Source organism: Rhipicephalus sanguineus, chromosome 7 (genome assembly GCF_013339695.2).
Source record: "Rhipicephalus sanguineus isolate Rsan-2018 chromosome 7, BIME_Rsan_1.4, whole genome shotgun sequence".
Lineage (NCBI taxonomy): Eukaryota > Metazoa > Arthropoda > Arachnida > Ixodida > Ixodidae > Rhipicephalus > Rhipicephalus sanguineus.
Genome location: NC_051182.1, coordinates 62,131,381 through 62,275,559, shown reverse-complemented (window position 1 = coordinate 62,275,559; position 144,179 = coordinate 62,131,381). Strand labels below are relative to the sequence as shown.

General features: G+C 46.3%; 1 protein-coding gene across 1 annotated transcript; it reads left to right on the top strand.

Moving 5' to 3' along the window:
• Positions 1-31,451: 31,451 nt before the first annotated feature.
• Positions 31,452-97,305, top strand: LOC119398719 (glucose dehydrogenase [FAD, quinone]-like). The gene is made up of 8 exons (XM_049417408.1): positions 31,452-31,629; positions 35,826-36,046; positions 36,645-37,088; positions 62,579-62,765; positions 82,128-82,291; positions 88,501-88,678; positions 92,882-93,101; positions 97,173-97,305. The coding sequence occupies exons 1-8, from the start codon at positions 31,452-31,454 to the stop codon at positions 97,303-97,305; spliced, it is 1,725 nt and encodes a 574-aa protein (XP_049273365.1).
• Positions 97,306-144,179: the final 46,874 nt, after the last annotated feature.

Here is a 144,179-nt window from a genome sequence, read left to right as displayed (position 1 = left end):
TACATTCAGCAATTCCATATCTCTATTAGAAGTCACAACAGACACAGAAGAAATACACAAGGCAGTTTTTCTTTCTTTTTTCGTTTTTGTTTGCTGTGGTTGGTTAGTGTTTGCAAGAATCTGTAGACATAACTCGATATATTTGATACATATAGAAGCAAGTATCGTTTATCGCAAGGTGAGAAATGAAATTCTTTTAAGATCAATGATGAGTATTATCTGAAAATTTGCATTCGAGTATTTGAAAGAATCATGAATTGAGACGTATAATATACATGTGGAATGTAAACGAAAATATCCCGTCAGTATTTCGCCTCTTAGTCAGGTGGAAGTCAAGTGCTTCAATATTTGCCTAACTGTGAACCCAGCTGAGATTAGGCTGAAACATCAGCTTTTTTGTGTGTGTACATGGGGAAGAAGGGCGGTGGGTGTTGTCGCTCTGGCTTCTGCTTGGTTTTCTTTTGCAAAAAGTTGGTATACTTAAAAAAAATCTGGCAGAAGATCCCAGTAATCCAGCAGAACGTCTAAGTAATCAATGCTTGACAACTGTTCCTTCAAATAGTTGTAACATAAAGGCGTATACAATACCGTTAGATTTTGTAAAGTTTGTTTGAAGGAGGCGCCAAGCCAGCCCACCGTGTTTCTGCCTGTTAAGTGTGTGTACAGCGGGAGGATAGGGGTCTCTTTCGAATCAATAATGCTTTGTTATTTCTTTGTAGGCAACTGTGAAAAAAATTAAATGAGCGCGCCTAATGCGCGAGAGCAGCAGCGCAGTATGGTTGTTAAATAATATGTGACGCGCGTTTGGCGGCCATGGCGCTGCAAAGAATGTACTGTCTGACGCTTTATTTCACATTGCTATGGGTCCAACTCAGCTTTCGACTTCATATTCCTGGAAAGTTAGAAGCATTCTCCGTAATTCTTCGCAACACAACGTAAAGGAGAGGTTCCCGAAAATTGCAGGAGCCCTTCCCCTGTCGATGAAATGGGGCAAGCGAAAGTTGGCGCGGGCGTGCCTTACCTACTGCTATTCTTTTTTTCGCATTGGACAACGCTCGCTCCTAACCTAACCTTTTGAACACGCGGTATATAATGGAAATAGTGGTGTGCTATATTTAATGTGGTATACGGCGTGGTATATATCGGCAAATGATCAGTTAAATGAAGAAGAAGCCGAAACATCGGTCATTTCACGGGAAAGTTGCCATGTGGCCTCGTCCTCACTGCATCCACTGGCATAAGATACGTACACACTAAACATTTTTACACCCTTAAGGGTGTAAAAAGGGTGTTAATGACATTAACACCCTTTTTCGCCATGTACAACACCCTTTTTTCTTTATATACACCCTAAGAGAAGGGTGTGCGCGGAAAAAAGGGTGTTAATGTCTTTCATAAGGGTGTTAATGGAAGAACGTAAGGGTGCACATTGAAGCATTAAGCTGCATCCATGCATGCATATTAAAATCGCGTGCATTGCGCAATGCGTCTATTGTTGTACTGCCTTTTCTAAGGTTACGATGTCAGTGACATTACAGCAACAAGGAAAGGGTGGAGCTATTGGCACAATGTTAGTTCTCGTGATATTTTATTTTCACATAGACAAATGACGAAGTATCATTGCGCCACAAAATACTACAAGACTCGAGAAAATGTACAAGAAAATGAGCAAATACTTTTTTTGCACAGGCTGGAGGTGTGCCCTACCGCTTCATATTTTCCACAATATATGCCAACCGCATGAACATGTCTCACCGCAGCAACCCTCCTCCCCCTTCCTCTTTGTCGAGTCCTAAAGGAACAAAACAAGCTCAACCATAGATGCAAAAATGAAAATGTAGCGATGGCGTGCTTCTCCCGACGGCCACCGCGGGTAAAGGTAGGAAGAAAAATGTGCTTCTAATTCAACGTCGAAGGTCCTCGGTTGCAATTATTGTCGAAGAGCATGCGCAGCCATAACCTTGCCCATTAAAGATGACGTGAGAGGTTCGACAGAGTAAATGTACGGGGCAGAATTGGCGCCTCCTTACAGATTACTTTGGAAAGCGGCTGCCCCCCCCCCCCCTCCTCCCTGCTCCCCTCGTGCACACACCTTTGGATGAGAGAGTTTCTAGGACACCGCGAACTCCATGCATATATATACGTGTCGCCTCCCATGCTGCACCGATTTAGCGCAGCGCGTGCATGACCGCGCATGCTCGTAAAACTTACAGCATGACAATAAGTGCAAGTCATGTGCTGTAAACCCAATGATGCCTGAATGCACGGCACGACGAACGCACTGCCAACTCCCATCCCACCGTTCAAGAGTGAGAAAAGACGAAGAATACGGCAACAACGAGAGAGAGCGAGAAGTACGCACACTATCACGCTATGACATCGTATTTGAAGTGAAGGTACACACACAGAGCGCCACTTTCAACAATGTTTATTTCGAAAACATCACAGTTTATATGCCCGTCACGCGCTGTCACCACTGTGTGTGTACTGTGCGTTGTCGTTGCCGCGCCTTACACTTCAAATTTGCTAAACCAACAAGTCCAGTCTGCCATTCTTACATACTATGCCATCGCCTCCGAGATAGCGCACCGTCCATCTCGGAAGCCAAGGCTGTGCGCTCCCTCCTTTGCTCCTAGCGCTCCTGGCGATGAAAACGATCGGCAGTCACGTGATGGCGCGTAGAATCACGTGGGGTGCTCTTGCCGCGCCGGCCGCGCTATGCTCCGTTCGCGCTTGGCTGTGGTTGTGCGTCGTCGTGCGGTATAGTTTGGTTTTTGTTCGCGTGCAGCGATGTGATAATTTATATGTTGCGCAGCTGTGATTGATGTGCGCGTGGTGTGATCTAAGATGTCGCCCCTACGTTGTGCGTTAGCCATGCGTATTCTCAGGGAAAGTGGCTGTACGCTGTCGAAAATGGATACGTCGAGATTCAGCCGTGCCATTGTGACGCCATTGTTGGCGGTATGGGATCTTGTCATCACGAATGTTCCAGGTGAGTACTAGTTTCTTCTTTTATGTTGTTGTGCTTAGCGTTTGTGTCAGGTGTCATTGTATGTACTGAGCGGTTCACTGCTAAATGGAACATGGAAGCTTGGCGGCCGCTGCCGCCTGCGACGAACATAGCGCAGGCGCAGCACGCGCTGTTCTGAACTTTTTCGTACTTTCGTTGTTTGCTGTCGCGCCGGCCGCGCTTCGAATCCGCACCTTGTTCTGTCTTCGTGAAGCGAGACGTTTCAGCGTCGAAAGTGCGCCGTCCGCGGTGTCTGGTAGCGGCTGTTACGCGCTTCTTGTCAACGTTACTAGACGGAATATTCTTCGTACCCGCTCCTCTCCTATCACAGCGCAGGTGCTGCGGGTGTGGAAAGCATCTTGTTGGGTCGACGCCGCGAGGGCCAGCTGTTTTATGGCATCTTCGACAATTCGCACCGGTGTGCAGCGGGGCGCCCAGGCGCTACGATGATTGGACTAAACGGCGTACCAGGGCGCACCCGTGCGATTTGTCGAAGATGCCGTTAGTTTCCGCGATGGACGCGCACTTCGCGGTTCATCGCAAGGAACGAAGCTGGCAGCCAATGGCGGCCAGGTGCGTTTGGCTCGTCACTTATTTAAGCCGTGCAGCACGCATACAACGGCGCTGTGGCAGGTGGCTTCATTTTCTTATGGTGATAGGGCTGTGCCGTACTGACAAGTTCATAGATGGCCGTAATCGCGTTTTTCGTGCTTTCCGGTGTTTATCTGTAACGGCCTTGCCGCGTGCATTGGCGCTGAAGTCAGACTTATTGATAGTCCTTTCGCTTTCCCAAAGGACGAAAGACCTTTTCCGTGGCGTCGGCCATATCACGAGTTGAGTGGCGCGGTATGCCTACCGTTTGGCGCATGCCGCGACAAATCGTGATCGCGGCATGCGCCAAACGGTAGGCATACGGCCAGCCTCCACGACAGGGTATAGTCTTGGTTGGCGATTCGTCGCAATTACGTTTTAACCTTAGTAGGCATAGAACGATTACGTGTTAGTGATGTCTTACTTAAAAAACAAGAATGCGTAGCACTGAAAAGTCTTCATTTGTTCGAATTTTGTCCGAATATACGGAAAAGCGCAATTTCGCATTTTTTAGTCCAATATGCTAATAACTAATATATTAGGGAAATATTCGATTTGTATTCGAAATTCCGAACACTTGCACATACCTATGTACTACCGATCAAGCACACAACTATAATTGGTATTAAAGGAGAGTTGTTCGAGGGCTAGTTTCTTTGTTAGACAGAGCCAAATGAAACTAACAGCCAATTAAATCTACCTTCCTTCGCTTAATAAATAAGTTATTACTTATTAATTGTCTGTTGGTTTCATTTGTTGCGTATATCAAAGTTATTAAAGCACAATAGTTCGCCTAGGTTGATCACGTACTAGTAGGTGCTCCATATAAACAATTTCTTCCAGCTCGTAAAACAGAACCAGCTCTAGGAAAGCTTCACCACTGTGTGCACCTTCTTTTTCTAATGCACAGGGAGACCAGTAGCGCCCATAGCATCAGCTTTCTTCCCTTTGCCGTTTTTTCCCTGCGCAACTGATTATGCATGCCATCACACTGGCACTAAATTTTCTGCAGTGTACAGGACATTATAGAGCGATATACTGTTGTGAACGAGTCTGAGGAAGTTGGTGTGTATTGACGTTGTATTAGTGCGCGGACACACAAGGACACAATAAATAGCGAACACATGTTTACCATTGTGATTGCGCTGTAGTACGAGGTGCATATGCAGTACACACTCACAATGCCTTTTATTTTTCAATGCAGGGTGACATTCTTGCAATACCTTGTGCTCCATCTACTGGCAGTGGTATTTCAGAGGTGCTGCTGCATCAACTAGACAGTGGTGTTCCAGTGGTTCCAAATGCATCTACTTGCGGTTTTGGGAATTTCCCCTACCTCGAGGTCAAACATGAACATTTTGTGTTGCGGTATGAAAACGCCTGTTTCAGTTTTACAATTTTTAGTGCAACGGGCGATTTTCGGTATCTGTTTGCTTGGATTATATTTTTAGTGTTGATATAATGCAAAGGTCTGTTAGTTTTTGAGCACAGTAAGAATGTTTTAGATTTTTTTACTGTTCAAGACATCTTAATAAGGAGTTCATTATTTTAATTGCTGGGTAAGTTTTGTGCTGGTGAATTTTAATTCTGATCAGCTTGCACTCTGCGGTGAAACTGTTTCTCTTGAAAATTGTGTGCAACATTCACGACAAGTTCTGCTTTAGGAACCGTAATGGTGCTCCATTAGTATCACTGCAAATCATAGCACAGAATGTGATGTACCCACTGATACACTTATGGACAGAGCAGCAGAGCGCTGTTACGTCTTTCTATGCCTCTGTGTATAGGTTTTCGTTAAAAGCAGCGCAGCACCAAGAAACGCAAGCTTCAACTCCTGTCACCTCTAGTAATGTTCGCCCAATAATTTCAGTATTTTGTAACACTTGAAAGAGGCGTTAAACTTACATTACTGCAACACTATGCTAGAAATTTAAAGTTTGGGGATTTATATTCACTGGGGCTATAGTGCAGTTGTGCTCTACCGGAAGTGTTTCTGGCTAACCTCCCTGCCTTCTCCTTTTTCTGTTTCCTTCCTTCCTGGTTGATTTTGGGTTGATTTTTCACTTCATCAAGAGCAGAATACAGGATGTTCAGAAGTCAGCTTTATTGCTTTTTTTTATTTCAGCACCGGGAGGCACGTTATAAACTCCTTTGCTGATAAGTTATGTATCCATGGAGTCACAGTGAGAGAATAATTATCGCTGTCAGCCGCCCAGTTAACTATGATTGAATGAAGTACTTCTTAGTGACTGCAGCAAGCGGGCATTTTTGTATTGAAAAGTTGGAGGCAGTCGCTTTTCTACGCAGTTCAACTTGGAAGAATTATTCTAGCATGTCTGTGCTGCGAGATATCTTGCTGCAAAATTTCATTGCGATTAGCATTATTACACATGCAAGACGGTGAGCACTGGCGCAAAGCCCCTCCCCCTCCCCCCACGCTGTTACTACCGGCTGGCAATAGCAAGCAATTACTGCTCGTCACATCACGGAGGAAGATTGCGCCGGTCCACTTCGCCCTGCATGCGTGATTATGCAATCCGCCATCAAACTTTGCAGCGAGATATCTCGAGCACAGACATGCTGGAATTCTTCCTAGTGGAACCGTGTAGAAAAGAGACTGCTCCCAACTTTTCAGTGCAAACGTGCCCGCTTGCTGCAGTCACTAAAATGTTCAGTATTAAATCTTAGGTAATTTGGTGGCTGACAGCAATTACAATTGTTTCACTTTGTGCCCGTCCCCCTGGATACATGTCTGCGAAGGTGGTTTTCACATTCTTTCCAGTGCTGAATTTTAAGAAAACCATAAACTATAACTTTAAACACTGCTATAGTAACGTAAAGCTGTCGTTTTACTGTACAACATCCCACATTTGACGTGATTTTTTATATTGTAGTTGTGCGTTGATGTGAGAAAAAATTTTAGAAGTGATATAGTGTTGAAATGCTGGTGCAGAGATTTCAATTGAGGGGATCAACCTACTCAACAAAATATTTACAATGAACTGCAGCTACTGGCTTGAAAACTATTTCGAAGCAAAGTTGTATTCTTGGATTACTATTTCGTCCTCTCCATTTTATTCAGTATCGAAGCACCACATATACTTTTCACAAGGTCCGTATATAGCCAGGAGGCAGAGGGGGCCATGCCCCCCCTCCTGAAATTCTGATGGAGGGGGATATTTTACCGAAAAAAATATGAAAATGGGTGTTTTTCAGGGCTTTCAGCGAATGCCTCCTCCCCCCCCCCCCCCTCGAAAAAAATTCCTGGCTACGGGCCTGCTTTTCACAATGGCTTTTTATTACAATGCTACGTAAAAAAATGCATAATAGGATTCAGTTACTGTTTTACAATTCGAGTTTTGGTATCGCCTTCGTTAACGTTTCCATTGTGGTTTTTTTTTTGTAAGGCCATAAAAACAAGCTTACATTCTTTCAAATTTCTTTTTCATACACAAACAAATTGTTTTCAAGTATCAGGCACCCTCATTAGTAGGGTCGATCAGCTGATGTTTGTTTGTTGTCAAAGTGCACATAACATGCGAATTTTGTTGTATGTAAAAAAGTTTGATAATTACCCATGTCTGTTTTTTCCCAATTTTTCGTACCTTTCTGTATCACAGCAGACAATAAATATTTTAATTTTTTTTCAAAATCAAGCGTTATGTCTTGCAGACCAGTGTGGCTGGATGTGCAAGCCATATTAAGCATTGCTTTGTACATATGCTCGTACATGATGTTGTATATACATATTTATTACTACTTCTGATTTCATTTCATGATCTTTAATGTGCAGCACAAGTGGGTGATGACCGAATTTGAAGCTTCAGATGAGCACACGAGGCTTACGCATGGATCACTGCAGAATTCACTAATTCGGGGTGTTTTCCAACCGAGCCTTCCTTATGCGAACACGACCTTTGCCAAACCAATATGTAGACGCGTTTGTGCAAAAGAAACAGACTCGGTAGTACACCCCGAATTAATGATATGCACAGGAACACATGCATGACGCCCTTTGTGGCCACCTGAAGCTTCTGTTTTGGCCATTAAACATGACGCGAAATGAATGGCGTACACCCTTCCAGCACCCATACGAAAGGGTGTTAATGCGAGCTAACACCCTAACACCCCACAAAATTTTTGCTGAACACCCTTTCTCTAGGGTGTTAAATTAACACCCTAATTGAAGGGTGTTGTCAATAACACCCTAAGGGTGTCCGTCTGGCGACAAGCCGATTTACACCCTTAAGGGTGTAAAAATGTTTAGTGTGTATCGATGCTTCTTAACAAAATAAATGATGTAAAAATCGTCGAACCGTCCTTACACCCTAACAATTTCTTGGGTGTAATTTTCCAAAATTTAACGTTCACCCACCCCTTAAGGAGATAAGGGTCTGGGAAAGGAGTATTTTTATATCGAATGTGTTTAAGGAGAGGTTGGTGCCTATACATGGCTCCGGCTACTCTGCTTCCCTGGCTTATCAATTTGCGTCACGAACTTGTGAATGAAAGTAGAGTATTGTAAAATTCAATTACGGCAATAGGGTGTTTTATCTTGAACGTATACTTCTTTACGTTACCTCTACCGCATTTCGTTTACCGTTTTACCGGAACTAGAGTTTTAGTAAAGGTTTTTAGCCGCCCAAACAAACTTTTACGTTTGCGCAAACCACTAAATGGTGTTGCTAACTGCATTTAAACTACATTTAATTTCGATAATATTGAATTACACTGCGGCAAAATCATAAGAGAGGTGATTAGCGCTTGGAGTAAGCGAAGGGGTGTAGCAATACCGGGATACCGGGCGATGGTGTCGATATCTTGTGACGCTTCGCGCAACCACAATCATGGACACGTTTGTTTTCGCTTAGTGTACTTGAGAGGAAAAATGATTAACAAGGCAAGTCATTTGTAATTATGCCGCTGCAAGGCATTTACATTGGAAGTAGAATGTCCGATGTTTCTGCAATAACAATTTTGTGCTTGCATGGTACACCTTGGCCCCGCTAGATGGCGCCACCTATCTAGCCTGGCAGCGTCTTTAGGACTCTCACGTTTGCGGATTCGGTATTCTAGGTCGCTCTAGCCTCGGTAATCAGTCTGAAATAAGGTTATCGTAAGTGGCGCTCGCACTTCGGCTTATTTTGACTCGGCGGCTGAAGTCTCCGCAAAGGGGATATCGCGAGTAGCCACGAACAAAGGTGGATTTGCGAGATAGGGCCGCGAACGTAAAGCCTATCCGGCGAGTAGTTTACGTTGCTCAAATGTTTACGTTCCGTAAAGGTTCGCGCATTCGCAGATTCCATCCGGTATCCGGTAACACGGTAACGTAAAGAAGTAGACCTTCAAGCTAAAACTCCCTAATGTCCTATTAGAAGGAATGTTCTCACGTCATGCATAATGTCCACGTGTCGACAACAATGTTCACACACAAGATACACAGGAAACGTTCGCACTTTGCCGAAGAGTTCATCTCACAGTCCTTTGTATATTGCGGTCACACAACAGTCACTGGGACCTTGCGCGCACTTTAAACACAGCTGTCTTGAATCACTAGAGGCAACGCGAAACATGTGAGCAGAAGTATCTCAATGGGAAGAATAATTACAAATGTGAATCAGTATCTTTTTAATATTTCCGACTCTTCTAAAAACTGTACTAGGGAGCATGCAGCAATGTTTTGAAAGGTTTCTGTTGGCCATGGACCCAAAACTTTTGCTAATGATAGCGGCCCTCTATTCGATCTGTTCAGCTTTTCTAGGAATTTTTCATGGGGAACATCATAATTTTTGCAGTGTATTCGTTATAATACTTCACTTGGAAAAAATGACAAAAGTTACGCTGTGTGAAGGGTGCACAGGCTCGCCCAAAAATACTTCTGTCGCCACAAGCTTGATCACTACATTTCTCACCATCGCAACCACGTAATTATATAGCAAACGGCCAGCTGATTTACTGAACGTTTTAATTTGTGTTAGTACAACGTAACGTCGAGCACACGTGTACACAAGTTAGGCAGAACATTGCCCGCACGTGTGCTGCGTGTGCACTTCGGGAAGAAGACAGCGTAAAGCATGCGCGATACTAAGCCACAAAAAAATATACTTGCGAATTTTACCCAGTAAAAGGCGCCGCTGGTAAAGAGCATACGTATGGGCATTAATGCTGTCATTTGTGCTTATTTATAACTTTATATTTATTTGAGCAATAAACATAGCGTTTTCTGACATCGCCTATGTAATGTGTGCATTTTCTGGAAGATAAGCCTTGGTTTCTGTTATAAAACTTGCCTACAAGATGATGGAAAAATCCGTAAACAGGGGGTGGGTGCTCGAACAGACGTTCCTCTCCCCCCCTTCCTCCTTCCGCTCCCCCTCTCCAGAGTGGGGGAGCGGAAGGAGGAGGGGGAGAGGCCGCCGTGACGAACTGTGTCAGGCATAAGGAAGGCGGGAAAAAAGGAAAAAAAGCGAGGGGGGCGGGAGAGGGGAGGGTGTACGTTTCGCTGAATGATTGTGAGTGGAAACACGTGGTATATTAACAATAGTAGGTTCGAAATTCCTAGAAGAAGGGCTTAACTCTCGTTGGTTTTCGTTGTGTATGTACCATGCCGAATCGATTCAAGAGCCCCCTTAGAAACGTTAATACCTGCTTGCTGGAGCGTATTTAACTTGTGAATAAGGTACGACTGTATATTTTCTGTCCCTTGGGGGCAGGAAGTTTCACTGAAGTATGTAAAGATTGTGATCTTCGAAAGTGTGACCTGCTGCATTAAAATGCTCTGCTACTGCTTTGGGTAACTTCTTCGCCGTGTCCGCACGATGCCCGTTTAATCTAACATTAACAGGTTGTCCCATTTCGCCAATGTACCGCTTTTGACAATAGGAACTTTCGATCATGTAGATAACGTTTGAACTAATGCAGGTGAAACTAGGTTTTATATGATGGACGTAATCACTTCCGGTGCTTTTAACTATAACGTCATCTTGAAGGTGTTTAGAAGTCTTACATTTTGGACGAGAGCAAGGTGTTATGTGGGCAGTAGAATGAGGGTTTACTTTTACATGCACTAACATGTCCTTAAAATTCCTATTGCGGTGATACACGACATTTGGTACTCCGGGAAACGCTTTTCAAGGCGCTCGTTGCTTGCCAATATTGGGCAATACTTACGGACGATATTATTTATGTTTGGTTGCGCATTTGAGTATTTGGTTATGAATGCTGGCGGCTGGTTGGGCTGTGCCACGGGGGTCCTTTGAACTAGTGATGATTTCCTATCTAGTTGACATGCTCCGTTGTAGACCTTGTTTAGTGCATCTTGCGGGTAATTTCTTGCGGACAACTGTGGTAGTATAGTAATCTGGCCTATAGATGATGATGATGAAATAAACTTTTAATTTTCCGAAACGGTGTTCCCGAGCTCGTAAGCTCGGGGTACCGTAGGTGGGAGGGTCCCACAGCCCAGGAATCCTCTGGCCGGGATCGCCTCCTGGGCCCTGGCGACGAGTCCTCTTTGCAATGTATAAAAACGAAGCTATCAGACAACTCAGCGACGACACGCACTTTCGAAAATTAGCTTCGGACCCGCATTTCAAGGGGGGGGGGGGGGGGTTGCCCCCCCTCCCGAAATTTTTGTGACAGATGCTGTTTGGCCGAAAATAAATAATAAAATAGGCGTTTTTCTCAAGTAGTCAGGGCTTTCAGCAAGTGACCCCGCTCCCGCCCCCCCCCCCAAAAAAAAAAGAATTCCTGGCTGCGCGCTTGAATGCAGCTAGGTATATTATAAGTAGAAAGTTATGAGGGTAACACGAAGCGTGATCGCCAGTGGCGGACTCAGCCAATGCAACATTCGGGTGGCCCTGAAAAGGGCCTTTTCAGAAGCGTTAAGGTGCGGCGGACAGGATACTTCACCGGTGACGTTTCGCGATGCACGCGCAGGCTTTGAGGAAACCGTCGTAAGAAACACAGCCGTAATGGGAATATGTCACGCGCAGACGTGTCAAGTATTCCCCTCGGACTGTGAATCCGCACGTTTCCAGAGCGGCCTGCAAGTCGCTGTCCCTTATCCACCCGTCTCCATCTTCGTCATACTCCATGAACACGGCCGCCCCGTACTCTATGGCATCGCAGGCCATGTCTAGAAGTTCGACGCGCTCCGTGACACCGCGGCTCATGCAGGCCTCCAGCACGAAGGCCGCTGTCAGTGGCATGATCATTGGCTGTAGCTGCCGTTGGCGAAGGCGGAGAAGGAGCTCGTTCACGAGGCGAGAAGCCATGCTGAACACCTTGAGAAGTGGCAAGTCGAGTGACAATCCGGCAAGTCGTCGTCTTTTTATATACCCACCCTGGGTGTTAGAGAACGTCTCACAATGGCTTTTGTATTCTAAACTCCCACCACCCCCTTTCGCTTTCCAATTGTGCATCGCTCACCCTCTCCCCCTTGCGTCTCGTGCCTTTCCTTCTTTCCCGCAAACCGAGTTTGTAGCAAACAGTTATTAGCTGAGCTAAGGTTTTCAAGATAACGTTTTCATTGCTCCCGTTTAACAATAAAAATTCAGCGAAAACCATTTCCTCCAACCGAGGAAGTCAGGCTTCGCGAACGTTTGGGCATCAATATTCCGAACCGCGTCGAAGTTGGAGGGCCCTACGAAGAATATCTGAATGTTATCTAGTTTTTATCTTAACCGTTTTTTATGCAGTCGGAGCGTAAGTCTTGTCCGATCAATGTTTTCGTTACGCTGTTCAAAACGCCTTGCGTGGTATCTTTTACTCATTATTTGGACCGATAATGCTTAACAATGTAACGCCAAATTTACGAAATTATTTATTTCCGAACCTGAAAAAAAAAAACAACTGATTTGTAATTCTTGGAGAATAAGCATGAATGCATCGTCACCCTGTGCACATAATTTTTGTCAACACATCGGTCCGCCTTGCGGGAAGGCTTAATAAAAACGATGCAAGTATGTTTCTCGAAAGCACCGCGCCACCACAGCCCTCTGATAAGATGTGCGTTGATTGTTGCACAAAACAATTGTTGCTTGCATTTATTACCAACATACCCATGCATACACTCTTCAATGCAGCTAACCTGCGACGATTACACCATTCGGAAGAAAATTATTACGCATTAAACTTGACATCTAAAGTTCGTGTGTTCGCAGTGTTAGTAGAATATGGCTATGCACAGAATCACTGAAGTAGCATTGACTATCTGGAGCGGTATTTTTCTCGCTGAATAACGCCAGCTGAAAATGAACGAGGTTTTTATTGTGTCTGCACGAAAAGTCACAAAGGTGTCAATACCAACGCCTGGTAACGTGTTATTTGGTGTATTATAATTTTTCCCCATTAGTGATTTATTATTGTCTACGTCACTATAGATTTAATGCTCTTCTCATGAAAATTTAGTTTTTTTTTTTTGGCGTGCACGATCATTTACGCCCGTGCGTAAATGGTTAGGTATGTGAAACAGGTACATCGCTAAGGCATCTGTCCATGTAACACAGTCAACACAATCCGGCATTTCGATAACTAGGCAACCTTAAAAAGTATAACGGGAAGCGAAAGATCGATGTTGCGCTTTCTTAAAGAATACGTTACTGTCGTACCTTCAATAACATTTAGCGAACATTCAGCACTTTGAGCATTTCTGTCCAGGTATCTATCTATCTATCTATCTGGGTGCTGTCATGATCGCCTCCTTAACTTGGTGTAGACCGAAATTGGCATAGGAGGATAATAGCATTTGACGAATATGACTGTCGGGTCCTGAATAACGTGAAAATGCCGTCGCGTACGTCGTCAAACCATTTCCCCCAGACACGTGCGCACATACCAGTTTACCACGCGCCGAGGTGTGCGGGTATGCGCCACAGGTGATTGACAGTTTATATCTGCCTCGAAACGGCGAGAGGAGACATTGGTAATTTAAATGCGAGAGCGTTAAGAAAATCTGACATCGGTAGCGTTGACCCGACGAATAGAAAAAATGAAAATTAGTATCGCGCAGGAATCGAACCCAAGCATTCGGCGTGGCAATCTGGTATTCCACCAAAGAGGCACGCCAGGTCTATAAAGTGGTTTGGAAAAAGCGCCTATGCAGGCGTAATGGCGGTGCAACAACGTCCATTCTGGTTTTGGTGCGGGCTGTCTAATTTTGCAAGAAAACAATAAACACTACATATATCCTGCTATGATACAGGCGTCATATCAGATTAACGTCTTTGGTTGCAGTGTTGGCTCCCCTTTTATGGTGGTCTGGTGAATAGTACATTTCTATTCATATGACTGAGCAAGGTGACTAACACGGCGATCTGGGTGAGTTGGTAGATGAATATCTTCGGGTAAACGTGCAGCGGGGTTGAGAGTCAGCGCTCGTGTCGTCCGTTTCTCGGCCTTTTCCTTGACGCATTGCTCGAACCCGGAAGAATACATTAATGGAAGTTACGTATGATATGCAGATGATTGCACCATAAATGACGGCGAAGCGACGGCGGCGAGCCGAAGACCCCGAATACGTACAACGAGAGAATACTATATGGGAGCAGGAAAGGCAACTGCGGCTGCGAGTAGACCCTGAAGCGACGGAAAGCCTACGCCAACGACAACGTGCCCGTGTCGTGGCTGTGAATGTCTGTGGTTTAACCTCTCTGGGCTGAGAATCAACGTCGAAGCGACCAATCATAATCTCACTAAGGCCAAGCATTGACCTAGCAGCAACGTCGAAACAACCTGCCTCACTTAGCTAAGGCCAAGAAACAAGTTTAATCTTCAGAATCGTCCACTTTCGTTCTTTCAAGCCTGGCTCAGCTTAGTGCAAGCTTCGATAATTATTTTGCGGTGTAATTTGCGATGTGCCCTTCACCCTCCTTTAATTAAACAAGGGTGTTGGAAGGGAGTGTATTCGTGATATTACACCATTTAGAAAAAAAGATGCTAAAACAGTGGTATGTCAACGGTGTCTGCGATCTCATAGCAGACGTGCATCTAGTATTTCGCCTCCGTCCAAATCCCGACATCGAACCCGCGTCTTTCTGGTCTACAGCCCAACGGAGTAACCACTGCGCAACCGAGGCGCCCTGTGAGCTTTGCGTGTTTTGCGGTACACAGGTTCTTCCAAAAAGTGTCATAGACAACATGTGAAAAATGTCAAGAACCATCAACAGTTAAACACATCCTGACCACATGTCCCCATACTGTTACGCAGAGACAAACATATTTCAGTCACCTATACAAACACACGCCTGTCCACCCTGCTCTACTTCTCGGAGATGACCGTCTCGTACACTTGCCTGCTGTGTTGAACTTTTTAAAATGTTTTTGTGGCATATTTGAATAGCTTCAGTGTGGAATCTTCTACTGTCTCTCGCGTATATTTTCTTAAAAAAAAAAAAGAAGCAGCGCCAGGCGAAGCGGGAAAAGAATCTTTATAAGGAGAGCTGACGTTTAGACAAAAAAAAAACCTACAGGCATCTTGTTCACAACGAATAAATATTGAAGATTCTCATGAGTTCTCGTTTTTTAGGCATAACAATATTTTAGAAGAGAATATGCCATTCACTTGTATGCTGTACTGAGCAGTTCGCCTGGTATCTGAAATGCGCTGCCACCTTGTGGATAACATTGTTAAGCTGCATTCTTCTTTCGTTCATTTGTTCCCATATGAGTGTGTATTTATTATCGACTGTATGTTTTAGCGCAACTATGTTTGCTGGTACTTAATGGCACGAATGTACCCCGTGAGACTTAAAAATATGTATGAAGGTCAAGGAACACGAAAAAAAGGCGTTCTTCTACCATTTTTTTTTGTTGTGACTCGTGGTCGAGATAACGACTGCTACCCCCCTCTCCCCCAAAGCTCCCCGAACTTCTTGTTATTCGTTACACAGGTTATCGTATTAACGGCAATCCGTCCCCACTTTACTTCATTTTCTTTCTTTGGGCGCAGCTGCGAAATTTAAGGTAGCTGCCGGATATAGGATGAGAGAGAATGAGAGTGAGTAAATGTTGACGCGCGAAGCTTTTCCTTCTCGTCCTCTTCTTTAGTTCAGGCAAAAGATTTTACTGTTCAGTGCGAGAAAAGTGGGAGGTGCAAGGGATCTTGGAGTGAACGTTTTCATGTTCCCTCTCTTTACCAACAATGTGGGCCCGTCAAATTTTGTGGACAAACATAGCTACTTTGGCGAATTCATAAAGCTGCAAGGCAGTGGTATAGTGGTTAGTGCGACCTCTTTCATTGTGGGAGGCATGGAGTTAGCATTAGAAAACTGATGCCGTTTGTTCCATTCGGAGAGGAGGTTCCTTGGCCTAGGGCTAGCTGTTCCTAGAACTCAATTCAAGAGAAGGTGCCTATCGTTACGCCTTTGATTCGCTCACTTTTGCCCTCCAGCAAAAAAAGGCAGCGAAGTTGTCAAGGATAGGTTGCAAAAGAAAGGCATCTTTTTTATTTATCCTCAAGGTAGAGCACTGTCGATGTATATAGCGGAAATTGGCCTCTATCTGCATATTTAACTATGTATGCCTTTGGGCAAACTCCCCACAAAAAGATGTTAATTTGAAATCTTTGACTCGTTTTTGGAATCATACACGTAAATGCCCGTGTTGCAACTGCGAAATTCTATCACAGGTGCTTCTAAATATCGTGTTCCATATTTAGCAACACAGGCAAAAAATTGGATTCACTAATTATAAAGCAGACATAAACTTTGTTGGCTCACTCGACATTAGAGGAACATGGCGTTTATGTATAATATATTTAAACGATTTTAGCCTGTTTGTTTCTTTTCAGGAAATTGTACACATCAAAATATTTTGCGCACTTGATGAGTTGGTAAGAAATGGTGAATAACTTTATCCACGCCTACGAAAATAAAAGGTTTACATAAAACAGGGGCGATGCATGATCCCTACCAGCGTTTTGAAGAAAAATGTGCTGGACAAGTTTTAAAAAAGCGGACTTTAATTAAAAGTTTATATCGTATAAAAGCTGGCAATAGAAATACCGGCATAGTGGCAGTAAAAGATTAGGATCATACTATACAGGGAACTACAGGAAAGATCACTTTTAAGGGCTCGTTTTTATTTGCTAGACACAATATTAATGGGAACTAACAGACCATAAAGCCAAGACAATAATGTCCTTACTTGGCATTATTGTCTGTTAGCAATCAATAATACAGGGAACTAGTGACACACAGTTACTTGTGGCAATTCATAATATCGACAAACTTAAACAGAGATACGCATCCACCTAGCGGTTGTCTCCAAGATGAATTTTGCCGTTTAGACCTCTTACAATCAAAATAGCGGCCCAGCCGGGCTGGCTCCTTTAATCTTACTTCCAAGCATTAGCTGATAAAGTTTAGCAGAACAGTACGTTAAACTAAGCTACGTCGTAGTAGCACGCGAGTTATTCCTGCCCCTCTGGATATTTTTAGCCTTCAGCTCGGAACTTAACCTGGACCATCATTCACTAGCATTTCTGTTAACAAATGTGCCCACTTTCCTTTATTTATCGGACAAGAGCGATACAAGGTAGTAGAATGTATTAGTGCTTTCAGAATAGTAATGAGGATTCCTTGTGAAACCCACGAGTAATCACTGCGCACCGTTGTTGGCAGGAGCGTAAAAAATAGTGAAATAGGAGCAGAAAAAGGAGACCACTTTCTCGAGAAGTGAGTACCGGGAACAGGCAGTGCTAAGCCGTGAAACCGTTTTAGCCACAACAAAAACCGCAATCTCCTGCATCGCTGGCCGACACATTTACCACTTGTAAACCCCTATGTATGTACTATACTGATTCGCAAAATTAAATCCGGTTATCTAGGTAATTTTAGGTGGCCTGTGTTCGAAGCGGGGTTTTAGAAAGCGGTATTCTATTCGAAGATTGCAAGCGCAAGACAAGAAAGCTAAGGACGTTGAGAAACAAAAATGGTTCTCGGTGCATGCATCAACCGTAAGGAAACGAACGACTGTGCCCGAAACATTGGCCGTTTCACACTATACTAGAACGCTTACTTCAAGTACAGTTGTTATGTGCCCACTACGCCGTAATTCTTCCTTCTGCGAATCAGCCAACGGGCCACTACGCGTCCTTCAGGCAACACGCCAACTTTCGCAGCTTCTCACTTTGTTGATGCTTTTGTAGCTAATGATGATCAGATATGTCTACATCTTTCTCGATTTTTTCGGTCAGGGACAAGATGATAATTTTTCGCTCATAGTTAACGACACCCACGGCGGAATTTCTCCGAAACGAGCTCTTCAACACTGTTGCGTTAAAATAACATTGGTGATGTGGTGCTGGAACTCATCGCTATGTTGTCCATGACTGAAAACAATGAATTTCAGTGGTTAGTACCCAATCGGGATACATCGATACCACCTATTACTATTCATAGTAAGTTTCTCGGTGAAACTGCTGCATTAATGGCGATTGAAAGCAGCTGTTGGCGAAAGCGTTCCACGCGCACTGACAAAATAATGGACTTTGTTCTCTTCCGCTTGTCGTTCATTACTCTTTCACCTATACTGTCTGTCTTCTAATTGCAATGGCAACGTAGCTCCAAAGTGCAACGAGGGAATATTTGTGACCCTAAAGGAGCAGCAACGCTAAATCTCATCTGAAAATGAAAAAAAAAACGCGCATTACACGACCAGCCGGCGCGTCAATCTACTGCGAATGAGGACAGCTATACCGTTACTTTGGCTTTCGTTCGGACTGAAGGAAAGCCTTGAAATATGTATCAGACAACAGGCTAATCAATTTAAGTAAAGCTATTTAAGCGTACTAATTCAAGGAAAATGTTGCGAGGGTGCAGAGCCGGGATCACGCTGGGTGACATCAGCCAAAGGAGATATTGGGTGGCCCTGAAAAGGGCCTTTTGAGAAATGTCAGAGTGAAGAGGTGACGCTTCTTCACTTGCAAGTGCTTGCGAGCACAGAACAAGCTGTAACAAAGGCGTCGAAGGTAACCCACCCAATGGGCGAATATAGAGTGCGCAGCAGCATCAGAAGCTCACCACTGACGGCGTAGCCGCAGTACGTGAGAGCTGTCTGGAGGTGCCTGCCAGGCATACAGGCGCGTTGCTCAAGGTCGAACTCCCTGAACACCCCCGACCAATCTTCAACAGCTTGGCAGGCCATGTCTAGCACACTGTAAACAAAAATTAGCCGAGATGGGAGCTTTTCCAGCATATGACCCCTAAAACACCAATGCCGCAATCATTTACTCCGTGGTAGTGGTGTGAAGTCGGCACGTGTCGTCGTAAAACGCCCGCCTTTGCCCGCCTTTCTTGCCCGTCTTTCAACACTTCTGCCCCTTGCTTAAAGGCCAACTCCGGGGATTTTTTGGCCGTGTCAAAGTAATGGTGCTTTTATTTCCTGAGACGCTCCTGTTACGGGTTCGATAGCAGAAATACTCGGCAAATTGGAGAATAATTTTAAATAAGCAAAAAAGCGCAACACCGAAACCGAAACCCAACCGAGTGTACTGTCTACGTATGACGTAGACGTTGTTACGAACGAACCGGAAGTCGTGCAAGGCATGCCGGTCACGCCGGCGCGGAGTATGAAAGCTGCGACAGCCGGGACGACCAGCGAAGCGCCGGCCAAACCAACGCTGTCTGTCGCCTTGTGCACAGCAGACGCTCGCTTTAGCGGCCGAAGCGCCGAAGTTAGCGGTGCCCTCGGCTGCGTCACTTCCGCCGCCTACCCAGTACTGAGGTCACAGACGCAATGTTGCCAATAATTGTGGGAAGCCAGGAGGGCGTTTGCAGACAATTTTAAAATTAATTTGCAAACAATCTGCGCATGTCTCAAGCCTGTAATTTCGCATAAATGACGGAAACGTGCAAAGGAACGTACCCAGCGAATTTCATTGTGACCCATCGACCTCGAAAAATCGCCGGAGTTGCCCTTTAATGAGGGAGTTTATGAACGACATGACCTAGTTAAACTCCCCACGGAGTTTCAGATACGTGGTTAGAAACTCCCTATGGGAGGTGTAAAAAGTATTTTGGTCGTGACGTGCGTGTCACGTGGTTAGAAACTCCCTATGGGAGTTTTAAAAACAATTTTTGGTCGTGACGTGCGTGCGTGTGTGTAGGGGCATCTGTTTAGCACGCCGGTGTGAAGCTCCAGTGCCTTGTGTGGGTCACCGTGTGAGCATTTGTCGACAGACAACGAAATTATCAGTGCAGCGTGGATTTGCAACGGCCGGTTGGTTTGTGCAGACGTGTAGGACTACTTTCTCCACTGAACCGTTCTGGTCAGAGACAAGTTCAACTCGCGCCAGCGTCCGACCGCGAACACATCGAGCTGGCTGTCCCGTGTTTATACTCCCGTCAAGCGGCAAGGCCCATAACGTACCGAGTTACGAAGAAGTGCGAAGAATAATTTCGTCGGTAACAAAAGTAAGCTGTTGCGATCGTCAGCGGGTTGTTTCTGGAGTTTCACCGCCTACAACTTCGAAGCACTAAGAAGTAGGCTTCGCTACGTCGCCCAGGCAGCACAGCACATTGGTCCAATATTGTTTATACGATGGCAAATGATGGCCCAATGATGGCCCATAGAAACCACTATAAAACCAATGTTGGCAAGCCAGCCTACAAGGATGCCAATAATGGTCCATCTTTGCCAGCCAACACAATATTGGTTGTGCTATTCTTTGAGGTTGGCAACAACGGCCCATGGTTCCCGATGTAAATACGATATTGGCAGAACCAGGCCGTAGGGATGGCAATATTGGGCCAGCTTATCCGTTGGTAAAACAATATTGGTTAAGTAATGTCAGTAGATTGGATATATTGTCCAGTCAATCTGACTGGTTAAACAATATTGGATGGCCAATGCTACGCGCGGGCCAATATTGTCCAGACTTACACGTTGTCGCTCCAATGTCTTAAACATTGGCAAGCATATGCATGATTAATCAGGAAGAATGTTTTTTCCCCTTTTACCATCACTGAGGGAAGGTTAGCCCGAATCGAGCCACCACCTGCATGCACGCTATTATGAAAATCACTTTGTCCGGCATCCAGCGCACCTCAAAGAAGATTTCTGGTTACTTATCACCATAGGCGTGCGCAGGGTTCCCCATTAGGGGGGGGGGGGGGGCAAAGGTTCGTCGCAGCGTCCCCCACCCTACTAAGAGGTTCATCCGAATTAACCGGGTTGCGGACAGGTATGGCCGAATTAACGAGAGTGTGATGCCGTTAAACAATAAACATGCTTGCAGGGACCAGAGAACGCGTCCTAATTATCCGACTTTCCGAATTAATAAGTGTGGAATTAACGAGCTTTTACTGTATAAAGATGGCAAAAACAGTCCATCGTTGTCAGCCAACAAACAAAACTGCGAATTCCAATCTATAAGAAAGGGAACAATGGCGCACACAGGGTCTCGATTTTTAGGTTGGCATTTAGTGTGGCACAAAATATATGCAAAATAGTTGGACAAAATTCGTTTTACAGATGTTGAGCAATGTAAAATAAGTACCAAGTTCTCAGCTGAGTTTTGCGCGCTGTTGGAAATACATCTATGAGAAAGGAAACACAAAACAAAATCTCACTTTGCAATGCTTGTTGAAAGTTAACGTTAATTGTGTGATACAGCCAGCGTATACATCGCAACTGTATAAAAACAACCAAAAAACCCTACTTTTACATTGATTGAAGCTGTACCTAGCGTTGACGAGTTAATGGAGTAGAATAGAAGTCATCTGCTTTGCAATGGGCCTCTGCGCTGGTGCGCCTTCTGCGCACCGCACACGCACCGAAATTATTCTCCCGGCTTTATTAGCGGCAAACAACCAAAACATTTCATGTGACTTCAACCACGCTGTGTATTTTCGTGTTTGCTGCACGACTGGTTGAATTACAGGATTATAACTTCTTTGTGTGCGCGCTACAGCGACGTGCTGTCCAAGACTACGGTATCGCCCGCGGAATCTTTAAATGATCGATGAGTTATGTTTGCCCTTTCAACGCTTCACACAACCAGACGTGTTCACTTTGAATAAATGTTCTCGGTGATCGGGAGGCCGGAGAAGCAGCGCGGCGCCATGTTTTGCTCCGGAATTCGTCCTCTCCTCGCGGCAGTGGGGCAGCGCGGTGGTTGCTGGTCATAAAACACTTGTCACTTGACGGCTGCTCCGCCCACGACGGTTCGCTTTCAATGCCTGTGACAACAGGGGGGGGGGGGTTAAGGGAGATGGCGGGAGACAACGGCAGCGCGGAAGATGCGTACGCGTTTCGGCCCCTTCTGGCCGGCGGCTATTCTTCGTCAGTCAGTGGCGGTTCTTTCCCTCGTTCGGGCTCCCAGCTTCGGCGGGCGCGCGCCCCTCAGTATTCAGTCGAGAGTCATCGGGAAAAAACGGAGTCGGATAGCGAGACAGGATGCCACGATTCTACGGATACCGAGATTCGACGGCGATGCCACAGTGAGAAGGCAGCTGCCCTGTTCTTCATCGGACCTGACTGTTTTGACTTTTGAAGAGCGATCCGCAGATGAGCGCCGATGTGTTCTGACAACTCGCAAACTTTCCGCCGGATTTTTGTGTTCGTATCGCGTTCAGTAAGTCGTTTTTCTCCTTCGTCGCATGTTACTTTCCGTGTTGTTCGTAAGTGAAATGTGTGCTGCGTTTATTATTGTCTGCATTACCGCGTAAGATTTTTTTTAAATTTGCTAGTTTGTGAATACCGATGTGGGGGGCTTTATTGTGCGCTTCGAAGTAGGTTGGTTAAGTTCTCGCCCTCAACGATGTTGTCAGCATTTGCGTGTGCTATTTTGTTCTTTTCTCGCGTTGTAGTGCGTCAGCTTAACACCCTTTTTTCATTTGCCCTTCGCCGCTGGATTCGCGCAAAGAAATGATGGATTTGTAACACACAAATATTTATTAGTTGTGAAGTTGTCGCAGACTTTCAAGCTCTTGCCGCAGTCACCTTTTAATTAATAAATAGGCGATGAACTTTCTGGTAGTTCAAGGTGGTTATGGATCTCGGCTGTATCGAATGTCTGTTCACGTGTACATGTTCATTTATTTCATTTTGTATCACGCTTCGCTTTTCACTGACTTTCTAATATAAGGACGTTATTGAAGGTAATTAGTGTAGGTTCTGTGCAGCTGTTATCTGCCAGCAAGCGGTCAGCAGAACAAAGCGCGAAATGCGAAATTATTTTCAAAACTTGCAGTATCTTTGCCATATGTATACATGCAGAATAAACTTGTGTGTACTCTCAGCTTTTGTACGCTGATTATCCCTGCTGCTTGCCTAAAAGCAAAAGCGTGGGCAACATGCATTTATTTACATGCACAAAAATCTACCTCACGTTAAACTACACATTCAGTGGAAAATGTTTTCATTTCCAGCGTTAAACGCTGGAAATGAAAGAACGATGGTGCAGCCAACGATAAAGGCTGGCAAAAAATATTGGAGCTGCCAATATTTATACAATGTTGGCGATACGTACGACGAACAATGTTGGCTACAGCCATCCTTGCCATTATTGGCGATATGTTGGACAGACAATGTTGGCTACAGCCATCTTTGCCATTATTGGAAAATCATTGGCATCCAGTATTGGACCAATGCACATTTAGGTGTAGCAAACCCCCAAAAGCCAACGCAGGACCAATATTTCTGCCAATGTTTACCAACATTGTTCCGAGATTGGTCCAATGCCGGCGTGCTGCCTGGGCGTCGGCATCAAGCCGGCCGGCGGCCGGTGTGAGAGCGGCGCCGGCGACGCGCTCGCCCCGACCACCGCCAACTCTTGCTTCTCGGAGTGTCAACGAACCGATGTTTCACCGGCTGCAACTTCTAAGCGGTAAAAAGGCTTCGCTACGTCGTCGGTACCAAGCCGGCGGCGTAGCGAACTCGCACCGCCACACCGGTCGCCGTGGTGAGTTCTACGAGCTCGCACCAGCCACCGGTGAAGCAATGAATATGTTTCACAGAAAATAAAAGCTGCTGGAATGAATAAATTTAAATTGTCTCTTTTGCGCCATGCAGCCACCGCTGTCAAACGTCTAGCGAGAAGGCGAGCGCCGATACGAGACAGATTGAAGCAACATGCGACCGCCGATGCAAGGCGAGCAACAGGAACCGCGACTACGAGCCGTCTCATTCGTTGTAAGTGCATCGCTCCGTAGCTTAACGCGGATAGCGGACTCGGATAGCGGCAGTGTGTGTGTAAAATAACGGGGACGAAAACAGTACAGCAAGCATTTTGTGATCGGGAGCTGTCGTTCATCGTATAGCCGTGCCGTGAGAGGCCTAGCGACGCCGTCGGCCACAACACGGTATACATGGCTTGCACGTGACGTCACAGAATTCTTTAGTGCTATGTGTTCGTCATTGTGTCGCGATGCGAGCAGAAGGAATATTCGCAATGCCCACGAACTATAGGTGGCGCACCGTGCAATTCAAGATGGCGCCCGGAGGAGGGTAACCCGTTTGTTACATAGGAACAGAGAGGACGTGCGGACGTACGGCCCGTGCCACTTTCACCGGATGAAGTCATGAGCTGCATTGAAATGGACACGAGACCAAAATACTTTCCCAAATCATGGATAGTGCTAAGTGCTCGCTACACAAGTATTTCCTGTAGTGTAAAAGGTTATATTTAAGCTCCGTTACATTGCGTCAACGATGCTTTGCGAAATTCGGTACGTGCTACAGAAAACTGCATGAATTAGAATTGGCGTATGTACTGAACGGCACATCCAGGTAGTACGTACCGAGCCTGGCTGACGGATTTGCCGCAGTAGTAGGCCGCTAGCGAGTAGCGCCATCGCTGCTGCACCGGACCGCATGTTTAACGTACGTGGTGCTGGTTTGCAAGCATATTACGCCGTCGTTATTAATTGCGCAGTCAGGATCGCGGAGTTACTCCTTCAACGGAACACAAGCATTTAATATTCTCATACAGTAGCGCTTGTGTCACAGCCGTGCTGAGACTCTAGCCGTGTGCAATTAATTCACTTCACTCGTTTGTTGCAGGTTGGATCAGCACGATCGAAATATGAATATCGAAAAGAATGCACACGTATGCTTTTCGCAACATCGAAGCAATCGTCGGACAACAGTGCCGTTCGGAAGGCACTGGTGAAGTACAGGAAAAGTTCGCCAAGAGGCGTGGATTGTGGCCGTGACTGCACGTTTCATCGCACAAACCATCTCGCTTGCCTGGTCGTGCTCGAGCGTGTTGGCGGCATGCGGCATCCTCATAATATCCCCGATAATTGCACTGCATGCAATGAACAAAAAAAATTATGCTGTTATTTGGATCTCGCTCAAGGATATTATACATTAAATGCAATCAAAGTGACTTACGAGCGCAAAAGAACGTTAAAGGGGAGGTGAAGTGCAACTCACTCCTCGTGAGTTAGCAGCTCATCGTTCATCGCCGCTGTCACTCACGGTGCGTTCACAGCCTTCTGCGTCCAGTGAAAAATCTTGGTCGTCAAGATGGTGTCTTTCAACATCACTGCTGAAAGCAATCTCAAGAATTTCCTCCGCCAAATGACTTCGACCACTCAGCGTCACCATGTTAATAATGAGACGTCTGCTCGCGGAGAAAATTTCGCTCGCAAACCAGTCAACAAGCAAATAACACAAATAGCAAATCGCTTGCAGTGTGCTGCCATCTATCAACAAGCGCACAAAAAGAAGCGGCACAGCGCTGGCGATGAAACCAACACAACACTGGTGAAGGGCGGCGTTGAGAGCGTTCGCTTCACGAAAGGCGTGGAGCGGACGCGTCTTCGAATGACTGAATCGCCGCTCACACCATTCATAACAACGCTTTGCTGTCAAAGAATAGAGACCCTATTTTAATGTATCGCCAACTTGAGATACGCACATCGCGAGCCCGCGCGACCTCCCGCGTACGATGTTATGACATTGATGCACTACGAGACCACACTGACGAATGCTATGTAAAACAGGGCGAGCTTCAACTGAAAATATCAGACAATAGCATTTAATTAACCTACGTGGCTACGGAAAGCCTCGCAAAGCTGATGGTATGTGTACGCTGTGGGCTAGCATTGAAAGTGCGAGTTTTCACGAAAACTACGCGTCTCGCAAGAACGAATCAGATTTCTCGCGTAACGGAGGGCGCGGTTTGTTCACTGATGCAGGGAACATGCAAAGTCGCAGTGTTCCTTTCTTGCCAACGCGTTAACACTGAGGCTAGCACAGCCGAACAAGGGAGCGACTGGGTAGTGCTGCCACTTTGTCGTCTACTAACTCTGCTCGAGAGGATGCTCCTGAATTCAGCTTGGTGGCGTGAGAGTCTATGGGGATTACGAACACTTGTTCTATGAGGGTATCTAATTTCACCGAAGTGCCTTATCTATTTTCAGCAAATACCACGAAAGAAAAGGTGGATCTGTGGTAGAATACCTGAATACTACAGAAAATTGCTGGGTTCAAGTCGGCCTCGAAACTTTTTTTTTTTTTACTGCGTAAGCTGTTATGAGCTCACAATAACATCCTATTTCAGTGGCGATCGCGTACACCGCCGCTGGTGTCCATCGCAGCTAGCGTGCACTATGAGAAAAAAAATGGAAAGGTCGCAGCCAGGGTCAAGGCCCGAAATTCTCCTTCGCCATCAAGTATGCTGCCACAGAGCTCCCCCAGCTCTTACAAATGCTTCTAAAAAGCGAGCCACAGGGACTTCATTTCTGCCGAGGAGTCACACAGCCGTCGCGCCAAAGCTCCTTAGGTGTGGTTCTTTGACAATTTTAATAATTCTGAAATTTGAAGTTCGTAGAGGAACCTGTCACACAGTGGTTGCCACTTCTATTTTTCTATTTCACTCGAATAGTGGTAACCTCTGGAGGACGCCAGGCAGAACTGCGCCTCGTGAATTTTGCCCCTACAAGGTACTTTTTTCTGCAAGGCAATGCGACATGAGGGAGCCTTTTATGTCATTAAAATATCGAATCTGATCGCTGTAGTCGCGCACTGAAATCCTATGAGCTTGCTAATTACTAAGCCTTTGCGGTGATTTGGATAATATTTATTCATAGCAAAATTGTGCACAAATGGATAGACATACCTAGCTCCTGAGGGAAAGGAGTACCTTCCGAGAATTTATTTTTAAACAAAAAGGCGGGAAGTTTGCCCTAAGTCGCGCAAAGCCTGGCGCAGCCTAGCAGAGGCCCGTCACCGCTGGTACTCCCCGTCGATCGACACGTCCAGCTTCTAGATGCGCGGCTTCCTCCTCGGGCGCACGCACTTTCTTAGGATGCCAAATGACTCTCTGCACACGATCGCCCCGCCACGGTGGTCTAGTGGTTATGGCGCTCGACTGCTGACCCGAAGGTCGCGGGATCGAATCCCGGCTGCGGGGGCTGCATTTTCGGTGGAGGCGAAAATGTTCGAGGCCCATGTACTTAGATTTGGGTGCGCGTTAGAGAACCCAGGTGGTCGAAATTTCCGGAGCCCTCCACTACGGCGTCTCTCATAATCATGTCGTGGTTTTGGGACGTTAAACCCCAGATATTATTATTATCAGTTGCTTCGCAGCCGCTGGGGACTGAGGGCCGAGGGTTAATTGGTGTATTCATGTGGCGGCGGTCAGACCTGCGACGCAGCAGAGGGTGCTAAGAATCTCTGGGTACGGACAGGCCGCCATTGGAATCTGAATTTGGCTACGTATAACGCTAGAACTTTATCTAGTGAGGCGAGTCTAGCTGTACTATTCGAGGAATTAGAGGGTGTTAAATGGGATGTAATAGGGCTCAGTGAGGTTAGGAGACCACAGGAGGCTTATACAGTGCTGAAGAACGGACACGTCCTATGCTATCCGGGCTTAGCTGACAGAAGAGAAGTAGGAGTGGGGTTCCTTATTCATAAAGATATAGCTGGGAATATAGAGGAATACTATAGCATTAATGCGAGGGTGATATGTATGGTAATTGAGTTTAATAAGAGGTACAAGATGAAGGTGGTACAGGCCTACGCGCCTACATCCAGCCATGATGATCAAATGGTTGAACGCTTCTATGAAGACGTAGAATCAGCAATGAGTAAGGTAAAGACACAGTATACTGTACTGATGGGTGTCTTTAATGCAAAGGTGGCAAGAAGCAGGCTGGAGATCATGCAGTTGGGGAATATGGCATCGGCTCTAGAAACGCCAGAGGGGAGTTACTAGTAGAGTTTGCAGAACGCGATAATTTACGCATCTTTAATACCTTCTACAGAAAATGGGCTACTCGTAAGTAGACGTGGAGGAGTCCTAATGGCGAAACTAAAAATGAAATAGACTTCACAATGTGCGGCCACCCGGGCATTGTACAGGATGTGGAAGTAGTTAGCAAGATCCGATGCGGTGACCATAGAATGGTAAGATCTAGAATTCAACTTGACGTGAGGAAGGAACGGCAGAAACTGATACGCAAGAAGCCGATTAATGAACTAGCTCTGAGAGGGAAAGTTCAGGAATTCAGAGTTTCACTTCAGAATAGGTACGCGGCTTTAACCGAGGAAACCGACCTTAGCGTTGACGCAATAAATGATAATCTGACTAGTATCATCAAGGAGTGTGCAGTGAAGTCGGGGGTACAGTCGTTAGACAGGACACTGGTAAGCTATCCCAAGAGACGAAGAACCTCATTAAGAAACGTCAAGCTATGAAGGCCTCAAATGCAACAGACAAAATAGAGCCTGGCAGAGCTTTCGAAGTTAATCAATAGGCGTAAAGTAGCCGACATAAGAAAGTATAATATGGAGATAATTGAGCATGCTCTAAAGAACGGAAGAAGCCTCAAAGCTATGAAGACAAAACTGTGCATAAGCAAAAATCTGATGTATGCATTAAGGGACAAGGAAGGCAAGGTCACAAACAATATGGATAGAATAGTTGAGGTAGCGGAAGAGTTCTACAGAGATCTCTACAGCAGCCGAGGCATTCAGGATGATAACGTAAGAAGGAGTAATAGCGCAGAGGAATCTGACATCCCACCAATATTGACAGGAGAAGTAAAGAAAGCCCTAAAGGGAGTGCAAAGAGGCAAAGCTGCTGGTGAAGATCAGGTAACATCCGACCTGTTGAAAGATGGTGGAGAGATCATGTTAGAGAAACTGGCCACCCTGTATACTGTGTGCCTCTCGACGGGGAGGATACCAGAATCTTGGAAGAATGCCAACATCATCTTGATCCATAAGAAAGGGGACGTCAAGGACCTGAAAAATTACAGGCCCATAAGCTTACTGTCCGTTGTCTACAAGCTGCTTACAAAAGTAATTGCTAACAGAATTAATACGACATTAGAGTTCAATCAACCAAGGGACCAGGTAGGATTTCGTACAGGATTCTCAACAATAGACCATATTCATACTATCAATCAGGTGATAGAGAAATGCGCGGAATACAACTAACCCCTATACATAGCCTTCATAGATTACGAGAAGGCATTTGATTCGGTGGAGACATCAGCAGTCATGCAGGCACTGCGGAATCAAGGCATCGACGAAGCCTATATAAACATAATGGAAGAAATCTACAGCGGATCCACAGCCACTATAGTCCTCCATAAAGAAAGCGACAGAATCCCAATAAAGAAGGGCGTACGGCAGGGAGACACGATCTCTCCAATGTTATTCACCGCATGTTTACAGGAGGTTTTCAGGGCCCTAGATTGGGAAGAGTTAGGGATAAGAGTTAATGGAGAGTATCTCAGTAACCTACGATTCGCTGATGACATTGCATTGATGAGTAACGCGGGAGACAAATTACAGCTCATGATTACTGAACTGGATAGGGAAAGTAGAAGAGTAGGTCTGAAAATTATTATGCATAAAACTAAAGTAATGTGGAACAATCTTGGCAGAGAACAGCGCTTTGCGATAGGTGGCGAGACACTGGAAGCTGTAAAGGAGTACGTCTACTTAGGACAGGTAGTAACCGCGGAGCCGAACCATGAGAGTGAAATAACTAGACGAATAAGGATGGGTTGGGCTCATTCGGCAAGCATTATCAAATCATGAATGGTAATCGACCACTATCCCTCAAGAGGAAGGTATATAACAGCTGCATCTTACCGGTACTTACCTACGGAGCAGAAACCTGGAGATTTACAAAAAGGGTTCAACTTAAATTGAGGACGACGCAGCGAGCGATAGAAAGGAAAATGATAGGTGTAACTTTAAGAGACAGGAAGAGAGCAGAGTGGGTCAGGGAACAAACGGGAGTTAAGGACATCATAGTTGAAATCAAGAAGAAGAAATGGATATGGGCCGTGCACGTAGCACGTCGGCAGGATAACCGGTGGTCATTAAGGGTAACTGACTGGATTCCAAGAGATGGCAAACGCGTGAGGGGGAGACAAAAAATTACGTGGGTAGATGAGATTAAGAAGTTTGCAGGTATAACGTGGCAGCAGAAAGCACAGGACCGGGTTGATTGGCGGAACATGGGAGAGGCCTTTGCCCTGCAGTGGGCGTAGACAGGCTGATGATGATTATTATTATCTCAGGACACGATCGGGCACAGCCAGCTTTAGAGCGGAGGTTGCGCGCGATGCCCCCATCAGTTGGCGTGGCTTAGCTACTGCGAACGCCAACTTGACCACGTGGTGCGGTAAATGGTCGCTAGCCAGCGGGATGCTTGCTTCCGTTTTTTTTAATCCCTTTTCCTCTCTATCTACTTCCTTCTCTCGCTTTCGTTGATGTTCTCGGTGTCGCTTTCTTTTTCTTTCTACATTCCTTGCTCTCTATTTCTTTATCATTCTTAATCTGCTACGCTTGACTCTCTCCCCTCCTCCTCACCATCACATGTCTCCTCTAACGCTCACTTCCCTTTCCCACACCCTTTGCTACACTATACTATACAAGGCTGTGCTCTGCTAGCGTGCCTGGATAGCCGAGTGGTTAGCGCGCTCGCCTTTGGATCGAGGGTACGCAGGTTCAAATCCCTCCTCGTTAAGATTTTTATGTGCAAGGATTTTTCTTCCTCTCTTTCTTTCTCTCTCTCTCCCTGTACTCGTTGTCACGGTTATTACAGGCGCGCCGTAGCCGTGAGTGGTGGGATTTGTCCAAATTCTGTGGCACGTACCCGTTCATGATGATGATAGTTTTCAGGCATGATCAAACGTTTTACTGCGAGCTAGAACACCTTCGCTGTGAATACTTGCGGCAGCGATCTTTTTATTGTTTTGTTTATGTAAAAATGCAAACATAAATCTGTAGCATTTGTTCTCAGGGATGTGGTATTCGTACTTGTGGTAAGTAGCATGAGAGAGAGAGAGAGAGAGAAATAGATGAAAAGGAAGAGGCAGGGAGGTTAACCTGGTGCGAGCGACCGGTTTGCTACCCTGCACAGGGGTGGGGATATAGGGGTCGGAAAGAGGACAGAGAGAGAGGGAGATAAAATAAATAAAAACAAAAAAACGTCCGAAACCGGTTCTCGTCGTAGCATGAAATTTTGCTAACAGTATGTAGGAACAAAGATAACAGCATTGCTGTAATATATTTCTCTGTACAACTTACAGTCCACTGGAGCACATACTAGCAGTATCCGCGCCTGCGCACCAGGCGTGCTGTTCGGCATAATATTTTTTTTTTCACCGAAAGCTGATTAGGCGCAACGTCAGCACGTGGAAACGTTGTTCCTGTTGTCACCACAGGAAGCACTCCTCAATGCGTCTAATTCAGGCGTTAGAAGAAAAAATGCGAACGTGATAACATGTGAATGATAGCAGAAGGCCAGTTCATTCATCGATAATAGTTGTCGGCCACGTGACCACCTTCCGCCGAGCGCTCGCAAGCAGTTGCCTCGTTTGAGAGCAAGTGGTCCACACGTGCTGTTTCGCAGCAGAACGTTTAACAAACGATGCTTCTCGATTTTACCTGGGACACTCTGGGGGGTGCAGTTAGCGTATTTGGCTACGGCTTTGAACCGCTGCTCACTTTCCTCGGCACTTTGGTATCAATCTTTCGACTGGTGAACTTGCCCACGGATCTGGCCGTCGACACGCCCATCCTTTATCACCATTATGACTACGTGATCGGTAAGCAAAGCTGCGTTGTATTATTTCACATAATCTGTTGCGTCCATCATTAAGGCACATGTTTCGCACCTACGGCCCAATCATGCCTCGTGTCGTTTCGCGAACATGCACTGATGTGCTATGGGGTGTCAAAGCCACCCTCATAGCGAGGGGTAGGGGGCTTATGAAGCCTCAAGCCTTACTCCCCTTTCCCTTCGATTTTACGTGTACGCGGCGGAAATCAACTTGTATTTTGTCCGGAATGTATCTGCACGCTTGAGAGAACACTTCGACGGGAACATTGTGCTTTCGGGCTCGCTGTCGCCAGGCCTACGCACCCTTAGCTGCCTACCCCTAAGAGCTCCATCACATACAGCGCGAGGTTTTGGCAGCGTTTTGATGGCGAGCGTGTGCATGGCAACCCGTGGCCGTGTTGGGTCTGACTGCGAGTGTTTGACAGGCAAAATTACGTCTCAAAACGAAATACATTCTTGCTATGAAGCTACAAATATAAGACTAAAAGTATCATGCTGAAAAGTTACACCTACTAACACGTTGTAGTGTTCTTGCGTGTCCCAAGTTGCCTGCCTTTATCTAACGCTCTATCTACATAGGTGGTAGTGTACACCCCTCCAATTTTTTTAATATTATCGTGCGAACGTCGAACATGGGATACGGTAGTTCCTAATATAGGCCAGAAGTAACGATATCGGCAGTACGACAATCACCGTCATACAGGTTTTCCGATCACCTGATCGCACTTCTCAGGCTGACAGTGCGTATACATCTCTAAGCAAACGTCGTAGCAGACGGCGCTCGCGCCCGAGTGTGCTCTCTGCGCTTGCTCATCATGAAGGAAATCTCTCCACCTTTCGCCAATGTTAGTCGCTGAAATGGCAGGGGTCAATGCGTGCATTATATTATAAAAAAATTGCAAGGGTGGGCAAGCAAGCTTAAACATCATTTTTGCTTAGCTTCAAATGGAAATGACGCTCTTACAAGAAAGCAAATATACTTGAAAACGGTAATGTAAACAAAAATTGCGGCAGATTCCAAGAATTGTCAGAATTTATTTCATTGAGGTCACTCAGCGAGAAGCTGCTTTTTTTAGCTGTGAGCGACGCGTTAGTCTATAGACCGTCTATTTGTAAATTCAGTGGTTGTGTGCGTATGTGGGCTTACTGAGCATGTCGACTGCACTGGGCCGTAAGACATCATTCACACAGCCTCAAACGCTCCGTCGCGTCACTGTCACGTCAAAAACACTTTGAACAGGCACGATGGATCAGTGTATAAACAGGCGACGGCGGTGGCAACGTCGATAGTGACACGTTTTTATGCAGTGTTGACTGACTGGTCCCATGGTCGCCTGAACCTAGAGAAAGTAAATCAACATTATGGATTAAATATGTGAAATAACTTCTCGTCTGTGTAATGTTTGCGTAATCTAAAAATAAACTGTTTAGTAGCACACCACGAAGAGAACGTTTATATTACTGTAACGCACCCATTTGAAGGATTTTCTTCACGTCGCCTGCCATGACAACCACGTAACTACTTTCGTGGTACTGAGCACTTTTATGATGCTGCCATTGCTTTGCAAGAGGGCAGAGCGACGACCGCGAGAAGCTCGGCGACGAAGATATATGTGGTTGTGAAACATGTGCACGCATCGCACTGGGTTAATACATCTGATTGGTCCAATCTGCACAGTGCCTGCGACCTAAACGTAGAGCACCGCGCTACGTCGCTATAAACCCGTTTTCGAGGAGAAAACTACCAGAAAATCCTCTCGCCTGAAGAAAAGCGGTGTCGGGACGGTGACGCGACGGAGCGTTTGACAGCTGTGTGAATGAGGCGTAAAGTGTAACTTATGGTACGACGCAACGTCGGCACTCCCGTTAGAACATAGACGTCATTTTTATCATGTCCGCAACGAAGTCCACGCTACGGTTCGATGATGAGCCGATGAATAGTGGCGTTCGTTGGCGTATTGCCGCAGACATGAGCAACGGTTGAATACGTTGTTTCCTTTGTTATAGATGTACTACATATGTTGACACCATTATTGTGGAAGATGATGGCCGAAGCGGCACCCACAATGGACGTTAGAGATGGACGGCCACACTAACTGATGTAACATAATCGTCAGCACAACCGCTTATTCAGCGCATTTATTTGCAATCTGCACCGCATCACTGATTGGTGAGGGTCGTCGCAGCATGTTTGTCAGCGCTTGTCTGCTATATTAAGATCGCCGGTATGTCTTTCTTGTGCTTTAACCGCGCAAAGTGCCCTACAATATTTCCAGTTTTGTCAATTTTCGCATTTCTTTTGTTGGTAGAATAGACTATGAATCGCGTGTGGCGTCTACTGGCCCATCATGACCTGCTCTATGCGGGTATCTCCCACACGTGAGGGGGTGAAAGGGTTTCATGATGCACATGAGACCTATATCATGCTGTTAGTTTCGTAACCTGTCGACCAGGTTCCCCAAACACTCGTGTCCTCGTATGCCAATTTTATTATTAACAATGTTAATGAGTCGATCAAGGCTATGACGTAATGACGTCGTGGGTGCGACTCCCGTTGACAAAAAGTTTTTTCTTTGCCGTCTAATTGTGTGCATTTTTTCGACTTGAATTCCATCACGGAAATGCGTCACTGAAGTCTTGGTGGCCCCGGCATAAAACACTTTCGTCTTAAAAAAACTGCATGGAAATTACCAAGCACTGCAATGCGAACCACGGATCTCCCGACACGAACACGTGCATGGAATAACCTCAAGCAGAAATTCAAACAGAGAGCACCACAAAACTGGTAAGCGCGACATGTACTGCATGCATGACTGGCTCATTCTGTCTATTATTTTTGGGATCGTCAACATGTTTTGTATTCGGCATATGAGTCAGTGCTGAGCGTAAACACGTCGTATTTCCGTGCAGACTTCCACACCTTCACCGCCGGGGCTTTTATTGCGCACTTGTGAGCAGTAGACGCACCCTGTTACGTCTGCCAATGCGGCCACTTGACAAAACTCCCGTAGAACATTAGCGAATCTCGCCGACAGCGGTAAGCGCGCCAGCTGGAAGTTCAGGTGCTTCGCGATGAGCAGAGTCACTTTTCCAACTGCACGGCACACCGTCTACTGGACAATGCGGACCAGACCCCGGTGGCTGTCGCAAATGTACCAGCGCCGTAAAACACGAGACCATGGGGTCCCAGGCCGTCCTCTGTTGCGTTTTCTTCGAGAGGCAAGATGTCAGGACTCGCCATAAACAGTCACAGCTACTCCTTAAAGTGTAGCGCCAGATTCCCCTTGAGTAGTTAGTGTAAGGCACTGTTGGGTTACAAGCAAGGGTGCTAAAAAGGGCGAAGAGAGGTCATATCTTCACGAAGGCTTGCGAACAATGCCGTAAAATGCTGCGCAGTGTGCTGGAGCGGCCCACACCCTCGGGTGCCTCGATTCCAGCGCCGCCGCTTCAAGGCGGACACATCGAGGCGCCCTGGCGTGTACGGATGCTGTGAGCGTCCCCCTTTACTACGGGGCGGTGACATGTGGGGCACCAGGCTCGACAAAAAAGAGCAAGCTTTTCTTTTCTTCTTTAAGCTGGCGTAATGCCTTCTCCACTACGATGAAATCAATCTTACTATAGAGAAAAACAAATTCACAGCCCACTTCTCTGCCTCTTACGGCAGATTGTCCTTGCTTTTCCCACTAATCACTTTGTACTTTCTCTCTAGCTTTCTGCCACCAATACTCTAACCGTCTTTTCCTTATTTCTTACACGGGCTTGTTCAGCTTTCCATAGTTGTTCCTAAAACACAAGGCTTCATGTAGGCTCGTGCCCAAACGTGCACCTGGGCGTATATCTCCATATTCAATCAGAACAGGCTTCATCGTTTCCTTATCTTCCCCACAGCATGTGCATTGTTCTTCTTCTTTGCTGAATCTCGCTTTATAATAACGCGTTCTAACGCAACCGGACCTCACTTCATACAGTAAAGCGAAGTCGCTTTACTGTTTGCAGCACTTAGAAAAGCCACACAGCTTTACTAAGTGCTGCCTGGCGGCGGCTGTATCCGCGACCGTGTCTATTCGAAACTTCTGCATTTCAAACCGTGTATATTTGAGAATTCTGAAGTTGAGACTATGAAAGCATAAATACTGTTTATTTCGTTTCATGAATTCCTCTACACTTCACGCCGGCTTTCAGTAGGCGGAGGCTCGGCGGGATGCGTGCTAGCCAATCGCCTGTCGGCCGACCCAACAAGAACGGTGCTGTTGATCGAGGCCGGAGGAATGGAGAACGCTTTCGCGCAGGTTCCGCTGTTCGCGCAGGTTCCGCTGTTCGCGCCGCTGCTCATCGAGGACAGGTTCGACTGGAAATACTTGCCTGAGCCACAGGAGCACGCCTGCCTTTCTATGAAGGATCAGGTGAGTATGGGAGCTCGCTACAATCACTGGCACGTGATCGGTTCTCCCCTTACGACACCTATTCCACCAACTTCTGTAGCGCTCCGCTAGTGAATACGCAGGGTGTTACCAATAAAACAAATTCGGCAGATCCCATGCCTTGTCGGAATCGGCTTCATGCGAAGCAGTGAGCGAGTAGTTGTCTATGCTGCATTTTTTATTACTTTGAGCCGATCGTTACGAGGTGGATCGACGCCTTTTAGTAAGAGTAGTAGTTGTGTGCACATCGTGGCCTTACCAGGAATGCCGACTACACTGGCGTTTAAAGGGTATCTTATGGTCTGGCGTAACCTGAACCCCCACACACGTCAGTATTATCGAAACGAAGTGCACTTTACGGTGCGATGATATGTGTTGTTTCCATCGCGAGCACGAGCGAGGCGACAGAAGAGGACAAACAAGTACCAGTGAGCACGAGAGAAAAACGGGGACATAGAACTACCAGCAGGGTCTTAATGGCCTCACTCAGTGTCAAATAAAGCCCTTTTTTAATCACCTCGACGGTATCGAGTTCTTCAACGGCTTCTCGACGCCATATCCCAAACATTTGGTGCCGAAGCCCGGGATAGACCTACCGACGGCTACGAGTTGGCCGGATGAAGTGGACAAGCTCAAGGCGAAGCGGACTTCACGACGATCTTTGAACAGCCGGATCATCAAGGAGGCAAGTGCCCTACTTCGCAACGACTCCGCAGCGCATGAGCAGCTCGATTCCATCTACGAGAGGCTCAAAACGAACAACGATGAGTTGAACAAAATCAACAACGAATTAGAGAGCGTCGTCACGGACGAGGACTTCCAATCCAAGTACGAAACAATTTTAGAGTATGAAGACAACGCGACGCGCATTCTCGCCGAACTCATAAGCCGTCGGAACCGCATTTCAAGCACACCAGCAGAAGAGGGATCGGGGTCGGGGCCGGCTACCAATGTGATCGCTACACCATCAGAGAGGACGGGAGCCAAGCTGCCGAAGCTCACGATCGCGCCCTTTTCTGGAGATGTGTGTAAATGAACGGAGTTCTGGGAGCAGTTTCTCCAGATTGTCCACAACAACGTCACCCTGACCACGACGGAGAAATTCCACTATCTGCGACAGTTTTTATAAGGAGACGGTGCCTCAGCGGTGGCCGGTCTTCCAATGACTGAAGCATGCTATAAGGACGCTGTAGACCTACTACAGAAGCGCTTCGGGGACAAGACCCGCCAAGAGCAGGAATACTTTGCAAGATTGCGTCAGCTGACTCCTGTTCGAGCATCTGTTGATACAAGAACCCTCCGACAACTCTACGACCACGTGCTCGTGAACATCCGAGGGCTGGAGTCACTGGGTGTGCAGCGGTCTTTATTTTCGTCGATGCTCTGCGACGTCATACTTAAGGCATTACCCCGAGACGTCGTGGTCCTGTATCACCGTGCCTCACAAGCTGAGAATGATGCCGCGGACAACGCAGGGCTGGACGGTCTCCTGAAGCTCCTTTCGGTCGAACTAGAGAGTTTCGAAAAAAACGACTATAAGGATAGCAGCGGACGAGACAGCGGGGCTCAACATGTGGCGACCCAGCCAGCCCGTAGTCGGCCTTGGAAGTAGCCTACGTCATCTGTTCTCCATACGAAATCGACTCGTGATTATCAGCACTACAACGAGATGTGTGCGTTCTGTTCATCCAAGCAGCACTTCATGGAAGCGTGTCCTACCGGCATGTCCCTGACGCAAAAGAAGCAAGTGCTGTCGAGTGACAAAAGGTGCTTCCGATGTACCACGAAAGGCCACAGGGCACGCGACTGCAAGCGGAGGATCTCGTGTTCGAAGTGCAAAGGCCGACATGCCTCGAGCATGTGTGACCCAGACAGGATTCCACAGGACTCGCACCAAGCCGCCCGGACTGACCGTGCAAGTGCGACAGTTTGCTCATCACTAGGGAGACGACGGCGAAGCAGCGATGGATACAATGCGTGCGTCTTCCTCCAAACGTTCCGAGCCTGGGCGGTAAGCGATCACAACTGCCGCTACGTGCGAGGTGTATTGACGGTGGCAGTCAGCGTACCTTTGTCACCCAGGAGTTGTCACGACACTTGGGTTTAAAATGCCTCGGATCCATAAACATGGCTTTCAACACCTTCGCCAGTGCCTCAAACCAAGCGGCCGAAAATCGACGAATAGTGGAGCTTCGCTTACGAAGTCAGTTTTCTGACATGGAGGTTTCGCTAAGTGCCATTGAGATTCCGCACATCTGCCAAGACATCGACGAAACAAGAATGGAAGTCTCATTCGTCGCTTCTTTTAAGAAATTGGGAAGGGACGTAGCCGATGAACTCGCACACGCATCAGTGATCACACAAAATGGAATCAGCGTGCTGATCGGCTCCGATCAAATGTGGAGAGTCCTGACCGGTGAAGTCCTACGGTGTGAGGACAATGATTCACTGATTGCCATGAACTCCAAGCTTGGTTGGACGTTTCAAGGACGTACTACCTTCTTGACATCACAGTGTGCCACAGCGAGAATGATGGTTTGCGCCTTGAAGACTCAAGTAGTCGAGTCAGATGAGTTTCTGCGGACGTTCTGGGAACTGGAGCACCTTGGCATATCCGACTCAGTTGAAAGACCTAATGAAGTCAGCAAGGTCATGCAAAACTTCGAAAGCACCATAACATACTGCGACGGAAGGTATGAAGTGGCGCTACCTTGGAAGGGGGGATGCGAGGTTTCCGACAACAAGCAAGTTGCTGTGACAAGGCTCCATAAGCTGCTTACTCGTCTAGCGAAGCAAAAGGGATTATTACAGACATACGACGACACCATACGCGAGTACGTGCGAGCGGGACACGCCGAAATTGTTGATGACGTTCCTCCGGAGCCAGACAAGTTGTACTACATGCCACACAAGGAAGTCATCAGAGAGCAGGCGTTGACTACGAAAGTACGGGTGGTTTTCGACGCATCATCTCATGACAAGGGATGCAAGTCTCTCAATGAGTGCCTTGAAAAGGGAGACAACATCCACCAAGACCTTGGGAAGATACTTCTGCGTTTCAGGACACATCCTATAGCGGTAATCGCTGACATAGAGGAAGCATTCCTACAAATACCCATACGGAAAGAAGACAGAGACGCTTTTCGGTTCCTGTGGTTTGCCGAAGGTGACTTAATGGGTAGTCAGCTCCAAGAATGGAGGATGACTCGTGTACCCTTTGGAGCTACATGCAGCCCATTCCTCCTCACGGCGACCATCCTTCACCATGTGAGGAGAACGCAAGGTGTCAAAGAGAAAACAGCAAGAAGACTGGCCGAGTCCTTTTACGTAGGTGACCTGGTTACTGGCGCCGACACGGAAGACGAAGCTGAAAAATTTTGTCGTGGAGCGCAACAAATCATGAAAGCAGCGGGAATGGTCCTACGCAAATGGACCACAAACTCACCTAACCTAATGGTTGCACTGGAACGACAGAAGGAGTCTGCCAGTCAAGAACTGGTAGTGCTTCATGAGCAATCTGTTAAAGTTCTTGGCGTTGCTTGGAATCCCGTTAAGGACGAGTTCAGTTTCTCGGTCGACCGAATGCTAGACTTTATGAAAGAGAAACTTGACACTAAACGGTTCGTCTTACAGGCGACGTCAAGAATATTTGACCCACTCGGAATGGTTGGACCGTACACCATTGCCATACGGATACTATTCCAAAAACTGTGGACTCGTGGAATAAGCTGGGATGACCAACTACCTGATGACCTGCGAGACGAATGGCAAAACCTAGTACGGCAGCTTCCACAACTGCAGGAAATATCGATTCCTCGCTATCTGGGCGGAAGGAGGAAGTTGCCAAGTGAAATGCATCTGCATGTCTTCTGCGACGCCAGCCCAGCAGCGTACGGAGCCGTAATATACGCCGTTACTACCATGGCCGAACGACCCATCTTGCTGATCTCCAAGGCACGTGTGGCACCTATTAAGAAACCGACGCTACCACGCCTGGAGCTTTTGGGTGCACTGGTTGGCTCTAGACTGCTGACATACGCGAGCAGTGCACTAAACGACATTCATATTGAGTACACTATGTGGGCCGACTCCACGATTGTACTGTCATGGATACGAGGAGACTGCACGAGGTGGAAGCAATTCGTTGCTAATCGTATCACGGACATCAAGTGCAGAACAGAACCATCCCGATGGAGATATTGCCCAGGATTGGAGAATCCGTCTTATTTACTAACGATAGGTGTGACGTTAGACAAAGTTAGATCCAGCTCAGTGTGGTGGCATGGTCTTGACTGGCTGCACGGTTCAGTCGAGAAGTGGCCTCTCCAACCTATCATTTCACCGGACATGGATGAAGCTGCCAGAAGCGAGATAGCAGCTGTTCAAGTAGTGACGGCAACGGAGAGACTTATTCCAGTTATAAACATTGAGCGTTTCAGCAAGCTTCAGCACTTGCTGCGAATCACAGCTTGGGTGTTTCGATTTACAGACCGCTGCCGACACAAAACAGAAGAAACTAGCCACCTGACTGCGACAGAAGTCCTGCGGGCCGAGCACTACTGGGTTAAACACGTCCAAAACCAAGAATTTCATGCAGAAGTGAACTGCCTAACACGCGGACGGACACTGGAACACACGTCTTGCATTGCTAACCTTCGCCCGTTTATAGATGCTGACGGAATTCTCAGAGTCGGTGGACGCTTGTCGCTCCTGAAGTCACCGCTAACAGTCAAGCATCCAATACTTCTCCCAGCAAAGCATCATTACTGCAGTCTGGTTGTCATCAGAGCACATCAGCAAGTCCTACACAACGGTGTACGAGAGACGCTCACCCAGCTCAGAGAGCACTACTGGATTTGTCGCGGGCGTGTCTTGGTGAAAAAAGTTGTACGCAGTTGCAACGTGTGCAAACGATTCGCCGCCAGACCAGGAAGTGCTCCAACTGCGCTTTTACCAAGTCACCGGATAGAGCCAACAAACCCTTTCGAGGTTGTTGGTGTAGATTTCGCAGGCCCGCTCCTAGCACGCACGCAAGACGGCGACGCAAAGTGCTACGTAGCACTTTTCACCTGTGCTGTTTCGCGAGCAATTCACCTTGAGCTCGTCTCCAACATGACAGCTGAAACATTCATATTATGCTTGCGACGGTCTGTCAGCCGGAGGGGACTGCCCCGCGTTATCTATTCGGACAACGCGAGGACCTTTCAAAAGACGTCAGCGGATTTAAAGCGCCTATGTCACATCTCCAAAGAAGAGGACATCGCGAACCATCTCACCGTCAACGGCATTCTCTGGAAGTTTATAGTGCCCAATGCACCATGGTGGGGTGGATGGTGGGAACGACTGATAAGATCGGTGAAGACTTCGCTGCGTAAGATTCTCGGCAGAGCCTGCCTCAACATTGAAGGAATTATGACAGTGCTGACACAATTCGAAGCAGTAATCAACTCTAGGCCTCTAACCTTTGTCGAGACAGACGAAGCGGAACCGTGCACTTTGACTCCAACCGATCTACTGCTCGCACGTCGACTAACTCCTATGCCATATGACACGGTCGACGTTGACGCCAACTCGAGACGATCGGATGTCATTCGTCGACATGCCTACAGAAGGCTTCTAACCGAGAATTTTTGGAAGCGATGGCGGAAAGAATATTTGCTGCAGCTCAGGTCTGCACATTTGGCAGGCAATCAACGAGCCACGGACTTAAAGGAAGGTGACATCGTTATCGTACATTCCGAGGCGTCACCTAGACAACTATGGAAACTTGCAAGAATCCTTCAGGTTTTTAGAAGTTCAGATGGGCATGTCCGTTCGTGCAAGGTTAAACAGCAAGGAGGTCTGATTGTGACAAGGCCCATACAAAAGTTATACCCGCTGGAACTCTGTAATTAACTTCATTTGCGCGGCCGGGAATGTTGTTTCCTTCGCGAGCACCAGCGAGCCGACTGAAGAGGACAAAGTACCAGTGAGCACGAGAGAAAAACGGGGACATAGAACTACTAGCAGGGTCTTAATGACCTCACTCAGTGTCAAATAAAGCCCTCTTTTAATCACCTCGACGGTATCGAGTTCTTCAACGGCTTCTCGACGCCGTATCCCAAACAATGTGAATATCATACGTAACTTTCGTTAGCCTATTCCTCCGAAGTCGAGCAACGCTTGAATATAGTTGCTGATTCATAGCGATAAAAAAGTAATGCTTATTAGACATCTATAAAAGCGGAGCTAAACTGGAACCACAATTGAAGCTAACTCGGCATGACGCGTGTATCACAGGGGTACATAGGTAATGTTTATTGCTTTGTTATAAAATTAGACAGGTAGCCAGCATTGCAACCACAGTTGACGTTGCACCGATATTAAGCCGGCATGGAGTCTTTTTTCAAAGCAGTTGCTCGACCTGGCGTGGCTCTGCGGTAGAACAACTGATTGCCACGCAGAGCGCTTGGGTTGAATTCTTGCTGGGATCCTGATTTTCATTCTTCGCATTAATCGGGTCAATGCTGACGTCGGTTTTCTTTACACTCTCGCATTTAAATTGCCAATGGCTGTTCTTGCCGTTCCTGGGAAGATATTAACTATCAGCCACGTGTCTGTAGGAAAGGGTTTGACGACGTACCGACAGGATTTTTATGTAATTCATGTCATGACCAGACCATATTTGTCAAGCCCTCCTACGCTCCGACACCAATTTTGGTTTACCCCAAGCTAAGGAGACGATCACGAGAGCACCGAGACGTGGGCGGATAGATAGATAGATAGATAGATAGATAGATAGATAGATAGATAGATAGATAGATAGATAGATAGATAGATAGATAGATAGATAGATAGATAGATAGATAGATAGATAGATAGATAGATAGATAGATAGATAGATAGATAGATAGATAGAAATGCACAAAGTGCTTTGGGATTGCTAAGAAATGCTTCGCATCTAAAAAGCACCATGCATTAAAACAAGTAAGCATAGGCGCTACGCGTCTCCACTTAGCGCAGTATTGTTCTGAGCCCATATAGAGCACGTCAGAATATTTTTCCAATCCGCAAAGCTTGGCAACTAACGAAGATTGGTTAACTTTTAAATAGTAACTCCTAAGAAAAATCTGAAATACCGAAGTTGTAGCGTTTGTTCACAAACAGTGTTTTTCAATCCATGGTAAGACAACTCCCCTGCTTAATTTTTTTCGCGGCCTTTATTAAAAGCGCGCGAATTTTTAAAAAGTAACACGGGACTGCCACCTACCACGCGGCACTTTTTTAGTGCCCTAAAATGTAAGTTGAACGAATTATCAAAGGCTCATTCGCGTGCGTAAATCTATTGAACAGGCTGTCGGTGACTGCGATGGACGTTAATCCAGGGGGAGGAAACTCCCTATACTTCCCATGGGACACGCTCTCGCATGCTGATACGCTGCGGCAGCGCCGCCTCCACCACTGGCGGCTGCTGGGTATCTGCTAGAAATAGTTCACAAACAAAACATTTCTTTCATGACGTCACTGGTGAGGTCAGCAAATAGTGGGAAAGGGCATGAAACCGATAGGAGGAGGGTCGTCGAGGAAGCCCTCCTTTCCCACTTCACTTGCAAGCGGAATGTGTTCGTGCTATCTGTAAGTCCGCTTGCCGCTTGGGCGACGCGGCCATTTGATAAATATAGTTAACTATCTTTTTAATTTTGATCGTGCGTTGTGAAGTCGACAAAATAAAGCCGATCGGTTTCTCAATAAGCATAGGCGTGCGCACAGGGGAGGCAGGGGGGCGGCCGTCCCCCCTAATCACATAAGAGGGGGGCGCGAAATCTGCCCTGTACATTGACCCGTCTAGTCACCTAAGAGGGGGGGGGGCGCATAATCTGTCCCATACATTGGCTTAGTAGGGCGGGGGGATGCTGCAATGAAACTTTGCCCCCCCCCCCTAATGGGGAACCCTGCGCACGCCTATGTCAATAAGACAAAACTTGATCAAGACAAGTAAAATTGAAATCTTTTTGTAGAATCATATCTTTTGTACTAAAAACAGAGACATACAGGTAGTGTGAAAGTGTCAGTCTGCTAATAATTCAAAACTGAAATACGCGCATAATGAGCAAACATTGAACCCAGAATATCCGAACCAATGCGAAAATTATTAACAATCACGAGCAGGCCACGTTGTACTTGACTCAACCACGTCTGTTATGACAGCGAACATATTTTTCCGCAGAACTTACTACCAAACAAGTTTAGGGCAAGATGGAGGCTTGAAGCGATGAGAAATCGTTGAACAGGGCATGTCGCTGGAGGCAATGCTTCGACAAGTTGACTTGTCTTCGTCAGGTCAACAGCCTTGACGAACAAAAGACCACTTGACGAAACGTTGGCCTCAGCGACATTCCCTGTTGAACGATTTCTCAAAGCATCAGTGAGTCCATTACATGTATTTCAGTGACAGTATTAGGAGTAAAGGCCCACAAAGTTTCACACTGGCTACATGCATTTCCATGAACAGGAAGGAGCCTATAATTGCTTAATATCGTTTAACTACATGTCCTAAAGTAAAAGATGAACAAACTGTGTCGCCAAACCAACACGCATTAAAGCCTTTCATTAAACGTATTTTGCTGGCAATAGGTAGGCTGTCGTGATAACAAATTACTCTAGCGACACTAGGCTTATCTCAGTCTATTCAGGTTTGCAGATAACTGGATTCACTAATGTACTCATGCAGAATGAATACCTGCTCAAATATAGGACCCAAATACTTGTGCTCACCCGTTGTCACTAGGCAACCTGAAAAGCCTTCGCGGAACTGGAAATCCGTGGGTTAACACACCACAGAGCCGCGCAAGACATGTGATGCCCCGATTTAGCCATCTTCGTGCAATAGTTGGTTGACCTCCTCGACGTGGCTCCCTGCGGCTTCCGTTCTCTGCACGCCCTATCAAATGTCATATCTTTGCCGTATTCATACTTGGTAGGTGAACCGAGCGAGATAACCGAGCGCGATCCGGCTTGTGATATCGCGGAGCGAAGGGCGAGCGGAGGCAAAAGCTACGAACAGAAGTCGACCAGTTCCAGCGCTTCACCCGACTTAAAATTGACGAAATAAGAAATAAGAAAAGAAAAAATGAACAAAGGAAGAGTTCTTTACAGCTCAATGAATTTTTTTTTTGTAAAATCTCGTGAAAGACAGTAAATGTGAACATCCATATCAACCTCATTTCGTTCAACCAGATCTTAGGATGCGCGGCAACAGCTAGAGGCGCGTATGTTCCTTGAAACCGAAACTGGCGCTCAGTTTCCGAGGCCTGGTTAAGCGACAAAGGGAGCGTACCCTTTCAACAACAAGAAATAAATTCTTCAACGAATAAGCGGCGGCGTCGAAGCAAATGCCACATGAGACCGTAGGCCGCACTTGGTGCAGCATAGGCCATTTTTCTGTCCTTTGTACACCAATGAAGAAACGTAATGTGACGGAGGACCGAGATAAAAGATTCACTCACACTTGGCGGCTGCTCTTTCGTAGTTTCGTTTTTTTTAGACGGTACACCCCTGCCATCACTTAGCGTCCATTGCACTCATCGATAGCCTGCTCAATAGACCTTCGTGCGGAGCAGCCTTTCGTAACTCGTTCAACTTACATTTGAGGGCGAATTTTTTAAATTCGCGTGCTTTAAAGAAAGGCCGGAAATAATTAAGCAGGGGAATTATCTAACCGTTGTTTGAAAAGTTCGATGTTTCTGAACAAGCGCTGCAACTCTTGTATTGAAGATTTTTCTGTCGAGTTACTATTTAAAACGTTCATTCAGCAATGTTTTTTAATTGCGGAGTTTTGTGTATTGGCAAAAATATTCTGACGGGTTTTATATGCCTCAGAGCAATACTGCGCTAATTGGAGACGCGTAGTGTGTATGCTTAATTTTTTTAATACTCGGTGCTTTTTATCAGAAACACAATGTATATACACAGCAAGATCGTGGTTTTCGGCATGGGGTGCAAAAACTTATCGTATAACAATGTGGGTGCAACATGCCAGTGAATAAGTACGAACCCAGCACAGCAGGAGATCTGAACGTAGTTTAATAAAAGGTGCCCCCAACTAATTCCCGATCCTCAAGGAAGTTCATAAATGTTATTTTTATATCCAGCGGTTACCATTTCTTGTTCTTTGTGTTCATGTTTTTTTTTTTCGCTGACACCTTCCACCTTCATATGATGTACCAACGAAGCATGCAGCGTGACTAAGATATGTCTCAACGCTAAAGTTATATCGCCACGCATTTGTGACAGTGCGGTATTCAGCAGTCTAACGCTCGAACTCTCGACTGGGCGAACTTGTGCCCGGTAAAGCAAGTAACACTCACCGTACAATGATAGCGGCCAGCGAAGTCGTCTCCCGTCCGAATCTGCGCATATTAAGCGTCACCAACTCACGTATAAATCACGCTACATTTCAGCACACTCGCTGGATTTCCAACCCCCCGCGGTAGTCTAGTGGTTATGGTGCTCGACTGCTGACGCGCTGGTCGCGGGATCGAATCCCAGACGCGGCGGCCCCATTTTCGATGGAGGTGAAAATGCTTGAGGCCCGTCTGCTTAGATTTAGGTACACGTTAAAGAACCCCAGGGTTTCAAAATTTCCCGAGCCCTCCAGTAAGGCGCCTCTCATAACCATATCGTGGTTTTGGGACGTTACCTGCAACAATTATTATTATATTGCTGAATCTCGCCACCGTACCAGATTAGCCCCCATCGTTTGCGTGGTGCACGCAGAGTAAACTAAGATGCTCCAGAAATGCCCGATACATTCAGGGGCAGGTTGAGCCTAACGATGTCACGCGCAGCAGCTTCAGCCGGTGAAACCTAGTCATGGGGCAAAATAAAAGAACAAGCGCAGCGTCGATATGCGACACTCGGACGCTTGCATTTCAGAGGAGACTGAACAAAAAATGCTGCCCTAATGAGTTCTTGCTTAGACCCTGGTGTAGTTCTAAATCGGGCGCTAAATTGTGCGCTATTAGATGCGAAGTATCTTAAGGCGGAGCTCAATCCGGTGGTGGTGGTGTGGGCGTGACCACCCTTACTGCGCATGCGCATACCCTCTCCACACACCTCCTCTCCACTCACACTCTCCCCTTCTCCTGTCCACTTTCCCTCTCCCCATCCCCTCTCCCATACCCCTTCCCACTCTTCGTCTGAAACGCGGGCTAGACATGCCGAAATTCTCTCCTGCGCAACGCCGCGATGAGCTCGATCGCATGCGCGTCCCCTCCCCTTCTCTCTCCTCTCCTACGCTGCCCCCCTCTCGCCCGCCTGTCGACCGCGTTCCCCGCTCGCCCTGTGAGAATTAACGGCCAGGCTAGATGGAAGATACGACGCGCGTAGCGTCCCTCTTCGCGTTCCACGACGCGAGGTCGGTAGCATGCCCAACGAACGCCAACGGAACGCGATCGTGCAAGTGCTCCGGCTTCGCATCGCCTCATGGTCCCCTTTAGCGGGAGATGGTGTAATTTTTATCGTTCTTGTGTACGTCTTCGTGTAGTTCTTTTATTCTGCGCCTAATGGCAGCTCCACTACCGTGAAGCCTGAGAAAGCGCGTAGCACGGGAAACCCAGAGATTCTCTTGGCGATCGCGCGCTTGGGGAGGCGGTGGCGCCCTCTCTTTCGCGGTGCGGGTATCCGCCGGATGGTTCAGAAGCTTGTTCGCAATTTCAGGCGAAATATTGCGATTAATTATTAGTTATTTCTTTAGTGATATCATTCTGGGCCTTCTCATTTTATATTGCACTGATTTTGAGCATCTTTAGCCTTGCTTTAGGCCTGTATTCACTGTTGGGACCACTGCGTGACCATGTGGCATGAGACAGTCGACGGACGACAAGCCGGGCCTCTAATGCAAGTATCTTACGCACGTAAGATACTTGCTTGCTTCCGCAGGTTGTGCGTTGAAGAACGCTGTGTGGCTAAAAAATGTTTAGCGGCCAACCATGGCGTGCATCCTTCTCGATACGTGTTTGACTGCTCGAACCGCCCCTATGGCTTATCTGCTAAGGTGTCGTGCTACGAAGCTAACCAGCGCGGATTCTATTCCCGGCCTCAGGGGCCACATTTCGATAGCACTGAAATGTAGAGAAATGCCTTTGTACCCGCATTTAGGTGCCTGTCAGGAACCGCACAAGGCGATAATTAATCCGGGGTACCCCACTAAGGAACATCTCACAGTCATATCGTATGTTTGGCACGTAGAAGACCAGAACTCGTTACGTTGCTGTTAGGCAAATGCTTCGGGCTGCACTAGCCCTCAATGAGCACCCACTACGGCATGGGTCGTAAAAATTATTTTCGAATATCGACAAAACAAGTGATCCTACCACAGTTGTAGAAATCCGTCACTGTAACAACCAACTCTGCATGAACTACTCTGGTGATGAGAACTGTTATTCTGTGCCAGGGGCCTAGCGGAGGTTCAAGCCCCCCCCCCCCCGAATTTTTTTTCAATTACGCATGTGTATATGCACACGCATACATACAAACGCAAGCACGACGATACGTAAAGTACGGTTGAACCCCCCCCCCCTCTCACAATAAAACATCTGGCTGCGCTCCTGTTCTGTGGTGTGAACGGTATTGTTTGCGTCTATGTAAAGGTTTCCTTTCGCTATTTGCATGCGTTTCTTTCCAATGCCGCCGTTTTTCTTCGTCATTGTCAGGTAGTGAATAGCATATTTGTACTCGTTAACTGTCCTACCTCCCCTTCATTAATTTCTACCAGCAAGATAACACCCAGAACTTAACTTGGTAATAGGGATGTTCGAATAGTTAGTTTTAGAACCTAATCAAATACGAATCGAATAGGGGATATTCAAAATGTATAGCGCCATCTGTCGACGAGCCCAAAAGCTCAATCGGCCATGCTTTGTTGGCCGTGAAAACAAAACCAGTCGCATACCGCAGTCTTTCATATGCTAGCTACCGGTTTTTCATCTTCGTTCTGCGATGACTTCCCAATGCTTCGTGCGCTGTTCTGGCAACGAGAGAGCTCTAACAGTGCCCGAAACAATGTAACGCTAATTTCAATCGAATTTGTCAGTTTCGGGAATTAAGAAAAAGAAAGTACCGACGCGAACATGTTTCGTCAACGAGATGGGCACTGTGCTTTGGTTGGGAAATTAGCGGCGCGAGTAGAAGCGCTCTTCAACTTCAGTTCTTATTTATCCGTGCAGTTTAGTTGCTCGCCTGCAACATAAGCTAGGCTTGGTGAACAACATTACGATACAGGTCTTTTAGAACAGACGGCCGACGCCGCACGCGCACGAGAAAGCGTGATTGGTCAACATTAGCTTGTCGGTGTTGCAGATCGACGAAAGCAATGATTTACGTGTACAAACGTATGTAAGAAGTGCCACAGACGCTGCTGCGTGCGTCTGCGGAAAGTCAGTGCCGCCACGCGAGGCTCGATCGGCGCAAAGATCCCAAGAGGCCTTTCTTGGCAAGCTTCGCAAGGCAGTGTGCGCCGAAGCACATAGTGCGCATGTCGCGTCTTCTCTTCGCTTTGCACCCCCTTGTCACCCCCTTTTACTTTTCGTTTGCCTTGTTGGGTAAGCGTGCGCTGCGCACACGCAGCTAAGAGTAAGAGAGGCGTACAATAGATGGAGGAGTTTGTTCGGTATATCTTTATGTAGATCATTGCACTCGTCATTCCGCTGAACGTGGCCCCTCGTTTGCACGGTAATGCAACGCTGCTGTGGGATGCTAAAGCAAAGAGCGCAGTATTTTGAATAGATATGTCAACGAACGCACACGTACAGCGTTGAAGAAGACAAGAACAATAATAAATCTACAGAATACAACCACAAGGCATTAGGAACTAGAGCACTGCACGGGCCGATTTTTCCCGCCCGAGCCTGACCCGGCCCGAAAACGCCCCGCTCCGGCCCTCCCGAGCCCGGCCCGGTGTTCTTAAATGTGGCCCCTACCAGGCCTGGGCCCGAAAGGTTTGGACCCGGGCCGGCCCGGTCCGTTCCAGCTAGTTATGCATAAAGGAGGCACTGTCCAACCTTCGGTCATTGTGAAGATACCTGCCGCGCACAAGATATTTTCTAGAAATTGTTTTAGGAACTTCTTTCAGTGTCACGACTTTCACTGGTACTGTGTATACATTCGGTTAAAGGGACACTACACAGCAAAACGATTTTTCTCGCAATAATAAAGTGGTCTTCCACGATACCAAAAACACCACGCTTGCTGCGAGAAGACGCAAAATAAGCGAGAAAACGCGTAAAAAGAAAATACAGGTGGCGACGCCACCTTTGAATTCCCGCACCATTTGCCGTGACGTCGCATATTTTTGACGGCGCCTGCTTGGGCCTACGTAGCTTCTAATCGGTTAAATCGAAGTACATTGTCCTCTGAGGGTGCCAGAGACTTGACATAACGAGTTTGTGGAAATTTCGTCGAGCCAGTGGCGCCAAAATACGTTAAATGCTCTTTGAAATCCTTTATGTCACGAATTACAAAGTTCGGCGCGAAATTTAAAAATGAAACTTTTAACTTGGTTTTCTCCTATAATAATAAACCTATTGTGGTGAAACTACACAAGCGTTCTCCGAGCACACTTTATCAATCTAAACCAATTCATTGTTTCTCTTTAGTGTCCCTTTAACCCTTTCAGTCCCAACTTATTTATTTTCCCCGCAGTGGCGTCTGCGGAAGCAGGCGTTTGGTGTGTAGCGACACCACGGACCCGAGCTAACGGGGGGGTTTCGACCCCCTCCCACGCCTAACCGTGCGTGGCTTTGCCGTGTCCGGGGAAAAGGGGATCCTGGGGGTTGAGCCGACGCCGGGTGATTGGACCTCTAGGGCCCCCCGGCAGAGGCAACACACCCCTTTGGCCCCGGCTTCACGTAGACGGCACCCCTGGGCTGACCCACCCAGGGGAAATCGGCAGTCGCCTTTTCCTGTCTCTCTCTCCCCTCATCTTCGTCTTTCTCTCTCACTTTAATCTTTCCTGTCCTCTCCTCTCTTCTATTTACTTCCACTTTTCCTGGCGGCAAGGGTTAACCTTGTGTGTGTGCCCTCTCTTGGGCACATTATATTTGGTTATAGTGGCTGTGTACAGCTGGCGTTGGCATGCCTTATATAAACATAAGTGCTGTCGCGTCCCCATGTTGGGCTCCATGGTGGGCGGCTGGCATGGCTGCCGAAAATACACTTATCTTATGGCCTCCACTTCCTTTCCCAGACTCAATGATCGTCCTCGCACAAAGAGGGGACGCACCGAAGATACAGCTAACCTATTCTTAAAGCCAAATGAAATTTTCCCGCGATTCCACGTCATCCATTGTGAAACACTCGATAAGAATGCCAGAGCAATCTCTCCCTTCGTTGTGTCAAAATGCCTTACTGAAACTTTGGGCCATGGTTACCAGGCAACTAGAATGGCTAGCGGAGACCTTCTCCTTGAAGTTCAAAGCAAAACCCAATACGAAAAACTGTCTAAACTTGTTTCATTGGGAAACACACCTGTCTCAATTACCCAGCATCGTTTTCTCAACAGCTCGCGAGGTGTGGTATCAGATCAAGACCTTCTCGACCTGACAGAAGCGGAACTCCTCGAGGGCTGGAGTGAACAACATGTGATAAATGTCCAGCGGATCAAAATCAGGCGCGATGACAAAGAAATCTTGACAAAGCACCTAATCCTCACATTTGGCACAAGCACCCTACCAGAACATGTCGCAACAGGATACTTGAAACTTAAGGTCAGACCCTACATCCCCAACCCGCGCCGTTGCTTTATGTGCCAGCGTTTCGGCCACGGCTCTCAGAGTTGCCGTGGCCGCCAAACCTGTGCCAAGTGCAGTTCACACGAACACCCTGCTGACAACTGTATCGAAACCCCACACTGCGCAAACTGCGACGGTGGGCACCCCGCCTACTCTCGCACATGTCCTTCGTGGAAAAAGGAAAAGGAAATAATCACACTCAAGGTCACAGAAAACATATCTTTTAGGGAGGCGCGCAAACGCCTTTCTTTTGCACAGGGTCATTCGTACGCGGATGTGGCACGCACGGGGGCAGTGCCACAAAAGTTCGCGGCGGCCGCGCGTACCACGCACAGTGGACGGGCGTTAGCGCCATCCGCCCCCACAGCGGAAGCAGCCCATGCTGCTCCGCAACCAAAGGGCACGCAGGCCTCTGGATCTGCAGGCCCAGGGCCTTCTGCTCAGGCAGAAAGCCTCAAATCTCTGACACCCGTGCGAGTAAGCCGCGAGCGGGCATCCAGCGCCTCTGCCGAGGCGATGGAAACAACGGCAAGCCCAACGGCGTCTCAAGCGCCGAAGGAACGGCGTAGCTCCTTGGAGCGCGCCAAAAAAGAAAAAGCCCGCATCACAGGGCCTGGAAAGGGCTCTGTGACTTAAGGCAATAGTTCTTCCAGTACACACAGCACTAACTTACACCCAAAATGAACACACAAATTATACAATGGAACGTTAGAGGTCTTCTAAGAAACTTTGACGATATCCAAGAGTTGCTACACGAACACTCACCAAAAGTGCTGTGTGTACAAGAAACACACTTAAAATCCAAGAACACGAACTTTCTACGCCAATATGTCATATTCCGAAAGGACCGGGATGATGCTGTGGCGTCATCTGGTGGCGTAGCCGTTATAGTTAATGAAGGAGTAGCATGCACACGTTTACCACTACAAACGTCCCTCGAGGCAGCGGCTGTTCGAGCGGTTCTTTTGAACAAACTCGTCACCATATGCTCTATCTACATACCTCCACACTACCACCTTCAGAAACATGAATTCCAATCACTAATAGATGAACTTCCAGAACCGTATCTGGTACTTGGGGACTTTAATGCACATAGCTGTCTATGGGGTGACTCTCGCTGCGATGCGCGAGGTCGTCTTATTGAACATTTCCTTTTCTCTTCCGACGCATGTCTTCTGAATAAAAAAATTGGCAGCGTATCTGCGTGCTTCGCTGCAAATGTCGTCTAAAGACGATAGAAGAGGCGCTGCGTGAGATATGGACGCCATCTGGCAATACGTTGGGAAACATGAGTGCTGTGTTGCGGGCTGGTAGTCCCGGCACAGCGGCAGGCGAAGACCGGCGGTGACCAACGCGACCGGTGGGGGCACCGGCCAGCCCGAACACGCTGTTTGGCGCGATGCGCCGAAGGAGAAGAAACGTCCGCACTCAACGAGTGCTCTCCACAAACTCTCTTATTTACACGTCGCCTGGGTAAAACAGGAATGCCAGAGCAGCGCCCCCTGTCATTCGTACAATGCAATACTGAACCGAAACCGAAACACAACATGAGCTTGTGCAAGGGGCACGGAGGAAGACAAGTTTCAGCGCAGTCGCATTTTCAGCGCACCTTAAGAAACTAGGGTTGTAACATGGTAGGACGAGTAGGGCCAGAAGGACCGCCACGACGAAAACCTGCCTCCTCAGTCGTATTCGCCTGGAACGTTGGTGTGGCTTCGCGTTCTCTCCTCCGCTACTGGCCTTTCAACAAAGCTACTGCATAAGTACGAAGGCCCCTACCGCGTCCTACGTCAAGCATCCCCAGTTAACTATATTATTGAGCCTGTTCACTCATCTACGGACCGCCGTCGTCGCGGCCGCGAGACTGTTCACGTCGATCGACTGAAGCCGCATTATGACCCACCAGTTGTACCTGTTCCTTAGGTCGCCAGGATGGCTGCTTTTCCGCGGGGGAGTGATTTGTAACATGGTATGGCGCAGACAAGAACGCCTGCGAAAGAAGAAGACGAAGACGGTTGTTGTTGGCGCTCGCGCTTGCTCGGCTTGGACCGCTGATCGCTTCAGCTGTGGCAATCTTTTAGTAAACGCGTTACTGTCTCAACGTTAAACGCATACCATCAAGGTCTTTAAAATTGCGTATCTATGTATTTTCTATTAAAGGAACACACTACCTAATACTTACCTAATGATGTTACGCCTCAGATATGCGTAATATTTACTTTTTGATCGACAACGTTCACAAGTATGAACAGCCGTACCAGTTCAAGATGGGTGGGCGGTAAGCAAGTGGTTCAACTTTGGCTGGTTGGCTGAATCGGGTGACGTGCCAACAAACAGAAGGACAGAAAGACAGACCAAAATTTCTGCGTTTAAGTTCCCCAAGAAAGACTATCGTCTTTAAAAGAGCCAACATAAAAGGGCCTCGCCAACATAAAAGAGCCTCGCCAACAATACCTACTCAGCCATAGACCTCAGCATCACATCTCCATCACTTCTACCCCTCCTGAAATAAAAAGTCATTAATAATCCTTACGGAAGTGATCACTTTCCTGTAGTTCTCAGCACACCAATAGTAAATGAATGTCCTCCACAGGTTCCCAAATGGCAAATTGACAAAGCAGATTGGGAACATTTTCGTAAAGTGGCTCTCCTAAGTTGGAACGACATGTGTGCTTTAAGCATGGATGAAGCTGTAGAATATTTTACTGCTTTTTTGATTGATGCTGCAACTAAGTGTATACCACAAACAAGTGGACTGCCCGGCAAAAGACGTGTGCCGTGGTGGAACACTGAGTGCCGAAACGCGCGCAAAAAACAAAACAAGGCATGGAGGCTGCTTCGGGACTCCCCGACAGCTGAGAATCTGGACAGTTTTAAGAACATAAAGTCCCAAGGCAGGAGAACGCGCCGACAGGCAAGAAGGGAAAGTTGGCAGAAGTTTTTATCGGGTATCAATTCATATACACAGGAGGCTAAAGTCTGGAACATGGTTAGTAGGGTAGCAGGCAGACAAGCACATTCACTTCCTCTAGTTAACACACAAGGCGACAGCTTGGAAGACCAGGCAAACTTCCTCGGTGCACACTTCGAACAGGTGTCGAGCTCGTCGCACTATACTGAAGCCTTCCAACGATACAAAACAAGAATCGAAAGACAGAAACTAGAGCGCAAATCCACAAATAACGAAGCATTCTGCATAGCTGAGCTACAAGCATCGCTTAATTGCTGCAATAATTCCGCCCCAGGCTCCGACCGTGTTGTATATGAAATGTTGAAACACCTGCCGTCTGAAACCCAAAAAACCCTCCTTTCCTTGTATAATGCTGTTTGGCTTTCCGGCGAGATCCCCTCTGCCTGGAAAGAAGCTATTATTATTCCTATTTTAAAACAGGGCAAGGACCCATCCTCAGTTTCCAATTACAGGCCTATAGCTCTAACAAGCTGTCTGTGCAAGGTTTTCGAAAAGATGATAAACAGGCGACTCCTACACTTCCTTGAAACGAACTGTCTACTTGACCCATACCAATGCGGGTTTCGAGAAGGTAGATCCACAACTGACCACCTCCTACGTATCGAGGCACAAATCCGTGATGCTTTCGTCCACAAACAATTCTTTCTATCTGTGTTCCTCGATATGGAAAAGGCCTATGATACCACATGGCGCTTTGGCATACTCCGAGACATCTCACATTTAGGTATACGAGGTGGGATGTTCACCATAATCGATAGTTACTTGTCCAATCGGACATTCCGTGTTCGAGTGGGCAATGTTTTGTCCCGAGTATTTGTCCAAGAGACAGGAGTTCCGCTAGGTGGTGTATTGAGCTGTACACTTTTTATTATCAAAATGAACTCGCTGCGACTGTACATCCCGCGTAACATGTTCTATTCTACGTACGTCGATGATGTGCAGATTGGCTCTAAGTCTTGTAATCTTGCTATGTGTGAGCGGCAGGTTCAGCTTGGTTTGAACAAGGTTTCTAAATGGGCAGAGGAAAACGGTTTCCGACTAAATCCACAGAAAAGCACGTGCATCTTATTCTCCAGAAAGAGAGGCACTCACCCCGATCCAGACATCAACCTGTATGGTCAACGTCTGTCGGTAAATACAGAACATAAATTCCTAGGGCTAATCTTAGACACGAAGCTTACCTTTATACCACATATCAAGTACATCAAAAACAAATGCATAAAAACTATGAATGTTCTGAAAGTATTGTCACGCACTACCTGGGGAAGTGACAGAAAGTGCCTGATGAATCTCTATAGAAGCCTCATACGCACGCGCCTAGATTACGGGGCGATAACCTATCACTCTGCGACACCAAGCGCCTTGAAGATGCTTGACCCTGTCCATCATCTAGGCATTCGCCTTTCTACGGGTGCTTTTCGTACTAGCCCCGTAGAAAGCCTTTACGTTGAATCAAACGAGTGGTCGTTACACCTCCAGAGGTCCTACCTATCTTTTGTATATTTCCTCAAGGTGAACGCGAACAACGAACACCCGTTACACTCTACTATAAATGATTTGTCCAGTTCTGTCCTGTTTGAAAACCGTCCTGCCATGAGAAAGCCCTACGCACTTCGTGTGAGGGGCCTATCTGAAGAAATGGGTGTGCCACTTCTTGAACACCGTCTGGTGGCTCCCGCTGCATACCCCCCACCGTGGCAGTGGACACTCGTAGACTGCGATATATCATTCATGGAAGTTACTAAGCACGCGCCTGCTGCACATATCCGTACACACTTCCTTGAACTCCAGCACAAGTACACTTTCCTAGAATTTTTTACCGATGCCCCGAAGTCTCACACTTCTGTGTCCTACCCAGCGGTTGGCCCATCTTTTTCAGATGTAGGCGTTCTGCACCCCAATACAAGTATTTTTACAGCTGAAGCATACGCGATATTTGCGGCCATCAAACATATTAAAGAAAATAAACTACAAAGTGCAGTGATATACACTGATTCGCTAAGCGTAGTGAAAGCTCTGAAAAATCTTAAAAAGCACAAGAACCCTGTCCTAGTCTCGGTTTACACAACTCTATGCACGGTCTACGCACTCAAACAGCATGTCGTAGTGTGCTGGGTGCCAGGGCACCGCGAAATAAGAGGAAACGTCTTGGCGGACCAGCTAGCTGCTTCTGCCCACGAAAATGCTACCGCCGATACATCCATAGCTGTCCCTGCACTCGACCTAAAACCCCTCATTAAAAGAAAGGTCCGAGATCACTGGCAGCGGTCGTGGGACACGCAAACACAAAATAAACTTCATCTTATCAAGCCACATATCGCGTATTGGCCGTCAGTAACACAGTCACGCCGCACAGAAGTAACACTTACCAGGATAAGAATAGGACACACACACAGTACACACTCACACCTTCTATCTGGTGGTGATCCACCCATGTGTGAGAGATGTGGTGAAACACTAACCGTAATTCACATTTTAATACAGTGTAAGGAACTAGAAACGCTTAGAAAACGACACTTCCTACTACCCTACCGGCAACAATTACCACTACACCCATCAATGTTTGTCGGTAGGGAAGCCGTTTTTAAACATCAGTCACTGTTCGCGTTTTTTAAAGACGTCGATAGTTTTCACGTCATATACCCAGGGAATCCGCAGCACGACCTCTGAAAAGAGGTTGTTGCTACGGTAGCTATACTGGAGAAAGCATCTGCCTCCCTGCCTTTGATCTCGAAGGCCTTGAGGAGGCATTCGTGCTCCCACCATATCACTATTTTACCATCATGACCACTTGCCATTCATTCTCCATGCCCATGCTTCACGTCGCTCTCATGATTTTATTACATATATATTTTACCCGCCTTTAGCGCGAGGAATTATAGGCCCCTATACAGCCAGGTAACATGACCATTGTTCAGTTTCGTTATCATGTCTTGGCGCTCTTTGGCCATCAAATGGCCCTTGCACCAATAAGCACCATATATCATCAACTTATTTATTTTAAATGTAAGCACCCGGTTTTTAAATTTTGAGATGTGCATGGTCATGGTAGTCCAAAAAAATGAAAAAAAATCTTTGCTCGCAGTTTTCAATGAAGAACAATTAATGTCCAAATAATTTAAATAATAATTATTATTTAATAATATTTCCATTATTTTTACTCGATTTATTACTTAAACAGTTATTTAGGTGGGATAGCATAATGCCCAGCAGTGAACATTTCAATTTTCGGCACAAAACTAAAATAAATGCCCTATCTCTGCATGCTGAAAAAAGCTGTCTCAGCGAAATGCATGAACAGCTTGACCGCTTCTGTAATTTCTTTGTTCACACGTGACCTCGCTTTGTTGTATCTACCAGGTTGGCACCATATGTAGAGGAGATGCTAAATGTGAGCTCTTAAAGGAGAACCAACGCTTTATCTTTACCAGGTGCTTGTTGAATGACCTTAAAAACTGATGATTCCAATTGGAGTAACTGGGCCTGAAAGGGTTAATTACGCCTGTAACACTCGTGCGAAATAAATGCAGGGCAATGTAAAATATAATTGGAGTCATAGCTGGCTGTTTCATGTACGCACGCAGTGCTAACCACGCAATCTTACATCTGCGATGACGTTCGGCAGAATGGAGTGAGTATACGTGATTGTGGGAGCTATGTGCGGTAATTCTAGCATATGCCATGTCTGATGTCAACGTAGATGGCGTCCGCGCGCGTTGGTGTCGTTCGGGCGTTCGTACTCGCATGTGTTTAACTGAGTATTTAAGGATGGGTTACGTTTGTAAAACACGCGGTCAGTAACCGCTCACGGCGTGCCCCTGACTGCCAGAGGATGGGCTTGGTTGTCGGAATATGCCGGGGCTTATTCTGAAAGCAAATTTTGAAGCGATTTGTGAGACAGAAGTGGTTTCATTCGTGCATAGCCAGTGCCTAAACGAAACGAGGTCCCCTCCATCTTTTACGTGCAAAATTGTTTTCGTTGCGAAGTTATTTAAAACGAAACACTGGTGTCAGACTTGTGCATAGTAACGGAGTATTGAATAAAGGGTGGTTTAAATAAAATAAATCAGTCTCTGTGTGTGTGTTGGTTATTCCCAGAATCCCGGATCGCTTCTCTAGCCTCACCACTCCAGTTGTGAGCCACACTCGGGAAAACGAGTGTCGCTATGGTCTGGCGCCTCACCACTAATGGGAAAATCAACAACGGCGTTCGCCCTGTGAAAAGAGTCGCACCGCATCTTGCCCTTAAACTGCACGAAAAATAGCTCCTGAGATATTAATGACTCACAAGTCGCGTTGACCAGTCTACGGAGTCACGAAGGCGGAAACAGGCGCGGCGGGCATACGAACGTAGCTGCATACTCGAAATGTTTCCCTAGATACAAACGCGCACATCTTATATACACTAATCTAGGCAGTTTACCGTTGCTTTCCTTACACGGTACCCATGAACGAGTTTCACTCACTATAATGGTGGAAACTTAGGCGTTTCTCGAAATTACGTGTAGCATACCGATGGAGCAAAATTGTAGACGTCTTGTACTGTGCAATTTCTGTGCACGCCAATGCACTCCAGGTGGTTTAAATTACCGGGAGCCCTCAACGACGGCGTCTCATATAGCCTGGGTCGCTTCGGGAAGTTAAACCCCACAAAAGAACAAAAATAAAGCCAAACAACGTACACACGCAATTATACAGATACGTATGAGACCCGGGCCTAATACGGGCCTGGCTCAGGCCCGACCCGAGCCCGGCCCGGGCCCGATCCAACAATCCCTTACTCGGCCCGGCCCGCGGGCCGGGCCGGGCCCGTGCAGTGCTCTATTATAAACAACCAGCGTGCAGTAAGAAAACATTACTCGAGCCGCTCTGTTTTTCTACATTTAAAAACGTTATCTGTATTTTTGTTTGGTTTGTGGCACACCGCTCATGCGCATGTCTGTCTTGCTCATTTCGAAAAAACTAACACGCTATTGCGAAGGGTGTAGAGATACCTGTGGCTAAAGAAATGAGCCAATGAAAGCGTCACAGCATTGCGCAGGTCGCGAAGCAACAACGTGTTGCGGATAACTGACTATTGTTTATGACGCGGGCGTATATTCGCAGTCGGGAATGCAGTGGAGCTGTATTGTAGTGCAACGTTATCTTAGAACTTTGACAGGCAGTACACCTCTCTGCAACGAACACTTTTTTTGAATGCCACTAGAGATAAGCAGTTAGACTTTACGAAGCGGTCCACCTCTTGCAGCTGCCGTCCGGATGAGTTTTTAAGGGCGCAGAACTCCGATATTGTGTTCTGGCCAATTTGTGGCGGCACAGTGCGGTCCGCTGACTGTTCAGCGCTGGATGACGAAGGATACGGCCGCATTTTAACGCGATAGCGTTAGAGAGCTCGTGTCGCAGAAATTCCGGTGTCGGCGTCGGCACCGTTGTTTGTGAGCGAAAAATCATCCGTGAGCGCAAAATCGAGAAAGTAGCAAATAAAATAAACGATAAAATCTTCGGTCCCAATGAGGATTGAACCCGGGCCGTTCGCGTGGAAAGCAGGTGTCTTACCACAAAGCCAAGATGTTACTTGCAGCCGCTTCCGAAAAAACACTACATAAATGTTATGTAGTGAAAGGAGTCTCAACGCATTTTGTTCGGCAGGTGTCACGACGAAAACGAGCCCATACGGCGATTTGCAGGCGCATTCGCGAGGCCATCAAACTACGTCGAAAAACGCCGGGATAGTGCAGCCATCGCCGCTAAATACACACACGAACTTTCAAACAGCTCTAAAAATGGACAACTATGTCCATCTAGCGGAAAACATATCAAGCCAACGCAGCAAACGCTAGATAATGTGCTGCCATCTGTGAGGCATTGTGAGAAATGTGTCTCGACTTTCATGGCATCCGAGAGGGCGGGCGCGCGGCGTATATCTTGGAGGCCATGCGACTCTTGCTCTAGATCGAAAGCCTGTAAAATTCGCGCGCGTGCGTGCGTGTCTGTGTGTAACAATACACATTAATAACTATGCACTTAGTGGTTGAAGTGCGCACTGGAGGCCGCATTTCACTATCGCGTTCAACTCTTAAAGGCGAAGCTTAAGGGTCCCCCAATTTTTTTCTTGATTCGAAAGCCCCGCCAACGACTGCGGCTCAGCTGCTCCGTGTCCTCACGTTGTGGAGACGCTAGCAGACAATTACGCGACTGCGCGCAACAAAAAATGTCGGACGCACCCAGTGTTGCCGGAGCACCAAGCATTATGAATATCTCCTATAGCAATAACGCCGAATCGAATACTAATATAAATCAAATAGTTTTTGAACAGCTAGGCAACAAATTTTCAGGCAGAGCTAGAAGGGTTATGTAGCTCTTCTAAAAAAAAGCCCATGAATTCGATAACATTTTATTTGAAGTAAACATTCACAAGCTTTATCAAATGACGGTTACAGTTACTTTTAACCGACAAAAGGTACCACAATTATGTAAACTGACGCAAGCTCGTGTGAGCGCCCGCATGTTCCATCGCTGAGCGGCCTGGCTAATCACTGGCGCCACTTTCAGTGCCGTTTCGACACCTGAAGGCCAGGCCCAAGCGAGGGCCACGCGCTTCTCTCGCTGCCGCCTCTAGCGTGGGCGGTCACGTCTCGCCGCGTTCCACGATGTTCTAATAAACGCCTTATTCTTCTGTTCCTTGCGCTTCAGCCCTCATGTGCAGTCCTCACTAGTATAAAACAGTAACTTGAGCCTTATTAATAAGCACTAACAGACAATAATGCCAAGGAAAGTATAGGGGATGTTCTTAGTAGTAAACGTAATGTAAATGTGAAGAAAGAAAAGTGGACGAAAAGATAACTTGCCGCGGGCAGGGACCGAACCTGCGACCTTCTAAGAACGCTTCCGATGCTCTACCAACTGAGCTACCGCGGCGGCCATCCGTTTTCGAATATTCGCACACCTCTACCTTAAAAGCTTAGTGCCGAGTGTTACACTTGGAGAACTACCGATGTGGAACAATATAGAAAAAGAGCAGGTTGATTTTTATGCGTTATTATTTTTCATGATGGTTAATGACGGTAATTACCTGGAATTAGTTGTGACAGGTTCAAATGATTCGAGCGTCAAGCCTTGTGTTCAGTTCAGTCGCATTTAGGTCAGGGCGGAAGAGCGTTGCATTTAGCTCAAATTAAAAAATGCTTGTAGGTGAAATAGAATCTGTTCCTTATTACACATACAACTGCACGATTTATATACGCCTCAATCGCGGAGTCGTAATTAGCGGCTTGGTATGTTTTATGAAACAAATTATCAGTTACCTCACTGGTGTAAAATGTATAAAATGTTTTCACATTCCAAGCCTCTCAAATTTGAGATTTAGGCTGATAGCATATATATGTTGTAATTTGGTTGAGCAATCGTTACTTCGTTTCGCACCAAGATTACGTGTGCCAATAGAAGTAGCTATGTTGTTGACACGAAGCGGGTGGGCCTTCAAAAATAAGCAGTGAGTCTTTCGTTGAAAAACCGACTTCATCAATGCGCATGTGTTGTCTTGTGAGGAGTTTGTGTTTGAATGTTTTTACCTAGCTGGAGTTTTTCTAAAGGAATTGCGACCCGCCTTCTGACAATTCAGCTGTAAGGATCCATTGTGTACAGTGATACATTTATTTTTTCGATAGACAGCGTTGAAGTTTCAGACACTAAAATCATTTGTATGAATTTCAAATTGCATTGTAATTTGTTCCCCGAGAAAACGCCTCGCTGTATATGTCTACTCTGTATTTCCAGAGGTGTCCGTGGGCACGCGGAAAAGCCTTGGGAGGCTCGAGCGCCATAAACTTCATGTTTTATGTTCGCGGGAACCGGCGCGACTACGACATTTGGAGGGACGAGTTCGGAGCGTACGGTTGGTCCTACGACGACGTGTTGCCGCACTTCAAGAACATTGAAACATCGAGAGTTCCAGGCCATGAAGGTGAGTTTCATTGTGCGCTGATTATCACGATACATATTAAGCGCAATAAATGACAAAAAAAGGCAAGGCATACAAGCACAAGCGCTACTTACAGACCGACCAGCCCTATATTCTGTCGCACCGGAGTTGTGCGTTGAATCGCTGCTCGACCTTGAGTACCATTCACTACTACGATGGACATAGCTTACAACAGCAACCGCATACTGGCAGAAGAATGCTGAAGTTGCTGCAGGTCCATTGCAATTTGCACATGCCAACACACTCGTTGGTTTCATTAGAGATGTCGCAGGAATGGGCGCCAAACATACGGCGCTGATAGAGTGAAACGCGACGATTGGCGTGTATGATGGCCGGCACTTTTCACACCACAGGCGATCAAATGGTAACCGATCACTGTCACCACTGGGAAACAAGGCTTTCGTTCCGAATACCATAATGAGACCGATCGCGAACCACCAGTGCTCACCTGCGTCTAATCAAAACCAGTCACCACGGTGGCCAATTATTGCGTTTCATTTGCTGAGGACTTCCTTTTCATGTGTTGCCATAAATGGTTTCTTAGTTGGTAAACAAATACAGGTAATGCAAGTCCTTGGGGAAGCCTTCGTCACTGCATACTTAGCAGTTCTCACCGCTTAGCCTGCAGAGTTGGCTGTCGAATACATTTCACAGGTACGATGCGTAGTAACCTTGCACTTCCGACTTGAGCTGGTTAAGTTGAACATGAGTGGTCACTTACAAATTTTCAAGAAGATTTCCGAGAAATCCTCAGGCCAACATGTCGACAGTGTTATTAAACTGGTATAGGCTGTTATTTGGTTCTCATCAAATCAGAAAATGATCTACGACCAATTTCAGCCTTAAATTCACATGTTCCGCGTAAGAGGAAAGAGTCAAAAGAAAAATGCGAAGGCAGTTATACAAACGAGAGTAAGTGTAGGCACAAAGTCATGCTAATTATCCGTGTATGGGCTTTTGCCGCAACCAGTGCTGGGCAGCACCGAAGATACATGTATGTTGGATACTATCTTAGATACTCTTTGGGTATCTTGTATCTGTATCGCCATATGTCTCGCAAAACGAGTATCTGCATTTGTATTTCCGATAGATTCAACAATGTATCGTGTACCCTAAGATACAAGATAATGCTATAGAAACACCACCGTGCGAAACAATAAAACGTCGACCTGAATTCCGGTTCTCAACCAGCTATTGCTGCTACTAAGCCACCTCAATAAACTATAACGACAGGGACATTCTTTTATATTTCCACCACAGTGCTCCAGTGAGCACAGGCGATGACGGGCACGCGGCCCTATTGGTAGAGCAGAGTCATGTGAAGGCGCTCGAGCAATCTCGACAAAAACAAGCACGCGAACTTCTACGCGCCACCTACCTTTTGTTTTCTCGATGTTTTCTTTCTTTTTAGTTGGGTTGGTGCCATGACGCTTGTTCATGGCCACTGTACTCCAATGCATGCGGCGTCTTTCGCACAAGTTCTGATGCCGCTATACCGTTGTTATCGAAGTATGTCTTGCGTGGTGCTTCGTTACAAAGTCTTAAGACTGCAAGAACGGCGCTGCCTTGAGTTTCGCTGCTTTCACACATAGGCGATTCGAAATACCTTGTGGATGTAAGTATGGCGTACACACGGTGATTCTGACTTGCATGCAAATGAGATTATAACAACAGTCGCGCTATCTGTACTGATGCTAGATACAATAGAACAAGCAATGACGTAACAGCAGCATAACAGCAGCTGAGCAGAACTGGAAGTGGCACTAGTGTGAAGTGCACTTCTCGAATATGTTGTAACGAACGCTCTACGCCAGCAGACGAGTAGAAAATGAAACATCCGTGCAGTTTTATGTCCTCAATCAATTGTGAGCGTTGACTTTGCAGTTCGTCTTCACATCATGCGTCACAAATAATATCGTTACCAATGTTTTTGCTGGTCTACACCTGTCCGTTGATGCGGTATTACTAAAATGGTAATACGCTTGCCGACGAGGTACGGCTGCACAGTGGTATTTGCGTCATCATGTGAAGGCTTCCTAATGACGTGGTTAAAAGTAAATGGCGACCTACTAGCTGGCCGCCAAGTGGAGCAGTGACGCCCATCAGTTATAACTGTGCCAAGTAAAAACCACTATCAGCGCAGCGATTAAAGAGCTGTCATGTTAAGTAGCCAAAGAAATCCAAATAAGTCGTTTCGGAATGATACTATGTACCCTGAGCAAGAAAGACAAAAATCTTGCGGTACAATGAGGTATTTCGTTAAAATGAAACAAAGTTAGTCACAGTTAAGAAATTTTAACTAAACGCTTTTGTACATAAGCCTTTGCTGCTTCATTAGATATTCTCTAACCGCTAATTTGCAGATGTATCTAAGTATCTTCAGATACATTTGGGAAGTTTCGTATCTGATATATTAACTCCAAAAGTATCTTGTATCTGTATCTCACATACTTTTCGCCCGAGTGTTTTGTATCATATCGCGATAAAATTTCAAAGTATCTTTGCCCAGCTCTGGCCGCAATATATACAAGAAATGCCGTGTTTTCCTCGTAAGAGCATTTTATTTTCATTTTTCGTGGTATATTTTTATGAACTATTCTATCACATCCGCGAGGTAGTCAAGATGTCTGACTTTCGTACGAGCCCTTAAAAGTCACCTTCTTTCCTTCTTACCCTCTTGCGTTTACAGAGGAGTCTGACTGCATTGCTTCTACGGCATACGGATCAGTCAGAATAAGTGGTACAGGGCGTGCGCTATTTTGGTATACTGGGACGACAACGTCCACTGCGTGGATCGACCTATGAAACCATCGTTGGCCATGTCACTCGGTCAACACGCTGCTCCACGAGAGTGACGTGCTCGTCACGGCACCACAGAAAGAGAAGACGATGTTGAGCATCGTGTAGGAAGACCACGCATCGTCGTACCCTTTCTTCAAGATTTAGCACTACGTGCATCGTAATATCAATCCCCTCAGTTTGTCCAGCGTGTTCACCGTGGCGTCAAGTTAGTGACGCCACGGTGAACACGCTGGGCAAGTCAGTGAGTTGATCGAATGGGTGCGAGAGCTTGCCACGTACTGCATACGGCTGCAAAAGTCATACGTCCGCATTTTACGTCATATGTAAAAGTCGCCTTTCGGTACAAATCCAGCATAGGCCCCGTGACCAAGGCGCGGCGGAAAGAGCGGGATTTCGTCGGGAAGGCTGTCTGTCGATCATCACATCGCATTCATCAAGGCTGGGCGCACTCTAGTACTGGCGCCGACAGAATTCGATTTGCGGGAATGTCGAAAAGAGAGAAAAAAGAGAAAATTTAAGGAGCAGAGAATATACACCAGAGCACGCCTGTCTCGCACCCAGGCTGCTGGCGAGCCGAGCGGATACTCTCGCACCCAGACGCCGGGCTGACCGGGCTGCCGAGGCGCGCGTGGGCTGCACCAAGTAAACAGGGCAAGCTGCAGTTCTTAGCTTTAAAGTGCAAAAAAGTACCCGTTCACGCTGCTTCAGCGTATAAGAGCTCGTCTGGGCACTATACTGCGTCGTCTTTGGATGCCAAAACAAGCAGCGCAACAAGAGGATAATAGCGTTGTCTGCGACGATTACGACATGCCACGGAAATAGTGCCGGCGCGGTGTTTTCAGCTTCGCCGCGAGTGGATAATTGTGATTCAAGCAAAAAAAAAAACTAGGAGCCGAGTGAAAATGCGCGAGTAAGTACGCTAACTGCGTGTATTCTGCAGTGTGATGCCCACCTATTTCATTTTGCGAACCTTATTTGCGTGACACGCAGCTGGGTTGAAGGCAGGCGCGAGCTTTGCGTGGGGGTGCACTTCATACCTTTGAGCGTTTCCTTTGACGAAAATCTAGTGCAAGGTAGTGCTTTCAAGCACAAGCAATCAGCATGCTTTGCCACTTTCAACGTAGTATTAAGCTTTAATGCTTTTGATGGCATCCACGCCTAGCTTCGAGATTTCGTCTTCAAAAGGTAATAGATGGCACGGTGCTCCTCAACAGCTGGCCAGAATTTCGTGTTTTCATTTTAGTGTTTGATGTCCCCAAATTTATTTGGACACGAAGCATCCAGCTGCACATAATACATATATTGGCACGTAAGTAAACAGTACTCGCGCCAGTGTCCTTTACGTCGCAGGCGTAGCTAACCGGCTTAACAAAGAGTAGCACAGTTTCGCTTGTAAAGCACGTCGTTACAAGAATAAAATCGCACAGGTAGCTTCCAAAAGGGATCGCTGAACGATACTGCAGGTTATACTCTCTGATAGCACGCTTTTGTGAGCAAGACGCATTATTGTAAGAGCGCTCGTGAAACAAAAATTACGTTCCGCGAAACTACCCGTAAAGCGTACTCTAATTATTACGCGATGCATGCTGAAATGATGAGCTTTCACAAAACTTTGTGCACAACTTGTAATATGGGGCAACAAAACATCGTTTCACTCTTTCGCGAGCTGCACTGCAATTGCGATTCACGCGTACTACAGCGAGAACGTTTTTTTACAAATGTAACAGCGTACGTATCTGACGAGGTTGCTTCCGCAGCCCACTCAGCACGTACTGTATGCATTGTGGACTTGCATGAGCAAGATGTTCTTGATGTTCCAATAAAATCAGCGAAGATATCCAGGCTAGAAGAGACTCGAAACACGCTCTCCGACGGGCTGAGTTTCGGGAGTTTCACGTTTGCTCTGTGTATCGTCTGCTGGCGTGGCAGCCCGCGCATGTTGTTTCGTCGCGTGTGCAATAGATGGCGCGACGCGCGATGCAAATATGGCGATGCGCATGGAATTCGCTGTGTTCTGGTCTATTGAAGAAGAGCTATAGATTGTGGTGATCACTTGTCTCGACGAAGAGTCGGAAATTCGTACCATTTCACAAAAAGTCGCTGGCGTGCCGCGAGACCTGAAATGCCGTGTGCCTGAAGAGTACCGCAAAGCGGATGGCGACATGATGATCTCCCTTCTCTTTTAAATGTAAACGTGAAGCGTCCCTTCAGTTTATTTGCTTCCATAAGAAAGGTAGCAGCACGTATCCTCCTAAGCAGATTATACGTTCCTCTATATCGAGGATGACAAGACCCTGTAGGCTGTATACAATGGTGCATCCGTGCACCCACGTGTACTGATCTGTTATGGACCTTGTGGCATATTTGGGAGAGATCAAGAGAAGATACCATTCACTCACGTGTTATACAGATGTAACAGTACCTTTTTGATCTATGTCCTTTTCTGGTGAACAAGCTCGAATCATTTCATAAAAAATCACCGCACGCAAGATATCTTCATTCGCCCATGGTGCACGAATGACTCATGGTGAACGGAACTTTCCGTATTAGTTGATTTGAGGCTTTCATCATGATGTGTGCTATAAAAATAGACTCTCCACAATTACAGCGCAGCATATCAGCATTTCTGGTCTCCAAAAATCAGTTCTAAAACCCGATGGAGTTAATGCCTATAGAAGCTCACAATAGCGAAAATTCACCGTTGTATTTGCACCTCTCATTCCATTCTGTGCCCTACGACCTGGTGTTATCCATAACGCAGAACTGTCATGCATGATATCTTCTAATACAAGCTCGAAACGTACGATAACAAACAATAACCTCGATGAACTAACCTCACGGTTATAAGACTTACGACTCCACCAGATGGATAAAGATGCGCTCTTCTTAAAAACTGCTGTGTAGAAATATTCGGACATTCCAAATACCAATAAACGTATGGCTAGCGGATGATTGAAAATTCGCCTCTAATATAAAAATGCACCGTTTGTGTTATTTCTAACGCAGAGTTGTATCGTGGCACTACCGGAGAAATACCCGTGGTGTATGCTAATACGCATACTCGTCTGAGCGAAGCGTTCTTGGAAGCCTGCAAGTAAAATGGCTACCCCATCATTGACTACAACGGAAGATCACAGGCGGGTGAGTTCCCCTCTGTCAACTGACTATGGCGCTGGGCAATGAGGGTAACGATGCTTCACTATGGGCGTCCGGAGGGGGAGGTGGCCTGGAATTGCATATAATATTTTCTCATACAGTAGCAATAAGCTACACAGCTTGAGTAGCACACTCCGGTCCCGCACATCCGTGTGAAACGGCATTCAGAACTGCCAGCCGAATTTTCAAGTCGTCGGTCAGGTCAGGGCAATGAAAGAATGGCCGCCTCTTCTCGAAGCACCCTACGCGTATGCACCCACCTGCAAAATGTTTTACGGACGCCCTTGTCCTTCAATGTTACTGTCTTCAGCGCTACGCACTGATACCGTGGAAGATATTTACATGTGGTGACGGCAATAGCTCAAGTGTCCCTTGGGAGTAAGAGACTATCTCTAGGTGTGCAAGCAATTACCTTGACCGCGATTGTGATTGTGATCGCTCACACGTGGGGGCGTGTACGTTGATTTACGTGCTTGTAGAGAAAACCCAGGCGGCCATAATTTTTCCGGTTTTGATTCAGGCGCACTATCACGTACCTCACCATCATATCGTGGTTATGGCACACAATACCCCGAATTTATTATTGTTCGTTGTAATAGCCAGAAGTGAGTAAGAGAAAGTAGAGAGCATCAGCGACAAGCCTATTGCAGTCTACGCGTGTGCTCACAACAGCGACTATTGGCTGTAATGTTCCGATTTCGTGCACATCGGTGTAGTGAGTACACCGCAGCTAGTGGGCAGGTTATGTCATTGTGGCCGAGGGGCATTGTCGATTGAATGAAATCAACCATTTGGCAGCATCCTCGCCCCCCTCCTGCCCTTCATTTTTACGGGCCTCTGCGTTCCTCGTGTTCTTTGTGTAGCTCGACGTGTGGGAAGAGTGGAGAGAAAAGAACCATTCTTGTACTAAGTGGTTTACATAGGAGAAACGTTTAAGTCTAAATTAATCTTCTTATTCACTGTAAGCCGCATCTAACACCGCGAGTATATGATGGGTATTTCGTATTCATATAAGGTTGTAGTGCGCAGCACGGTAAAGCTATGGTTCGCTTAGATATATCGCTATGCTCCACACCCGAACTTGATTCTACTAGCGGGGCACGAAGAAGTTTTTAACGGGAAGTGCGTCTCTACATTTTAGTATTAACATGTACACGACGAACGCATTCCTTATTTTGTCTACAGGGTAAAGAAATAATTGTGATTGATTGCCATGCTATTGAAACTGCACAAGATGACATGTCGTACGCGAGTGAGTCGCAGTTGGATCTTAATTATGAGCAGGAAATTCTAAGAAATTATGCGTGTATACGTGAAGGCATTCAAGAAACACCCTCAGATCAGTACCGCGTTTTCCGGAATTTAGCCGACGTTATGGGAGAACGCAGAGGAAGCCGTCTGTCAGCAGCGGTACCAAAATTACGATGTTGGTGATCTCATGAAAATGCATTCTTCAGAAATACCGTGACGCTGTAATTGTTCTCTCTTACAGGGTGCTCCAGACTGCAAGCCAATATGCTCCGCGGCGAGCGCTGCAGCGCTAGCAAATGTTTCATCACTCCTATACTACATAGGAAAAATCTGCACATTTCGCTACACAGCCATGCTACAAAGGTGAGTGAGAAAATTTGGTCACCGGATCATTGCACCAGAGCAAGGGAATTGCGTAGGATCGATTTGTAGCTATGATACTTGCTTTGTGTTTCGTATACAGCTGCCTATTCAGGAACCTTCGGCGACATGTGTTGCGTTGCGAACGCACTGGAGGAGGTTGTTCCTTTAGAGTTATCCTGGGAAAGAGGATACGTTAGAGATAACTTAATTGCCCTGCTTGGAAGGTGTGCGGCCGCATGTAAAGGAAGCAATGTTCGTTACTTCTTTTGCTTATTCTCTTGAAAGATTCATCAGTCAAGCAAATCGGTCTGCTCTGTTGGCAGGCCGCTAATAGAGCTATAAGCAATGTGTGCTCTTATTTGCCTCTGCCCGGAGAAATAATGCCAAGAAAGTCGTAAGTTTATGGTCTTCTGATCCGTAATGTGCATGTTTGGTCTAGTTGGTATTCCATTGATAGTACTCGAGCGTAAACTTCAGAGACAAGGGACGAAAAATTGCAACTTACACAAGCGCCAGCTTCGAAATGAATACTTATTGTTCAGGCACATATTTACAATGGTAAGCGCGAGCCTGCAGCACTCCGCTTCCAGAAATCACGACACACCAGAGATATAACTAGTCAGCTTACAAGATGAAAAGCATCAGTTACACGCAAAACTAAAACTTGTGCATAGTTCACCTGGCACTATCACGTGCTGCACCTAGAAAGCGATTCCTTCTTTGACAGGGCAATGAGCGGCACACTGATACACTGGTGATCGTCCTTGGCCCTTTCTACTGCTTCTATTATTTGTCGTGTTCTTTGGGCGGAATGAGTGTAGAGCACTGCACATATTCATATTCAGGGGTACATCTACAGCTGAGGACGTACGCCCGAATTTGCCCGCCAAAGAAAGAATTGCACTTTCTAGGTGCTGCACCTGATATTACCAGGTGAACTATGTACAAGCTTTAATCTTGCATGTAACTGAGGCGTTTTGTATTGTAAACTCACTAGTTATCACTTCAGTGTGTCGTGATTTGTGGAAGCGGAGTGGCGCAGCGCTCGGTTACAGTTATAAATAGGTGTCTGTATAACAAATATTCAGTTGGAAGTGAGCGCTTGTGCGTGTCGCAGTTCCTCGTCCTTTGTGTCTCACATTGCCGCTAAAGTAGGATCTCTGGTCTGTGGTTGCATACAACAATCCCTGCGGAAAGGAGCATGCGAGCACGTGGTGAAATAACCTGATTGAATACGCGACATACTGATTAAAAAAGCTGGGCAGAGAAAGAAGCGACATAGTTGTTTCTACAGCGGCTTGGTTTCATGGTTCTTCGCTTGCGCCTCGATAAATCGCATGCGAAATTGAAAACATTGAAGAATATTCTGAGGTCATCCTGACTGCTACCACTCTTGCTGTTTACTTCGATTGCATTCGCAGCTGCTAAAGCTACAGTGCGCCGATATAACATTCAACTAGATAGTTTCAGTTCACGGGTACAGCCTCTTTTAGGAATGGGTTTCGGTGCCGCCGTGTTGGGCTATTAAACTTGCCGTTTTTTATCGTTAACAACTAAACGAAGAGTTCTACGGTACACGCCTTCACACGAAAGCTGTTGGGGAGGTGCATTCGACGAGCGACGTTTCATGGCCTTATTAATTCATCTCGCGATATACAAAAAAAATGGGGCAGTTACGCACCAGTGGTTCGAAGACTGAGGAATCAGTAGAGCTGGTGGCGTTCCTTTCTCCTGTCTCTCCTCCGCACCCGCCCTTCCCTTTCCCACCCCTTGCTATGCTATACTACGCATGGTTGTGGTCTCTTCACCCTTTGCTCTTCTCCTTCCCTCCTCGGCACCATCAGTTCGCTTTCTCACCCATTCATATACTATACTATTCATGGCTACCCCTTGCAATACTATCGATGGCTGTGCTATTCTTCGCCCCTTCCCCTCCTCCTGTCCCTACTCCTCACCCCCACTTCGCTATCCCCCTCCTAGCTGTACCGTACTATACGTGGCTCTGGTATGCTTTCCTTCTCTCTCTTCCAATCATTTCTCTGTCTTTGTTTTTTCTATCTGTATTTCTTAGTATGTTTATTTCTATAATTCTCTCTCTCTTTTGTTCTTTTTTTTATCGTTTTTATCTGTTTATGACACTCTTCCATTTCTTTCGCTCTATTTCTCTGTTTCTCTTTTCTTGTCGCTCCCTCTTTTTTTTCTCTCTGTCTCTGTACTTATTCTCTCACTCATTGCATCCCACGCCTTACAAATCGGTGCACGTGTTGTGGGAAGCAGAAGATTAAGAAGAGGACGATGAGAGTGCGTGCCAGTTTTCAATGATGACAATTTGTGTTCGCACTACCCGGCGCGACGAAAATCTTAAACAAACTGCGCTGTTAAAAAAGTGAATATTTGTTTAACATCTCAAGGGGCGGGCGCCCATGTGTCTTACGCAAAATCGTCTATATACTACGATGATCCACGAGAAAGAAACATGGCACGCCGTGTGCAAGCGTATGGGCCGAGGAACAGCATGGTTCACTAATTTCTTCGGGCATCCCCCCCCCCTTTCGCCTCTAAACACGCGCTCATCTATAATTTACTTACCACGTGCTTACATGTTCTTTTTTTTTCATAAATATTATTGCGCTAACATATGTAGTCAGCGCAGAAAACTTTCCTTTCAGGTGAATTATCTTAATTCTGAATTATAACGGTTTCTTGAATTTATATCCTTGTTCACCGTTAATGTCTACTTTTGTGAAAACTGCGTTAAGCAATAAATTACAAGCTGTAAGAACAGATGGACGTTGGTGATGCATAGCTCAAAGGTAAAAAAAAACTTCGGAAATGTGTAACATTTCAACATTTCACGAAACGCAGATCCTAATTTTCACCTGTGTCAATAGGAGATTCGAAGTCGAATTAGTTTATCATGTAGCTTTTTAGACGTTGTACTCCGAGTAATTCTCAAAAATTTTCTGTCAGAACTGTCACGTTTCCTTTAAAAGCGGAGCTCTTTCAGCTTTCGGGTGCGCCGGGTAGTGCGAACAGAAAGTATGATAATCATGAGCCGCCACGCGCTATCTTCGTCCTGTTCTTCATCTTTTGCTTCACTCTCAAAACACGTGGGCCAATTTCTCCGGCGCGGGAAGGAATAACTCTCACGGTTGAGAGAACGATTACAAAGAGAGAGAAAGCAAGAGAAAAAAACACAACGGAAGAAAATAAAAGTTGTCGCAAAAAAAATTTCTTGGCCAGGCGGGGTTCGAACACGAGCACTGACGATCCAAAGGCGAGCGTCCTAACCACTGGGCACGCTAGCAGAGCATAGCATAGACATAGCATAGTATAGCAAGGTGAAGGGAAAGGCAAGTGAGGTTTAGAAGAAGGGAAAGGAGGAGGGGAGAGAGTAAAGCGTAGCATAGAAAGAAAAAGAAGGAGGGAAATAGATACGAAGAGAGATTTAGAAAGGAAGAGACGGAAATAAAGAAAGAGAGAACGAAAGCGAAAGAGCCAAAGCAAGAAGGGCAAGAAAGAGAAAGATAGAAAGCGCGACAAGCACAAACAAATACATAGATAGAGAAGTAAATAGAAATAGAGACCAAAGGACAGCAAAAGCACAGAGAGAGGAGAGAAAAACAAACAGATGAGGAAAAAAGAGAAACCTAAAAAGAAAGAAGGAAAACCTTCCACTTCGCACTTCAGGCTTGGCACCCTAGTGCGAAGCTGTCTTCATTCGTTTGTTGTTTTCACAGTGCCGCCCACAAAGTAGTACCTAACATTTCAGTTCTAAGCCTCCATTGCGCAGAAGTGAGTGTAAATGAAGTCAGTTGCTGGCGGAGTAGGATAGTGTTGCGCTTTGCACATAACTGAACGGAACATGGTCAACAATACGCTCTGCGACGGTGGTCTAGTGGTTACGGCGCTCGACTACTGACCCGAAGGTCGCGGTATCGGCTCCCGGCCGCGGCGGCTGCATTTTAGATGGAGGGGAAAACGTTTGAGGCTCTTGTTCTTAGGTTTAGGTGCACGTTAAGGAACCCCTGGTGGTCGAAATTTCCGGAGCCCTCCACCACGGTGTCTCTCATAATCATATCGTGGTTTTGGGACGTTAAACGCCAGACATTATTACTGTTATTGGTCGAGAATACTTTTCCGGTAAATGTCATACAGATTCCTGTCGGCGCTGATCTACCGGTGGGCGAAAACCTTCAGGACCATATGCACGTCAACGGCATCGCTGGCACGCTTCGTTGGCCAACCGGCATTAACGTTTTCAGTCTTTCGACAGTGACGGACTACGCGACCCAGCGCTCAGGTGAAGAAACCTTCATGTTCACTGGAAAGAAAAACTAAAGCATTTTGGCGCTGGCCGCAGTGCACACTATCATGTACCGCATCCGGTGAAAATGGATTTGAGATGCCCTCGTGCAATTCATAAAAAAAATAAGACTTCAAGAAACAATTCCTTACCAGAGGAAAAGAGGCCGTCCATTGCCCTGTGTGATATTTAGCATTGGTTATCAGAGGCCCATCATTTATCATTTCAACGCTAATGATCTTACACTTGAGACGACGTTCTATATTAAAATACTTAGGTAGGGGGGCACGGAAATGACATCTGATTGCATTAAATATGTCCCTCCTCAATTATGCCTCAGCTTTTAACTAGCAATGTATTTTTGCTTAATATTCCAATTTAATCTGTTCGAATTAGCTGGCTGCTTCAAATGCGCACCCTCTCGGTTTCTTGCCACGTGAAGTACGTGCTAAGAAAATAATCATACAAAGGCAGCTAATTAAGATGTCAAGAGTTAACGTCCGCCTTCTGGTCCCTTATAATTCATGTCGATGATCACTCCGAGAATATACGGAGCTGGATTTGGGAATAAGTCGGACCTAAATTAGAGGCCAATACTTACAATTTAAACAATGATATGGAAATAAGACTCCTGGTTCTTCGCGTTGTGGTTCCTCACTTTCTCCTTTCCTGAATTCCTTAATTTGTATAGGCAATTCTCATTTTTGGGAGTCTTTGCTTAAGTTGTCCGAACTACCATAGTTGTTTGCTGTCCCTGCAGCACTCGTAGGAAAGAAATATTATGAGCACTCAATATTTTGTGAACCTTCACATGCTTACAGCACTCTGATTCTGTGGTCAACTCGTGTCGTAAATATAAATTAGCATGTGCTCACGGCTTCACCACTTACCTCATCTCTTTGATGTGTTTTATGTATCAATCAATACGACCTACACCATCATTTAACGTTGAATCAGCAAGAACTACTTAAGCTATCCCAACGCTGCTTCAAATGCGAGGCATTTCGTTGCGAATAAAAGACACTTGGACCACATGTATGTATGTATGTATGTATGTATGTATGTATGTATGTATGTATGTATGTATGTCTGCCTACCTGCCTATCTATCTATCTATCTATCTATCTATCTATCTATCTATCTATCTATCTATCTATCTATCTATCTATCTATCTATCTATCTATCTATCTATCTATCTATCTATCTATCTATCTATCTATCTATCTATCTATCTATCTATCTATCTGTCTGTCTGTCTGTCTGTCTGTCTGTCTGTCTGTCTGTCTGTCTGTCTGTCTGTCTGTCTGTCTTTCTGGTTGGTTGGTTGGTTGGTTGGTTGGATGGTTGGTTGGTTGGTCGGTCGGTCGGTCGGTCGGTCGGTCGGTCGGTCGGTCGGTCGGTCGGTCGGTCGGTCGGTCGGTCGGTCGGTCGGTCGGTCGGTCGGTCGGTCGGTCGGTCGGTCGGTCGGTCGGTCGGTCGGTCGGTCGGTCGGTCGGTCGGTCGGTCGGTCGGTCGGTCGGTCGTCTCCTTAACTTGGTGTAAGCGAAAATTAGCATAAAAGAATGGGAGTGCGTGACAATCTTGATTCACAGTTAATGACATCTGACAACAGCTACGGTTGTTGACGCTGTTATTTTCCACCTTCTCCCAGTCTCGTTATATGTAGTGGTGTGGGAAGGGTTTACTTCTTTCTTAAAGTTATTGTTTCACCCCGATTTAACGCATTATCCTTCCCAGCGCCGACCCCTTAAGGGACTGCGCTGCTGCTGATATTTCCCGCCCACTCCCCAGCACTGCCGTTCCCTTTCCCTCACTGCCTTCGTGCACCACCGCTGACATTTTAACATCATAGCGTTAAAGAGGTCGTTTCGCAGAAATTCTAGTGTCGGTGCCGGCGGCGGCGTTGTTGGTTGAGAGCGAAAGTCGGTGTTGTCGGTGAGCGAAAATTTGAAACAGATGCAAATAAATAAATATTAAGAAAACCTTCGCTCTGAGTGAGAATCGAACTCGGGGCTTCTGCGTGCGAAGCAGGTGTTCTACCACGGAATCATGCCAATGCATGAAATTTGGTGCTAAAATTGCTATAAGAATATCATATATTGGGAGGAGTCTCCTTAAAGGGACACTAAAGAGAAACAATGAATCGGTTTAGATTGATAAATTGTGCTCTGAGAACTCTAATGTCGTTATTTTCGTGATCATAGGTTTATTATTAGAGGAGGAAATCAAGTTTAAAGCTTCATTTTTTAATTTTGCGCCGAAGTCATCCCGCGTGACGTCACGGATTTCAAAGTGTGTTTATGGTATTTTGACGCCATTGGCTCAACAAATTACCGAAAACTTGGTACGTTAAGTCTGTGGCCCCCTCAGAGGACAATGTACTTCATTGTTACCAATAGGAACTACGTAGTCCCTAGTAGGCGCCGTCAAACATTAACGTCACGGCGAATAGTGCGGAAACTTCAAGGTGGCGTCGCCACCCACATTTTGTTTTTGCGTGTTTTCTCGCTTACTAAGCGTCTTCTCGCAGCGAGCGTGGTGTTTTTGGCATCGTCAAAGAGTACTTTACTAATATGGGAAAAATCGTTTTGCTCTTTAGTGCCCTTTAAGAGGGGTATGGTAGGGCAAACAGCTTCTCCTGGATTCAGCTTCATATCTCAGGAAATGTACCATTTTTTGTTGGGAAATATTGTATGCCCAATAAGAGTTTGTGACCTTCAGTCTGTACAATTTCGACCCTGAACCTTTCCTTGCTTGCTTCTGGTTGAGTTGCAAGCAAGGAAAGGTACAGGGTCGAAATTGTACAGACTGGGGCACTCTTCTCGGGAACGAGCGTGAAACAAGAGTGAGGTCCAGGCAGCTGCTGTCGGCTGATCCACGTAGATATGTAGAACTCTAGAGGAAGAAAGTTGGTGTCATTTGCCTCGGAACACGAACTCAGTGTTTCTAATGATGGAAGCCCTACATATCTACGTGGATCAGCCTACAGCAGCTGCCTGGACCTCACTCTTGTTTCACGCTCGTTCACGAGAAGAGTGCACTGGTTTTCAGATTTGGAAACGCGGGGTAGTGCCCACATTCCAACTTATCTGAGGATAGAAGGTTTCACCAGCTCCAAGACCTCCAGAGCCCTCCAATGGACCGATTGGCCGAAATTCAAGACGATAATGGAAGATTGTTGTAGCGACGGCTCATCCTATAACCTAGAGGCCGCGATAAAGGATGCCCTGCAGAACTCCACGCATTCGCTTTTGACGAGTTACACGAGTTACACGCGCACCGATTTCGACATCGAACTTGAGAAGCTTCGTGCAATGCGCCGTCGCGCAGAACGAAGATAGAGACGCACAAAGTGCAAGGATGATTTGAGACTGGCTCGACGCACTCAGAAGAAAATACAGCGTCACATGGATAAACTGGCTTCGCGACGATGGGCATCCTTCTGCGAGTCGTTGGATCCACGAAAGCCTTTATCGCTTATATGGAGAACTGTCCGTGGTCTTCGCACAACCTTTAGTCAGCGACACCCGTTTAAATCTCTGGCACTTCACTTGCAGTGTAACGAGATTGACGTCGCAGAATCCTTCTGAAGAAGGATTGCCGGCGACTCAAATTTCACAGATACAAGGACGGTGGAGCTCGGCCTCCCATTTCTCTCACGTGATCACCGCATGGAGTGCCCGTTTTCTATGGATGAGCTAGAAGCTGCACTGGCATTGTGCAGACGTTCTTCGGCGCCAGGACCTGACGGCATTACATATCGTGCTCTTTGTAACCTTGGAGACGAAGCTCGGAAGGCACTCCTGCACCTATACAACGACTCCTGGCAGACTGGTACAGTTCCCCAAGCATGGAAGTCAAGTCGCCTCATTCCGCTTCTCAAAGCTGGCAAGTCGCCGCTGGACATTTCCTCATACCGTCCTATCGCGCTTGCCAGTTGCGTGGGAAAAACAATGGAAAGAATGATTCTAACACGACTGGAATTGTACTTGGAGCACTATGAAATCTATCCAGATGCCATGGCCGGATTCAGGCGCGGCCGATCTGCAACAGACAACGTTGTTGATCTGGTGACATATGTCGAACACCAGAAGACCTGTAAGAGACTGTGTGCTGCTCTGTTTCTAGACGTCAAGGGGGCTTATGATAATGTCTCCCATGAAGCCATCCTGAGTGCATTAGAAACAGTAGGTCTTGGTGGCAAGGTATATATGTGGGTGTGCAGCTACTTGCAGAGAAGGTCGTTCTACGTCACCACGGAGAATGGCCCGACAACTGAGTATTACAGTAGCCGAGGAGTCCCTCAAGGAGGAGTTCTAAGCCCTACGCTTTTCAATCTAACCCTCATTGGACTTGTCGAAAGCCTACCAAGCACCGTAAAGCTTTCTATCTACGCTGACGACATCTGCATTTGGACTTCAGGTGTGACACGGCTTCAGCTTCGCGCACGCCTTCAGAAGGCAGCCACAATGACGTCCTGCTACCTTCGTAAACAAGGCCTGGAAGTGTCTTGCGGGAAATGTGCAGTGGTAGCATTCACGAGGAAGCCAATGTCTGCCTATGGTATATCAATTAACGGAGACCTGATATCATTCAGCAGAAGCCACAGGTTCTTGGGAGTCATAATTGACAGAAACCTGTCTTGGACTCCACACGTGAACTACTTGAAGAAGCGGCTGACTGCTATATGTCACATGTTCAGATTCCTTGCAGGAAAAAAATGGAGAGTGCCGATACCATCTATGTTACAACTGTACAGGGTTCTGTTTATTGGATTCCTACGGTACAGTTTGCCTGCAATATCGAACACCGGCAAGACTAACCTGCGCGCGATTCAGAGCATTCAAGCCCCAGCTCTTAAGATATGCCTTGGGTTACCCCGCAGCGCGTCAACGGCTGAAACCATTGCCATCGCGCAAGACTACTCAATCACGACACACATTATCACCGAGACAATGCGTACGTACCTCAGGCATTATGCCAGGACCCCTTCCCACCATCTGGCGAGCCTCGCTGCTGAAAGGCCCCGCACGACATATAGTGCCACTGTCGGCAAACATCGCTCGTCATTTACTGCGGGGTACGCACCTGCGTCAAAGCCAGTGTTCCCTCCGTGGTGCTTGAGCCGCCCACGAGTTCACCTAACGGTTCCGGGAGTGCGGAAGAAGTCAGACCTACCGACACATGCACTGAAACAATTGAGCCTACTCCTACTCTACGAAAACTACGGTAACCACGTCCACATCTATACGGATGGCCCGACTACGTCGTCCAGTTCTGGTGGTGCGGTGGTTATACCATCACAAGGGATAACTCTGCGTCTTAAAACTTCACATGCGACGACGTCTACGGCGGCAGAACTCGCGGCTCTGCGCAGCGCACTAGAATTTATTGATACTGAAAGACCAAGTAAATGGGCTGTGTTTTCTGATTCAAAACCGGCGTTACAGTGCCTGCGGTCAGTTCTCCGACGAGGATGCCACGAACAGTTGACGTATGAAACCGTAAAACTTCACCACCACGTAATTCAAAAAGGCCACGATATTGACTTCCAGTGGTTACCTGGCCACTGTGGAATCAGTGGAAATGATTCCGCCGATCACGCTGCTCGCGCATCACACCAGGAAGCAAAAATTGTCCCAATTCCGCTTTTAAGGACAGACGCTGCAAGGCAGATTCGACAACTGGCCCGCAGTCTCACACTTACGGAGTGGAACGCACCAAGCATCAGACATACCAGACTACATCAACTGAACCCTTCACTGCAACTCCAACCTCCATCCGGCCTTCATCGACGCGAAGCTTCGCTTCTCTATCGCCTTTGTTTGGGAGTTGCTTTTACGAAGGCATATACAACGTTAATCGGAATGACGGACAGCGCGGCGTGTGATGTTTGCGGCACCGAAGAAGACATCGAACACCTGCTGTGCCACTGCCCTCGTTTTTCCTCGGAGCGACAAGTACTGTCCAACGCACTGCGGTGACTGGATGATAGGCCAATTTCCGTGCAGGTGCTACTACAGCACCGTCCACATCTCTCGGCGGCCCACAAGGCAGTGAAAGCACTCTTGTGTTTTTTGAGAACGACGGGCTTATGCGAACGCCTCTGACTTGTGGTGCAATCCCGCACGCTGTAGTGAATGCACTGCATCTCTTCTCTCTCTCTCTCTCTTATTTTTTTCTCTTTCCTCCCTTCTATTTCTCGTCTTTCTATTCCCCTTTCCCGACCCCCCAGTGTAGGGTAGCCAACCGGAAGTGTTTCTGGTTAACCTCCCTGCCTTCTCCTTTTTCTGTTTCCTTCCTTCTGGTTGAGTACCGGATTTCAGACTGGTGCACAAAATTAAGGGTACCCTTTTTTTCAAAAACGAAAAGGAGAATTATCGTGAAATTTGACACGCTTATTGAACATGACGTTGGTAATAATCTCAACCTAGAAAAACGAGCTCCTACATTTATGTCGCCAGAAAAACTATATTGTCCTCACCTGTCACATGCTGTGAGGGAGACTTTCCTATTAATAATTCTTTTTGGTAATTATAACTTAAATAGTTTTTGAATATTTGGATTCAGACTATTAGGAAGAGATTTAGGTCGGATAGTCGGATAGCTTTCCATAAAAGATAAGTCAGATTTGGGTGCAGTGCCAAGCAAGCAGCGGCTTCTGAGCGGCCGCGGCATGTTTGGCGCATACAGCTTCATCGGCCCTGCGTCGGCGTTTTCTGAAGCCATCGCGCACCGTTTGCTCTCTCTTGCCACACGGCGCGCGCTCATCGGCGCCGGCGAAGCGCCGGTGGGAGCAACAATCGCGCCCATGCCGAGGCGCCACGGTGGCGCCCTCTTTTGCGTTAAACCGGTTAGAATCATTTAAATGAGAGACAGGCTTGCCGTAAGTTGTCTTCCTGATTCACACCGCAGCATGCTACGAAGTATGCTTTACAGAAGAAAACTTGGCATTTGAAACCAATTTCGAGACACATGTTCTCCAAATTTCTGTTAAGCAATGCAAATAAATCGTGACAATTCCTTTAATATAAAATACTTTCAATCATGTTAGTTTATTCTAAACCGGCTTTGACCAGATATACACTTGTTTTTAACCATAGTTTGGCAACCTGATTTACCGCGGCGACGACATGACACGCCGACAAGCCGAGACCCTGAGGTGCTTCGCCCTTGAAATGCGTGGGAGTGATATCAGGCAGAAGTTTTGGAAGTCGCCACATCCATGTATTAGGCGTCACATCTTCAGGCATAGGAGCTTCAATTATTAAGTCATGCTTTGAGTTCATACATACTTCACCATGGGTAGTCCGAAATAAAAGCATTTCGAAGACGTTCAATTCACTGTTTAAACGATGGACATTTTACAGAGCTCTATACGATGTAAAAATATACATTACTTCTTTCATACTTGCCACAGCATCTAAGGATTCCACCGGAACACTTACTGTCGTTTGTTCTACAGGTCCATTTTCCATCCCTGGATCCATTGAAGCTCTTGCGTTTGTTAGTACGTCGTTCGTGAATGAATCGATGGAATTCCCGGATGCAGAGATCGCCTTGCAGTCGCTGCCTTCCTCAGCTCTACCTTTGGAATGCTACCTGTCAAGTACGGCTCTACGAAAAGATGTAATTTTCTATCATTTGTTATCTTTTATTTGGGATTGAATTATCTACGCGGAAGAAATCTAAGTGGGAGCGAACGATCAATTTTGCAGTACTTTGTGACAAAATTCACATCATCCTTGTGCTTTCATCGTTGCCGTTGTTTGTTGCATAGGCGTAATGGCAAAGACTACACTGAGAGAGCGAGTGGCCTTTCCCTGCAACAGGTGCACTCTTCTGGACAGTCCGCAGAGTTTCCTTGTTTCTTAACACAGATTGCATGGTTCTAAAAATTCTTCAGCCCTGCTTCTTCGTCTGAGCTTCTTGTCACTTGGTTTGTTTGTTTGTTTGCCTTAAGGAGACTGAATGGCTTGCCATTTGGATCCCTTCTTCTTCTTCAGGGTAGAGATCGGCGCCCAATATCATAATTTTCGTTGTCGTACATTTCACCTATACCGCCTTGGAGCATGACATTCTTATCACGTCCAAGACGATATATTATCAAGGCGCTGGAGTATCATGCCCTAAGCAGGACATCATACCATAGCGCAAAACTCGAAAAGAAACACTAACAGGCAGGAAGAAGTAGGAAAGTCGGTTACTTTGTCTTCCTCTTCGACTTTTGCGCGACAATATTGTGTCCTTCAGTAAGTACCGACTCGGCCAAGAAAAACGCCAGCCCTGCGCGGAAAGCGCAGCACAGTCACAGCGAAAGCTCGAAGAGCAGCATTTCTAGAGCCCGTTATAAACTCTCTTGTGGCTACCAACACAATACACTAGCAACGTATCCACTACGCCACAAATCATAATTTTTGTGAACTTTGGAAGCACCCACCACGACATTACTCATCATTCTGCGGAGAAGCGAGGTACCATCTGTAAGGCATTAAGAGCAGTTTCTTGATGCGATGGCTGATGACGATGAAAAATTACGAATGAGCATTTGTAATGGGTTGCAAGCTTTAAAGGACCTACTAGTTACTTAATTCGCATGGTGTGACGCTCGGTCGTTATGTCACTCTCCCACCACGCTTTATAACATACGCTAATGTGAGAAAGAGATAGAGAAAGGGAATTAACTTTATTGAGACCCTTAGGAAGTGGATCATGGGAGACTTATGGGCTTCCTTGGCAACCAATACAAGTGCACTTGCGAGGAATCCTCTAGGCCATAAATCATCATAATTTTTGTGAAGTAGGGAAGCAGCCACTATGCAATTTTTCGTAATTTTGCGGAGAACCGTGGTACACGCTAAACACCTGTAGGTACTATGTGCACTTTGTTGATGCTGTGGCTGATGACGATGGAGAATTATGGCAGAGCCCTTTGTAATGGGCCAGAAGCATTCAACAACCTACTCGTTGCGCAATTCGCATTGTGTGACGCCTGGCTACAGAATTCGCGTTGTGTCACGCTTGGTTGTTGTTTACTCTTCTACCACGCCACATTAGATATGTTAATGTGGTTCCTTCCCGACATGAAGCCGGTATAGGGTGTTTTTGCAAAGCAGTTTCAAGCCCCGGCATGGCTCTGAGGTAGGACACTGGGCTCCCACTCAGAGGGTCGAGGTTCGAACCTCGTTTCATCCTAGAAATTTTTTTTATTTCGTTTTTTTTATTTCGAGCGATAGTGGTTACGGACACCGGCGGCGGTGGCGGCGGACCGCTACGGTGCCAAAAACGGCCCTTGTTGTGATCTCATAACAGCTTTCGCTGTAAAAGTAATTGTGGAGCGAAAGCTTGCCAGCAAAGCAAGTTGGTCACAATTGAAACATATTGGATGTGGTCTGGTTAGTTGTTTTACAGCGAAAGCTGTTATGAGATCATTTCAACGGCCGTTTTTGGTGCCGTATTTGTCCGCCGCCGCCGCCGGTGTCCGTAACCGCTATCGCACGAAATAAGAAAAAAAAGGGAAATAAGAAAAAGATGGTTGATCCCTCCTTCATAGGAATCGGAATAACACGAAAGTAAAGCGTGCCCTTACAGAAGTAACTGAATTGATATAAGAGAGTGTGCACAATGTATATTGATGCACCGTTTACCGTGTACTTAGCTTTAGGGGCACATTAATGACCTCCAGGTGGTCGAAATTTCCGGAGCCCTCCACTACGGCGTCCCTCATAATCACATCGTAGATTTGGGACGTTAAACGTGGATGCACCGACTTCGATGATTGGTGGTACCTCTCCATTCCGAAGACTAACGTCCATGTTAAATAATTAAACAAACCGTTGTGGAAGCTGTAGTAGTTAACGGTGAAAGCGTAATCAGAGAACGAGGTGTGATAGCGAGAAGAGCGTCGCATATTGGACGCTGAACTTGGTCGCCATCCCGCGGCATGGTTAAATGTGACTGAACACCACGGCCGGACTATAGGCACCGTGCAGTCGAGTTTGGCAGTGTGACTGCAGCGCCAAAACGCAAAACCTAGCGGATAAAAAACGAAATAATGAGACGGGGTTGCTCAAAATGGAACGCGATGTGCGCGTCTCCCTCCCTGAATGAGTGGGCGGACTGTGGCCGGGCTACACGGGGGACGCGTTCGCGCGTCTGTTTTCTGCGTGCCCCTAACGGCCAATGCCAGCGAACTTGGGACGGCCTAGTGCGAGCAACGCAGCTCCCTCTGGTCAGTGGACGGTGCCTATAGGGAAACGCAAAGCGTGTCCTGCCGCCCCGGTAGCCCAGCCGCGATTTTTCTCGGGGCGAGCGCGTCAGCGGTGAACGCGGTGTTACAGCCAGGTGAGGCAGGCGCGCGTCGCAGAGAGGCCGACGCTTTTACGACGCTTTAGGGTGCCTTGATGTGCGTTTTGTTGCGCGGTAAGGGGGGCGCACACATCGAGGCACACTAACGACGCTTGGTCTAAGATCGCCACCTCGCGGTGTCTTAAGGCACTGACAAAATTGAACGTCTTTTGAAAACGCGCCGAATGGGACGGACGTGTAACGCGTTGCAGGTGGCCACAGTAACGACGAATTACTTTACCGCTGCCAGAGGGGATCGCCACCTTGCCGACACGAGAGAGTGGTAGATATAAAAGGCGCGTTTGTAAAGCCTCTAGAGTCTGCGGCCGTGGCGTAGTGGATAGCGTGCCCGGCATCTGCTGTTCTGAACCGAGCGGTCGTGGGTTCGATGCCCGTTGACGGAACTTTTTTTCTTTGACATCTGATCGTGTAAATTTTTTCTACATCATTTCCGTGACGGAAATACGTCACTGAAGGCTTGGTGGACCCCGGCATAAAACACTTTCGTGTTAAAAATTTTCAGGATGGAACGAGGTTCGAACCTTGGTCCTCTGCGTGGGAGCCCAGTGTTCGACCTCAGGGTCATGCCGGTGCTTGAAACAGCGTTGCAAAAAGACCCTATACAGGCTTCATGTCGGGAAGGAACCACATTAACACATGTAAAATAGTGTGGTAGAAGAGTAAAATAACAACCAGGTGTCACACAAACGCGAATTCTGTAACCGGGCGTCACACAATGCGAATTGCAACGAGTGGGTTGTTGACTGCTTCTAACCTATTACAAGGGCCTCTGCGATAATTCTTCATCGTAATTAGCCACAGCATCAACAAAGTGCACATAATGCCTTACATGTGTTTGGCGAGTACCATGGTTCTGCACAGAATGACGAAAAATTGCATAGTGGCTGCTTCCCTACTTCACTAAAATTATGATTCATAGCGCAGTGGGTTTCTCGCAAGTGCACTTCGATTGATTGCCAAGGAAGCCCATAACGCTCTCATGATCCATTTCCCCCAGGCTCTCAATAAAGTTAATTCCTTCTCTCTCTCTCGCTCTCCGTTTCTGCGGCTAACGTATCCTATAAAGCGTGGTGGGAAAGTGAAATAACGACCGGGCGTCACACAATATGAATTACGTTGCTAGTGGGTCGTTTTAAAGCTTCCAACCTATTAGAAAGGGCTCAGCCATAATTCTTCATCGTCATCAACCGTCGCATCAACAAAATGCGCATAATGCCTTACAGATGGTACCTCGCTTCTCCGCAGAATAACGAATAATGTCGTTGTGGGTGCTTCCCAACTTCCCAAAAATTATGATTTGTGGCGTAGTGGGTACGTTGCTAATGTACTTGTATTAGTAACCACAAGAGAGTTCATAACATGCTCTAGAAATGCCGCTCTTCCAGCTTTCGCTGTGACTGTGCTGCGCTTTCCGCGCAGGCCTGGCGTCTTTTGTGACAAGGTGCTGATGTAGCGCTGATTTACTGGATCTAGCTCTGTTTGATTTAAACAGATGCGGAATCTGGATCATTTTTTTATTCGAAACTGCTTGTTTGAGTCCGCAAGTTACAATCGGGAATCGCGCCAGAGAGACTCCACGGTACATCGAACATGCATGTCCGCTCAATATGTTTGTTTCGTCTGTGTTATTATATTTTATGTCGGTATAGTAAAAGTGCACAGGACCGAAAATTTTATTTTCGGGAAAAACGCTCCAAGTGTGCCAATACAATATTTGAAGGCGTTGGCGCGGGCTTCTCCTTGTTGCTTACCGCAATGTTTTCCCATAATATACGCTTTCACGGTCGAATTTAACACATAGTATAAACGCTGTGTCGATTCGTTTATGCGGGATTCAAATAGAATATCTGTGAACTGCATCCGTGCTTTCCATATGCTCTCTAGAAAAGAAAAAAAACGTGGGAAAATGGCAATCGCGGCCAAAATCAAAATTTTGCTAAGTTTGATGCGCCTACGCACGTTCTCAATTTAACACTGATACTTGATGAAGTGTCAAACATGGAACGGGGCCTTCGCAACATTTCTGCAAAATATTGTTTTCTTACATGCAGTGCCAAAGAAGACAAAATATAACGTAGCGAATCTTTTTCAAAAAGTTAATTCTAAAAATAAAAAAAACAACTGCGGTTCCAATTTTAACGAAACGTTTTGATCGAAAACCGCCTATGTCAGTGGAAACATGGTTTAAATATTACGTGAGCTAATTTGATTTCTTCTTAAAATAGAACAGACCAATTTATTCTGGGCTCAGTTTACTGGTTTTAGTGCCTTTGCTGGTTTTTATCCGCTCGCATTGTGTGCAAATCTACGTTTTTAATTATATTTCTGCAGCAGAACTTTGCTCTGGTGACTTGTATGCAACCAAAATGTATTCTTAAATTTCATTTGTGTCGGTCGTGTACTGGCGTGGGCTGCTCCCGCCCTCTAAAGCCTAACGCGTACACTGTTTGCAGCCTACAACCTCAACTTCCCCCTCCATTAGTCGCTAGTCAGATGGCATGGCGTTTCGTTTTCAATATATTGCTTGTTGTTAGTCATAAGCGCCATTACGTGGCTGCCAGAAATCGGCGTTGATTTATATATGATGCGTCACGTGCCTGTTTCCCTCACACTGATCAGTTTTCGGGACATGCTAATCAAAACACCTGCTTCCATGTTTCTCACTTCACATCGTTTCAACTAGAAGATGCTCAGCTATATTTATTTTCATTATTTAGTGTGAACTAAGCAAGGTAAATTGTTCACGTTGAGAGGACGGAATATTTTAATGCCACCTCTAGGACCAACGTGGAACACTTGGGATTCAAATATAGGGAGTCTGTAGAAACTTTTTACGTGCTGTCCTGATGTCAAACTTTAATGCACCCATGTTAGCCTCCGTAAAATCGTTTAATATCATTTATACAATTTATCAAAAAAAAAGAACTCGCAGTAATCTCAGCCAACGCCTCCTTTAGAGAGATGCATGCGACGCGAGCCGAAAAGCTGGTTGCCAGCCCTCTCCTTCTCCCTCCTCCTCTGCTCCACCAAAATGGGTGTCGCATGCGAACGCTCGTTGCGGTGGCCGCTGTAAACCTTTACGCCTTCCAGACCAAAGTAATGTCGATTGCAGTCCCGGAGGCAACGTCCTCCGCACTCGCTGCGCCAGTGTGTGTGACGACGTCACTTTCGACGCTACCGGAAGTAGTATCGGCTACGTGCGCTCCTTGCGGAGACTACACTGAAATAGGAGGACCATCCCATTCTCAATAGAAAACCGAGTGACGTCGCAGGCATGAAGAGGCATTGCGTGAGCTTTTGGCGTCGGTTACTAGGTTAATATGTTAGAGCTGGTAATGTGCCCTCGCAGAACATTCAGGGGTGGTAATGTAAGAATCTTGAAACGGGCGCGAACATTTAGTCATTGAAAAATCAATCGTGACAGCCCTCACTGTCGCTTATAATGTGCTTGTCTGTTCATCTTTGCGCAGGTTTACGACCAATATTATTTGCCCAATCGAGGACGGCACGGATTTGCCCTGGCTCCTGTGATGAACAGGCCGAAGTCTCGGGGTTATGTGAAATTGAGGACAGCTAACCCGTTTGACCATCCCATCATCGACCCGAAGTACTTGACCCACCCAGACGACGTTAAAGCGGCAGTTGAAGGTACATCGCTGGAGATTAAAGATGTGATATATATATATATATATATATATATATATATATATATATATATATATATATATATATATATATATATATATATATATATATATATATATATATAATATAGTCATTAATGAAAATCCTGGAGAGGTTAGCCTGGTTTGCCGCCTGGCATGCTACTTCAGGTGTTGAGTTATGGCTCTGGTATATACAATGATCACATGTACAAACAGTACGTGCAGTCACAAACGCACATATATACATAAAAAGAGTCATTCACAAACTTTGGTTAAGTCGAGTGTTCCTCAAGAACACCAACCGCTATTTTGTGTTGCGCATCGCACAACCGCTTTCTTGCCACGGGCCGAGAAAGTGCCACAGCTCCAAGCTCGAACCGCATTGAAAATGAAGAGCTGCCTTCAGAATCTGTCGATCGGTGCCGTAACGGGGTCGTAAACGTTGAGTCACACAGCATACCTAATCTCATTGATAACAATGCATTTCGAATGCAGTGCTCTTAATGAGTTTCAGTCTATGACTAAATTCCCGAACTTGACAAACAAGACTTCGTCTATAAGATTGGTTAAAGGCTACCCGAACAACGAAAAGAAATTTTAAAGGTGTTCATTTTCTCCCTAACCAATCATCGGTTGGCAGCAGCTGCCACGTAATTTAGCGAGCAACATTGAAAACTTGAATAATAATCTGGCATGATTTGTTTTGCGCCTTTCATGTGAAGTATTTTTATGAATACCTCAAAAAATGCACAAACCACTTTCAGAACTAGCCACTGCTTCAATTTCGTATTTGACCACACGTCCTTACTAAAAAGTGAAATATTTCAATATTGAAGTAATATCCGTACTGTCACCAAGCATCATCGTAGGGATCTAGGCCGACAATCCACGAAGAGCTCAGCTGGAGCCCCTTCGTGTATGGCGCAGGCAAAAACCCGTTGGGTGTGGCACACATCTAGTGGGCGAGAAAGGCTTAATGGCAAAGCTCCTAACTGATATAGTATGTCGTAAATAATTCGAAATATGTTTTTCAGGAATAGGTTTGGTCATATAACCATAGAATAAAACTCAATCCAACTGATCCAAAGCGATATTGTAGGCTTAACGTGCATGTCATGCTCTCACCACCGGTGTATGCAAAATAATTTGCAGTTTGGTAAACACACATTATTCTCTTGAATTAAGTCTATTTATGTTAAAATGGCGCTACTTCGCACCTTCTGTATCATTCTTGGGTTTTTTTTCTCTGGCAATTGCGCAGGCATACGCTTTACTAAACGACGCCGAACGCAATTCTGTGTAAAATTGTTCGTAAAGGCCATGTCCCACGTCTATGAGTAGAGTACAGTAAGAAGCAGCAGCTGCCGAGATATGGTCGCCGCTTGAATAATGGTAGAACAATGGTATGTTGGTTTACGAGCGAATGCGCCAACAGACTGTCGATGCGAGAGGGATTTATGTCTACAGAACACCTGCGTACCCTCGGAGGCATCAACGAAGAGGTGGGAGTTTGAGTACCACGCGTTACATTTCTTACAGCAATAATTACAGCCAAACATACACCTCACACCATATTGCGTAGTGGGAATAACGGTATGAGTAAACGTCGTTTCGCTAAAACTTCCACGCCTAAAAAGGACGAAGGCATTGAAGGTGTAACGTTGGATCACTTCAACAACATGCAGGTTAGGTCATTTCTGATGCGCTCACCGCATCTTTTCATGAGCGCTCGCTTTGTTTTACTGTTTCTGTCTCTGTCCTGTATCCCGCTTTTAAAGAAATATTATTGACTTAAACAACTTCGACAGTCGAAATCCGTGCATCACAGTTTATCGTGCACGTCGAGGTTTAAAACGAACTTATGAAAGATGTAAACAATTGTTCGGATCGAAATTCTCTATAAAGAAAGCTGAACCCAGCATTTAAAGTCATCTCAGAAACCTGAGCATCCAAACCATTCTCATGAATGGTAGCTCATTGGCGTTCAAAAGCAGCCATATCAAGGAGCTGCACCAGCAAGCAACCTCTTAGGCCACCCATTTTCGGATGGCAGCTATTTTAGACAATTCAGTTCCAGTCGCTCGTGTTTATATAACTTTGTTACACTGCAATGAAATGTTGCAACGAGATTTCACAGCAATTCTTGAAGCCTGAAACGTGGTTGTTCTTACCCTTTTTGAAGAAAATTTCTAGTACATGCACAATCGCTCCATGCAGGGTAGGAATAGCCAATAGCGCTTGCATTTTAGTTTCCCTTCGTTATAGTGAACACAAAGGTGCGTGAGAAGCATACGGGTATCCGCGTCTTTGATACCATTCTAACAGTAGGAATTCTCCAACTACAGCAAGTGGTAATGCCCCACACGTCACTTCTACTTGTTTATATTTATTTATTAAAGAGATAACGTTAAAGAGCTCATTTCGCTGAAATTCTGGTGTCGGTGTCGGCGTAAATTATCGAAAAATGATCATCTTCTCCGCGACCGAAAAATCGAGAAAACTGCAAATAGAATAAGTAATAAAAAGGATGGGTCCGAGTCAGAATCGAAGCCACGCCGTCTGCGTGGAAAGCAGGTGTTCTAACTCACAGCCGCACCTCTGCTTCGAACTGTACTGAAAGTAACTTTAACGCCTCAAAAACATGCGTGTCCTGTATGCAGATGTCAGAGTACGAGATGTAATATCGCAGTAGTATTGCGTGGTACAAGCGTACATTGCCATGAAGATCATAACGACTTGGTGGTGTACAGCCATCCACCCATTACAAAAGGCACATGCATTACTGCGCGCATTCTCCTAAGACCACATAGTGGGTGCATCGCAACCTCTAAAACAGTTTCTCGTGCACAGTTTCTCCTGGTTTATAGCATGCTACCCATTACATAAGGCACACGCCTGAGTGCGCGCATTCTGTTACACACTACTGGGTGCACTGATACTTCGAAAAAAAAATGACACGCGCACAGACGTTTTCTCACGCCACCGGGCTCTTGACACGCTTGTGTTGGATTCTGTGTCGTCTACAAGCGTCAACCACAATGCGGTGTCTTCCTCATCGGCGAGGTTTGGTGGGGCATCAGTGTCAAGTGGCGCACGACCACGAGGGCGGCCGCGCAAGGAGGCAGATACGACAGACACCAAATCTCGGCGCGCTGCAGCTATGTGACCACATTGTGCTTTGTCAATTACATTGCAGTAATGCCCAATTAGAATTTCGCGAGTAACAGCATGCAATAAACATTATGCACTAAGTGGTCGAAGTACGCAATACGGGCAGCATATGGCTATCGCGTTCAACTCTTGAATGCGAAGCTTAAGCGTCCCTCAGTTTCCTAGATATTTATTTATTGATTTTTTTTACTATTGCATACTAGCAGATCAATGGGTCCAAGTAAGTAGGCAGTTAATAATACTGACAAAATACAAGAATGATTAACGTCCAAACTGTTTTAAGGTTAACACCTGTATAACAGGTGTTATGATAAAAGCCAAGGAACTATAACAGAATATTCTTCAAGCTTACTGTAATAAGATACACTACAGCAAAAAATGTATGCCAAGCCAGAAGAATATCTTTGTTTTTATATATTTTTAAACAGAGTGCCGCAACTACCCGCACGTGCTCATCTTTATACAGAACGTTGCTAGACAACGGTATCTGTGCAGCAGAAGGACGCAGAAGCCATGACGTTCTGGTCATGGTTTACTCGCATTGTTGACGTGTTTCATACATGAATACAGATTGTAGCGCTACGTGTATAGATGGCTCCAATGGCTTTTCAGTGGCGTATAAGAATGCAACAGTGCAGCTTGAAAACATCAGCAACAAGGCATGTTGCTTCAGTGCCGAAGTAGAAAAGCCGCATTTCTCACATTCGCAGAGGGCCCGGGTTCAAGTCCATTCCTCACATTTTGTATCTTCTCGCCATGGTGGTCTAGTGGTTATGGTGCTCTACAGCGGACCCGAAGGTCGCGGGATCCAATCCCGGACCGCGGCGGCCGCATTTGCGATGGAGGCGAAAATGCTTGAGGCCCGTGTGCTTAGATTTAGGTGCACGTTAAGGAACCCCGGATGGTTGAAATTCCCAGAGTATTTCACTACAGCACCTTTCATATTTATTTTGTGGTTTTGGGACGTTAAGCCTCAACAATTATTATTATTAATTATCTTATATCTCTTCGACAGCGGCCAAGATTGCGCTGCGCCTCATGAAGAGCGATGCCATGCGGGCCGTGGGAGCGAAACCTTGGAACATCCCTCTTAAATTGTGCCTCTCGGAAGGAGAAGTGTGGAGCGATCCCTACCTGACCTGCCTTGTACGGCACTTGGCTCACACCACGTGGCACGCCTGCTGCACGTGTCCCATGGGCTCGGATGAAAGAGCCGTAGTGGACTATAAGCTAAGGTGCGCGTTCTTTCGATCGAATCTGCATGGGGCGATCGTTAGCCGAGTAAATAATTTATATATCTGCCATCATCGCTCAAACTGGAGGTCTAGTGGGGGCGATTGCCTCGGCATCCAACTATTTGCAGTATACAATTGTTGTTTAGTGACGAAGGGAGAAAATGTTTAGAAGGGTTTAAACAAGAAGCGGTTGACGGAGGCGTGGGGAAGTTTAGGCGCCTATTTTAAACCAACATTTTAATTTGAAATTCCTTCGTGAAGACACTCGCCCTCATCGGTAGCGAGGACACCTCAATTTTGGATTTCTGTTCGTCACATGCAGAATTGCAGGCTTGCAGGCTGTGTTATACTCTACTAGGAATCACTAGGCACATCCTGCGTCCATCAATGAACAGCAAGCTCCTGCCTAGAAAGGACAAGGGTGTCATCGGTGCCCGTAGTTGTTCCGCTGGAAGAGGCAGAGAGAAAAACGATTGAAAGACAGTGAAACGCTATCTAACGACTGACAAGTGAACGCGAAAGCCTCCGACCGCCAGCTGGCGTAAATAGAGCCAATGATGACGATGGAAATCACTTGAAATCACTTGTGCAGTTTTCATTATTTTAAGCATACTTGTTAGGTGTGTTGATAACACTAATACGCTTGTCTTGCATTCTGCAGAAACATCAGTTATAAAAATACAAAAATGATTAACATGGAAAACTAATGCAGGTGATACGCTGCGCATCGCAGTAGAGTCACTAGCGGAAGCTTTGCACGAAAAAAAAAAACACAGCTAAACTTTTTTCGTATCTTCAGTAAAAACGAATTATTGCGTATCGCTTTATTTAAAACATGGACGCATAGATCTATAGATAACATAACTGAAAAGTATAGGAGAAGAGCATTTGTGGCGAACATCGTGTTTTTAAGCATGACTCGATAATTCCATCTCATAACTGACAGCCCTTCAGTAGTTGCTACCACGAATGTAGGCTGTCAACACGAGCTCCAATGTAACCAGCATGACACTCGTAGTGCAGCATAGATTATCAAAAGCTTATTAGAGCTGCTGGAGAGCGCCCACTCGCAGATAATGTATGTCGCTGCTGGGTTACACTGGATTCACAAGCGCGCGATAGCCTAATAATAGTTGAACCTCTCTGTAACGAAGTAACTGTAGGACCATAATATAAGTTTGTTATATGCGATATTTATTGTAAAAATAAAGTTAAAAACAGGCGATAACAAATCGGCCATCTGACCGGCGCAATATTTAGGTAAAAAAAACGCATTAATCTGGGAGTCGAAACCACTACAAACGAGGTAATTCTTGCCTTTCTCCTTGTGGCGTATCAAACTACATAGACCGGTAAAATTAGAAAAGGTCAAACTACGGCAGAACAAAGGTCGCTTCACAGAGTAACTCTGCTATCACATTTATTTCAAGTAGGATTCCATCATCGTCTAGTCACAGCACTGCGCAGAGTGAACCGTTCCGCAGTGTCTATAGACTAGAGGGCCTTTCATACTTCAGTAGTTTTGGTCGTGGGGAGTCTGTCCATGTAGTTTTTGAGCCCCCTCACCATGTCAGCGGCGTCCGCACTGCTTATTGTTCCACCATTCTTTGTCGCAGGAGCTTTTAAGCCTTCCTTGTGCTGTTGATACGGTGGAGCAATCAGTCAAATGCGCTTTTTTTGGCACTGAAGGACTGAAATGTACTCAAACTTAGTCACAGTTTCGCCGCAAGGGCGAAGCAATGAATGCGATAGCAAGAGAAGCGGCCTGTGATGAACGCGCTGCTACGGTGCAGAAATATCTACCCCCCGGCAGCAACTACCGCGCGAGCAGACAGCGGAAAAGCAAGGTTCACCTTGCGCAAATATTAGAAGAAGAGAGCGAGCTGGCCGACGACTTTTAAATGCGCCCGGTGCGCGCCTCGCACCATCTCGCTGGTAATGAAGAAACGCTTATAAGCGCCTGCCGTCTCTGAGTCCTGCCAGCGGTAAAGGGTCTGTATATAACACTCGCCGTTAGCTACCTGGGGGATCTGCGCTTTCTGGCGTAGTGGTTAGCGCCCCGCGCTGCGGAGAGAGAGGTCGCTTGTTCGATTCCGTGCTTCGGAAGCATTTTTCTCAATTATTTTTCTTTGGGACTTTTATATATAGATACATACTTATACATATCCGATGCATGACAGCGGCGTGCTTGGTAATTGTTCTTCAATGTTCATTTTGCTGACATAAATGATTAGCGTAAAAAACAACGGACAAGGTAGACACGACGGAGGGCTCCGTCCTGTCTGTCGTCTCTACCTTGTCCGTTCTTTTTTGAGCTAATCAATTATGTCAGCAGTTAATACGTACCAACTAGCCCGACTCACGTCTCTAGTTCATTTTGCTTTTTATGCTAGCTCTCGATCTTTGAGCCTCGAGCGTAACAAATACTTCTTCGCTAAAACCGATATCGCGGCGGCTCTCGTGTTTTAGGTGCAGAATAAATGTCACGGAAATAAATTGTAACCAACCAAATTTCGCGTTTAGTTCGCTATTAATCGATAATTTGATATGTCAGTGTTCGTTATAAGACGCTCAGCTGTACAACACAACATTCTTTCAACCACCTGTCAAATGTTACTTCTCAATACAGATAGCAATATATAACACATTTACAAATAACAAACCGCGTACATATATTGGCGCTCCGTCGAGCAGCATGGTGCCTGGCATAGGAATACTGTAGCACATCGCAAAAAGCAAGAGTGTGTTCATAGCAGGAAGTAAAAATTAAGCACTGAAGCGTCATTTAGGGGGTGATCCAAATTATTTCGTGTAGTTGCCGGTTGAATACAGCACCATGCGTCGCAGCACCGTGAGCATCTTGTGAATGCGGTTGAATGCACAGGTCGTAAAACGAATACACCTTCACACGATGGGAAATCGCGCTGGGTGTCAGAGCGCAGAATAATAAAGGCGGCAGAAACGGCCGAGGTAGACCGTCAGTGGGTAAGCGGGCTTTCTTATTCTAGCCTGACAAAAAGTCCCGTTGCGTCATCATCGCAGAGGGAAGTAAGATCTGCTATTTTTGCCTGTGTTTTATTATTACCGATGCACTTGTCTTTTTTGCTGGCTGGCTATTACCGTTTTCGGTCATGTGTGGTATTGTATAATGTAATGGCACAGGCGCATGGTTTTGTTCATATATACGTATGTCCAAACAATATTGCAGATTCAGTTGGAAGCGAACGCTTGTGCATGTTACTTTCAATGCGCCTCGTCGAAAAGTTTTTTTTATTTCTCGCTAAGGTGAAATTCCTAAAAGAAAGAACATTTTTCGAGGAATATGAACGGCATACTTAAACGAACAATTACTCCTTCACAATAGCCACAACACCACTCATGCTGCGAGAAGACACTTGGTAAGCGAAAAAACGTGCGAATAGAAACGCGAGGGCCGACGCCGCCTTGAAGTTCCCGTCCTTTCGCAGTGACGTCAGATTTCGACGGTGTCTACTACAGACTATGTAGTTCCTAATCGGCAAAAATTAAGTACATTGTCATCTGAGGGAATCACATACTTAACTTACAAAGTTTTAGAAAATTTCGTTGAGTTAATGGGGCCAAAATACGAAAAATCACTTTGAAACCCGTGACGTTACCATAGGAGATTTCGGTGGGAAATTTAAAAGCGGAAATTTTGACAGTGGTTTTCTCAAGTATGAATAAACGTATCGCGGTGAAATTAAGGACACTGCAATATTCAGGGTATAATTATCAGCCTAGACTATTATTTTGGTTCAGTTTAGTGCCCCATTGAGTTTAAATGTTAAATGTGCGGTGGAAAATAACTGAATACTATATATATATACATATATATATATATATATATATATATATATATATATATATATATATATATATATATATATATATATATATATATATATATCTAGGCCTACATTCCCGGATGCATGAGCATGAGCGGTGCCCGCTATAAATCTCATCTGCCTAAACTGCATACGTCTAGTTAAATGTCCGTTTACTTCTCGTTGTATTGCCTTCCCACTGAAATAATGCTTCATTTGTTTTCAGGGTTCGGAGTTTGAAGAACCTGCGCGTCGTGGACGCATCTGTCATGCCAACGATAGTAACTGGAAATCTGAACGCGCCTACCATGATGATTGCCGATAAAGCATCAGTCATCATTCTTCAAGATAATCCGTAGTTCACATTACTGGCCTATCAAACACAAGCTTGGTTCTTTCTCTCATCGTTGGGGCTACGTTGACAAAGTGAAGTAAAAATACTGAGCTGCTAGAACGTTGGCTTTTGCAGTATATGACAGTCAGTGCTCATTTAAGTTACGTCTTATTATTTTAAGCAGTAACCGTTAATAATTACGATTTCCTAGCGTGAAGGTAACGTCGTTTCAGCACTGCTGATAGAGAGGCATGTATGCTGGCCAAGAAGCATATTTTATTTTAACGCGTACGTCACTGCCACAATCACGTTATCACCAGCTCGAACCGTTTCGCCTCTCTTCGAAAAACCCACCTCATGCCGTCATTTCCATTTTCTGTCCGAATGTTCTGCCGCGGATACCCAATGCTGTGCACGAAATAAATTACGCATACCTCAGATGTTGCTCTATGTTCAAGATACTGTTTTGCGTTTTCCCGTTTTTCGCCCAAACAAGGGTGATTTATGTCTATCCCGAATTACGGAAAGTTTTCAAGTAGTTTCTTAACGTCGCGAAGATTGGTTAAACAGCGGAGCTGGTGGCATAATATTGCCATTTAATTGCTTGAATTTATTCATAACCTTTAACTGAGCGGAGGTGAGTAGGGGAGCTTGCCCAGTTTCTGTGTCACATACCCGCTAGAACGTGCTTGTTACTTACCCACGTGGCTTGTTATAGACAGCTTCATCTTTAATGGACCTGAGGTCAGTAGCAGGGCATGCCAATTTCTGCGGCACACACCCGCTAGGCTTCTTATAAACAGCTTCATTTTAAGGCGAAAGCCTTAAATGCCTCATCAAATGCGAAATCGGACCGTCGGCGTCTCGCGGCGTCGGGGACGAGAGATGCAAAAAGTGATCACGTGATGATGTCACCATGTTACGTAATGATGACGTGATAGATCGCTAGAACTTTTATCGTCGTCATGATGACGTCATCATTTGACGTACCTTGGTGAAAGGTGGTCCGATCACGGGGGCAATGAAAAACCAGGTGAGGGGCCTCCCATCTTGGAGGCAGTGCAAAACCACGTTAATTGCAGAAAGCTTTTGAAGGATGGCGGGATAGCATCAACACGTCGACTGAGAAGAAAAAGATGATGGCTTTCGCCTTCCAGTCGGCTTAAGTGAATGTATGGAGGAAGGAAAATGAAAGAAGGGAGCATTACGTCACGTGATTGAAGCCCACCATGTCGGCCCAACACGTGATGAAAACGTCAGAGCGCGTGGGTAGGTTTTGGTACTACCGGTGGAGTTCTCTTTCTGAACCTCCTCTGTGAGCCGGCCGGTCTGCGCCGAGCAAGCGCGCTTCGATTAGAAACTACCGGGTGCCATACCTGAAATCTCGGCAAACCTCATTTCTTGCGTGGTCTTGCCGCAAATGGTCATGTGTTGGGCCGACACTGGTGGCTTGAAAACGAGTTGGCTTGCCAAGGCTGGCTGCATGACGTAATGCTACCTCCTTTATTTTTCTTTCCTCCATGAGTGAATGCATTAGGGACCCTGTGAGTTTTTAGTGGGCCTCAGGTCAGTGGTAGGGCTTGCCCATTTTTTGCGGTGCATAGCGGCTAAGCTAGTTGTATAGAGCATCTTCATTTTTAGTCGAACGGAGGTGAGTAGTTGCACATCCCAGTTTCCCTCGCATATCTTCTAGGAGCTGCGTTACGCTCAGCAGAGATTAACCTCTACCTTAAGGGCTCCGTTGTTAAAACATACTTCTTAGAAACCAATGTGGAGTCGGATTGCGTCGCTTTAATGATAATTCGTTTAAAAAGAACTGTCGCAAAAAACTCAACAGAAGAAGCGGGTGATGCCCATGGGTATCTTTTCTGCACTGGTTCTAACTGTGCCAATCGCAGGCGTGTGCGCTTATCTACGCGAAGTAAGTTTAGAAGGTAGAGATAGCTAATCCCTGGCATTTGTAACTTTTAAAGGTTGATGGAGTTGCGAATCCTCAATATATTGCCTCGCGCGCTTTTGCTATTTCTATGTTAGCGGTACGTTACACATATAACCAGTGCCTTGCGCTAACCGTGTTCGGATGTCTGGAAAACTTCCAGATTATTTTTTTTTATGTTCTGATATGATTGAGCGCGCAAACGGGAACAGTTGAGTTTATTGTGGAAGTAACGCGGCCACGAGTGATGAGGCTCGAATGTTGGATGCTGCATGTGTAAATATCAACGCGTCTTACCGCAAATCAGATTACTCCACCGCCAACGACTGTTCTCGCCACTGTGAGTGCACAGCGTGTATCGCTTGTATTTTGAGTTTTCATCTTTGAGGTACAAGTTCTGCCAAATAAAGAGTTCCGTGTTTCCCGGTCTTGCTGCAGCCTTCTTCACCGTCACAACGACGTGACAATACAGACAATTTTATTTATACCTCTTGTTCCACTGCCGTACGCCGTACTAGCTTGGCCCTTTAGTTGCGTAAGGTGTACGTTCAATGGTGATCGGAGTAAAATACCAAAAGAGATATAATTCGTAGTGCGACACAAGCTATCACGCGGCCAAATTCACGAAAAATTGCTTTTGGCACCGTCACTGCAGGGACGTGTGTCCCGGAAGCTGTAAAATAGTCCAGTTTGTTCACGTGGAATCAGCTACAAAAGCTTTTAACAGACAATAAGGGGTACCAAACACGAAAACTTTATTTTCTGCGAAGGCATCTTAGTCTTCATTGTTACCACTTAGGGAACAACTCGAAAACGAAAACTTTTCGAAGATCTTTAACTCGCGTCAATAGATTCGCGAAGACGCTATGCCAAAATTTGGACGTCGGATTTTTTCTTCTCACTAGAATTTATGCATTCATAAAACTTTGCAGTGTTTTACCATTAACTTTACACTGTCGCAACTTCACCAATGATGATAAGGCTCCGCATCGCGTAAACAATAAGGAGTGTGCTTTATCAAAAAAAAAAATTGCAGCTAGCTGGTGGCGTTCCCTTCGTGAGGCATACAGATTTCTATGTTTTGCAAGTCTTTCAGATACCTTGTATCGCTGCTCTTTATAAACACACTTTGTTATGCTTTGAGGTGCTAGTACAGCTTTATTGCATCTAGACCGTACCATTCTTGTGTACACAAGTTTAAAAGAAGCCTTTGCTTAAGATGCCCCAATATGTTGCATCACTGCTCTTTATTAAACACTCTCTGTTAAGCTTTGAGGTGGTAGCATAGCCAACACCCGAAGGTCGCGGGATCGAATCCCGGCCGCGGCGGCTGTATTTTCGATAGAGGCGAAAATGTTTCTGTGTACTTAGATTTCGGTGCACGTTAAAGAACCCCAGATGGTCGAAATTTCCGGAGCCCTCCACTACGGCATTTCTCATCATCATATCGTGGTTTTGGGACGTTAACCCCCAGATGTTATTATTATATAGTATAGCCACCAGCTTTTATAACCAGAAAGTATCACGTGACAGTGGTGTGACTTTGGCAACACGCACGCCATTTGATCGGCTAACTGTTGCCTCCTTCCTTTTCAGTATAATTTCTGTGTAGTGGGATTTACCTTACTTCTGTGGCAGATACGCGTGTATGATAATAATAGTTTTCTGATAGGTCGCACAGATTTATTTTTCACATAACCGTTTGTTGGGATAACTGTTGCCTTCATTTCTAGCGGACCATTGGTGAGTAGTGGGATTTACCCGATGTCTGTGGCGCATACCCGTTTATAATGCCCACAAGCGTTACCACGCATTCCGGACATGAAAGGCTCGACCACGAACAGTTTCGTGTTAAAATAGTGATATATCAAGTAAGCTTGAAGCGTGGATCGCAGAATCCGACAGGAGAACCCACAGGAGGTTCGGGCGCATTTCAGTTTACAACTACGGGTCCGCCTTTATATGTGTAATTATCATCGTTTTTTAACTTGGGTATACCTATTTTGATTACGAGTTCCCTTTGGCCAAGTGCAAAAGGGAACTCTGCTTCTGACTTTGTGAAATTTTGTAGAAAGTCGCATCTAGTATATATCGCCGAAGCAGCGGATTTTTACTCTTTCGTGCCACCAATCATTTGAAGTTGTCACGGGACGAAGGAAAACTCACGTGCGATTGCCTGGTATGTCACTATTGCGCAGCGTCTATATTCATACTGCTGCTTTCACCCTTTCCATCCCCTCCCTAGGAATATTTAGTGCCCTGAGCTTTATGAACGCTTGACCGCATTTGATCTCATGCACATAACTTTTCGCTTGAAACACTAGCGCACCGACGCGCCTGTGAACGGCTTGTCACGCTACATAAGATTGTGCATGATTCATCGGTTATCGCGGTGATCGCGGCCCCAGTTTCATTCGTGAAGCGTCCTACTCGTGCTACTCGAAGCTATAACCCCCTTAACCTTGTCTCATACCGCCCACGTTTAAATAGTTTTAAATACTCATTTTTCCCATCCGCAGTCGAACGCTGGAATGGTCTGGACGGCGCACTTCGCCAGTTACCTACCACAAAATTTACAAAAAAAAATCGGCATGTTCCTCTCGAGTTCTAAATGTGTAGTGCGCTTTTTGTATATTTGTGCTTTTTTCTACCACCTAATAAGTGTTATTTGATGCAATGTTGATTTTGTCAAGACTTTTATTAACGGGCACTCAGCGACGGCGCACGGCAGCGACAGTCAAAGCGGGGTGACTCCCTGCACGAGGGGCGTGCTCTCAGAGAAGAGAACGACCCACTGGAAGGCGCTCGAGAGGACGACCCATTACTGAGTCGGAACGCGTCGCTACAATTACCCCGGCTACGAAAAGGGAGCCGCCTGGCGACCTAGCAACTTGTCACTATGAGCGGGTCATGGTAGGGCTTCAGGCGCGCCACGTTGACAATGTCGCGCCCTCGACGGCGCATGTCCGAAGATGGATCGATGGGTTCGATCAGGTAGTTCACCGGGGATGTGCGTTCGACGACACGGTAGGGACCTTCGTATTTGGGCAGTAGTTTGGAAGAGAGGCCAGGTGCAGTGGTAGGGACCGAGAGCCATACGAACGCTCCAGGAAGGAATGTGGGCGCAGAACTGGTGGTGTCACCGCGAATGCTTTTCTGCTGCTCTTGGCTATGCGTAGTAAAGGCCTTGGAGAGCTCGCGACACTCTTCAGCAAGTCTGGCTGTGGTAGAAATAGGCGCACATTCAGATCGATCCGGCTTGTAGGGAAGGATTGTGTCGATGGTGTGCGACGGGTGCCTGCCATACAATAAGAAAAATGGTGAGAAACCAGTAGTGTTCTGAGGAGCGGTATTGTAGGCGTACGTGACGAAGGGCAGAATGACATCCCAATTCGTGTGGTCGGCGGCGACGTACATCGAGAGCATGTCGCCTAGCGTGCGGTTGAAGCGTTCGGTGAGGCCATTCGTCTGCGGGTGGTAAGCAGTAGTTTTGCGGTGAACAACGTTGCACTCTTTGAGAATGGCTTCGACGACTTCCGACAAGAAGACACGGCCTCGATCACTGAGCAGCTCCTGGGGTGGACCGTGACGCAGCATGAATCGGTGGAGCAGGAAGGAGGCCACATCGCTCGCTGTGGCCGCAGGGAGGGCAGCAGTTTCAGCGTATCGCGTGAGGTGGTCTACAGCGACGATGGCCCAGCGGTTACCAGCGGACGTCAAGGGAAGTGGCCCATATAAATCGATGCCAACGCGCCCAAACGGTCGGTCAGGGCAAGGTAGAGGTTGCAGACCTGCTGGCGACAGGTGCGTTGAAGTTTTGCGGCGCTGACAATCGATGCAGGAGCGAACGAACTTCTCCACGTAGCGGTACATCCCACGCCAAAAGTAACGTTGGCGAATGCGGTGGTAGGTTTTCGATACCCCAGGGTGTGCACACTGCGGATCAGAGTGGAACGACTCGCATATGTCATAACGCAAACTGCGGGTTATTACTAGTAGCCACTGGCGGCCGTCGCCGTTGTAATTGCGTCGGTGGAGCAGGTCGTCGCGAACGGCGAAATGGGGGGCTTGACGACGCAACAAGCGAGTGGATGGTGTGGTCGATGGATCAGTCAGCAAGTCTATCAGTGAGGCAATCCATTGATCCTTGCGCTGCTCGGTAGCGATGGTGTGAATATCGATGGAAGAAACGACAAAGTGAGACGCTGAGTTGTGGGCATTGTCGTCAGGCAAGGGAGAGCGCGACAGGGCGTCGGCGTCAGCATGCTGACGTCCGTTGCGGTACAGCACGCGGATGTCGTAGTCTTGCAGGCGAAGTGCCCAACGGGCAAGACGGCCTGAGGGATCCTTCAATGACGACAACCAGCACAGTGCATGATGGTCGGTGACGACATCAAATGGGCGACCATACAAATAAGGTCGGAACTTTGTAAGGGCCCAAATGATTGCCAGGCATTCTTTCTCCGTGACGGTGTAGTTGGTCTCGGCTTTAGTAAGCGTACGACTTGCATATGCGACGACATATTCCGGGAACCCAGGTTTGCGCTGCGCAAGGACAGCGACAGTCAAAGCGGGGTGACTCCCTGCACGAGGGGCGTGCTCTCAGAGAAGAGAACGACCCACTGGAAGGCGCTCGAGAGGACGACCCATTACTGAGTCGGAACGCGTCGCTACAATTTGTTATACGTGCATTAGCATAACTTGCTTTTTTATGTGCTTGTTAAATCACGCAGTTTAGCGTTCATTTGTATGCTAATTTGTTTTATGTTACGCCTGATTTGCAAGCAACTTCTGTACCCACCCCTGCAATGTCTCGCAATGAGACGGCAGTATATGTAAATAATGCCATGTGCGTTTCTTATTATCACTTTTGCTGTATTAAGTTTTCGCCCACAAAGATTGTCAGAAACGCTCAGCGGAAACCGCGATTGCTCGAGAAGCTTCGCCTTCGCGCCAGCAAAGCGGTGACCGCACTCGCGTCGAAGTCAAAGTGATTAGTAGACGAATGTCCACATTTCCCAAAAGCGGAAGGCCTTTTTAGGCACATTGTGGTGTCGGCCTCACCGCGAATTCAATGGAGCAAGTAGTACCTTGACGAACTCGTTCGGCTAAGGCGGTCAAGCTTTTCGCGTGTAGTACTTCTCTAAACAACACTTTACTCGTCAGTACATTTAAAAAGACTTTCTTGTATATACAACCCGCGCTTTCGTGCACGTGAGCACTGCTAGTTGAACAAAGGCAGCGTTGCACCGGACTCCACCTAACAATAACGACATCCCCACTAAGATTTGCAGCACGTGCCAAACGGCCCGTTTGCCAGTTAACTTTCCTTACGCGATGCTTCCACATTAAATGGCCGCTGACCTTTGCTCAAGTTGAATGACCTTGTAGAGCAGCGTTTGAACCAGCAGTAAAAACTTCATTTAGGCCCATCGGCCCACCAGCAAACCCGCCAGAACAGATGAACGTCATGTTTGAGCAACGCGTTTGTTTGAGCATTGGTTTGAAGGTTTGAGTCAAGCACCACTGGATCGGATCGGATTGGATTGGATGAAGGTGCCTCTTCCAACACCATGTCGCCAATGCGGGCTTCGTTCCGCGCTAAAACCAGGCTAAAACTCGCGCTGCCGAAAAACTTTTGCGGTTACCTGGGGCGTTTTGGCGCAGTGTGGCGCAATTCCGACAAATATCGCGGTTTCGGCGCAGCTCGGCGCAGAAAAGCGTAATTGTATCAAAATGGCGCAATTGGCGCAGCTGTTGCATCCCTGCTATTGTATTCCAAGAAAATTAGGTATCGTGTACCACTGCCGAACAAACGTTCATCGTACCCGCTACATCCGCTCAGCTGTTTCCACGGTGAGCAAGCCCGTTCTAACAAGAAAGTTCCGTAGGTTAAAGTATACTTGCCAGCGAACCATGCGCCAGGCATGCGTGGATATTTGCCACTTAAAACGACTCGCGTTTGATTCTATGTTTGGGCAACACCACCTATTGGATCGGGCCCCTGCCGGGTCCGATCTGTGATCGGGCCGGGCCGGGCCGGGCAGGAGAAATCTTTCCTCGGGTTCGGGCCATACCCGGGTCTCGCTTTAGGTCACCGGGCCGGGCTCGGGTGGGTAAATGTGAACGAGTCCCGGACCCTGGCCGAGAATCACCGCCCGTGAAGTGCTCCAGTGCCTACTGCGCCATAAGTTTTCCTCTTGGAAATTTCCCAAGTACCCACTACGCGCCCAGCGCACCTGCACACTTCACAATGGTGGGCAGCTTTAAACCACCCACTCTTTGCGTGATTCACATGTTTTGACGGCTGGTGTGATTCTACCATTATTACAGGGAATATACATGCGGTAAGGAGACTCCACCCACTATACGACACTCTTATAGCGCTGTTATACACAGGTACAATTTTGCTCGAGGTAAATGTGATTCACGGTACACGTGAAAGTGAGGCAGAAATGTCCTCGGTTTTTGCTTACAACGAAATTTAACGCGATAGCGTTAGAGAGCTCGTGTCGCAGAAATTCCGCTGTCGGTGTCGGCGTCGTTGGTTGTGAGCGAAAAATCGTCCGTGACAGAAAAATCGAGGAAGAAGGAAATCAAATAAACAATAAAAATCTTCGGTCCCATTGAGGATCGAATCCGGGCCGTTCGCGTGGCAAGCAGGTGTCCTACCACAAAGCCAGTGTTACTTGCAACTGTTTCAAAAAGAAAAAACACTACATAAATGCTATGTAGTGGAAGGAGTCTCCTTAACGCATTTAATCTTGCATGGCAGAAGCACACAATAGCGCAAGGCGACGCTTGACTGCATCAACTGTTTCAGTGCGATTTTCGTGTGTGAAAAACTTTGAAGTACACAGGCATGTGAAGACCAACTTCACATCTTTCGCACTCATATCGGCTCTCGGACTTCTTGCCGTGTGCCTTGCAAACTAAGCACAGCCTGGAGGGATTCTTCGTTATTTTTTTCGCCAGGTGTCACGACGAAAATGAGCCCATTCGGCGATTTGTAGGCGCATTGGCGAGGCCTTCATACTACGTTCATTCTAAAGACACACACACACACACACACACACACACACACACACACACACACACACACACACACACACACACACACACACACACACACACACACACACACACACACACACACACACACACACACACACACACACACACACACACACACACACACACACACACACACACACACACACACACACACACACACACACACACACACACACACACACACACACACACACACACACAATTACCAACAGCTCCAAAATGGACACCTGTGTCCATCTAGCGGAAAACATCAAACATAGAGCAAACATTATAGCCTCCGAGATGGCAAACGCGCGGCGCGCCCGCCATCTCGAGGGCCATGCGACGAGAGCAGAGGCTGCAGAGCCCTTGCTAATCGATGAGTGCCGGCAGGACATTCATGTCAAGTAGTCGCTCTCATGTCAGGGTTGTCTTGGCGACGCTGACGCTTGGCCTCCACTTCTCGAGCTCGAAGTTCTGCGTCATTTTGGCGTCGTTGACGCCTGTGATCGACATCACGGCGACGAAGCTTCATTCCAGCTTCCCTGGCTCTCAGCAAGGCACCTTCATGGCGTTATTGGCATTTGACCTCCGCTTTCCTGGCTTGACCACGTCGCGCGCAAGTGTGTCTGTACGCGCGTACATGTGTGTGCAACAACACACAATAGTAAGTGTGTACTTAGTGGTAGAAGTGCGCACTAGGGGCCGGATTTCGCTATCGCGTTCAACTCTTAAAGGCGAAGCTTATGGGCTCCCCCAATTTTTCATGTTTTATTGCTCTTTATTGTTGTCCGTGGCGAACAACGGTTATTGTCCGCGCCGAACAACGGCTCTCACCGGGGCACAACACGTTCAAATGAAACGGCGGGCTACGCTGAATACAAAATACGCCACAGGGCATTGCACCATCTTCGGCGGCCGGCGTCCTAGGCGCTCCAAGAAAGCGAACCAGGTTCTGTCCCCATAGGGGCCGTAGTTGATCAGACGGTGGTGTGCCCATGAGCCGTTCATGATGCCCTGCTTGGTAAAACCAAGCTCCGAAAGAATGCTGACGTGTAGACACCACCCATATATGGTGATGGCTGCGAAAGAAGTGTAAAAGACATGAGGTCACAGGACTGGACTTAGGCCGTCACAACTGACGAAACGACTGTGTTAAGTGCTTGTCCTATTTGACCTTTCGGCTTTCACGCTTGTACGGCGATATCACAACTGTACATTATGTTCAATAACGCCAATGAGAACATGCATGGCATTACAGCTGCATAGCAGGCTGATTGAGCATATGAAACCAAATTCTACCGTACGTGAATGGTTCTAGGCACTCATGCTCCTATACACCCCCACGTGCACCCTGACAACAACCTGTACCTTGAACTCAACAGACGGCCAGTATCAGCGATTCACTGACAGAGTGGCCATACATTCTTTCCATCTATCAATCAATCGTTTATTCATTAATGTATTAATATATCAATTCATTCCCCGCGCCATAAAAAGTATTCTGGTATGCATAATGCATTTGCATATGTGTCACACTTTTGCTGATATGCAGTTCACACAAGTCTTCCACCAACAAGCTTCCTAAAATGCCTCTTTTTATCGTCGGGACGGTGCAACATCGTGTTAGAGGCAATTTTTCTGTCTGACTTAGTGTATCAGTTTCCGAAGAGGTATTGCGCTGCCTAAATCGTGTTCATAAAATTTGCTTGCGATTAATATGTCCACTTGATGTGTCAATACCGAAAAATAGCATGATATTGTAATTAAAAAAATGCACACAATTGCATAAAAATATTGCATAAAACAATTGCACACATGCAGCGTTCAGTTTTATAGCCTTCACTCTGGCAGCGTCTTCACATAAAATTCTCATCAGTTGCAAAAAATCCCGCCATCTCCCCGTACAGGGAACCCTGAGTAGTATCCGAGGCAGCCATGAGTCGACTTAGATTTCTGTAAATGTTTTATTTTCTTCATCACTGTTCATGATCCTTCTATTTAAGGTTCCCCTGATGTTGTTACTCGTCATATCTGACTTTAAGCTCAGGGGAACGTCTTCTCTTGACTATAACGGCCTTGTCGTCCGTAAAGTATAAAGTTAATGGCTCTTGCTGCAAAGGTTGCAGCCTGAAGTTTGAGAATGCGATGTCAACGCGCCCGCTTCGCTTCGGCTTCGCGAGCCCGCCGCTCCGGATCGGCTGGGCACTGGCTACATCGACGTGACGGCGGGGAGACAGGCCTCGTTCATAAGCTCTAAGGTCTAAGGGTACCTTGCATACGATCTAAGGGTACCTTGCATGATTTATGGCGCAGTGGGTACCTTGAATGAATCACGATGATTTATGACGTAGTGGGTACCTTGCATGATTTATGGCGTAGTGGGTACCTTGCATGAATGACGGTGACTTACGGCGAAGTGGGTACCTTGCATGATTTATGGCGTAGCGGACACCTTGCATCATTTATACTAGAGCACGCGCCGCACTGGAGCGAGTGCTCTATCGCACGTCCATATGTGAGGCAAACATTCCTTTCTGCACACCATGTGCGAGCTCTCCTCTCGCGCCAACACTTCTTTCTCTTCTTTCTTCCACACATCTTGAAGCACGCGGGACACTGGTCACGCCGGGGGGACTGGTTACCGAGATAATGGGGTTTTGCCTGCGTGATTACCATCATCAGGGCTCTCGAAGAACAAGAGGAAGAAGAATGCTCTTTCGCGCGAGTGTGCGCATGCCACAGTTGGCTACGCCGCAGGGCACTGGTGACGCCGGGGGGACAGGCCTCGTTCATAAGCTGCTTCGCATCTAAAAACCATGTTGCTGAAAAAGATATGCGTGTTTTGACAGCGAAGCTGATCTTGATCGAGTTTCTGGCTTGGGGATCGGTGTAAGGCTGCTCCTAAAGGGCGTATGTGCCACAGATATTGGGCAAGCCCCACTGCCACGGTTAGGAGCATTAACGGCGAGGGGAAGCTGTCGTTGGTTGAGGTCTTCCCAGGACTATCGGCGTTACGCGGCTCGCGATGTGGAGAGAGTGTGCTCTAGAGAGAGGAGAAGAGCCAGCGCCAAGCGCATGTGCGGGATAGCGAGGAGGTAGAGCGAGCGCCAAGCGCGAACACACGTAGTTGAGATGAAGGTTCTCCGGAAGAAGCCGCCCGTCGGGAACGTCAACAGCAACGGCGACGTTGTCCTGATTCAGAATTTGCTTGACCCTCACTACTCACTTGCCCCCTAATCAGTGCTCGCCCCGCCACGGTGGTCTAGTGGTTATGGCGGTTGACTGCTGACCCGAAGATCGCGGATCGAATCCTTGCTGCGGCGGCTGCATTTTCGATGGAGGCGAAAATGCTTGAGGCCGGCATACATATATTTATGGGCACGTTAAAGAACCCCAGGTTGTCGACATTTCCGGAGCTCTCCACTACGGCGTCTCTCATAATCATACCATGGTTTGGGACGTTCAAACCCCAGATATTAGTAGTATAAATCAGAGCTTGGTCGGGCGCCAGCTCCCGACAAAAACATATATTTCCCCCTATGTGGCACGTATATTTTACCCCGCTCTCTATCAGCCAATTTTCACCACCTGCGGGGCGCCCCGGGCGGATTTTTTTCCACTGTTTGTGGAGCATTTCCAAGCCCCTGCCGGTAGACCCTATTCCCTTTCCTCGTGGGAGGTCAATCTTCGGGCCACTGGATCCGATTACCAGCTGTGGCTGCAGGACCGGGCCTGCCTAGAGATGCCAGTCAAGGGGCTCCCGGACGTCTAAGGGCCCATCCAGATTTATTTAGATTGCTTTTAGGGGTGGGCTAATATTCGAGTTTCAAATTCGAATTGAATAATACGTAATCGAATAATTCGATTCGACTTTCGAATAGCTAGTATTCGAAGTTTCAAATAATTCGAGAGGGCCGATATTTAAAACAATGGCCATAGGCCAATGGCACACTTTAGTTAGGGCCGGGGTCTCTATATGTATAGCGTCGTTACAGTAGGCCTTACGTTTGAACTTTCACCGATACCCTGGTTCAAAAGCGAGCGCATTTTTATTTTAAAGGAGATTAGGTCATTTCCGCACGTAAAAAAGTACACGAGAAAACCGTGAAGCCCTTCACAACTTCGCTTCGGAAACGAAGGTCCGGACTTCTCGCGCAATAATCCCTCGCATACTACCTGAAAGCATCAAGTCTGCCAGAACGAGACCCTCGCTATGAATGCAGGAAAGAAGTGTTAATTTCAAGGGCTCGTTTTTCTTTGTTATAAACAATTTTACTGAGCACTAACAGACAATAATGCCAAGGAAAGTATAGGGGATGTTATTAGTAGTAAACGTAAGATAAATGTGAAGAAAGAAACGTGGACGAAAAGATAACTTGCTTTCAGGTAGTATGCGAGGGATTATTGGTCTGCTGCCCGCTCGTAACAAGTTCAGGTGCTACGTGACGCCAACAGGCAGAAAAAGAGTGTTCCACACTCGCCGTCAAGGCTACTGGCGGCGCTGACTGACGCTCCCACGTTTAAATGTACATATATACCCTATAAAGTGGACGTGGGGATGGCCGCCGCGGTAGCTCAGTTGGTAGAGCATCGGACGCGTAATTCGAAGGTCGCAGGTTCGGTCCCTACCCGCGGCAAGTTATCCTTTCGTCCACTTTTCTTTCTTCCCATTTACCTTACATTTACTACTAACAACATCCCCTCTACTTTCCTTGGCATTATTGTCTGTTAGTGCTCATTAACCTTACCGCATGTCAGATGAGCCGTAAACACCGTATCATCACGGCGAGAGAGCCTGAATCCAGGCCATGTGGAACAGCTTGTGTTTCTGCATGACAATTTGTAGTCTTTCGGTAGCAGTCACTCACCGCACAATCTGCTCGAGTACATGTGCAGATCGCATTTCCTTGTTCTTTCATTCAGTTTTCAATAAGATCTTTTGTATTCGATATCCGATTCGATAATCGATATTTTTGGCCACTATTCGGCACTATTCGATTCGAATTCGATTCGAGATAAAATTTCACTATTCGCACACCCCTGATTGTTTTAAATGAAGTTGCATTCATCCCGTGTGGCCGCCGCGGAATCTGTCGTCTCGCCACTGTCGTTTCCCCCTCCTAGCGCTCTCCGCGCTGTCGCCTTTCTTGATCCTCCGCTGCGCTCTGGGTTCGCTCTGCTGGTTACGCCGACGGCGACGCCACTGAACGCAGGAGCGGGCACCTGAGAGCTGCGCTCTAAAACTTGTTTATTATGAACGAAGTTCTGCCCGGAAATTAGAAGCAAAATCCGAGTCCGCTAGAGCATTCCACACTGAGTATCCTTCGACCAACGCGCGTCGTCTTCTCCAGGCCTCGCAGGTGAACCCACTTCTTTGTGCCCGTGCGGTAGAAGCATGCGTTGCGCTGTCACAAGAAGCGCGAGCAGGCACGAGCAATTGCAGACGTTAACACAGCGGCTGGTTGCGCTCCGCGTTCGCTCTCTTTCATCCTCGTTCGCTCTATCGGTTACGCCAACGACGGCGACGTCGCTCAACGCACCAAACGGCGCCTAGGAGCTCCGCTCTTAAATGAGCATTGGTTGATGCTCTTTTCTATGGCAGTCGAAAAGAATTGTGTGGCTAAAATAAGAAACCAGTGTAGATTGTGCAAACCAATCCATACTGGCTTTGAAATTGTCTGGACTGTTAGTTAAATTTCGTGAAGTTTATCAGTGAGACAAAAGACGATTGGTCGTTTCATCAGCCTTCGCGACGTTAGGTCAGTGAACATAGGCTACTCTTTTCGTATATTGATTGTTTAACATAGTTATCAATATAAATTCGCTACCGACAAATTACGGCTTGGAACTGGTACACTCGCAACATCAAAATGTCAATCTGTTGCAACTATGCATAATAGAATTGCGAGGTCAAGAATTATTGGTAAGTGACGTAAGCGTTTGCCAAACGGAGCGCATAACACAAACCATAGTTTACCGAGCGTGAAGAATCCACTGATGACGTTGTACAACGTCAAACTGAAAAAGAAAAGAAATAACGCAGTGTAAACACAGCTGAGAGAATTCTGGTAGATCCCACGCATTGTGGGAAATAGATTTCAAGTGGTGCAGTTAGCGAGTAACTCTCTGTGGCGCATTTTGTGTGAAGCCTTTTTAGGTGGATCGACGTCTTTCAGTAATTAGAGTGTACATGTGAAGCAGTAAAACTGATAGTTGATAGTAACTGATAGTAAAACCAGGCACGTTGATTACAAGGACGTCAAAAGGCTAGATCACGTGTATTACATCATACCGGCATTGACGGCAAAGCACAGACGTCTCCTTTATGGAATCGAAGTGCAAACAGCGTTCGTTGCCGCATTCCTGCCGAAACGAGCAATGCTCGACTATGGGCTGTTCAGCCGTATGAGTACATATTTAGGTATTTGTGTTCAAACTAAAAATTGAAAACCATAGAAAAATATATACCTTTCTCTTGTATAATCCACGCAAAGTGCCTTAGAAAGATTTCAGTGTCACAATGAGTTCACAAAGCTAAACAACTGTTCGCGCCTTTTTTAGAATAACCATCGAGTACAAGTTAAAACGATTAGCAACTGCAGCAACAAGTCGAATCACGTGTCCTCGCTATTCCAGAAGTTACACGCGTTGTAACTTCTCGAACACCAAGAAGCGCTCACGAAAAACGCCCCCGAGAGCACAGAAGGGAGCGCGTTTGACAGCTTCGCTGGTCAACCACCTTTACTCAGGTGTATGGCTTTAACATACTTTTCTTTGCACAATTAAAGTGGCTCATAACAATGGTAATCATCTAGTTGATTTCAAGAAACTCTCGTATTGAGGCGGCGATTTCCGCTCGAATATTCACTTCAATTTCTGCGTATTTTAAAGGAATAATAACAGACTTTGAGAAATTTTCGTATTGTTGTTCCAAATAAAAACACTGATGTTGAGAACAATAAATAAAAACACTATCGTGGGATCTTGAAACGCATTTTAAATATTCTTAATACCGCTAACTTCATAAGTGGGTGTCCAGATAAGATCAAACACGAGTTCCCGGTCACCATTCCCGATTCTGATGAAATTTACTGTAGGTCTAGGCATTACACCCAGAACAATGGTTTCGCAGTTAGTTGTGCGAAAAAAAAATTGTTCGCCTGAAAAAAAATATACAAATTTTGGGCGCAAAAAAACGGTTTTCCGCCAATTTCGCGATTTCTGAATTTTGAGCGAACCTAGGGAAAAAACGGTGCACTTCTTCGTCACAATATTTATTCCCCTTAAAGAACAAGTGAAATACAATCTTTTGAGTCAATTACTTTCCTTGCTTGTCGAAGCACTTTTGAAGAAAAAGATCACAATCTTAGCAAATCGCACAAACTACCTGTATTTCAGGAATTTATTGCTGCAAGCAAGTTAAAGTAAGGATAGTAAAAATCGGTACATATTAACTTTCATACCTTCGCTCTCTTTTAAAATAATTTGCGTGGTTTTGTCGCGCTCCGTTTTACTTCATAATTGGGCTGAAACGTAAGTGATTTGCCAAAAACGCCGAAGTTTGAAAATAATTTTCTCAAAATGGTCATTTTTATTTTTTTTAAAAATCCCTCTGATTGAAGTCAAGGACGTCATCTACCATTGTGCAGAAAAAAACGTTGCATTATTTTGGTTGCTAACAAGTTATAGTGCGTCAAATGAGAATATGCCAGCCTAGCGGCCGCGTCGTTCGTTATGGGCTGAAACTCGGATATAAGTTGTTCAAAATACTTGTACGTGACATAATCACAAATCAGCAGCTCCACACCAACAAATGCGCAGCCCGGTATCATGGTTCAGCAAGCTTTGTCTTGGGATCAGCCGCTTGACAAAACCGCAGCAGCGGCCGCTCGTTGCTGCGGGCACTCACATTACATGAGTGATGCTTCGACTACGGATGAGCTCCGCTTGCGCGCCAAACTACGCTCAGAGGACAAACGAGAGAAGGAATGCATCACTGTGAATGTTAAAGGCCTTTAAGTGCGAACAAATGTCATAGTATGCAACGAAAACTCTGCCGGCAATTTCCCAGTGAGCGCCTCCAGTAGTGCGCTCATGTGTTGCTTTCTCTCTTCTGAAGCCCTAAAGATAATTAGGTTCATTATATGAGCAACATATGACACAAAAGAAAGCCATTGACATCTAAAGAAAGCTGTCATACGTGCTTCCGATGGTCGAGCAACTGAAACTGCAGTTGTTCATCTCGTGCCAGAACACTTGTGTCAGCCGGCTGTGAAAAGAAGGGTGTCCAAGTCCTTTACTTCATTAAAGAACCGCTTTTAGAATATTGTGTTGTTGTGCGTCCGCAGATACAATATTCAACGCAAGTCGAGCGTTTATCATGATATTATGCGGCTTCGGGCATAACAGCAGGGGAGAAAAATACATCCGTGCTGTATTGAAGGCGCTCGCTGGGAAATTGCCGGCAGAGTTTTCGTTGCATACTATGACATTTGCTGGCACTTAACAGCCTTTAACTTTCACAGTGATGCATTCCTTCTCTCGTTTGTCCTCTGAGCGTAGTTTGGCGCTCAAGCGGAGCTCATCCGCAGTCGAAGCATCACTCATGTAATGTGATTGCCCGCAGCAACGAGCGGCCGCTGCTGCGGGTTTGTCAAGCGGCTGATTCCAAGACAAAGCTTGCTGAACCATGACACCGGGCTGCGCATTTGTTGGTGTGGAGCTGCTGATTTGTGATTATGTCACGTACAAGTATTTTGAGCAACTCATATCCGAGTTTCAGCCCATAACGAATGACGCGGCCGCTAGGCTGGCATGGTCTCATTTGACACACTATAACTTGTTAGCAACCAAAATAATGCAACGTTTTTTTTCTGCACAATGGTAGATGACCTGCTTGACTTCAATCAGTGGGATTTTGAAAAAAATTAAAAATGGCCTTTTTGAGAAAATCATTTTCAAAGTTCGGCGTTTTTTGTAAATTACTTACGTTTCAGCCCAATTATCAAGTAAAACCGAGCGCGACAAAACCACGCAAATTATTTTAAAAGAGAGCGAAAGTATGAAAGTTAATATGTACCGATTATTATTATCCTCACTTTCACTTGCTTGCAGCGAAAAATTCCTGAAATACAAGTATTTTGTGCGATTTGCCAAGTTTGTGATTGTTTTTTTCAAAAGTGCTTCGACAAGGAAGAAAAATAATAGACTCATAAGATTATATTTCACTTGTTCTTTGAGGGGAATAAATATTGTGACGAAGAAGTGCACCGTTTTTTCCCTAGATGCGCTCAAAATTCAGAAATCGCGAAATTGGCGGAAAAGCGTTTTTGCGGCCAAAATTGGTATATTTTTTTTTCAGACGAACAATTTTTTTTCGCAAGGCTAACTGCGAAACCATTGTTCTGGGTGTAATGCCTAGACCTACAGTAAATTTCATCAGAATCGGGGAATGGTGACCGGGACCTCGTGTTCGATCTTATCTGGACACAACCAACTCACTTTCTCTTTGGATATCGAGGGGACGGCTTTACAATAACGTGTCAACACAGTCTGGCGTATGTCTAAGCCACGTAGGGACAGTAGCTGTGTCGTCCGCTGTAACTAGCTTGTGGTGCACGTAAATAACGAGTGAACTATCGTCCAGTGACCCCGACAGTGAGTTCTGCCGCATGCAGGATACAGAGTTCGCAGAACCCAGCTGACTGTGTTGAGTCGTCTACTGCAGTTGAGCTGGCTTCCAGATGCAGGGTGACGAAAACTCTAAAATCAAACTAAAATATTTTATACGAGTTTCTTGGTTCCTGTATGTGAAGAGCGTTAAAGGAACACTAAAGAGGAACAATCTGCCTAGATCGATAAATTGTGCTCTGAGAACTCCAATGTCGTTAATTTCGCCGTCTTAGGTTTATTAATAGAGGAGAAAATTGTTCAAAGTTTCATTTAAAATTTTCACTCCGAAATCTCCCCACAGTGACGTCACAGATTTGAAAGTGTATTTATCGTATTTTGGCGCCATTGGCTCGACAAAATTACCCCAAACTTAGTATGTTAAGTCTATGGCCCACTCAGGGGACAATGCACTTCATGTTTTACTGATTAGGAACTACGTAGTCCCTAGTAGGCGCCTTCAAAACATGTGACGTCACGGCGAATGGTGCGGAAACTTCAAGGTGGCGTCGCCACCCACATTTCGTTTTTGCGCGTTTTCTCGCTTACTAAGCGTCTTCTCGCAGCAAGCGTGGTGTTTTTGGTATCGTGAAAGAGGACTTTACTAATATGAGAAAAATCGTTTTGCTCTTTTGTGTCCCTTTAACACTGCCTGCGAAGAAATTGAAAAATGCAGCTTTTTTCATACCCTAAAATTGTGTCACTACTTAAGGAGCTGCAATGTAATTTTTGCGCTAATTTTTTAATGCATTGGACGTAAACAATATAAGCGCGTGATAGATTTAAGGGCATGGTACATTAGATGCTAATAATACCATGTGACTCAGCAGTGTATTTTATGTTCCATTGATTTGCCTCTTGAACATTTTGTTCAGCTTTGGTCTGTCCGTTCAAAGTCGTATTAACGCAAGCTCACTGCATCTATCCTGTGCCGTGCCCATGAATCTCCGACTAAAATTCCCAGTTTCTTAAGTTCCGTGCACTGTTAATGATTGCTACGGGCATGCACCGCTGCCAACTAACAGGTCACTCGCAATTGCGCAGAAGGAAGAATATTTGTGTATTGACGTAAACCGTCGCTTTTTCACCGCTAATGCTTTTTCATTTACTTGACCAGCATATTGTAGTATACGGCACCTCGCGAAATTTTTCCAACACGATACTCGGTGCAAGTAGGCGACAGAAGTGCTGAAAGAGATATGGTTAGCGCAACTTCATGCACGCTTACTCCTGTGGTGAGCGTGACGTCCATTCTTCGGTCCTGCAAATTCAATTCCATCCAGGCGATCAATATCTCACCTTGATGATTTAAAGTGCAAAGGCTGTTATCTAAATTTTGAACTTAGGTACGAAGCATTTTCGCATGAGCATATGGCGAACATGAGTGGTACGATGGCATGAGTGGCATGGCGTCGTCCTGTCATGCTGATCCTTTTATCCACACATGACCTGTTTTAATAGGAAGCTTGTGTGACGGGTCAGCAAACGAATTGCATATGACAAGCTTTAAATCTTTTACGTCATGCCATTAATGACTACAATGGCAAGATATGTATTTAGTGAATTCCTTGTGATATTTTCCTGACATGTCATCAAATGTGAATTTATTTATCTACGTTAAAAATCCATAATTATTGATGTATCAAGCATAAGGAAACAATTGCTATACAGTAATAACACTAATTCGAACTCGGTCAACTCGAACTTACAGTTACTTCAAACTGCCGTCCTTGGTCCCCCGCACAGCCCTGTGCATTCATATAGAGGAAAATTCCCGATAATTCGAACGCGTCGGTATCCACAACAGTTAAACCGAACTGGGAGCCCCTGGTTTTCATTGCCCTCGTGCAGAAGGCGGCCCAAAGTGAACACTATGTTTTCCAAAACCAAACCAAACCAAATCTGCCATGCTAAAGATGCAAAACAACGAAACAGCAGCATTTCTCAGCAGATGAGAATTGGGACGCTGTGCTGGAGCTCTTGGGCAAGCCGTAAACGATGCTCATGGAGTCACGACAGAAGAAGTGGAAGCAAAGTCGTTCCTTGTAAGTGAATGAACGTGTTTTACAGCATAAATCGCATACATGAATGCATGTCGGTGCTTGTTCCTGGCGTATCACTAAGTGATCAATTAATTATGTTGGCTGTTGGAGCTCCATGAACCCAATTTACGAAATCACCTGCCACAATCATGTAGCAGCCTAGTTCGCGATAACGAGTCCAGAGGTGGCTTCTTTGGGTTCTGCACGCGCAGTGTGGTGCGATGTCCATTCATGCCATCGCCCGCCCGCTAATTCAAACTCCGCTTGATTCGAACAATTTCATAGTCCCCTTCGAGTTCGAATTACTGAGCTTTACTGTATCAAGATATTATGCACGTATTTATTAGTAGGTTTATCTCAAATTGCGAGACGAGACATAAGCTACGCGGCATAATAGACGTGCCATGAAATGCACCGTATTTTTCGAAAAAAAGAAATAAAAACGTGCCGTACGATATAGTACAACACAATGGTGCCTAAAGTTTGCTACCTCTTATCTAGCCTTCACTAACAGTCACCAAGTGCCGGCTTGTTTTGGCTATTAATGGGTGCTGTATGCTCACGTTGGCAAGTGTGTCCTAGCAGCGGCTCGTAGAGGCTAACTTGCGGCTAGTGTTAACTAGCACTCGATGATACCTGCTAACTGTTCGCTTGTCGCGTCTTATGCTAACTAATGTTGGCTTTTTGTTGGCTAGCTCTGAATAAAAGGGCTAGTCGTTAGTTACTGATGGCTTGTGGTGCTTATATTGGCTTCTTTTCGCTATCAGTGAGTAATTTGTTTATGAGGTTCGTCATGCTGCTAGCGATGCCTGTAGCTTTTTCTAACTTTGGCATGCGGTTCCTAGTGCTACCCGGTTCTTAAAGCTTTTAGCTAACACGTGCAAATGTAAGCCAACTGTCGGCGAGTGTTGCATAATTCGTTTATTCATTCATTAAGGTTTGGAAGTGCCCCTAACAGGTCTAGGAGTTAGTAAGGCTGCACCTTTGTGACATAAAAACGAAAAACTCAAGACTTACGGCTGTCGCTTTCGTGGGGCACATATAGGAGAGAAAATACACATATGGTAAATATCAGAGCCATAAATGTAAAATATTTAATGCAAGGTATTTTGTTGAGTCACAATATGTCTAATAATTATAAAATATGAAAATGTCTGCATAAAAAAATTCGGAATGCGCGTTTTAGGCCCAGGCGCAGAGAAAGTTCCAGAAGGCAGTAAGCGCAGGCATGAGAAGCAGCTGCAATAGTTTTCAATTGATTTTTTTCATAAACGTTTCTGACAATAAATAATCACGATGTATACCACTTTAGTATACCTATTAGTAGTATGCGGCCGTAGTCACACATCTGAAAACAGCCCAGAAACTAATCATAGAAGACGCTCAAAAGAAGTGATCAGCATTTGCTTGACAGCATTGATCACCAATGAAGTGACTATTTGAGCCTACAAACGTGCGTAAGACAACGTCTATGGCTTCACCGCCACCACAGCACAATAATATGAACAATTTGGTCCAGTGACAGTGCTTTCCGTCTGTCCATAAAATGCGTCGTTTGGCCGTCGCTTCGCAGAACACAATAATACAACCATAGTAAATTTGATACTTTGTATGTACATATATGGCGTAGCGTAAGCATCTATCCAATGTCACCAGACGACTCCATCAGCGCAGAGGCGCAGTCGAGCCCCTTTAAGCAAGCTTCGTAGCTAAAGTGCTTTGGTGTTTACCACGTCTGCCTTTCACAGAAGCCATCCGGGCTCCTAGCCCCTTTCTGCTCTGTTACACGCGTAATGATATTTACGTCGACTCAAGGGGGACGCCGTTCCTTCGTCCCTCTGTCACTTAAGACAATCATTGTCATAAATAAAGAAATGAATAAGCAAAATAAATGTGCGTGTTGAGGCTGGTTTCGAACCTAGACCCCCATGCCCCAACGGCGCAAAGCAACGAACCTAGACGCGTCGAAGCCAACGATCCGGCCCATCTCGCTAGCGTGACGTCACATCGGCGTTCGGAGGCCTTGATATTTTTTCTAGGTGACTTTGCTACGGCACGCCAGCAACTCAAGTTAGAAACGCATACCGCGTTTTCCCCGAGCGAAAAACAAGCAGCGGACGCCGGCGTTGCCGCCGACCGCGTCGGTTGCTATAGCAACGGTGGAGAAACCATTTTCTCTTATTAAGTTGCGTCTTCCCGCCGCTAGATAGCCGCTGCGGTCACCGGACCAACAGTCGCGCGCCGTTGTTACTTTATCTGGTCGAACGCGCTCTGCATGCAAGCCGAGAAGTGTACACACCTAAACAGTATATATCTAACACCGTGGTGGGTGCTGTAGATAATTCGTTAGTTTAACATCACCACACCATCGATAAACCGAACACTTGGGACGCTCATGGAGCCAGTTTCATATGGAGGTGCTGATATAGTGTACTCTGAAGAGCCTTCGGGGATCTTCTGGTTGGACGGAAGGTTTCCTCCGCATATGTACTTATTTCAAGCACGTACATTAACAAACATAAAAACAACGAAGTTCTTCGTGTAATTCCTTTATTTCCTTTAATCAAACATTTCAGGATTACCGGTAATATTTCCCAAAAACTGTGTTGCCTAATTTTTTTTTGTTTCTTGTTGCGTTGGCATGCGTATTCATTCACTTGATAATCAAGGAACTTTGAGAACTTCCCGCTGAAGCGTAGTGTTCCTCCTCATTTATGCCAAACCTCAAAGGGGTAAGGTAGAATCAAGGCGGTTCTTGGGTAGAAGCGTATTCACAATAAACGGAATGGCGCAAAACAGACTCGCATTTATTAGCACAAACGACAGGACGGCAGTGGTCATCGCGCTTTTCCTGCTATCCTGTCATTCAAGTGAACATTCATGAAAGCCTCTTACACTGAGCTTGTTCTTATCAGAACAACCCACAATGTCTTTTATGTATCCGTCTAAACAGACTTGGTGTGCAAAGCCCCCCGCTGTAGCAACTTTACCTTGTATTGGGTATCACAGGAGTGCCGCTTTTTAATTTCGTTAGAGACGCGGCACGCCGCGAAGATGCAAGAAATCTGCACCTAGAGGCACGCTCAAGAGGAACCTAGGAGAGAATTTTTGTTTACTCTGGATTACCGGATTACCGGATGCCATGCTTAAGGTCACTGCATGACGGGGAACCCAAAGCTACTGCTTTAATATCTAGGGAACGGTAAGCAGGGCGTATTATTAATGAGTGTGCTGAGCCAGGAACAATGACCACTTATTAACCAAAAGCTCAGTCAATTCCAGCCGTGCCATTTACCATTTCTTGATCCTGAGGTATGACACCAAGTATAATCCGAATTAAGATTTCGCACCACGTTGAGTATGAGTTACTGCGTCACTGAAAACTGCTGGATAACTTTCATCGTCTCCTGCTTCTTACGATGCGCTCCACGCATGGTACACCATAAATTTCTTATTCCATAGCCAAAGAAATGTACCCGCTGCGCCAACCACTGCATCTGGAAGCTCTTCTCTTGCAACTTGCTTGCGGTGTGCATGACGCTCTGTGGCCCCTCTTGGTGCTTGCGCCAATAGACGGCATCATAGCTCTATTCTCAACTTGCTTTCTTTACAGAAATTGAGGAGTAAGCAACTAGCCTACACCATTCCTCTGTGTTCTCCAGGAAAAAAAATTGATCAAGGTTAACATCAAATTAAAAGTACAAGTAAAGAAATAAAAATGCATAGTGAAACAAATAAAGAAGGAAACTTGTGTGCATGTTAACGTTACAGTGCAAAGAGAAGCATTGTCAGTGAACTGTCCATTTTCACCTGCAACCTTCCTGCGGAAGTGCATCGTCATGCGCAGCGTGACTACGTTAGGTAAAACGTGTTCGGTAAGATTAAATGTTATGAAAGCCGCATGATGGTAGTAGTCGTTATCACCTCTACAGAATGTCTTGATACATTTTCCGTTTAGTGTAAGTGTATCGTAGAGGATATATTTACAGATAATATACAAGCGATGGTGTGAATATCAAATTACTGCAACGGGATCCTCGCTTTACAAACAACATTTGGAAACAAATGCTAGTGAAAACAGAAAAAATAAAAAGCATTATGAATAGCATGCTTTAAACCAGGAGCAATTATGCACGAGAAGCTTTTTCGAAGTTGCGATGCACCCACTACGTGGTCTTAAGAGAATACGCGCAGAAATGTGTGTGCCTCTTGTAATGGGTGGCTGTCTTTAAATTACCAAGTCGTTATGATATTGACGTGGTGTGACGCCCGATGGCAATGTAAGCTTGTACCACGCAATATTACTGCCATATTACATCTCGTACTGTGACACCTGTATACAGGACGCGTATCTTTGGGAAGCATCAAAGTTACTTTCAGTGCAGCTCCAAGCAGAGGCGTGGCTGTGTGGTAGAACACCTGCTTGCCACGCAGACGGCCTGGGTTCGATTCTGACTAGGACCCAACATTTTTATTATTTATTTTATTTGCTTTTTCGATTTTTCGGTCACGGACAAGATGATGATTTTTCGCTCACAACCAACGGCGCCGACGCCGACGGCGGAATTTCTGCGATACGAGCTCTTTAACGCTATCGCGTTAAAACCATTGAACGGGCAATTTCGTTTTGACAAGTACAGTGTAATTCATATCTCTGCAACGAAAGAGCTCCGCACATTATCCCGTGAAATCATTTTTCGCACTAAATAAAACAGTTCAGTATATGTTTGCTAGCTATTCTACAATGAGGCTGAATTGAATCAATCGGTTGTGTGATGCCAAATTTTAAATGCGAAGCATTTCTTAGCGAACTTCTGCGACTTTGAGCGTATCTATCTATCTATCTATCTATCTATCTATCTATCTATCTATCTATCTATCTATCTATCTATCTATCTATCTATCTATCTATCTATCTATCTATCTATCTATCTATCTATCTATCTATCTATCTATCTGTCTATCTGTCTGTCTATCTGTCTATCTATCTATCTATCTATCTATCTATCTATCTATCTATCTATCTATCTATCTATCTATCTATCTATCTATCTATCTATCTATCTATCTATCTATCTATCTATCTATCTATCTATCTATCTATCTATCTATCTATCTATCTATCTATCTATCTAGCCGCCTACGACTTTGTGCTCTCCTGGCCGTTTCGTTAATCGGATGCACACCAAAATTGGTGTGTCATAACATGGCCTTATTACAAACATAAATGACAGGTCATATCATGAAAATCATGACACGCATGTCATGAACAGCATGATTTACATTCCACGACCTTAGGCTCTTGCGGCCGTTCCGTTAATTTCATATACACCAAAATTGGTACGGCATGACAAGAATTCATGATGAACATAATGACAGGTCCTAACATGCTAATCATGACGCGCGTGTCATGTGCAGCATGATTTACATGACATGGTCTCTGGGCGCTCGCGGCCGTTTAAATGAAGGGATATATACGAAAACTGGTATGTCGAGACATTTCTGTATGACGAACACAATTGACACGTGGTAACATGAAAATCATCCCATGCATGTCATGTATGACATGATTTACATGCCACGCTCATGGCGCACTCGCGGTCGTTGCGCTAGATTGATATACACCAAAATTGGTATTGTGCTATGTGACTGTATGAAGAACATGAATAACAGGTGGTAGCATGAAAATCATGACATCCATGACATATATGTCATGATTTACATGTCACACTCATGATGCATTTGCGGCCGTTTCGCTTGCATTATATACACCAAAATTTGTATTGTGCGACACGACTGTATGACGAACGTATGTGAGAGGTGGTAACATGAAAATCATGATATGCAAGTCATGTGTACCCTGGTTTATATGCCACGCTCATGGTGCGCTAGCGGCCGTTTCAGTAGATTGATATACACCAAAATTGGTATTGCGCGAAGTGACTGTATGAAGAACATGAATACCAGTTGGTAAGATGAAAACCATGATATGCATGTCATGTATGTCATGATTTACATGCCACGCTCATGATGAATTCGCGGCCGCTTCGCTAGCTTGATGTACACCAAAATTGGTATTGCGCGCAGCGCCTGTATGACGAACGTAAATGAGACGTGGTAACATGAAAATCATGACATGCATGACATGTACGACATGACTTACATGTCATGCTCATGGCGGATTCGTGGCCGTTTCGCTTGCTTGATATCCACCAAAATTCGTATTGTGCTATGTGACTGTATGAAGAAAATGAATAACAGGTGGTAGCATGAAAACTATGACATCCATGACATGTAAGTCATGATTTACATGCCACGCTCATGGTGCATTTGCGGCCGTTTCGCTTGCATGATATGCACAAAAATTGGTATTGCGCGACACGACCGTATGACGAACGTAAGTGAGAGGTGGTAACATGAAAATCATGACATGGAAGTCATGTACAACCTGATTTACATGCCACGCTCATGGTGCGCTAGCGGCCGTTTCAGTAGAGTGATATACACCAAAATTGGCATTGCGCGAAGTGACTGTATGAAGAACATGAATAACAGTTGGTAAGATGAAAAGCATGATATGCATGTCATGTATGTCATGATTTACATGCCACGCTCATGATGCATTCGCGGCCGCTTTGCTAGCTTGATGTACACCAAAATTGGTATTGGGCGCAGCGACTCTATCACGAACGTAAATAGACGTGGTAGCATGAAAATCATGACATGCATGACATGTACGACATGATTTACATGTCATGCTCATGGCGCATTCGTGGCCGTTTCGCTTGCATGATATACACCAAAATTGGTATTGCGCGACGCGACTGCCTGACGAACGTAAATGAGGGGTGGTAACATGGAAATCGTACGACATGATTTGCAAGCGCCCACTCATGATACATTCGCGGCCGTTTTCCTAGCTTGATATATACCAAAATTAGTATTGCGCGAGGCGACTGTATGACGAACATGAATAACAGGTGGTAACATAAAAACCGTTCCATGATGTCATGTATGTCATGATTTACATGCCGCGCTCATGGTGCATTCGCGGCCGTTTCGCTAGCTTGATATACACCAAAATTCGGTATTGCGCGAAGCGCCTGTATGACGAACGTAAATAAAAGGTGTCAACATGAAAATCTTGTCATGTATGGCATCATTTACATGCTATACTCATGGTGCACACGCGGCCATTTCGCTCGTTTGGTATACACCAAAATTGGTATTACGCGATGTGACTGTATGAGGAACATAAATGAGAGGTCTTTACATGGGAATCATGTTATGCATGTCATGTACGGTATGATTTACATGCCACTGTCATGGTGTGCTTCCGGCCGTTTTGTTAACTGGATATATACCAAAATTGGTATGGTACGACACGAGGGCGTGATGAACATAAACGACAGGTAATGCATTGTATATACCAGAATATACGTTTCATTGACATGGTGTATACTAGATTGTGCATGCATGTGTGCATGGCAAATATGCGATATATGGTGGACTAGATGTCATGGCATGAATGATTTCATTTGGCTCACAGACAAACAAGGCGATGTATGCAGCTCTTTGCTGGCTGCTTCGCATTACATCGATTCCCACAGTGCGTGGGATCTGCCGAATTTTTTTTGTCAGAAACGAGCTTGGTGGAATTTAGTAAACTCTTAGATTTATCTACCAAAAGAACTGTGTTATCTTACTGCACTTGGTACTCGTATCAACAAATCTATTATGAAGCCGCAAATATTAAGCAGAAGTTAACAATTACAAGATAAATAAGAAGCCCGCACAGGGGTAGGAAAAACTTGCCTCAAATAGCGGGGCACCATTAGTGTAAAAGACTGACTATTTATAGAATATTGAGAACAGCCTGACCTAGCTGAAACACCTGTTTGGTCATGTTGGTTCTTCCTTAAGAAATAGTAAGCAGAGCAAAAAACACAGAACGCAAAGCCATAAAATATTTTTAGTTCAGCGCTGTCTCTGGGTCTTTCTCTGTGTTTCGTCTTTTCTGCGCTGTTTATACTTTCTTATGAATAGTCTAAATCTGAATCTCTTCAGCTGGCGAGAAGTTGACAGGAAGTGCTGTTTCCCACTACCTACTAACATAGGCGATACTGTTGTGAACAATAGCACAGTTCACTATTCCTAGCACGCGCGCTTAAATTGAGGTCATGTGACCTTTGGTACGCCGACCGCACACCCACATTCGTTTGAGCATCACGTCAACCTGATAGTCTGTATTACTCAGTTTTACCATGCAACAATCCTGCTGACGCCGACGGCGATCCCTGGATGTATCGTCAGGTGTCACCTAATCTCGCAGGCGCCGCTGACGATGAATTTTTGCCTTTCATGAGACATCTCAGGCGTTCGCCTTGGAAAAAATTGGGGCACCTACACACTCTTGGGGCGAAAAGTGTGGAAACAGCAAGGCTGGCGACCTTTCCTATTTTCCCTCATCCTCACGCTCACTCTTCCTCCCCCTCACTTCTATTTGCCATCCCCTAGGTGTACTCTAGTATATGTGGCTATGCTGCGGTTTATATTCTCACCACCGCCACCTTTCCGTTTTCCTTATCCTCAATTCCCTTCACCGCAGGGTTGATATACAATACAATACATGGGTATGATATGCTTCCTTTCTTTCTCTTTCTTGCAATCTCTTCTTTCCATCTGTGTCTAATTATTTCTCTCTATTTATTTCGCTCTTTGTTTCTCTTCCTTTCTCTCTTTCTTTTTCTTTCTCTCTTTTATTTTCTTCCTCTCTCGCCCATCGCAGCGCAGTCATATGGACCTCATGAAAGCCTGTTCTGCCAGCGTGCCTGGATAGCCGAGTTCTTACGACGCTCACCTTCGGGCCGTGGGTACCTGGGTTCGAATGCTGCCTCGCCAAGAAATGTCCTTTCGTTTTAGTGATTTCTTCTTCTCCTCCTCTAAATTTTGCTTCTCCTATTCTCCTTCATTCGATCCTCCAGGCCGTTGCTAGGCGGCACATGATGGCGTCATCACTCGGCAAGGCTTTTCTGCAAACGCACAATGGCTTAATTTTCGGCCTAAGCAGCTTCGCTGCTTAGAAAATCTGCATAGCTCCCACTACTGGCGATATGCTGGAACCAATAGCGGAGCTGGGCAGTATACTTTGTGTTTTGTTTCCCTTCTTTCTTCTCTTTGTTTCTCTCTGCATTTAGAGCGCAGCACTTAGTCATCCCTTCCTGCGTTCAGCGGTGTCGCCGTTCGAAAGAGAGCGAACGTGGAGTCTGTCGATATCATGTGCCACTGGCCTCTAACCTCGCTGTCTCCCTTCGCCACGCCCGCTTGCCCCTCGGTCGGAGCTCGTGCGCATGCACGCGCACTGCGGCTAGTTTCGCTTCTCCTAACGGGGCTGTCGACGTATCGCTCGGCTCACGACGCGTGCAGTGCTCTGAATGGCGTGCGTAGCACTGGAGCACTGGAAGTTTCTGTCGCAAATGTATTACGAATGTTAGGTTGCTAAAACTTCGGATAGAAAGAACTTCAAACCTAGTTGGCATTGCTCCAACACGAAGCTGCGCTCAAAATTCCCGTTAGGCAGTATCGTAATCGACAGTGAATTCCGCTCCTACACCCCGATGAACGCTCATGAAACCAGTTTGATAAGCAGCCGCTGACGGTATTCTGAAGAGCCTTCGTGCATCCTCAGGTTGGACGGCAGGTTTCCTCCGCATATGTATTTATTATAAGGACCAAGATTAGTATACGTAACAACAACGAAGCTCTTTATATAATTCCGTTGTTTATTTGATTCAAAGATCAGTGCATGACATGCAATATTTGCCCGAAACTATGCGTAGCTCAAATATTTCGTGGCTTGGTGCGTTGACATACCTGTACATTTCCTTGCAAATCAAGGAGGCTTGAAAAGAATTAAAACCACTTGCCACAGATTCCAGTTGAACAGATCGTTTCTGCTGATATATGCGAGATCTCGAGCGTAGATGTGAATTTGCCGTAAAGTGAACGGCAATAAACAAACACACTTACATTTATTCAGTATAATAAGAAAATCCACCGAGTTGCTTTTGATTCATGATGTAGGGAGGCGCGACAAGCGCATCAAAAAAGGAAAGAGGGAAACATTTATTAACATACCCGACAGGACGGCAGTAGTCTTCGTACTTTTACAGCTATTCTCGCGTTCGAGTGATCATAAGTAAGTAATCTTGCAATAAACTTGTTCTCGTTACAAAAACTCATAGGTCTTTTATGTCTTCGTTTAAGAAGACTCGAACTCCAAAGCAACCTTGCGTAGTTATGTTGCCTTCCATTTTGTATCGCCCGAACGCCGGTTTTAAGGACGATAGTCTTTCTTGGCGAACTTAAGCGCAGAAAGTTTGGTCTGTCTGTCTTTCCGTTTGTCTGTCTGTCACCCGATTCAGCCACCCGGCCAAAGTTTAAGCACTCTCTGAACGCCCAGCCATCTTAAACTGGTGCGGCCGTTCAAACTTTTGAGCATTGTCGATCAAAAAGCAAATATTATGCATATCTGAGGCGCAACATCAATACGTAAGAATAACGTGGTGTTTCCTTTACCAGAAAATACATAGATAAGTAATTTTAAAGACCCTAGTGTTTCTTAGGCTGCGCTTAAAATGCTAGTGTTTAAGATGCGAAGCATCTTATTGCGGAGTTCAAACAAGTGGTGGTGATGGTGTGCGGCGTGACCGCCCTTACTGCGCATGCGCTAACACTCTCCACACACCACCCCCCTTTCACATCTCCCTTTCCCTCTGCACTCTCCCATTTCCCTTATCCGCTTCTCCTTCCACCCTCCCTCTGTCCGTCTCTCCACTCCCCTCTCCCCTCCCACTCCCCCCCAGAAACGGGCTCGACATGCCGAAACGCTGCTTCGCATCGCCTCATGGTCCCCTTTAGCGGGAGATGGTGTGATTTTAGGCTGCGCTGAAAATGCGACGCTATGAGCCAGATGCGGCGGTTCAACATAGAGGAGGACTCGTGTAGTACGGCCGGCACAAGGCTATCGTCTTTCGACCACATTTGCAGCGAAGCACGCCGATACGCGGCCACATTTTTTTTTAATTTGTTTAGTCGCGCGGACACCGCGAAGGTGAAATAAACCGGCACCCAGAGGAATGCTTGAGAGGCACTTCGCTCGCCATTTCGCGTCACTATGCATCACTGTGTTCTTAACAAGGCCATGCTTAAGGTCACAGCATGATGAGTTGCTGAAGGCCATTGCCTTAATATCTGGCTAGCGGTGTCCTGGGCCTACTATTACCGAAGGCGGCGAGCCACTATACATGACCCTAACGAAAAAGAGTCCTGTCAATTCGAGCCCTGCATTGTAACCTTTTGTGTTTCTGAAGTTCGGTGAAAGATGCGAAGATTCGGAACATTTCTTCTATGATTCGAAATATTCCTTCGATGAAGTACCCATGCGACGGCCCTGTGCGACGGCCCTGTGCGACGGCCCTGTGCGGTGATAATATGAACTACGACGTACTATCGTTCTCACTGAACCAACTTTACGGGACAAACTGTGATCATGGGCATCGGCAGGGGGATCTGCAACAAGGCGGCACTTGCGCACCTGTTTGCAGGACGAGAGCTGCGACGGTGATGCGATCTCCGTTGACGACCTCGACCGCGCATTCAACAACGTGGCCTGCGTCGTACACCGCCTCGCCCCCGATGAGGCACCGCGACCATTCACAAGCTTTATCTACATACTTGTAGATGCTGGAGAACGGCACGCTTACTGAAATATCGAAAGAAACACCCAAACTAATTAGTATTGTACGGTGGAAACACGATAACGAGCGAGAACACTGACACATGGTTTCACTTTCTTGCCAGCAATGCGGTCGGTGGCATCGGCGCACTCGTCGGCCATTCGGGGGATCTCTTGGCCCTGTCGATTGGGCCGCAACTAAACAAGTTCAAGATTACACTCGAAAACATTCGTTGTAGGCGTTAGTTGACCGTCGCGAGGCTGTTCGTTCGACAAAGTTCCCGCCTGAAGCAGACGATCCGCATACAGAAGCAGCGGCTGCTGCAGCGCGGTTGAGAGCGCAATACCCGCTCTGACGTCACGCGCGAGAGGGCGCCACTCCAAGATCTCGAGGCCAATAGATGTGTTTGTTCACACCTTCCAGGGCATTCCCACCTATCGCAAAGCGCTGTTCACTTCCGAGACTGTTTTACCTTACTTTATTTTCCTGCGTAATAATTTTCGGACCTACCATTCTGTCTTTCTTGTGCAAGTCAGTAATTATAAGTGGCGATTCCTACCCTTAGTTGCCGACATCGAGATGCAACTCTTGCTGAGTGCGAACAAGGGACTTCACTAAGTTGCTAATGTGTATCGTGGACATTATTTTCTACTCACACTGCAATATTCAATGAGCACTCATTTAAATACCTATGTATTGCTCATTTCGATGCGGTTTCCTGCGCAATAAACTTAACTATATTGGTGCATGTGGAAATTTTTATTTAAATATCTGAAACGCCGTATTATAACTCCGCATTTCAAGACTGACGTGAAAATTCCCACATGTTGTGCACTTGTAACAGGCGAAAACGAAAGCTGTAGTTAGACATCTCTGTAGCCCGGCCGTTGTCGTCCAAACAATGTGTCTAGGAATGTTTTTTTAAAATTGTTTTATATTCATACAACCAGCTGCCGCGATTTCAAATTCGTAAACTATATGTAGGTCAGTGTGAGCTTTAAATCGCTCACTTTATTTCGCCTAAAGATTATCCGCCACTGTTCTCAACTTTCAGCAACTATACGGGGCTCGACAAGAAATCCAATATGGCTGTCGATCCGGTGATCCCCCGCACGCACCGAGTCATCGCCGCATGTGCTTGTCGCTGGTTGCTGCCGCTTTCTGGCTAGGATAATTTTGCACCGCGCTCAACTTCCAACTCAGGAAGTAGCTCACGCTTGAGCGCATAAACTGTGAGAGACACGCACGATTTTACGTCTGATTAGACGTCCTACGCACTGAATGCTGACGGAATGGTGATATTTCGTCGAAATGGGCAGCCGCATCGGGCGTCCGGCGTGCGTCAAACTCGGTAGATTTTTCTCATGCGCCCGGTCTGGCGATCGCACTGCCGTATAGCCATAGTGGTAAGCAGCACGGGAGACAGGCAACGTCGTGCCGCTGGTCGGTTCCTTACCGCCTCCATCATCATGTCCGAGGATGCCGAGGTATTTTCTGGTATCGCCGCTATCGGGGGCATGTTAAAGATGTGCTACAATTATTTTATCACGGAAACCAATTCCTAATTCAATAATGCGGTGCTTCCAGTGTGGCACTCATCTAAAAAAGCGCCCGCGTCCAAGCCACTTGCGAGATCGCGAATCGCGATGCGAAGGCACCTTCGACGGCATTCGCACTGCAGGCCATCTCACCCAATCGGCTTGCTTCGCTTCCACCTTTGCTCTTCATATTGAGGGTGTCGAGAAAGCTGATTGCTTATGTCGACGCCTGACATAAGAGTACAATCTCAATCGTGTTGCCAAAATTGGAGCGCACTACGGCGTGCTCGCGCTCAGTTGCGGACGGCAGCGGCGTCTGCCCAGCCGCCACTCGCCGGTGTCAGTTGCGGCAGGCTGTTGCGATGTTCTTTTCGCTCGCGAAGGCATGGTTTTATTGACCGTCGTCTTGTAAATGAGCAAAAAAAAAAAAAAAGCACTCGCCTGCTGGTTGCACAGCACGTAAGGCGTTACGATGCATGTTGACGCGGATTCAATTCCCCGCCACGGCGGCCGCATTTCGATTGAGGAAAAATGCAAAAGAACACCTGCGTGCTTACGTTTAAGAAACACAAAAAACCCCACGCGGTCGAAAAAAAATCCGAAGCTCCTGACTGCAACATGTCCCATAATCGTATTGGCACGTAAAGCCCGAGCCATTCAGTGGCGTCCCAGCTGACTTGAAATGCGCGATGCAAACCATCATTTTCTGTGCGACAAGCTTCCCGTTGCGCACGTGGATATTCCATTCACTTTTCTGCCGCCGGTCCAAGGGAAAACTAGCCACGTTTACGACGGCTTTCACGGTGTACGGTGTGAGCATTTTGGCGCGCAGTACACGCGATTTCTCTTGTGCTATTTACCCGTAATTGAACCGCAAAGGTTCCACGATGTTGCACGAAGAAAATCCATCGTAATTGAGTGGCCACACGCACAATAAGTTGCAGGTAACACCGACGATGATGCACAGCCCACACGTTTTCGCCAGGCAAGTTTTCGTTCTATCACTGGATCCCGGCTTTCACCGGTTGCCACGTGGCGGCGCCACCGTAGCTGAAAGTTGCGAATACTTTGATTAAAAATTCAAATATAACGTGAATGTAACGACGCATTCCGATTTTCGAAATGTAACTGGAACTAGCTCCTTGCACATTAAAAGAACTTGTGCCGGGAACTCGTGCCAAGGTTGGGAAGGAACGAGGAACGAGTTTTCGTTGCCGTTGTAGAGGGACGTTTGCAACACCGACATGCACCATTGCGACCAATGGTAAACAACTCTTCGCTCTATAGGTTATGCTTAGAGAAAGAACGGGACCATAGAACGCGACAAGAAATATACACTTGCGAACATAACATACAATTGCTTATTGATCCCGTACACACAAACAGCGCCAAGTTCTTTAAACTTATGTGGCTTCCCTAATTCATGTGCATGTGATATAGCTAGTGATGAAGAGAGAGAATGGTACTTGCAATGACAAAGCAGTGCAAGCGTGTCACCCCGCTCTGTGCCTCTGTTTTTTCACACTTAAATCACAAGCGATGGCATAAAACATGTGCATATGATAGTTTCCTCATAGTTAAAGGCACTTTCTTATAGTTAAACAGCAGGCAAAAGGCATTTCCTCATAGATAAACAGCATGCAGTCCATGTAGAATAGCCCTAGAAGGATGTGGCTAGTATAGCGTAGCTTCAGAATGCGCGAGCCTCCGAACGACCTCCCACTTTTCGGGTAGCCCTGTGGAAACTAGTTGCTGATCCAATCTTCCTACACATGTCATGTGTTCGATTGCGTGATAGAAATAAAATGCGCAGACAGGAAAAGATGAGGAGGGGATGAGTTACAGAGATATCTTTGGTCGGAATGGTAAACGGAATATCATAATAAGACAGTGAATATGCTTTTAATATTGCAAGAAACCATTTTACAAACAAAAAAGTCGGGAAATAATGATGACTTATGCTTACTGGTGTGTTGGTTTGGTAAGTTTGTGCTAATATATAGCATGTGCATTAAAGAGCTCCCTTTTAGACACTGATACCTCATTTCTGTAGTGTATTAAAACGATGGATTAGGTACGACTCTATATTTTAGCTATCCACGAAAGTTGCTCAGAACGTGTTCAGTTATTGTTCGACTACTAGTCCTCATTTTAAACGTTCAACTTCCCCCGACCTTATTTGGACACTTAATAGTATATCGTTTGATATCAGAAATAAAACCACTTTGATGTTACATGCGGAGGTCGACAAAACGGATGCAAAGTAGCTAGCGAACCAAGTGCACATTTCTTCAAGAGATATCTCACATTCGACACGCAAGATATCAGCCGTTTACTGTCGACCTCTCAGATCTAGAACTAATTCCTTATAGTCGCTACTTATCGAATGCTTGGTAGTGAACTACAATTTGCAGTAGTACTGGAGTGGTCTACAGCCTATTTACTAAATTTTAGGACATCATAATGTGCAGTGCCAAGAGTCGTAAATAAGATATAAAATAATTCTGCAGCTCTAACTTTTCTGTGAACTTTTTCGTATTCTTTGTGTATAACCTGAGACACTTTGGAGTCTTCATGTTTTATGGTCGATGTGGACGCGGCGATCATTAGCGAAAACACGAGACATGCCCTTTCTACGGTAAATCCAGCTGAAGAGGATCTCTGTCGCCAGGGATGCCAGGCTGGCGCAGCAGCAGCCGTAAAAGACGCCTACAAACTGTCGCGCGTCCAAGGGACTAGATGGAGCTCTTGTACTTTTACCGGTGTATTCTTCGGAGCAGCTCCAAAACATCCTTCTCTGCCAGCGTGTCTCCCAGCCTGCCTCAAAAGCTTTTCGGATAAGCCAGGCAATTTCTCTGCGGAAGGAATAATCATTCCTCATGGGGAAGCCACCCAGGATTCTGCTGAGCACTTCTTTTCCCTTCGCAATGGGCTGTGAGTCGCCCCTGTAGAGGCACAGATCCGAGTTGACGGTGAGGTACATGTGCGTGCCCTTCGCTACCTTTTTTAAGCAGCTCTCGTGGTTGCGAGCAGCCACGTCGTCGGCTGAGGTTCTGGCTCGCCGGTGTGCAGCAGCGGCAGCCATGGCGTCGATAAGGTTTCTCCGCCGACTGGGATGTACGCCGCCTTCCCGCAGCAAAAGGTCAAAATATGTACGCGCCACGACGCAGGGTAGCAGCTCGCCTGCTTCCAGCTTTGGGTAGATCTTCTCGAGGGTGTCGTCTGCTTCCCAGCGCGCACCAGCGGTCACGCTAGCCGTGAGGAGGCTCTGCGTGTAGGCGGCCAGCGAGAAGCAGGCGGCCATCCACGCTGCAAGCACTATTCGACTGCTACTGCGCATGCTCCGTAGCGGTGAGCTGAAAAGGAACACGCTAGCCAGTAGAGCGAGAAAGGCGTCCTGTGAAAGCTGCCATAGCGATTCGCTGCGCTTACTAGCCAGCAAGATTGCTCCGACGCACGCTACCAAGGACAGCAGCAACAACGAGGCCAACGGTAGAATGCTCAGCAGCAGGTCGTCGCTGACACGCGTTCTCTTCGGCACATAATAGGACGCACCACCGAACCTATTCACAGTCGCATACACTTGTCCATAGCGTCTCTCGGTGAACCCGAAGGCGCTAGCAATCACGTCCACCTTGCCGCTGTACAGGTAGTCAAGCCACTGGTCAGGAGGGATTGCCTCCAGAGAGAAAGTACAATTGAGAATAGTAAGTGCTTCAACCACGCTATTTTTCTCCACAGAGAAACAGCGTTCAAGAATAGGTGCCGAGACGTTCGCATTTATGCATCCAACGCTTACGCTTTGTCCGGCGAGTGCAGGCAAAAGCAGTCGTCCGCGTGTACGTTGTTCCATTATGCTTGCAGCCTTCGGACTCATTCTAAGCACCTTGAAACCAGAGTCTTCACTGGAGACAATGATGACTGAACTAAGAGCGAAAAGAGACACATCCTCAATGTCGATGGGATAGCGCTGTCCAGAACGCTCACTCACGATGATCCATGTCACTAAACCACGTTCCTCCCTGGACGCAGCGAATTTCGCGATCTGCTGGCTCCAAACTAGTCGCGGTATTATCACGACACTTCCAATGCGGTTGCGGCCATTGTAGTCGAGAAGATACGCATAGGACTTCCATGCCGAGCACCAGGAGAGCCGTTTGGGGCCTATTGGCGCCATCGTCTTGCTGACCGCAATCGTGAGCTCCGGGGAAAAGCACAAAAAATGGAGATGTACATTTTTGTCAACAATGTTGTTCAATACGAGCGAAAGTGTTGTCTCTGGTCGCGCTCCGCTTGTGATACCTAAGACAATCGCGAGGAATATGCCACGGCAGCAGCTTCCCGCATGCGTCATCTTGCGATAGTTACCGTGTGTAGCGGAGAGTCTGAGCTCCACATATAGAGCCGGGGAAGAATTCGTTTCACCCAGAGGGTTCAGTCGATCGAAGCAGAGACATTCAAATTGTGCCATGCCTTTTGGAAGTTTTGTGTGCTGTTTAAACGCCTTTTGTAGCCGCGCCGTTGCCGTGCCGATGACTATAGCAATCAAGCAGAGTGCGGTCGCAAACCAATCGTCTAAATGAGCGTTCATTTTCATAGCGCTACATGCCTACACCATGCTGAGAGTTGCTGAATGCAATAATTTGCGCGGGGTTGTTTGGGTGTACCTTTTGCCATCAGCATGTAGTCGTGACGATAGCTGCAAGATTGAGATCGAATTAGTTGATGCATATCTACTGTGACACTTTTATTCTCTCTCGCTGTTACCGCGATTACAGCTGCATGGGCGCTAGGGTGTGTATTTATATTCACAGACAGACGCACACAGGTGTCACTAAATCTGAAGTCACCAAGTGCTTTTTCGACCCACCTCCGTTGCTAATAAACAAATCATCCTAATATATTCGAATTCAGCCTTGTTTTTAAGCGGTATTTTATCGAGAAACAAAATGTGGTGCTGTGAAAACTCATCGGAGATTGCGCACATAGGTGAAACTATTTGGTCCACAGTAGTTCATACGAAATTATTGATTCGATCCCAGTACGTCTGCCCGGGTGGAAGAAGAAGATCGTCCGACCCGGCATAATAAGTCTAGGTCAGTGTCTGCGTATCTCGGCCACAGTTGTGCTAGTGCTACCTATAAAAAACCACGAAAGTTCTGAAGTGGTTTAAAAAAATGTGCGCAGCTTGCACTGGTGGCGCAAGCCTGGAACCAACAGCGGATGTAGTGTTCGACCTAGCTAAGTTTTGCAAGTAATGTTAAGCTTTTGCTAGATATGCTGATTTTTTCTACTCGTACTAAGCATGCCTATACTTGGCTATTCTACTCCGGTTTCGGTCGCTTCCCTACTACTAAGCATGCCTAAACTTGGCTATTCTACTCCGGTTTCGGTCGCTTCCCTACGATATGTAGATGTCACCTCGTGGAGGGAACACGTTACGTGACTACTTTATAGTTCTTTCGCGGCGACTTATCACGTCACTAGTTACGTGACGTTACGTGATTTTTAGCCACGGTAATAGTTGTTACGTGATATAGCGTGATTTAGTTGCGTGACTAGATTTTGCGCGACTTTAGTTACGGGACTACAGTTACACTCTAAGCCGCAAAGGACGAAAAGGGGTTTTTGGTTCGTCCTTTTGGGGGGTAACTGCACTGCCACAACCATTATTCCCTAAAGGATGAACGATTCGTCCTTTAGGGAGTAACTGTCAGGGGACGAACTGTTAGTCCTCAGTTGTTTTGAGGGACGAAATGTCGGCGTGTAAAAGCTACCCCTTTTAGGGTGTAACTGATATATTCCTCTTTTTGCATGGTAGCTGCGGAGGGACGAACTGTTACCCCTGATGGGAGTAACAGTTGCCCCTTCTCGATAAAAAAAATCAATTTATTACAGTTTCTGGTTGAATTATCGAGAATTTGAAGGTTGATACATGCATTTGACGACATGTACAATTAATACACAGAAATAAATTCAGAAGTAAACTGCAGAAAATTCACAACAAAGACACAGGATTCGAACTCGTGACCATGAAATCAGCAGTCGCATACGCTAACCACTATACCACACGCCAGTACGTAGCGGAGTGAATATTACCGGGGCTATATATGTACTGGTACCGTCTCGAAGCTGCACGTTCTGCCATGTTAGTCAAAGTAGCAAGATTCCTTACATTAGACGTCAGCCTTCAGTGTTTCGCAAGCAACCATTCGGTGATGACGTTCATGAAAATGTAAAATGCGTTGGATTGGTTTTTCTGCGCGCGTGTATCGAGCGAATTTGGGCGCTTGATGAATGTATGTATATAACGTTCTCATATATGCTCCCGTCGCTGTGCCAAGCTTGCTCGCTTCTCACTGTAGATAACACGGTTGGTTATGTTGTTCAGCGAAAATGTCTGTTTAATGACAAAAAAATGAAAACGTCTAAAGATACAACCAAGTTTATTCAACGACTCGTGTCAATTCTGCAGCATCGTGCGTACACATGAATTGAACAACTTTGTTGAATACAGAAGATAGGATGGCTTCCCTGCATTATAGGCGAGACAATGAAAAATGCAATGTTTTATCCGAATGGATGCTGTCCAGCCGACGTCAGGAAGTGCAACAGCACCATCGACAGCTGCTGAGAGCGTGTTCGTAGCTGCACGACGTTGAAGACGTTTCTCAGGAGGCGCAACGCTCTCATTCATCGATTTCCTGAAAGAGTAATTGCAGAAGCATTAATATTTTCGGGAGAACTGTTCGTGTACTTGCAGTTACGTCACAAGGCGTCTGTTAGAAATGCTGCATGCGTAAAAATTAGACGAAAACTGCTCTTTCACAGAACCTGTCATAGTGCAATGGAACAGTTTAGACTGTGTTAGGAAGTTCAAAAAACCCGTCCTCGAGTTTAACGTTTCACGCTTTCACAGCGACACGCTAGTGAGCCCACTTATTTATCAATAAAGCTTGCTCTTCATTTGAGAGATAGAAAAATTAAATGATTCCTAGCATCGCTACAAACGAGTGAAATCGCCGATGCCGTCGCCGACTGCCTGTGTTAGCGGTGCTAAGCCTTTAGCTAGACATACTATTTTAACAGCCAATCTTCCCAAATGACTTGTTTACCTTGCGATAGACGATACTGTGCGGAGTTTACGTAAATGTTCTTTTAAAAAGTCGCGAAAAGTTCTGATAAACAACGTTTATTTGGGCAGTACTGAAAACAAAACTATTTTTGAACAGCTGCACTTGCTACAGCTAATGTTGAGCCTTCACCGAGGTTACCATGTTTCGATGGCCCAACCATCATGCTTGTAATTCTATAGCAGGCGGGGCAGCAATCGCGACGCTGTGTAGCGCGAGCTCATCAATAATGCGTGTTTTGTTCACGCAGAACGTGAATGTTAAACAAGCGGTGACCGTTACGTATCAACTGCACACAGGTAAAATCACGCGGAGTGATGGCAGCCTTGTTTACACTCACCTCTCAGGCGATGCCCCAGTCAGCGCGTAGCATTTCGATAGCATAGCACTTCATTCCAGTAGCGGGTCACGTTTACCACAGCGCGATGATTCAGTCCACCACAAGTGACAGCAATCGCAACCACGAAACAAGAACACATCCACAACACACCGCAAAACCGCCGAGTCCTAGCTTGCCGCGCATACGACGAGAACACCACGCCGCGCATCGATACAGCTTGGGCGCGAGCACATTTTTTTGTGTGGGAGCTTTTTCACAATTGTTTATTATTATACCATATGAACGATATTACTTTACTTCCGCCGCAGTTGCCGTAGTTGAAAAGACCGTTTACACTTAAATAAACTGTTAACAGTTGATTTTTTTAGCGAACTCTTTGAATACGCGCATGCTGACCATTCGTTCGAGGCCGCCACTGCGCCGGAAAGTTCCATGGGAGTAAACGTTGCTCCCCGTGGTCTAACAGTTCCTCCCTCGCTTTGCACACGGCACCCTCGTCTTGCAGTTAATCCCTCCGGGGACTAACTACCTGTTGCGGGGACGAAATGCAGCACTTACTCCCATTTCGCACCTTTGCGGCTTAGAGTGTACATGGTTTTCGGTGGGAACATCTCACGTGACTAGCTGTTACGTGAGATGTTACGTGTTTTAGTTACGTGATCAGTTGCATTATGCTACGTTATTTTAGTAATGTGACTAGACGTTACGCGAGTTTTCGTCGCGTGGCTGGTTCTTACGTAATGTTACGTGGTTTAGTCACGTGACAAGATGTTACGCGACGTTATGTGATTTTAGTCAGGTGACAAGGTGTTAGGTAATGTTACGTGATTTTTAGTCCCGTGACTAGGGTTTATATGCTGTTTGGCGATTTTAGTCCCGTCAATACTTCTTACGTGACATTACGTGATTTTTTCCCGTGACTAGTTGTTACATATTGTTACGCGATTTTAGTCCAGTCAATACATCTTACGTGGTGTTACTTGATTTTCAATCACGCAACGAAGTTACCCATCATATATATTGCGTTCCGCGCTGAACAAATCAGCGCACGAGAAGTGGGGGCGAAGGCGATGAAGAAGACGGCGAAGTGAGCGCATACCTGCTCATGATGCTAATTATTCCTGTTCGCACTACCCGGAGCAACGAGAACTTTATAGAGCGCCGCTCCTAAAGTTTCGGAAGGCAGGTCAGTGTAGTCACACCTCCTCTGGCCAAAGAATACGCCACACAAGAGTCATGAGCTATGATAATTCGTAATATTATGCGTAATGTTATTGTCGCCTGCTAATTTCTTGCTTCACCATGATCAGCACTGGCCACCGTCGATGCGCGTGGCACGATGTCCAAACGAGCCGTCACCTGATGTAATGCAAGTTTTTTAAGGAAGAGTTTTTACAATTCAACATTCGATCTCATGGAGAAATGTTTGTGTGTAGGCTAAAATATTCACGAACTGGGAAGCTGCTGCATATTTTGTGTGGAGCACAAGCAAGAAATGGAGACACAAAAGGATGGTGAACGATTGATATTTTACGGTGTAACAGAGGCTGGTGCTCAAAAGACGTGGAACGACAGATAAAGAGACTTGGATTATAGAGATCGCTAACCGGAGGCTCACCTTCTAATCTATCTTTGCATTGTCAAGAGTGTAAGTGCACTCCAAAATTTCTATGAATGTGCAGTTTTGTACGAGCAGAGGAATGAAGGAATGCGTATGATGGCTGAGGCCTGGCATATCGGTAATAGCGGTAGCGCATGCGTGAGCCAACTGTAACTCGCATAAAGAAGAAATCAAGTGCCTGAACAATTGCCTTCCTCCTAGACGGCCACGCGTACCGGATTGATGCGTATCCTTTTTACCTCGGCATGCGGGCGTAAGTTTTTCTGTCTATCGTCTTTTCTGCCGCTCTGCGACTTTCTCAGTTGTTAGCCGGCGTTTGTGGAGTCTTGACTGCCTCTTGTGTCCATCCTTGCACGCCCTGTCACTTTAACATGAATACCTGCCATCTAGCTCAGCTCTGTTGTTCCATGTGAACATGTTTCTCGCCCGTGTAGCTTTTAAACCTGTTCAAGACTTTATGTTCGTCGATTGATTCCCGACAAAAAATTTTGCAAACTCTTTTCAAGACTGCCGGCGTGTGCTCCTTCCGTGCGATTTCACATTTTTAAAGTTCGTTAAATTCTCCGCTCTCGGAGACTACCGCACCAACATCCACGCTTTGTTTTGCTTCTTGCGCACTTTTCTGCATTCATCGTTCCACCAGGGGACACGGCGTTTGGAACCTGCACGTCTCGCTTCGGGAAATCATTTATACGCGGCATCACTCGGGAGAGGTGTAAAATACTTATTAGCATGTTCTATGTTTAGAGCGGAAGTTTCAGCCCACGTTACGTGAGTAAGAAATCGGAACTATTCCCAATCGGCTCAGTAGAGCTTCCACCGAGAGACCTTGTGGAAGAAGGTTGTTTTTGTTCCGCGCACTCAGGAATTTAGGGAAGAGGTCACTCCCATACGGGTTTCTGTCGGCATTCCATTCAAAACAAGAGAAAATCATCAGTGATAAAATACTAAGGTCTATAGCAGAGTATGATTTGTTCGCGGTCTTAAAATAGCTGCGCTTCTTCGTATCTAGGAGACAGGCCCCAGAGGAAAAGAGAAGTTGCTCAATAAGACGACCTCGCGCATCGCAGCGAGAATCCCCCAACAGGCTACTGTGGGCGTCGATATCTCAAAGAAACAAATATGCCTCTCGGCGTTCCACTACCTGATTCTAGATCGCGGTTATCGAGTTTATATTTCGGTGGTAATGTACAAAGAGCATATGGTTATGGGTTTATTGAGGAATCTGGCTCCTACAGCCACCGCCTCAATGGCGGTTTGGAACTTTAACTGCTGACACGCCATACTTTTATCAACTATGATTGCTACGCCGCCAGATGATGCGGCAGCATCCTGGCGATCTTTGCGAAAAATAATTTATATTATGAGGAAGTTGGTGTACTTTACACTAAAATCTGTTTCTTTGACACAGAGCACTTTTGGTTTAAAGTTACTTAGGAGTTCCTGGACATCATCCAGGTTACTAAGATCTGCGACATTCCGCTAGATGATTATGTGCACGTTGAGCAAATAATGAGCTGTGTCTAAAAGTAAGCAGGCTGACTTATTTTACAGGACCTTTGTCAGGGCTTATAATTGGCTTTTCGTCTTTTCTTAGAGCGGTCGAGAAAGTCTCCGCTTCTCAGGCGTTGTTTGCGCTTTCTGTGTTGGACTGGTGTACATAGCCTCTTGAGAGGCACAGGACACTCGCTACAAAGAGCTATGTGAACATCGTGTAGGCTTCGTCTGGAGTAACGCAGCCTTCGACCCCAAACAGCCGGATGTGGGCCGGACCTCCTTAGCCTGCTCGGCGCCTTGGATGTTGTCACAGCCTGCGGAGGTCTCTGGTTGGGTCATGTTCGTAGAGGGCAGGGCAGCCTTGGCTGCTTCCACCGTGGAGGTGGGGGACGTTAGCCTCGGCATGCTGCGCGTGGTCCTGGAAACCATGACTGGCCGTTGTGGTGCCGCCTCCCGCTGCACCACTTCGGCAAAAGATGTTCTCAGGGAAACGACAAAAGCGCGCTGTCGTGCTTCGCGGAACGTGATGTTATCCTTCACTTTTATGGTAATTCCATGTTTTTTTTCATTCGAAGTCGGGCAAGCTCTGGAGTATGTAGGGTGGTCTGCATCATAGTTGGCACAATGGAACTCATGATTGCAGTCGTCAGCAGAGAGACCCATTTTTAGGAACTTAGGCAAGTAAGCTACTCTCGGTCGCTCAGGGACACGTGACAAAACCTTCGATATTTAAAGCAACGCCGCGGGCTTAGAATGAACCTCTTACAAGAAGTTTGACGCAGGCGGTTTCTGTGGTCTCGGGTAGTGCCGTGCAGCCAGATTTCAGTATCAAATACTTGATGGGCAGTGTCGCCTCGCGTAATATTGATACGTTGGACATGTGTGACATTTGAGCCTTTCCATCCGTCTAGCAGTTCTTCGTCGTTAACACCAATAAGGTCATCATCGGACATTTCAACTTTGATAGTTTTCGTGCTCTAGTGTGCCCTTACAGAGATAGCGGAACTACCAAAAGCAGCAAGGTGGGCCGGGCAGACAGACAGACAGACAGACAGACAGACAGACAGACAGACAGACAGACAGACAGACAGACAGACAGACAGACAGACAGACCAAAATTTTACGTTTATGTTCCCTACGAAAGACTATCGTGTCTAAACAAAAACGCCAGGCCTGCGCGGAAAGAGCAGCACAGTCATAGCGAAAGCTGGAAGAGCGGAATTTCTAGAGCCCTTCATAAACCCTCTTGTGGCTACTAACACAGCACACTAGGAACGTGCTCACTACGCTACATACATAATTTTTCTGAAGTTGGGAAGCACCCCCCCCCCCCAACATTATTGGTTATTCTGCAGAGAAGCGAGGTGCCATATAATAGGCATTATGTGCACTGTCTTGATGCGACGGTGGATGACCATGAAGAATTATGGCTGAGCTCTTTGTAATGGGCTGGAAGCTTTAAACGACCAACTTGTTACGTAATTCGCATTGTGTGACGCGCGGTCGTTTTTTACCTGCCCCACCACGCTCTATAACGTACGCTAACGTGAGAAAGAGATAGAGAGAGGGAATTAACTTTATTGAGACCCCGAGGAAATTGATCATGGGAGCCTTATGGGCTTCCTTGGCAACCAACAGAAGTGCACTTGCGAGGAACCCACTACGCTATAAATCATCATAATTTTTGTCAAGTAGGGAAGCAACGACTATGCAACTTTTCGTTATTCTGTGGAGAACCGCGGTACCTGCAAAACATTTGTAAGGCATTATGTGCACTTTGTTGATGCTGTCGCTGATGACGATGAAGAAATATGTCAGAGCCCTTTGTAATGGGTTGGAAGCATTCAACAACGCACTCGTTCCGCAATTCGCATCTTTGGACGCCTCACGCAATTCTACGCTTCTGCCACGCAATATTACATGCGTTAAGGAGACTCCTTCCATTGCATAACAACCATAAAGTGTTTTTTTCTGCAAAGCAGTTTCACGCATTAGCGTCGCTCTCAGAGAAATATGAGGAAACAATCAAGTCAGGTAAAGCATTAACAAACGTAATCTGCAAGAATGATCGAATAATGGGATGGGAACTGTCACGAAAAAAGTAGAACCGTGAAACAATTTGCCATAGATATAAGTGAACTAAACCCAGCCCTTCTTCCTTAACTGGCCTGAATAAGTTGTCCCGTCTCATTGGTTCAAACGTCGAAGACCACACGAAAGTTGCGAAAGTCCGATGAAAGCGCTGTATGTAAGATCGAGCGCAATGAATAAGTTGCAATACATAGTATAGCTTTGTGGCTAAAAATGTATTGCAAGCTTCAGCTCTCCC

Coding starts and splice junctions, on each gene's coding strand:
- LOC119398719 (XM_049417408.1), top strand. CDS start 31,452: ATGCTTCTCGATTTTACCTGGGACACTCTGGGGGGTGCAGTTAGCGTA. Junction 31,630..35,825: donor CCATTATGACTACGTGATCG/GTAAGCAAAGCT, acceptor GCCGGCTTTCAG/TAGGCGGAGGCTCGGCGGGA. Junction 37,089..62,578: donor TCGCGCCCTTTTCTGGAGAT/GTGTGTAAATGA, acceptor CTGTATTTCCAG/AGGTGTCCGTGGGCACGCGG.